The sequence below is a fragment of the Cibotium barometz genome, chromosome 5 (genome assembly GCF_041138505.1).
Source record: "Cibotium barometz isolate CiBa-2024 chromosome 5, ASM4113850v1, whole genome shotgun sequence".
NCBI classification, from domain to species: Eukaryota; Viridiplantae; Streptophyta; class Polypodiopsida; order Cyatheales; family Cibotiaceae; genus Cibotium; species Cibotium barometz.
Genome location: NC_141050.1, coordinates 9,398,596 through 9,542,774, shown reverse-complemented (window position 1 = coordinate 9,542,774; position 144,179 = coordinate 9,398,596). Strand labels below are relative to the sequence as shown.

The 144,179-nt window shown below is 41.4% G+C and overlaps 1 protein-coding gene across 1 annotated transcript; it reads right to left on the bottom strand.

Annotated features, from left to right (window-relative positions):
• Positions 1–64,816: 64,816 nt before the first annotated feature.
• LOC147638031 (putative cytosolic oligopeptidase A) lies at positions 64,817–129,057 on the bottom strand. Its single transcript, XM_086797680.1, has 17 exons — positions 128,344–129,057; positions 107,272–107,439; positions 93,778–93,901; positions 93,573–93,649; positions 91,994–92,137; positions 91,656–91,886; positions 91,447–91,537; positions 91,147–91,268; positions 86,496–86,603; positions 86,119–86,364; positions 85,894–86,039; positions 74,217–74,334; positions 66,347–66,506; positions 66,176–66,207; positions 65,998–66,063; positions 65,844–65,915; positions 64,817–65,451 (listed from the first exon to the last, which is right to left on the bottom strand). The coding sequence occupies exons 1-17, from the start codon at positions 128,785–128,787 to the stop codon at positions 65,371–65,373; spliced, it is 2,430 nt and encodes an 809-aa protein (XP_086653806.1). The 5' UTR covers positions 128,788–129,057; the 3' UTR covers positions 64,817–65,370.
• Between the last annotated feature and the right edge of the window lie 15,122 nt (positions 129,058–144,179).

The following is a 144,179-nucleotide window of genomic DNA, read 5'->3' as shown; positions in this document are numbered from 1 at the left end:
ATTATATTATGGAAAAGGGCTGTTTTAATGAACCTCGTGAAAGGGCCTTAATTAAGAAACATGTTTATTTATGTCAAACAGTGTGGTAGGATTAATAAGAAAATAAATTGAAGCGTGAGTAGGGTGGAAAGTGGGAGGATGGAATGCCCCGATAGGACCATCCTACGGATGGGTGGACCCAATTAGTCGGGTAGCTTTCCAACAGATTAAGTGAAAGCCCTACGTTAGATAAATAGGTTCTCGGGCAACTCTATTCTAGAAGACTAGGCCAACGGCTGTGCCTTGCATGGATGAGGAAAAAAGCATTGTCTCTAGGAATCAAGATTAGCAGTTGCCCAAATTATGATTAATTACCCTATGGGTAATTTGAATTTTAGAAGACCACGCTCCCCCTATGGGATAGGACTAGGTCTTACCTACAAATCGTATCCTTGAATCTTTACATGGTCAAGGTGTTAACGATCGAGTAGGAAATTTTCTCCAAGCTAAGACTTAGTAGACTATCCTAAGTTCTTCCCCCAGTTTGGAAGGGGGGAACATACAATTGGTATCAGAGCAAAGGCTAACTATCAAGGGATTAAAATAAGTGATTGTTTGTCATATGGGGATGAATCAATCATCTCTACTGGCCATAGAAGTGGTTTGAATTTTCTCACATGTTGAGACAATTATCCTATGAAATTGTGCTTGTATCTTGGGGGTGCACACACAAGAGATATTTGTACAATAAATTTGAGAAATAAGATTGGGGAGGAAACCTTTTGAGAAAAAACATAGGGTGATCAAATTAAGAAACTAGTGAGAGACTGAATGACTAGAAGGATAGATCGAAACTTTGTTTAGAGAAATTTTCAGGATATATCTCATTAATTTTCATATTATAAATTATTAAGATTATAACTCCATTAAGGTTTGAATATTTGACATGTGAATATCATCCATTGGATGCTTTACACTAGGACAATCATCCAAGATCTTGAACCCATCTCAGACAAACATGGGTCTAACTTTGGATGTGTAATTTTTAGAAAACTAATCATCTCAAATCTGTTAATCCTGATAATCTTTGGATGTGTCAATCCCAAGGCACTAGATGTGTAATTCTCAAAAAATAAAGATCTTAGATGTATTAATCCTGAGTGCCTTTAGATGTGGTGCTATGATAAGTATTTGATAGTTTTGAACTTTTCATGGATACAATGAAAGAAGCAAGTTCACCCTTGCTTGTCTAAAAATCGTAAGAAATGCCAAATTAGTTGGAAGCACTGTTGTCAATCCAACCACTATAACCAGAATCAGTTATGGGATGCCATGAAAGTACATCTTCGTGAAAGGTTTTGTCCTCTAGGATTTCAAGAGGATAAAATGAATGAATTTTTGGAGCTAACCCCAAGAAGGGTAGACCCTAAAAGAATACCACCAAAATCTTGCTAAACTCCTCTGATTAGCTCCAGAGATGGATGAGGTAACTCTTCTCCATCGATTCATTTGGAAGCTTAATCTACTTTTGAATAACCTCGTTAAGAATACAAAACCATCCTCTATTTCAGAAGCCATAATTATAGCCAGAGACTATGTGTAAGATTCCTCCCCAGCCTCTCAGGATGTCCAGTATCTTCCCCTGTAATCAAATCCCCCCTCAGAAATATAAAAGATCTTGTTTCTACCAGTTTTGGCCTAGAGAGAGAAAATTTTCTAGAGAGTGATAATTTAATTTTTAAATATTTTTGGATAGAAAAATATCTCATCTTATTAAAATAAGTTCCCCTGAAACAGAAGTTTAAAAAGGTTTCCAGAAGGTGCATTAGACCCTCATTTTGAAAGAATGTATATTTTAATATATTTAAACTTACTATTATAATAGTAAACAAATGAGCCGCATCATCTTGTGTTAATACAAGGATGCTTAGGGCATGCATGCTTGTGCTACTTAACTATGGATAGTTTCTTTAAGAGGCATTTTTCTGAGGGTCAAGATTTTTTCGACATTTTAAATTAAGGTTCCTATGGACCAATAAGATTCATCCAAATGTAGGGAGGAGATAAATGAAGAAATAAAAGGAAAATCCTCCAAAAATGAGTAAATACTCACATAAGATGAAGAGTTTACTAAGGACAAGGTTAATAGTTAAAAAAGAGAGATATTTAGAAGTAATGATGCATTTTTGACACCTCAATGGGGGAACTCCCCACATGAAGGAGGCACCTATTTCACATGCTTGAATGAGTTTTAAACTCCCAAATAATAAGATATTTTTATCTCTCCTCTCTCCTGTTTCAACTAGATCCAAAAAGTGAGCAAAACTGACCTAAAAAAATTGACCAAACTGATCCGAAAAATTCTAGAATCAGTTTGCTTGGTTATAAGCTCACTTTTTCCTATAAATAGAAGCCTTCCCCTTTGTTGAAACTCAATAGTATTTTATGCACTGTTACTCTACTCCTCCCAAGTCAAGAACTGCGAATTTATTAATAATTCACTAGTTTTTACATTTTTCTCTTCCAAAGATTGGTGTGGCCACTCTTGTTACAAACAAAAGTTGAACCCTCAAACCATCAAGCCAAAGGAAAGCTCCAAGAAATTATGTAAGTAGAGATTCTTGTAATTTTCTTTATTGATTTTATGTTTTTCTAATGTTTATGATTGTTTGAAGTGAGAAATGGATGCTATGCCTTGATCAAAAGGCTTTTCTAGAATCAACCCTTCTTTATCCTAGTTAAGTGATAATTGTTGAAATTAAACTTTTTATAATATTTTCTCTTTTATAAGTGAATTTTGATTAGTATAGATAACTTTAAATCAATTAGAGTTAATTTTTAAGACAAATTAAGTAGAAAAATTTAAAAAATGGTCAGCCATACAAAGGAGGTTATGGCGAAAAATTTTGAAAATAAGTATTGTCTTTTCTTATGCTAAAAGAGTATTCCCTATCATTTCTATACTCTAAAAGTGTCATTTTCATGCATAGAAGATGCATATTGATTATTATTATTTTTTATGCATAAAAGAATAATCTTTTTATTATGAAAGTGTTACTTTCATCAAAATAGATTTTTATGTATAAAGGAATAATTTTCTTTTTATTATGAAAGTGTTACTTTCATCAAAATAGATTTTTATGCATAAAGGAATAATTTTCTTTTTATTATGAAAGTGTTACTTTCATCAAAATAGATTTTATGCATAAAGTAATAATTTTCTTTTTATTATGAAAGTGTTACTTTCATCAAAACAGATTTTTATGCATAAAGGAATAATTTTCTTTTTATTATGAAAATGTTACTTTCATCAAAATAGATTTTATGCATAAAGGAATAGTTTTTTTATTATTATGAAAGTGTTACTTTCATCAAAATAGATTTGTATGCATAAAGGAATAATTTTCTTTTATTATGAAAGTGTTACTTTCATCAAAATGGATTTTTGTGCATAAAAGAAATTTTTTTAATTATAAAAGTGTTACTTTTATCATAATTGATTTTCATGCATAAAAGTATGCATAAAAGATATTTTTTAATTAAAAGTGTGATTTTCATCATAAATGGATTTTATGCATAAATTAGATGCATAAGAGAAATTCTTTTATTCTAAAAGTGTAATTCCTACTAAATTGGATTTATGCATGGAAAGATGCATAAAGAATTTATTTTAATCCAAAAGTGTTATTTTCATCAATTTTGATTTTATGCATAAAGAATTTTATTTTTAAATCAAAAGAGTTATTTTCATCAATTTTGATTTTTGCATAGAAAGATGCATAAAGAATTTTATTTTTAATTCAAAGAGTTGTTTTCATCAATTTTTATTTTTGCATAGAAAGATGCATAAAGAATTTTATTTTTAATTCAAAAGAGTTGTTTTCATCAATTTTGATTTTTGTATAGAAAGATGCATAAAGAATTTTATTTTTAATTCAAAAGAGTTGTTTTCATCAATTTTGATTTTTGCATAGAAAGATGCATAAAGAATTTTATTTTTAATTCAAAAGAGTTATTTCCATCAATTTTGATTTTTTTTGCATAGAAAGATGCATAAAAAATTTTATTTTTAATTCAAAAGAGTTATTCTTATCAATATTGATTTTATGCATAGAAAGATGCATAAAAGATTTATTTTTATTTTGAAAGTATTATTTGTGGATGTGGATGTGGATGTATGAATGTGGATGTGGATGTGGATGTGAATGTATGAATGTGGATGTGAAAATGGATGTATGGATGTAGATGTGAATGTGGATGTGTATATGGAATAATGAATGCGAATATGTATGTGAATGGATATAAAGCCGATATGAGCGAATGGATGAGATGAGATGTCATGTGAATCAGAATGTGAATGAATAATATAAGATGTGAACGAATGAGATGTAATGAGAAATGGATGATGATGAAGTTAGTAGAAGAAGGGGGAGTTTCAGAGAAAGAGAAGAATCTAATCAAGGGATACTCCACTCATGAAGGAAGCCTCTACTTCAATCACAAGCTATGTATCCCTAAGGATCCTGCTTTAAAGAAACTAATCCTCCATGAAGCTCATGATAGTCCTACTGCAGGACACCCAGGCTATGCAAAAATATTAAATGTCGTAAAGAAGGAGCTTTCATTGGGCAGGCTTGAAAAATGATGTCCTTCGGTACTTGAAGCAATGTCTCTCATGCCAAAGGATCAAAGCTGAAAGGGTCAAGATGCCTGGGAAACTTCAACCCTTGGTGGATATTCCCTGCAAATGAAGTGGGAGTGCATTAGTATGGATTTTGTCATAAGTCTCCCCACTGTTCAAGGAGGATATGACTCCATTCTGGTAGTAGTGGACTTACTTACCAAAGTGTCTCACCTTATACCAGCAAAGAAGACCTTCAAAGCTTCTGATGTTGCTCGAATAATCATCAAGAAAGTCCTCAAACTTCATGGTCTCCCAAAAAGGATAGTAAGTGACCGAGATTCTGACTTCACTTCAAAGTTCTGGGCAGTCCTTATTTCAAGCCCTGGGAACTCAACTCTGCTTTAGCACAGCTTATCATCCAGAGACCGATGGCCAGACTGAGAGTGTAATGAAGACATTCTCAGAGCATATTGTGGACGGGAACCAAGAAGGTGGATTCAATACCTTCCTCTGGTAGAATTTGCCTACAATGCATCTTATCATCAGAGCATAGGAATGTCACCATTCGAAGCACTCTATGGGCAAGAATGCTTGTCTCCTCTAAATTTCTTTAATCCGACCATAAGAGTTGAGGCATCCAGGAAAATGCTCGAAGAGATGGAGAAACAAACCAAAGCAATCCAAAAGGATATTAAAGCTGCCCAAGATCGACAAAAACATTATGCTGACACCAAGAGGTCTGAAAGGATCTTCAAGGAAGGAGATAAAGTTCTTCTATGAGTGCAACCCAAACAAAGTTCTCTATCACTTGGGAAATATAAGAAGCTCAGCCCGAGGTATTGTGGCCCCTACACAGTTATCAAGTGTCTAGGTAAAAGTGCCTATAAACTCCAACTCCCAACCCATATCAAAGTCCACAATGTATTTCATGTAAGTTCTTATATACCCAGTCTGGATCATATTCTTGATGATGAACAAGTTGTAATCCCTACTCAAGGAGTCCTTGAATTACAGCCCAGTAGCATCATAGATTCTAGGGAAAGGTACCTCCGAAATAGAACTCTTGTAGAATATCTAGTACAGTGGAAAGATTACCTTGAAGAGGATGCAACTTGGGAAAATGAAGCTACACTCTTAAAGGATTATCCCCAATTCATTGACGAGATGAGGACATCTTGATTTCTTTAAGGGGGGAAGGATGTAACATACGGGGGTGGTCAAAAAGCGAGCCAAGAGCAGCGAGCACAAAGCAATGAGTAGAGCTCATGTTCTTGTGAAAGTGAGCAGGTAGGGGCATGGTATGATGTTAAGCGAGCATGAAATGTTAAAGAGAAGAGTGGAACCACAGTGCAATTCTGTAGCAATTAAACAAAGAAGACATGAAATGTTCTAAAATGACCATTGCAATAATTTTTTTTTCGAACCAATGGTGCAGATACAAAAAATCACTATTAAACCCATATTGCTTGGCTCGCTAAAAAGATATTGAATCTATAGTATTCACAATGTTGGAGAGCCATTAGCAAACAAAAGACAATAGACAGGAAAATTTATAAATAACCAAAACATTTCCAAAACAAGTACTACGGTTCAGCTGGTATGACATGACCCCCATACATATTTCAACTAAAGTGGGTTGCAGGTTCCTAAAGCTATTGAGGATGACTTCTAATAGACTTAGTTAGCATGTCTTTTACAATTCTCTTAGAAATACAAACTTGATGAATATGCATATTGTTGTTCACATCCTGTCCAAGAATCATTAAGAACACAAAGTATATGTGCTTGCATGCAAGATATGGTCTTTTCTTGGCCACTCTATCTCTGAACTCCACACATGAACACATTGGATTCTTCTGAATAGTGACCTCTATCAGAGATGTGTCTTGGCTCCCATTGGTCAATGGATTAATACTAAATGTTTCCTTTACCCCTTTTATATGTATATGGCTGCCTACAACTTCTGCATGCATATCTAAGGCTGCAGTGATTTGACCAAATGCAGCCTTTGAAATTCCTCGTCGATATGGAAATTGTTTTACCTCCTTGTTTGTCTCGCTAGTGCCTTTTGCAAGCTCCTTTTCTAGAAAAAACTCAAGAGGAATACCAATGTCATATCCTGCTCTAATAAGCTTGCAGGCTTCTTTCACTTGTAACTTGGTACCTTTAGCAATGGGCCAAACACAAGGGACATCCTCTGGTGGATGTAATATTGTCTTTGTAATTTTCCAAGTGTGCCTAACATCTGTATTACAAAAATAGCAATACTTCTCCTTTTTCCAGGAGGATAGTTGACAATCACTCCAAAAACAAGGACTGACATCACCCCCTCGCAACCTTGAGCTACACTTTTTCCCTGATGCCCAGTGGTTGCACTCAACTCGATTCACTGTTGGTATCCTCCGCAAGGCCCACTTTGTATCATGCACATCACTTTCAAGGCTCTCTAAAACTTTGCATTGCTCATCGACCTCTATTGCAGGCTCTAACCTCTCTCTTGTCACATAGTTATACTCAGGCCTATGGCTAGAGTTGCCAAAGTTTTCTTCTGTTGAGTCGTGTAGTGGCCTTTTGGCTCGAATAGTTTTATTCTCACCCTTGAATTTTACCCTATTTGAAAACATAGGGGTCCCCGCCACTGCATCATCCACTGCTCGTGAGGTAGCTATTGGGGATGGACTTGCTTTCTATCGAGAAAGAGCTCTCTCAACCAAAAGCTCCAATGTAGGCCCACAACCTGTGTATTTTCCTTCCAAGAAAGCCAGTTGTCTAGCACATTGGAAGTAAGCATTGATTAGATCTGTCACACAAGCATCATAAAGACTAATCTTTTGCCTATACCCCTCCCCTGCCAACCAGCTTGCATGCTTGGTCTCTGACATATTTGTCCTTGGGACAAGAGCATTGACAATAGGCTCTCCATCCTACAAGAGAGTGGTAGAAATTGATTAAAAACAATGTAGTGCACATAAGTAGGAGGCACACAATAATACAATGAATAATCTCTTACAAACATTACCTTTAAAATGAAATGACCCCATCGACTAACCCTATAGTGCCACCAACTCAACCAGCTAAGAAGCTTAGGGATGTTTCTATCAGCTGCCTTGCCAGTTGCCCACCATGCTCGTATCCTGCGAAATTGCTGAAGGGCACTTTCTTTGTTTGGGGCAGTCCTCCACTTCTCACACATCTCCCTGTGCTTTTCTTGATGTGGGCTATAGATGTACCTCTGCGTGTGGACACGAAGGTTGTCTTCCCAATGCCATAAACATGACCTTTCCCTTTCAATCATCTCCTTTCCGTCGTTGAAGACACGTCTCACTGCATTCCAGTTAGCGCCAGCCTCATCCGCCACCCAAAAAAATTTGCTACCTTCCCTGTGTGCTCCACCATTACCAAATTCATATTTTCCCAAAACATGACTTGAGCATCCTCATCCTCTTCTCTAAATTCACAAGTTGCTATTGTCAATAGCTCACCAATCCTGCATGCCACAAATGGAAACAGAGTTATATTAAAGACACAAATTAAGCAATGCTCTCTACCGCTTGTAACTTACATGTGGTCATAAACATGTGCTCCCATTGTATGCCATCCAGTATCCACTCGATGCACATGATCAAAGCAGACCCATGCTTGATTAAGATCCCCATTACCATCCTTGTCCATTCGCCGAACAATGTCAATCCCAGAACCAGGTCCAGTAGTAGACATCTTAAAGATAAAGCAACGCTCAGTAGTAGTGGTGGCTTGCAATGGAAATCGAGAACCATGGAAGAACTCAAAATGGCATGTTCTTTTTAGATTAAGAATGGCTTCATATCCTTCACCCAGAGGCCGTGTTGTTTTTCGTGTTTGCATTACCATCTGCTTCACCCTGCATTCATAAAGCATACTTAGTGTATTAAAGATGATAATTGCATACTATTCTTTGCTAAATTGCACTTCCTACGTACTTTTTGACATTTATCAAACTTTGCAACTCTTGCGACATCTCCTGTAGCTCCCTCTCTGTCATGAATTCTCCCTGTGCCTTGTCATCATCAGTGAATGCTCTTAGAACCACCTCCCTTGCCATAATCATTTGTACCTTTCTGGGCCCAGCGTTGTGGTCGATGCCCACTGCACGTGCTACAAAGGCCTTGATATTTCGTATCGATGCTCGGCACATTCCCTTGGAAACCATGTGTGTATGTTTGCCATAATGAATAAATAGTCTGCTATGCATTGATTCTTTTGGCATAAAATAATAGACACAGGCAGGACATTCTTTAAGACACATTGGCACATGCTTGCAGAAAAAACACTCAAGGTTCCCAAAGCTCCCAATTGCTAAATTCCCATATTTTGGAGATTTTATCAGCTGCCCATTCCAATGGAGTTTGTTTGGTTGATTCATACGTGTCCTAAAGGAGCAGTGCTCATTCATGCACTGGAAGGTTCCCCCGCAGAAGCTCTTCCTAAGAACAAAAGTTTTATTGGCCCTAGTTTGCGTTTGTGGCTTTGTCCAAATGTTGCCCTCGTATTTTTGCTCCATCCCTTCCATACCTTTCCCACCTTCAAGCTCATATGTACTGAACTCTGGGTACACCTTGGGAAGCTCTTTTACCTTGCCTTTGTAATCACAATCATGGATTAAAGTGTGCAAGACATCAGTAGGAGGTAACATGCGGATTATTTGAAAGCAAGAGACCGCAGTATCAAACTGAACATCTTCCTCTTCCAAATGTTGAAAGCACTTTTCCACAGGAGAGACCTCTATCTCCTCTTGCAATGACCCATGTGCTTGGACATTGATTTCTTCTATCTCTTCAGTGTCCAAGTCACTGTAAAGCACAATGCTCTCTAATTCAATGCGCAATGCAAAACAGAAAATGTCAAAGTCAAAGTTAATGCCACTTACATTGGAGTACTCTTTCGAGAACCGGGAGGAAATATAGTTGAGGGGCCTTGTTCTGGGGTCTCAAAATAATTCTCTGATTTGGCAATATATACAGAGGACAATGAATGCTCCAAGATAAAATATGCCTCGTCTCCAATCCCTGCATACAAGTGTAAAGGACAAATGGGCTCATACTCTCCTCCAATTTCAAGTAAGGCCTCCACATTTATCCCACCAATAGTTCCAAGCTTCCCTCGGATCATGTTGATTGACACAAGACATTTGCCATTCAAGAAGGGGACTCGGATGCATGCACCCATTGTAGAATGGAGGAAAACACGAGCCTCCCTGCATAATGCAATCACAATAACAATTAAAGAATTTACATTGAATATTAGCCAAAAATATTTTAATACTAGATGTTCTTGCTCTAATCAATAGCATATACTAGCCATAATACAATTTTACCAGGCTCATTTTAAGACTATGGGTAGAAGCAAATAAAAATATTTATTGCAAAAATAGTCATAATGAAGGGTATCAAAAAGAGTACATGTATATATGTATATATGTTTGTGTGTACACGTGTGTGTATGTATACACACACACACGCACACACACACACACACATATTTGCTTTGTGTTAGTTCTTGCGCTTTTTCATAATCTCCTGTTAGATTTCAAAAACTCTACCAGTTGGATGCCATAGCATAACTGTGCTATAGATTTAAATAAATCGGAAAAATATTGACCAAACCCTTAAATTTTAGTGTTGAAATTCATTAGTGTTAGGATAAAAAAATTTGTCCAGTGCCTAACTTAGGGTTTTTAGTAGTCGGCTACTTCTTATGAAGTAATTACTTAACGCTTTTAGTCGTCCTCCACACAGAAGCATCTTCCCTCGAACACACACACAGAGAAGCGATCATGAAGCATCATACGTCTCCCCAGCAAAGAAACGCTGATCTCATGCGCAGGGCCCTCTCCCCACTCCAATCTTTCTCCCCAACAAAGAGACACAGAAAGGTATCATCATCCATGAATTTGTGCTATTTTGCCTGAATGAATTTGTGCGCTCAGCGCACAAAATAATAGGATGTTTTGCTGCCGCCACACTCCACACACAGTAGTATGAGATGTGCGTCGTTTCAAGCTTCTTGCTATTTTTCTTGAATGAATTTGTGCGCTCAGCGCACAAAATAATAGGATGTTTTGCTGCTACCACACTCCACACACAGTAAGAGATGTGCGGCGTTACCTCTTGCTATTTTTCTTGAATTAATTTGTGCGCTCAGCGCACAAAATAATAGGATGTTTTGTTGCCGAGCATTGACAAAATCATCACGATTTTGAGTTCGTTTCAAGCTTCGGGGGCGCAGAAATTTGGAGAGAGTAGTGTAAGAACATGCTATCTATATGGTGCTGTCTCAAACACATTGCATAGACTGTCTCTCTTACTACTGTCTATATTATGCAGACTGTGTATACAAGAAGCTCAAAAAACTCACATTTGATGTCTTCTTGGTTGAGAAACGGCTCACACAGTCGAGAGAGGAGACCAGCAAACATGTGCATCTAAAGAACAATAGCATAAAAAGAAAAAAGTTTGTCCTTAAAAAAGTGTTGGATTGCGAAATATCACTTCTAAAGTTTATTAGTACTCAATATTGAATGCCTTCAGATTTGGGCTACCGAATCTTTATATATTTTCCAATAAATTTGAATGCCTTGAATTGAACACCTGAAAAGGGCTCCGTAAATATTTTCCAATGGAGATTTTTTTAAAATATTCAATACGGCTTTGAATGCCTTGGAATTTGGGCCAAAGCACTCCATATGATAATCTCAAAGATATTCTGTTCGTTATAATGAGTTGGCCGTTTTGTTGGATAGTGAATGTGCCACCTTTGTTTGATGATTGTGTTGCAGTACTGAATTTAATCTCTTTAGTGAATGTGCCACCTTTTCTTTAAGTTTGTGTCGTATTACTGAATTTGCTGTTAAAATAATCAATTAATTATACAATACGAGTACAATACTATTTGAAGATTTGTTCTTGTATTTTTGCATGGCTATCTGGTTTTCAAATGAGTTCGAGTCATTTCACTAGAGCATCTTGCTTGAAAGGTTCTTGTTGTGCAAAAATGGATGAGTTACCGCTTGCTAAGCGGAAAAAGAGTGTGCAGGTTGGCCCAGGTGAGAGCTCATCGAGACACACAAGGAGGCAAGCTGATTTTTCTAGCACTTTGGAGCAAGCCGCCTCCTCATACCCTACTACTACAGAGCATGCGGTACATATCATAGATGACACTAACCTGGAGGTGGATATGGATAGGCAGCATCTACATAGTGATGAAAGAAATGAGGAGGATGGACAAAATGTAGTGGGGGCAATTGAGGAAAATAAAGGTGATCAAAATGAGGGTGAGAATACTCAAGGTGGTGATAATGAGGATGAAGGTGAGAATACTGAGGATACTGGGAGAGAGATAGAGGGGGAAGAGAACACACATCCACTAGAGGATCAAGAAGAAACAGTTGTCACAACCCAAACTGAAGGAAGCAAGCAAAAAAAAATAAGGTTGATATTTTTGGGAAGATTCTAGAGACATCTACTCCACAAGCCTTTTTAGATAGGATAGGAGTCAAATTTAGTTCTCCACCTCCACGTGTTCCTCTCTGTAGGATGATCCAGACGGAGGCAATCCGAAAGGTTTCTCCCTCAACAGATAAATCTCTTACTCGAAGCTTCAAAAAACTAGGTGGGTACATTGAGAGCATGGGAGCTTTCACAATATCAATTATGGACTTGGAAGGGGAGGAGACACCATTGACACAAGAGAGGGAGGAATCTTGGGATGAGCATTGGAGGACTGTGAATCAACAATTTGAGGAAACTCTTGCACTTGACCCCGAGTGGGGTCCGTACTTGAGCCAAAAAATGGTGCATATTCTTGATGGTAATAATCGACACAATGCTTGGATGGACTGCATTTCTACAGGTGAGTTCTCATTGGGATGTTATAGTTTCTTATGCTTCTTTGTCCTTCCTAATTTTGTGTTTTATTACAGGGTTTCAAGGGGATTTGTCCATGCATTGTTGTGTTCTCTGTAAATTTTATGTGTTCGAGCGGAGGGATGTGGGTGAGCTTTTGTTTTCATTGTCCAGGTTGAACAAGTAAGTTAATTTGTTATCAGAGTCTCCTTCTATGTCAAGTAAGTTGTTTGTACTCAAGAATATTAACATATTTCTTCTTTGTTTTGTAGGACGCATGATTATGCATTTGTGCCAACCACATTTGGTGATCGTCTATTTCAACTAAGAAGATTGGGAGAGTCCGACCTAACAACTCTCATGGCACATTTGGACAATGAGGACAAGCTATGGGTTGAGAGAGAGATGCAGAGTGCATCTGCCAGAGGAAGGCCTAGTTGGCTTCATTTGCCAATCCAGATTATGACTTGGCTCTTGTTCAAGGATGAGATGGAGCAAAAAATTGATGAGGCATCAAATGGACCACTTGCCGAGTCTGCTAGGGAGAATGTGACTCGAAAGGTAGAAGTTCTCTACAGAGGAAAAACATCAAAATATGCAAGGATTGCTGATCCCTCCAATGGTGAGGCCTTTTGGTGTGCAGTGCTCTCCCTCCCATGGCACGCGTCAAGCAATCATGTGGCCACAGAGGAAAAGCTCAATATGATAGGTTCTGCTTGCATCAGAGACACAGATAAGGCTCACATTGTCAAGCTATTGGACAACTCTCAGGCTGCAGTGCGATCACTTGAGGGTATGCCAAATGATAAGACAAAGGTTAGGGAATGGCTGCACATGTACTCCTACTGGCTTCAGATCACGGAGCTGGGTTTGAGAATCCAAAATGATATTAAAAATGCCGATCGAGTCAGGTTGCCAGGTGAGAGCCGATTCACCTCTTTTGTTGTTCTATGCAGAAGAAAGTACTTCAAAAGGGCTTTCAAAGTGCACGAAGGAGGCATAAAATTTAGCCATGATATTGACCATCAACCAGGCCTACAAAGTGCTGCACGGCGAGTCGTTTATAGGTTTTCCTCCAACATAACCCAGATATTCCTTGTTAAAAAACATGCATGCTTCTTTCTGTGTGTTGTTTTATCATTTGTGCTTTGGCTTGCAGATGGTTGCTTTCTGAAATTGAGGAGCACCAATTGGATATTTTACCCCCTCTCGCTAGTGTGTGGCTTTGTGTTGACAATCAATCTTATATGTATGCCGATTTGAAGCTTGGAAGAGTAAGTGATTGAATTTGTCATTTTGAATCCATGATTGAGAAACATGTTCATATTGAGGGTGAGTTGTGTTTACCCATGTTTGTCATTGAACAGGCCATGTCAAGCATAGAGTCTCGTTTCTGCCCGTGGTGGTTGGACCTTGAAAGAAACCATGTGCCTGAGGAGGAGCTTGATCTGTATCGCCAACATAAGTCTATATTGGAGCTTCGTAGCCAGCAAATTGATCATAATGAGGCCACATCCACATCACATGCAACATCGATTGCATCGGCTTCTTTTCGTAAGTCATTGCCAGTGAATTTAGGGAGGGAAATAGTGAATCGTGCATTGGAGGTGAATCGAGCAATGGAAGCAAATAGGGAGCAGAGTCAACAACAGACATCCAATAGTAGTGCAGGCGGGATACAACCAACTGACATCATAACCAAGACATTGCAAGCTCCAGGTATGTGAGCTTCCTACCTCATCTCTATCGTGATCCGATTGTTTTGACTTGAGACTATGTGTGTTAAATGTCAAAAACCTGTCTATAGGAACCATTTATGCCTTCAATGTCAGTATTGAGGACCTTGCAGCTACTTTTGTGAACATGGAGGATGCATCCTCATTGGGAAAGCAAGTGCTTGATGCCATGAATGTTATTTGCACAGTGGGGAATGTCAAGAGTAGAGGGTCCGATTACTGTGTGGAGTTGATATTTGCAGACTTCCCCTCAAATATCATCATTGGAGGTTGTGTTGCAAACAAGGTTCCATATTGGAATAAGATTGGGGATGGCATGTATGACGCTACTTTTAAAGTTGTTGATTCTTGTCTCTCGGATCGAGGCTTCTTTACATGCCTTTACACTATGGAAGAAGGAGTGACCATTGAGCAGGTTGCACAGAGCGTTGGGTTTGGCATTTATCATAGACAGGTTGTGAGGTGTACTCCACCTATTGGGAAGAAGATGGGGCAAATGATTACTACCCAGGTATTGGTGTTGTTCTCTTTGGGGCTGTCATTTGTGCAAATCTTCTTTGTCCCATTTAAGGTGAAAATGCATGAACAACCAATGTGTCTTTGCTTGTAGGTCACTTGTCTAATATTGGCTGTTTTTGTTCGCTCAACATCTCCTGCTACAAGCTTTGTGATGCATGGGGATCAACTAAGGGATTTGGCACTAGGTGATGATCTTGATGTAGGGCAAGATCTTATCTTTGACATGTATGTATGCATTCAAATCAAGATAGAATTTAAAATGATTTTCGGTGATCTTTATGGCATATGGTTAATGGTTTGTGTGCATTTTCAAGAGTGCCATCGGAGGATCTGGTGAAGAGAAAGGGTAGACCATGGCGGGGCGGTTGTCAGAGAGGTCAGCGGCTTAGCAAATACATCGTCTCCGTCTTCAGTCGTCCTGGGGACACGATTTTGGATTTGTTTGCTGGCACTGGAACTCTTGGGCTAGTGGCAGCATTTATGGATCGCAATGTCATAATGTTAGACAAGGATGAGCGGATCTATGATCACCTGTTAGAACCATACTCAGCAAAGGTATGCATGTTGAAAAGATAAATATGTTAGTAGAGAATAATTTTGTATTGATAAAGCTTATTTTCTTTTCTTTGTGTCTCTTGCAGTTATGAGGATCACATGTCTACATCAGAATGCCATTAGAGATAGTCTTTTTTTTAATTGAGACAATCATTTTTTTGGGACTATTGGAAGTGATGTTTTGATGGATGTTATGCTTCTGAATGTTTTTTACAATAGCATGTAGCTGATTGTTGGACAATTTTTATTTGGATTATAAAATTTTTAAATCCTATGGTTATGGTTTCTAAAGAGTATTATATTGTTGTGTCAGTGGTATGGCTATTAAAATTGGTGTGCATCTTAATGGCTTGATTTCTATGCTCTCTGGTCGCTGTGGTTTCCATGTGGTTGCAAACAATAGTTTGTTTCTATTAGTAGCTCAATGACCAATTCGTCTTTTTAGCGAGCCAAGTAGTATGAGTTTTGTAGTGATTTTTTATATCCGCACCATTCATTTGAAAATGCTTTATTTGCAATAGTCATTTTTAAACTTTTTTAGTCTTCTTTGTTCTGTTCATTATAGAGTTGCACTATGGTTTCACTCTTCTCTTTAACATTACATGCTCGCTTAACATCATACCATGCCCCTACTTGCTCACTTTCACAAGGACTTTATTTCTACTCACTGCTCTGTGCTCACTGCTCTTGGCTCGCTAAATAGACGCACCCATAACATACCCATCTTCACTAATAAAGAAATGTCCATGTAATAGATAAATTTATGAGTTTTTATGGTATAAAAATCAATGATTTTATTAAATGAGTCATTTCTACCTAGAATCTTCAAATTATGAGCCCAAATTTGGAATCTAAGTCCAATTTTACCCTAATATAGGATTTTATAGCATCCAAAACGGACACTAGATCGAGCTTATATGTAAATTTCAGTCATTTTTAGTTAAAATGTCCATGTAATAGATAAATTTATGAGTTTTTATGGTATAAAAATCAATGATTTTATTAAATGAGTCATTTCCACTTAGAATCTTCAAATTAGGAGCCCAAATTTGGAATCTACATGCGATTTTACCCTAATATAGGGTTTTACAGTATCCAAAACGGACACCGGATCAAGCTTATACGCAAATTTGAGTCATTTTTAGTTAAAAATGACGACCTTTAAACCTTAATAAATGCACGACCGGGCATCCGATTGATGAATGGTCTGCACCCCAAACGACCAAGAGAACCTCCCGAATTTTTTTAAACAAAATCACCTCCCAGGACGGTCTAGCACGCAAATCGAGGCAAGAGTCCCAAATTTTGGGACCTCGCCCCAAAATTTAGACCGTACACACTTACCACGGTGCCCGTATGATGGCCGCACAAGAACCAAAGGACAAGCGCCCACTGTGTGGTCCACACGTACCGCTACTTGGACACCCATGCTGCCCTTGGCCAGATAAGGTACATGCGTACCACTCCTTTCCCTGTTAACCGACACCGTATCTTTCCTCTAGACCCATGCAAGCCATTGATCTACAACCTTTGCTGGTACACCATCCTTTCGTCCTTGCTTTGCGCAGCACCCGTACCCGTACCCCACAGTTATATAAACCCCCGAGGTGCTCCATGGGCAACACGCATTTTTGCGTAGCTTATGCTCTGTTGTGTCGCCGTCTCTGTACCGTCGTCCCTCCCTGTGCAGTGTACTTGCTGTAGTACAGCCGCCCCTTGCTGCCACCCCTCTCACACCCTCTCATTTGCCACTTCTCAGGTAAGGCAATTTTCCTCTATCCCCCTCTTGCTATAGGAGGCAGTGACCTTAACTCTTCTTCTACCCCCTCCCTCCCCCCCCCCCCCCCCCCCCCCGGTGTGAAGAGACTTACAGCAGCCCTCAGCCCTTCTCCCCTTTAGCATAACGTTTTTGTGTTGACATCTCACAAACCCCCCCCCCATTTGCGTGGACTTTAGTAACAGGTTTTAGCCATAAGAGAGGGTTCGTGCGCTGTGGTCTTTTGCTCATACGGTGAGAAAATGATCTCAGAATTGAGATCTGCTGACTGGAGCGTTTTGACCGCGATAGCGAACCCTACAAGACGACATCCAAGATAGCCCCTTTCCAAAAACGTTAGAATATTACCTCGGGAGGAGCGCGCAACAACGAGATTAGAGAAGATGCTCCCAATGCGGCTCCGACCCTCCCTTTACAAGCTCCTCAAGGAAATGGTGGCCAGGTTAGTTTGGTTATCTTTTAAAGAAGAGTTTTTTTTATATTAGTGTTAATAAATGTGTATCTTTTCCTTTTAAAACAATGACAAAATTGTATGAAGTTACGAATTGTGTGATGCTGTATTCAATAAATTGCATTGAAATTATTATCTTTAAAGAGTGCAAGTTTTTCCTGGCTTCGACGCTAACTCCGTTCCGTACTTGTTTTGTGTAGCCGGGCGGCGTCGTTGGCAAAGCCTAGGAATGGCCCAAGGTATCCCTCATACCATTGGGAGAATAAGGTTCGCCGATTGAGGCGAGAGATTATGATGCTGCCTAGTTCAGAGGACTGAGGCTAGTACGGTGAATAAGCCCACCCTAGTGTGCAGACATCCCTCTAGGGGGCAGGAGGATCGAGCGATGGAGCCTGAGAGAGCAACAAGCCCGGCTCGAGTCTTCGCCAGCGAGGACGGCCGAGGACTCGCCAGTGGAGGTGTATGGTCCCGTAGGGTTTTGTGCCCAGCATGTAGAGGCTGGAAGGCAGAATTCTAGATCATCTCGGCAGTATAAAGGAAAAGAATAAGAGAGCCAGTTTGGCTTGTATGGAATTGATTCATGTATAAATATTTTTTTATAAATCTTGTTTTTGGCATTATTGTATTGTGGAAAAAGACTGTTTTAACAAACCTTGTGATGAAAAGGGCCTTAATTAAAGAACATGTTTATTTATGTCAAATAGTGTGGTAGGATTAATTAGAAAACAAATTGACGCGTGAGTAGGGTGGAAAGTGGGAGGATGGAATACCCCGATGACACCATCCTATGGACGGGTGGACCTGATTAGTCGGGTAGCTTTCCAACAGATTAAGTGAAAGCCCTATGCGAGATAAATAGGTTCTTGGGCAACTCTATTCCAGAAGACTAGGCCAGCGGGCTGTGCCTTGCATGGATGAGGAAAAAAGCGTTGCCTCTAGGAATCAAGTCTAGTAGTTGCCCAATTTATGATCAATTACCCTATGGGTGATTTGCTTTTTAGAAGATCACGCCCCCCTGTGGGATAGGACTAGGTCTTACCTATGAATCGTATCCTTGAATCTCTACATGGTCAAGGTGTCGATGAATAGGAAATTTTCTCCAAGTTAAGACTTAGTGGACTATCTTAAGTGTTTCCCCTATTTTAGAAGGGGGGGAACCTTACACCTTGAGATGCATATGTCTCTTCATTCTTATCTAATCTCTTGGAAAAGAAAGCTACTATGACCTTTATGAGGAAGAGACTACTACTCTTTAGCTTTTCTTTTAAAGAAAGAATAGTATGCCATAGCCTTGTAAGAAAGGGCTACTTTGCCATAGACCTTCAAAAGAGAGAAAAGTCAGAGTATGAGTAAGAGGAGATAAAGCTTTGGGATGCTCGGATGATTTCAATTGTAAGAGAAGGTACTATCCTCATATATCAAGTTTTGAAACTCTTATTAACGAGACGAGCAAAGACAATGATAAACGATAAATTTCTTTAAGGTATATATATATTTTTTATTTTTTAATTATATATCATTCTTAGGGGTTGAGGTATGGCCCCGGATTCTCTATTAATTGTTAATAGTGATCTATTTGATTGATTTACTAGTTAAAGTTTTTATTCTTTTAAACATCATATGCCTTAACAAAGAATGTCTTATCTCCCAATCTCAAGTTGAAATGCTAAAATCTTTGTGAAAGGGTTGTTTTCTTAAGAAGATAACGCGGATTCTAGTCCTATGGTTTAGTTGAGTAAATGGATTGTTATCTTGGTTAAATTCAGGTACAGGTACAACTTCTCCCTGCCTTGACGCTGCCCCGTTCTTGTGCTTATGTAGCCGAACGGTGGATACGTTAGTAAGGCTTGGAGTCAACCCATGGTATCCCTCATACCATTGAGAGAATGAGATTCACCAATTGAGGCGAGCCATTATGATGCTATCTAGTTCTGAGGGCCCAGGCTAGTGCGGTGAATAAGCCCACCCTAGTGGTAGACATCCCTCTGAGGGGCGGGAGGACCGAGCGACGAAGCGTGAGAGGGAAACAGGTCGGCTTGAGTCCTCTTCGCCAAGTACTGACAACGAGGTGTATGGTCCCATAGGGTTTTTCCTAGCATGTAGAGGCTGGAAGGCCAAATTCTAGATCATCGGTAGTATAAAGGAAAAGAATAAGAGAGCCGGTTTGGCTTGTATAGAATTGATTCTTATATAAACTTTTTTTTCTATAAATCTTATCTTTGGAATTATTATATTGTGGAAAGAGATTGTTTTAACGAACCTTGTGAAAGGGCCTTAATTAAGAAAAACATGTTTATTTATGCCAAATAGTGTGATAGGAGGTAGGATTAATTAGAAAATAAATTGACGCGTGAGTAGGGTGGAAAGTGGGAGGATGGAATGCCCCAACAACACCATCCTACGGGCAGGTGGACCCGATTTGTCAAGTAGCTTTCCAACAGATTAAGTGAAAGCGCTACGCTAGATAAAGAGGTTCTCGGGCAACTCTATTCTAGAAGACTAGGCCAGCGGCGGCTGTGCCTACATGGATGAGGAAAAATGTGTTGTCTCTAGGAATCAAGATTAGAAGTTGCTCAAATTATGATCAATTACCCTATGGGTAATTTGACTTTTAGAAGACCACGCTCCCCCTGCGGGATAGGACTAGGTCTTATACCTACAAATTGTATCCTTGAATCTTTACATGGTCAAGGTGTCGACGAGTAGGAAATTTTCTCCAAGCTAAGACTTAGTAGACTATCTTAAGTGTTTTTTCTATTTTGGAAGGGGGAACAATACAAGAGAATGGCACTAAGGAACATAATATAATCTAGCTAGCACACACAAGGAATCTAGCTTGGCCATAGGGACATGCTACGATGAACAAATCAACATCATCTTTGCTGGCAGCTTGCCTAGCCGATCTACCTGGAAAGATGGTGTTGCTCTAATGCTAGCTCAGCACTAGGACCAAGCTACCAGCAAAGAGGATGCTGATTTGTTGTTGGTAGCTTGGCCCTAGGACCAAGTTAGATTCTCTTGCAAGGATCACTCTAGATTATCTTGTGTCACCTACGGCCATTCTAAAGTATATCAAGATACAAGGGAGTAGAGACTGGCCATGGGAGCACACCATAGTCTAGCTTGGACCTAGGGCCAAGCTACCATGAGCAAATCTACATCATCTTTACTAGCAACATTGCCCTAGGACAAATCTACTAGAAAATATTGTATTGCTTTGTTGATGTGGTAGCTCTATCAGCAAAGAGGATGTAGATTTGTTCATGGAAGCTTGGACCTAGGGCCAATCTAGATTCTCTTGCAAGGGTAACTCTTGCCATGCACATGCATAGATGGGCGGGCTATTCTACCATGCAATCTTGAGAGAATGGCAGTAGGGAACACAAGAGAATCTAGCTACCACACACAAGAGAATCTAGCTTGGCCCTAGGGCCAAGCTAGATTCCCTTGCAAGGTAGCTTGGCCCTAGGGACAAGCTAGATTCCCTTGTTACAAGGGTCACTCTTGCCATGCACATGCATAGATGGACCTAAGGGCCATTCTACTCTAAAATTTTCAGAGAATGGCTCTAGAGAACATAGGAAAATCTAGCTACCACGCACAAGAGAATCTAGCTTAGCCCTAGGGCCAAGCTACCATGAACAAAGCTACATCATCTTTGCTGGCCCTAGGGCCAAGGTAGATTCTCTTGCAAGGTATCTTAGACTTAGGGCAAAGATATCAGCAGATTTATTCTTGGTAGCTTGGCCTTAGGGCCAAGCTAGATTCTCTTGTAGGAGTGCACATGCATAGATGGGACCAAGGGCCATTCTACCATGTAATCTTGAGAGAATGGCTCTAGGGAACACAAGAGAATATAGCTACCACACACAAGAGAATATAGCTACCACACACAAGAGAATCTAGCTTGGACCTAGGACCAAGCTTCCATAAACAAAGCAAACCATCTCTGCTAGTAGATTGGCCAATCTACCAGCAAAGAGGATGTAGATGTGTTCATGGTAGCTTGGCCCTAGGGCCAAGCTAGATTCTCTTACAAGGTTCACTCTTGCCATGCACATGCATAGATGGGCCCAAGGACCATTCTACCATTCAATCTTGAGAGAATGGCTCTAGGTAACATAGGAGAAGCTACCATGAGGAAATCTACATCATTTTTGTTGTGGCAACTTGGCCCGAGGGCCAAGGTACTAACAAAGAGGATGTTGATTTGTTCTTGGTAGCTTGGCCCTAGGGCCAAGCTACCATGAACAAATCTACATCATGTTTGCTCATAGCTTGGCCCTAGGGCCAATCTACCAGCAAGATGGTGTTGCTCTAGTGATGGTAGCTTGGCCCTAGGGCCAAGCTACCAGCAAAGAGGGTGTAGCTTGGACCTAGGACCAAGCTAGATTCATGGTGGAATGGCCCTATGGCCATTCTTACCATGCACACGGAGACATTGGCCATAGGACCAATCTAAAATTCACCCGTTTTGTTGACACAAGAGTTGACACAAGAGGTAGAATGGCCCTAAGGCCATTCCACCATGCATAATGTGCTTGAAAGGATAGCCCTAGGGAAATTCTAGAGAACATAATTCATGGTAGAATGGAACTAGGGCTTTCTCTCAAGAGATTGACCCAAGGACCATTCTAAAATTTACCAACAGTTGATTCAAAGGAGTGGAGAATGGCCCAAGGGCCATTCTACCATGCAAATTCTTGATATTTATGCATGTAGATGTAGAGATTGGCCCTAGGGCCACCATCCTAAAATTCCACATCATGGATTCTTGAATGGACTTAGGTCCAATATTTCAAGAAAAGTATGCATGATATAATGGCCCTAGGGCCATTCTAAAGGACATTGTGCATGTAGAATGGCCCGAGGGCCAAGCTAGATGGCCATGCGACCATAGGACCATTCTAAAATTTACCCATTGGGTTGACACAAGAGGTACAATGGCCCCATGGCCAATCTCAATCACAATGTGTAGGTGGAATGCCGCTCTAAAGCACATTGTGCCTGTGCAAGAATGGCCCAAGGGTCATTCTACCATGCACAATATTGATATTATAGGTAGGTAGAATGGAGAGATTTACCCAAGGGCCTCCCTAAAATTCACCATCATGAATGGTAGAATGTACCTAGGTCCAATCTTTCAAGAGCGATGTATTATGCATGCATGTGTAGAGATTGACCCTATGGCCATTCTTCCATGGACAATCTTGATGTATTTCTCATGCATATGTAGAGATTGGCCATAGGGAGATGATAGAAGGTGAAAGATCCCTGCCCCCTCCGCGCAATGGATTCGGGGGTGCTGGCAGCGGAAGTAGCACTTCTTGCACATGGGGTAGGATCCCTCACTCGCCCCCACGGATATCCGGACAAGAGACTAATCCCTTGGTTCTTAAAAAACCAAACCCGGAAAAACTCCCCCATACTGGAAAGCACGGGCGATTCCTCCAGGATATTTGTACTCTAGCGTAGTCAGGGTCATTACTGACCAAACTGATCCGACCGAGCCTGTGAGTCACTTGGTCAAATCAAGGAAGAAACTTGCACTTGGATCATAGAAACCAACACTTTTTTTTCCATCGAGAGGCACAGCTCTTGATTCTTTTTCCATAGAACAATTACTATGCGGGATTTACTTCATCTATCGTACAATAATAGAATTGAGTCTCATTTTACGGATCCATCACTCCAGCCTAACCCCCACTCCAGCCTAAGCCTATCCAGTCCCATGGGTTAGCCAACCACCCAACCCCTCTAGTGATGGGATCCAATTAGGAATTTTAGGTTTTGTCCCGGGTACCAGGAAAAAGAGTTCCCAAGCCCCCTAGCCGGATATTCATGTAAATTTAACGCCAGTCACACCACTTACACACCTAATATGAAATTGCCTTTTTCACAGATTCAGCTGTGAAAAATAATCATTTAATGAAACCATAGTGTCACTAATCATAATCCTCCCCAAAATATCCGGTTGAATCCTAATTTCCAATCATTCCTTCATCAGTGTATCTATGGCATCATTGGCAACCAGAACGCTCACCACCTGTCTACTCAAGGGCCTTTTTTGATAGTTCCTAGCTCATAATACCCGGCAATATATTCACTTATAAAAATCAAGATGGAATGAAATCTTTGTTGAAGATCAGCAAGATCAACAAACAGATCCATATAAAAGAGCCATGGACTCATCCGTTGAGAACCAGCAAGGTCAATCAACCAGATCCATGCCCGGTTTCAGAAAACAACTCTTACTCCCTTGTTCCAATATCTTCCACGACGCACATGTGGGTATCTTCGGCAACCCAAAGCCCGAGCACCGTATGGTCAGCACCCTCTAGGATCCTTTGCAGCGCTTCACTCATAGGCCGCTTCCTTGGTCCCTCATCCACTGTACCGGAAGCTCACCATTTTAATCGAACCAAGGCTGGTCAAGACTTCGGCTGACCTTGCTACGCGAGACGTCCTCAGTTGACTCTCCGTGAGCTGTTGCAACTTTATCAGTTAGGTCTCCACGACCTCATTCACAAGACAGTCAAAATGCTTCCCGAGCATTATTGACATAAAACAGTCATTTTAAAGCAGGTCAAAAATACAGTTTCTATAATTATGAACTCTCGTCTTTCCACATTGTTCCACATCAATCCACATTACTTAATCCATATCCAATTCATATGTATTCCTATTCTCATCCAATCACATCATTTTTCATCTCATCACATCTTTCCTCATTTATCTCATCACATCTCATCCACTCGCGTAGTCACCCATATTCACATCCCATCACACCTCATTCATTTACATCACATATCATTCATTCACATCTATCTCAATTTACATCACATTCATTTCACATCTCATCTCATTCATTCTTATCCCGATTCACATCACATCACATCTCATCCATTCACATCCCATATCATTCATTTACATCCGATTCACATGACATCACATCTCATTCATTCACATCCTGATTCACATCACATTACATCTCATCCATTCATTCACATCGACTTCACATCCTTTCACATACACATCCACATCCATTCTTTCACATACACATCCACATCCATTCTTCCACATACACATCCACATCCATTCTTTCACATACACATCCACATCCATTCTTTCTCATACACATCTACATCCATTCTTTCACATACACATCCACATCCATTCTTTCACATACACATCCACAACCATTCTTCCACATACACATCCACATCCATTTCCATTACATCACATCCATTCTTTCACATACACATCCACATCCATTATTTCACATACACATCCACATCCATTTCCATTACATCACATCTTTTTTTCATCTTATCACATCCATTCACATCTCATACACATCTTATCGCATCCCATTTACATCTTATCACATTCTATTTTCATCTTATTACATCCATTCACATCTTATCGCATCCTATTTACATCTTACCACATGCTATTCCCATTTAGTAGCTTTTTCTAGTTTGATTCCAATAATGGGACTTTTTCTAAATTTCTACCTGGCCTAATTAAAGGTTCCTTTTCTCAAACGACTATTTCTATATTCCTTCTCAAATCCTCAATTGAATTATATTCAATATTCCTCTTTTGAATAAAAGAACTCATGGGATTTATAGAAATCAATTCTATCCATATTTTCACTTTTGATAAATAATCATAAATTGAATTATACTAAAAATTCCTCTTCTTTCCATTTAATTTCTTGGATCTCAAATACCATGGGAATTTCTCTTTTTTGCATTTAATTATTTGCATTCCAATGTCATGGGAATTTCTCTTTTATCATCAAATATTTCTCATAAAATAAATTCATCTAAAATAAAATATCTATTATTTCAATATGCTAGGAATTTCTCTTTTCCCATCTAAATGATGGAATTCCAAATGTCATAGGAATTCCTCTTTTAACATTTAAATATTTTTCATAGATAAAATAAATTTATCTAAAATAAAATATCCATTATTTCAACATGCTAGGAATTTCTCTTTTCCCATCTAAATGATGGAATTCCAAATGTTATAGGAATTCCTCTTTTAACATTTAAATATTTCTCATAGATAAAATAAATTTAAATTCCAAATTTTATAAGAATTCCTCTTTTAACATTTAAATATTTCTCATAGATAAAATAAATTTATCTAAAATAAAATATCCATTATTTCAATATGCTAGGAATTTCTCTTTTCCCATCTAAATGATGGAATTCCAAATGTCATAGGAATTTGTCTTTTAATGTTTAAATATTTCTCATGGATAAAATAAATTTATCTAAAATAAAATATCCATTATTTCAATATGCTAGGAATTTCTCTTTTTCCATCTAAATGATGGAATTCCAACTGTCAGAGGAATTCCTCTTTTAACGTTTAAATATTTCTCATAGATAAAATAAATTTTTCTAAAATTTTATCTTTGAATTTAAATAAAATACTCATTAATTCCAATATGCTAGGAATTTCTCTTTTCCCATCTAAATGATGGAATTCCAAATGTCATAGGAATTTCTCTTTTAACATTAAAAATTAAATTACTAGAAATTTCTTTTTTTTCTAATTAACTATTTATGCATAAACATAAAAATTAAAATTTCCATGATTATAATGAGAATCATTCAATTAATCTAGGACGATTAATCCTAGAATATGGTAGCAAGTCCTCTTTTCATATTATGAATGAAAATGATTTATGTGTTAATTTTTTTAAAAATTTTACCATAGCTCCGCTACTATTACTGATAATTCTCAATAATTTTGAAAGCATAAAGTTTAGTAATATCATATGATAGAATAACCATTAATTAGATCACTATCCAATTATGGACTTGATTCCTAATTTTTCCATGAATTAAATAGCATAAAAGCATTAAAAAGCCACTTCTTTGGCCTCTAATTTGTCAAACATAGAAATTACTTTTAGATTAGAGAATTGCTTCATGAGAGAAGCATCATTTGAATATAGAATAGGTCATAGGAATGACCATTCTTTGGGGGGGGAGAGAGAGAGAGAGACATGCTTAAAAAAAACATTTAATTTAGCATAAATGAAAATTTATGTGTTTTATCACTACAATTCATTAAAGAACTTCAATTATATTAAAATGCCATTCAATTGAATGCTTCTCAAGCTTGAGAGGGGTTGAAAAGAGAGAAACATTTGGAGATTTTTATTAAAAAAAAGACCATAAACCACACTTTACCTCCTAGATTGCATGATTCTTTAATCAATGTAGAGGCCCCCAACCAATCAACTGGTTTGGTATGTTGATGAAGACTCCAAGGAAGATTGAAGAGAGAGAGAAGCTCCAATCTCTTCAATTTGTATAGGATTTTTAAAGGATAATAGAAAATATCATTACTTAAGTATAATACTGGTATGGTATAGTTCTCATATTTTTTTACAAAGGGCTAAGGATCTATTTATAGGTGAGGGAGGCCTCTAACCAAGTCCAACTAGTTTCTAGAATTTTCCAGGTTTAATTTGGCTAAATTTGGACAAGATTTAGACCTAGTTTGGCTCCCTTTTGATTTGGTTTGATCCAGGAGAGAGGAGAGATAAAAATATCACAATGTTTTTGAGTTTAAAACTCCACCACACATGTGAAATAGGTGCCTCCTTGAAGATCCCCCTTCTCCTTACCAAGGTGTCAAAATTGAATCATTATACTCAAAATATCTCATTTTTTTAGTAATATTCATAGTTTTTTACTAATAAACCTTGTCCTTAGTCAACTCTTCATCTTATGTGAGCATTTACTCATTTTTGGGGGTTTTTCTTTTATAAATTGGATTTATCTCCTCCACACACTTGGATTGATCCTATTGGCCCATAGGAACCTTAATTGGACCATAATCCAAAAAATTCTGAAAATCTAGATCCTTAGGCTAAGCTCCTTTATACTTATTTTCAATTAATTCCAAATGCACATTGGAAAGTTCCTTTTGAATTTCGATTTCAAGGGAAACCATTTTAGACACTAGGAGCATTTTTATATCCAAAAATATCTCAATTTTGGATTATCTCTCTCTAGATATTTTCTCTCTCTAGGTCAAAAAAAGGTAAAACAGAATCTTTCTTTTATTTCAAAGAGGGGAATAATTACAAGATTAGAAGGGGAGGCTCTTACACCTGTACACCTTAAAAGCCTAGGGCCAATCTACGAGCAAAGATGGAGTTGCTCTAGTGATGGTAGCTTGGCCCTAGGGCCAAGCTAGATTCATGGTAGAATGGCCCTATGGCCATTCTGCCATGCACATGGAGAGATTGGCCATAGGACCATTCTAAAATTTACCAATTGTTGACACAAGAGGTAGAATGGCCATTGTAAGACTCCTCCCCAGTCCCTCAAGATGTCCAATTTCTCTCCCTGTAATCAATTCCCTTTTCAGAATAATAACAGATCTTGTTTCTATCTATTTTGGCCTAGAGAGAGAATCTTGATTTTCTTATTTTATAATTGATTGAAGTAAATTCTAATGCTAAGGCCACCCCCTTCTCTTCTTTACAATTTGGCCTTTCTTTATTCTAGAATGATTAACAAAAAGATTAATTACACTTTTCTTATTGTTTACTATCTTGATTTTTGAAAATTGAGTAGATTAGAGTCCTATACATCTAGATTGGGTTAATTTAAGTTGAAATTAGAACGATAAAAATCAAAAATGGTCAGCCATACAAAGAAAATTATGGTAAAATTTTTTAGAATTTTGTGGAAAAGAAAGTTTATTTTTATGTTATTCCAAAAGAGTAATTTCTAATGTTTGTGCATTCTAAAAGAAGTATTCTAATTTACTCCATGTACATATTCACCTATGAATATGCATGGATATCACTGATATTAATTATTAAAATTAATTTCTATGCATAGAAAGATGCATGATGGAAATTATTTTATTTTAAAAGGGTTATTTTCATTGAATTTAATTTCTATGCATAGAAATATGCATAATGGAAATTTTTTTATTATAAAAGTATTATTTTCATTAAAATTAATTTCTATGCATAGAAAGACGCATAATGGATTCTTTTTAATTTCAAAAGTTTTATTCTCATTAAATTTGATTTTATGCATAGAAAGACGCATAAAGGATTTATTTTTTTTCCAAAAGTGTTATTCTCATTAAATTTGATTTTATGCATAGAAAGACGCATAAAGGATTTATTTTTTTTCAAAAGTGTTATTCTCATTAAATTTGATTTTATGCATAAAAAAATGCATAAAGGATTTATTTTTATTTCAAATGTATTATTCTTATTAAATTCAATTTTATTCATACAAAGACGCATAAAGGATTTATTTTTATTTCAAAAGTGTTATTCTCATTAAATTTGATTTTATGCATAGAAAGACGCATAAAGGATTTATTTTTATTTCAAAAGTGTTATTCTCATTAAATTTGATTTTATGCATAGAAAGACGCATAAAGGATTTGTTTTTATTTCACAAGTGTTATTCTCATTAAATTTGATTTTATGCATATAAGGTTTGATAATTCAGTTACTATTTTATTGAATTTATGTCCTTGAATATTCACTTAACTGATTTCTATATTAGTTACGAATTCCAATGAGGAATAAATTAATCATTTATCTAAATATTTTGATCTCGATAGATTTCTTGAATTTTATTTTTACAATCCGTCTGAATATAAATAGATAGATATTTCTCTCTTAGAGTATTTAATTATTCATTTATCAAATACTCATAGAATTTAAACATAGAATTTAAAAGAATTCTAATTTTGATATAAATATTCTTTATGCATTAAAATCAACTTCAATGGGAATAACACTTTTAGTTTTTAAAATCAACTTCAATGGGAATAACACTTTTAGTTTTTAAAAATCCTTTTATAATGGGAATAACACTTTTAGTTTTTAAAAATCCTTTTATGCATAAAATCAATTTTAATAAGAATACCACTTTTGAAATAAAAAGAACTTCTTTATGCATCTATTTATGCATAAAAATCAACTTCAATGGGAATAACACTTTTATAATAAAAAAATTTCCTCTATGCATAAAAATCAAATTTGATAAGAGTAACACTTTTGTATAATAAAAAAAACTCCTTTATGCATCTTACTATGCATAAAAATCAATTTTAATAAGAATAACGCTTTTGTAGTTTTAAAAAATTCCTTTATGCATCTTTCTATGCATAAAAATCAAATTTAATAAGAATAACACTTTTGCAATAAAAAAATTCCTTTGTGCATCTTTCTATGCATAAAAATCAATTTTAATAGGAATAACACTTTTGTAATAAAAAAAATCCCTTTATGCATCTTTCTATGCATAAAAATCAATTTTAATAAGAATAACACTTTTGTAATAAAACAAATTCCTTTATGCGTCTTTCTATTCATAAAAATCAATTTAAATAAGAATAACACTTTTATAATAAAAAATTTTCTTTATTCAATTATTTATGCATAAAAATCAATTTTAATAAGGATAACACTTTTGTAATTAAAAAAATTCCTTTATGCATCTTTCTATGCATAAAAATCAATTTTAATAAGAATAACACTTTTGTAATAAAAAATTTCTTTTATGCATCTTTCTATGCATAAAAATCAATTTTAATAAGAATAAAACTTTTGTAATAAAACAAATTCCTTTATGCATCTTTCTATGCATAAAAATCAAATTTAATAAGAATAACACTTTTATAATAAAAAAATTTCCATTATGCATCTTTCTATGCATAGAAATCAATTTTAATAAGATTAACACTTTTATAATAAAAAGAATTCCATTATGCATCGTTCTATGCATAGAAATCAATTTTAATAAGAATAATACTTTTATAATAAAAAAATTTCCATTATGCATCTTTCTATGCATATAAATCAAATTTAATAAATAATATCAGTGATATCCATGCATATTCATAGGTGAATATGTACATGGAGTAATTAGAATATTTCTTTAAAATGTGAAAATGTTGGCAATTACTCTTTTGGAATAACATAAAAACAAACTTTCTTTTTTCACAAAATTCTAGAAAATTTTGCCATAACCTCCTTTGTATGGCTGACCATTTCTCATTTTTTTATCTATCTACACTTAACTTAATTGACCCAATTTAGAATTATAGAACTCTAATCTACATAATTTTCTAAATTCAAGAGAGTAAACAATAAGAAGAGTTTTATTAATCCATTAGTTAATCTTTCTAGGATTAAGAAAGGCTGGAATGCAAAGAAGAGAAGGGGGTGGCCTTTTCATCAAAGGCATAACATTTAATTTTATATAAATCAATTGCAAAACATAAAAATCAAGAAAACCATAGATTTTTCATTAAAATTTATAAATAAAGTAAGAAAATTAGCTTACATGGAGCTTGTAAGCTCTCCTTTAGCTTGAGGGATTGAGGGTTCTACTCTTGTTTGAAGCAAGAGTGGCCACCAATTCACTTTGGAGAGGATTAGGCCAAAAACAGTTGAATTATTAAAAAATTCAATGTAGATGAAGTGAGCCTCTAACCAAGCAAACTGACTCTAGAATTTTTCAGATCAGTTTGGTTAATTTTTACCATTTTTGGGTCAGTTCAGCTTACTTTTTGGATCTATTTTTGAAATAGGAGAGATGAAAATATCTCATTTTATTGATTAAAAATTGGGGATAATGATGAGAAAAAGGCGCCTACTTCATGAGGGGAGATCCCCACTCTGAGGTGTCGAAATTGAGTTTTTTAATTCTTTTCTTTGGTCCTTAGTCCACTCTTCATCTTATGTGAGAATTTACTCATTTTTGGGGGGGTTTTCTTTTATTCTTCAATTTATCTCCTCCCTAAATTTGGATTAATCTTATTGGTCCATAGGAACTTAATTGGACCATAATCCAAAATTTTCAGAAAATCTTGACCCTTAGGCTAAGGTTTTTTGTGCACATTATAATTTATTTCTAATGCACCTTAGGAATTTCTTTTTAAACTTCTGTTTTGGGAGAATTTATTTTAATAAGAAGGGATATTTATTTCTAATGCACCTTAGGAATTTCTTTTTAAACTTGTGTTTTGGGAGAATTTATTTTAATAAGAAGGGATATTTTTCCATCCAAAGATATCTAAAAACTAAATTATCTCTCTCTAGAATATTTTCTCTCTCTAGGGCCAAAATAGGTAGAAACAATATGTTTTATTATTTTAAAAATGGGATTTGTTAGAGGGGAAGAAACTGGACATCTTGAGGGGCTCGGGAGGAATCTTACATTATCTCCTATTTTAAAAATGCTAGATGTCCTCATCTCGCAAACTGGGGGTAATCTCCCATCAGTTCGGCTTCTTTCTCTCAGGTGGCGTCTTCAAAAGAATAGAACTTTCATTTGACTAATAATTTTCTCAGAATTCTGCTCCTATGAGAACCATCTCTCGAACATCAAGGATTTCTTCAGGTTGGAGCTCCATCCTCCCTTGGGTTGAAGAAGTTAAGAGTTCATTATTAAGCACATGATTCGGGCTCGGTACATACTTCTTAAGTAGGCTGACATGAAATATATTATGTACTTTTAGATGAGGAGGCAGAAGAAGTTCATAAGCTAAGTCACCTACTTTCTTTGTAATCAGATATGGCCTACAATATCTGGGGGATAACTTCTTGTACTTTCCAAGAGATAGAGAACTTCTTTTGGGGCGTACTCAAATGAAGACCATATCTGCTTCTTCATATTTTCTGTCTGACCTCTTCTTATCTGTATACTACTTCTGTCTATCCTGGGTAGCTTTTATATCCTTGTGGATTGATTGCATCTGCTGCTCCATGTCGTCAAGCATCTGTTTAGACATCTCGACCCTAACAATGGGTCGGACCAAGTTAATGGTGTTAGGCAATCTTGTCCATATAGAGCTTTGAAAGGGCTTATCTCGATACTTCGGTGATAAGAAGCATTGTAGGCGAATTTGACTAGGTGCAGATAGCTTAGCCACTTCTTGGGTTCCCTGCCCCCCATACAGCATGACAAAAGTATATCTTCGATTACCTGGTTCACCCTTTGTGTTTGACCATCGGTCTCGGGGTGGTAAGCTGTGCTGAGATCTAAGAAAGTTCCTACTGCTTCAAAGAATGCAGTCCAGAATCTTGACGTGAATTTGGGATCTCGATCACTTACTATTCTTCTGGTAGGCCATGCAATCTAAAGATTTCCTTGAGAAGCACTCTGGCCACATCCACTGCAGTGTAGGTTTCTTTTACTAGAATCAGATGGGCAACTTTGGTTAGTCTTTCAACTACCACGAAGATGGAGTTGTAACCTGAAGGTAGTCCAGTAATAAAACCCATACTGATACATTCCAACTTCATATGGGGGATGTCTAAGGGATGTAACTTCTTAAGCATTTTTACTCTCTCTGCTTTGACTTTATGACATATCATGCATTGATATACATGATTAAGTACATCCTTTTTTAGTCCAGGACAAAAGAAGCTTTTCTTTACAGACATGTAGGTCTTGATGAAACCTGGATTTCCTGTTATAAGGCTATCATGGGCTTCATTCAAAATTTGACCCTTAGTTCCCTCATCATTGTGGGAATGCATAGCCTGCTATTATAATATATAATTCCTTCATCCAGGCTATACCCTTCATCTCCATTCAACTCCTGAGGAGTTTTGCTTTCTTGTATAAGTAGGGTAGTAATAGGACCAAAGAATCTATCCTGCATGATCTTCTCTCTTGCTTCATTAATCAATGGATTTGACACCATTGTGATTGCAAGCAAGGAGTCTTTTCTGTTGAGGGCATCTGCTACCACATTTTCTTTACCTGGGTGGTACTTGATTTCAGAATCAAATTCCTATAGGGTCTGCATCCACCTTCTTTGGTGCATGTTGAGATCCTTCTGAGTGAAGATCCACTTTAAGATCCATCAAAGTGAATCTTTGACCCAGTAGGTAATGTCTCCCACAACTTCAGGGCATAGACTACTGAAAATAGCTCCAAGTCGTGGTGGACAGCATAATTTCTCTCATGCGTTGTTCTGAGTTTTTGGGATTCATAGGCCACTGCATGACCTTCCTGCATGAGTGCGCCTCCCAGGGCAAAACCACTGGCATCAATTTACTACCTCAAAGTGTAGAGAGAAATTTGGCAACTTCAAAACGGGATTGGTTACCAAGGCGGTCTTCAGCATATCAAAAGCACTCTGATACCTGGCAGACCATTGAAACGGGGTATTCTTCTTGAGAATATTATAGTTAGGGGGGAAGATATGAGAGCATACTTCGGTATAAAAATTCTATACCAACCAGTTAATCCCAAGAATCCCTTGACTTCTTTCACTATCTTTGGTTCAGGCCAATCTATGACTGCTTGGACTTTTGCGGAATCTGGAGAAATTCCCTTTTTGGATACCAGAAAGCCCAAGTATTCAACATGGTCGACAAAGAAAGTGCATTTGCTCTTTTTTGCAAAGAGTTGGTGCTTCCTTAGAATCTCAAGAACTTTACGGATGTGAGCTTCATGGTCAGTTGCATTCTTTGAGTAAATCAGAATATCATCAAATAAAACAAGAACAAAATCATCCAAGTATTCTCTGAAAATGTCCCTGCATTAGGTGATTGAATGTTGCTGGGGCATTTGTCAATCCAAATGGCATGACTGTAAATTCATAGTGCCCATAGCGAGTAATGATGGTTGTCTTTGGGATATCTTGATCATTAATCCTGATCTGGTAATACCTTGATTTGAGATCTATCTTTGTGAAGATCTGGGCTCCATTTAGCCTGTCCAAAAGCTCATCAATTCTGGGGATAGGATACTTATTCTTAACTATGACTGATTGAGACTTCTGTAATCCACACATAGTCTTAACGTTCAATCCTTCTTTTTTTGAAAGAGAACTAGCATTCCCCAAGGTGAAACACTAGGTCTTACAAACCCTTGTTCTTCTAAGAGCTGCCTAAGCTGTTCCTTGAGTTCAATGGCTTGAACTTTGTTCCCGTGAAGGTCACGAAAGGAAATGGTTCCATTGTGACAGTGAATGTAAGCTTGATTTTTGTGGAGACAATCCATTCCAAGGATTCTGTCAAAAACTCCCAAAGGTAAGATTCTGAACTGGCAGTTACATTCCCATCTAGATTAAACTGAATACGATCTGTCTCATAGTGCGTGAAAAGAATCTTCCCACTCGCCAATTCAACTTGCATAGGTTTCCATGATTTCTATTCTAAGACTAGCTTACGCAAGCATCCTGGGGAAATAAATAAATGAGTACTGCCTGAATCAATCAAAAGCTTGAATAGCTTACCCTTATACTCAGTTGGAGCATGGATGACAGAGAATTGACGATTTGGCCCTTGGTTTTCAATCGTGGCATAAATCTGACCTCTTTCCTCTTCCACTACTTCTGCTTTGTAACTGCTCTGGTTACTGTAGATTGGGGCGAAACTCTTTCTCTTTGGTTAACCCAATTTTGGGAGGGAGTTCTGAGACTACTCTGAATAGAGGCAAATGGTTGAGTTGGAGTCCTCTTGGGATTGCCCTAATTTTGGCGAGACAGACCTTGATTTTATTGATACGAAGGGGCTGGTCTCTGCACTCTGGGTCCTTAACTTCCCTGTCCTCTTGACATGGCAGGAGGCGGGCAGACCCTGATTTGATTGATACGAAGGGGCTGGTCTCTGCACTCTCGATCCTTAACTTCCCTGTCCTCTTGACATGGCAGGAGGTGGGCAGTCTTTAAGCTAGTGACCAAAACCCTCACACCCAAAACACCTGTTCTCACTTCTAAGTTCATCCCTCTGAATCCTTGAAAAGGTGGGGCTTCTGAGGGAAGGGTCTTCCTTCACTTCTGAATTTCCCAGCATCTTGATTCTGATTAGGGCCTTGCTGCCTCGTTGGGGGTGAAAAGTTTGAAGCACTTCCCGAGATTTGGAACCTTTTAAAGTTTGAGGGTGCAGCTTCGGCAAGACCTTAACAACAAATGCTTGAGGGTGCAAGCTTCGGCGAGACCTTAACAACAAATGCTTTGGCAAAGTCCTTTGCCATTCCGACACATTCTGCCATTGAGACTGGTTTGGCATTTTTCACTAAAGTATCCAATGGCTCATTCACCCTCAAATGAATCTGGCCATTAGCTACTCTTCATCCAAAAGTGGAGAATATTTGAGGAGAAGGACAAATGCCTGATGGTATTCTTCAATCATCCGGCTATCCTGCTTCAGTTCGAAGAACTCGTTCATTTTGGTTTCCAGGAAGCCCGAAGGACAGAACCTCTTCCTGTGAGGTAAGCTTTAAGATCTGACCGGGTCTGGGTATTTCGGTCGAGACGGTTTGTCTTGCAATGGTTCCTCCATGCGACCCTGGCCGTTTCCACAATTTTCAATCTGGCGAGAGCCATCTTGCTCTTCTCATTATAATCGGTTACATCAAAATAGTCTTCCATTGCCTCCATCCATTATAACAGTTACATCAAAATAGTCTTCCATTGCCTCGATCCATTTTTCCACTACTTCTCCTAAATGTTCCCCTTCATCCTTGAAGGGACCAGGTTGGGATCAATGAAGGGCTTTACGAACGTCCGAATCTAACTCTTCATTGCTAAGAGGATCAGGCTACCTACCACGGCCCGCGCGCCTCGTGATTCTGACAAAACGATATTTTTGTCAACTTAATTTTATCATCAGATTTATGACTATTTAATTTTTGAGATTTATTTCTTAAACAAATAAATATTCCATCATAATTCTTGAAAACAAGTTTCACTCTGATGATTTTATTACCCAATATTCATAACCACGAAAACAATTTGGAATCTTTTGCAAAACATCATTTAGTATCAAAAGTTCTTGATATATACATAGAGCATCTTGGCTCCAGAAGTCACTGCCTCAATCGCGTACACATAATAAGGCGATACTCCGATGGAGACATGCTATGATATACACAACTCATCATCACTGATAATGGTGCTGTAATTCTTCTCCTAGGAATAAAGCGGCAAGAAATTTTACAATTCAAGGGTGAGTGATTATAGAGTTATACATAATGAACAACTCCTAGCCTTATCAAAATCATGGTTAGCGAGATATTTTGTCCGAGTCTAAGAAGTCTAAAAATATGGCAAGAAATTTTACAATTCAAGGGTGAGTGATTATAGAGTTGTACATAATGAACAACTCCTAGCCTTATCAAAATCATGGTTAGCGAGATATTTTGTCCGAGTCTGTGTCGTTGATTGGTATCGACGCGAATACTTTGCCCTCCAGAGAACCACATATGCTGATGTCGCTCTACTGGATCAAGAAGTTATAGATCCTCAAAGTGAGGAGCGAGTCTCACTCTCCTTTCTCGGGTTGTAGCAGAGTTGATGAGATTTTTGAAGGCAAAGGAGATCATATCCTAACTCTCGGAGAGTCCAGGAATGATTTCGGGTACCCATCTAAAAATCCAGTTCAATTTATGAGTTTTTAATTTATGAAGTTCATTTCAAACATAATCTTAACAAGTGAACATTTTATTTCCCAGATTTACTTTAAAATTTTAGGTAATTTCTACTGCTTTTTTTCGTAAGCTTACAATAGCGTTTTGATACCAGCTGTGAGACCCCTCTGCGTCGCCCACGTACTAGATTCTCGGTTGCTATAGCAGCAGTGGAAGTAGCTTCCTCTTATGTGCGGGGTAGGGTGTCCCACTCGGGGCCTCACCCTCAAATGTCCGAACACGAGATTAATTTGGTGGTCATTCTCCGAAACCGAAACCGAGAAAATTTTCCTTGCTCGAAAAATGGAGACGATTCCACCTTGTTGATTTTCTTAATGAATTTTCTAATAGGGTCAAGAGACTAAGCTATCCTTCACCTAATTAAACCAGATAGAAGGAAAACTATCACTGACTTAGTTTGAAGAAATCAACACTTTTTTTCCTAACCAAAATCAAGCACAACCGTTGATCTAATCATTTGAGAAAATTCTTTAGGTTTTTATTATACTACTCGAATTCTAAGCGTATTCCTATCATTTTAATTTAATTATTAAAACTCCACTAATTCCGGCCTACCCCATCCGGCCCATGGGTTAGCCACCACCCAACCACTGGAATCGATAGAACCAGACAATTACTCACCCACCCATAATTGAATGCCTTTCTTAACTTTTGCTTTCGAATACAGATACGCACACACTCCTCTTTAAAACTTTAACATATAAAATAATCCATTGACAAATAGTTATTGGTTACAGATGTCATAACTCAAAAATTCCATCCAATCCCTTGTTTCTCAAAAAACAGTATCACTCTGGACTCTCCGTTGAGACCAAAATTGGTCACCAAACCAACGAGATCCAATTACAGATTACAATAATCATTTCGTCCATCATACATATCTTCCACGACATACGCATGGGTGTCCTAGGCACTGCAAGCCTATGCATCGCCTGGTCATAACCCTCCAGGATCCTCCTTAGGTGTCCTGGCACTTCACTCAGGGAGGACCACTTCGTCAGCCCTCGTCCATCGTACCGGAAGAAGTGCACCATTTTTCAACCATACCGAGGCCGGTCAAGAGGCTTTGCTGCATGAGCTGTCCTTTGAACACTCCCTGCCATCTCTTGCAACTAAACTTCCTTAGGAAAACAAGGAGTATTTCTTGAATCAGTATCCCCCTTCTTTCCTCGAAACTGACGAAAGAGTTTGGTCTTGGTCATAGTTTGATTCAAGGTTCGAGTCAGATAAGATTTTTCCTGAACTATCTTTCTCGAAAATTTTTATAATTCCCAGAAAAAACTTCCCTCGCCCCCCCCAGAAAGCATAGGTGATTCCTCCAGGAAAATCTTCTAACGTAGTCAAGGGCCTTATCTATCCTTTGTATTCCGAGACCGAACCCATGGGTCACAGGGCCGAATCAAGGAGGAACTTGCACTTGGTTTATAGAAATCATCGCTTTTTTTCCCTTAAAGCGAGGCACAGTCATTGATTCTTTCCCATAGAACAAGAATCTTCCTCGGACTTACTTTAACTATTGTAACTATTGTAACAAGAATCTTCCTCGGACTTACTTTAACTATTGTAACTTCAACCTAACTGAATTTTGTTATAAGAATCCACCGATCGAGCCTAACCCCAACAAGCCCATGGGTTAGCCAACCGCCCAACCACTGTATTGGTGGGATCCCTTTTTATAAAAATCAAGTTGTGTTTGTCCCCGGTACCAGAGGGAAAAGAGTTCCCAGGCCCCCTAGCCAGCACTCATACAATTTTATTATACAGACACACCACTTCCGCACCCAATAAGAAATTGCCTTTTCTTCAGATTCAACTATCTTCAAGACAGAATTGCAATAAAACTATAGTGTTTCCATCATGATTCTCAAAGTTCCAGTTCCATTTTTCATCCAGACTCTCCATTGTGAAGACCAGCTAGTCAACCAACGAGATCCAATTTCATAGTTTTACAGTTCGCTTAAATAATTATCTTACCATATTCACCATGAATATCTTCCTCAACATATGCATGGTTATCCTAGCAACCCGTGCATCGCGTGGTCAGAACCCTCTAGGATCCTCCTTAGATGTCCTGGTACTTCACTCTCAGAGACCGCTTCGTCGACCCTCACCCATCGTACTGGAAACGTACCATTTCAACCATACTGAGGCTGGTTAAGACTGTGGGGCTGGCTTTGCCCACGGGAGACATCCTTCGATGGCTCCCAGCCGCTGTTCAACATAACTCTCCTTATATTAAACCATAAGCCAAATGCTTCCTCCATCATTCTAGTGTAAGATAGTCCTTTAAAAAAAACAGAGTTTCTATGCAAGTAATAATTTCCCATTGAGTTTGGTTTCACGAGACTCCCTTATTTTCAACCCAAGCTTTCTCAATGAAAATCACAAATCTCGTATCTCGATGATCCACCCATCAATTTCAATGAATTTCTAACTTATTTCTCGACGATTTCGAGTCTTAGGGAAAACTTCTTAATCCGTGGTTATCCATTCTTCATACCTGAAGAAATGGGAATGGTCACAACACTTAGTTTAATTTTTGATTCAAGAGATGGGCATGCATCTTACTGACCTACCTTTCTCATGCGTGAACAGTCTAAGTCTGAATTACTCGGATTTAATTCTAGATTTGTTTCCTAAAGATTTTTCTCCTATTTACCTGATAAAATAATAGTGATTTCCAATCGTAATGGTAGAAATCCAAAATTATGAAAATTCATTCTTTCTTAGATATAATAGAATTATAAATAATTTTATTTATAAATAATAGAATTTAACAAGAATATTTCTTTTTCCAATGATCCTTTTTGTGAATATGTATACATCATTTATTTAAAATGTTCATATAGAATTATACTAAAATTTTCTTTTCTCTATTTGAACCTCGGCATTGACATGCCCTAAATTATCTACATAAAATATGGTGAAACCTTCTCTTTTGTAACCAATTTTAATTTATGCATTTTTCTAATTAAAAGTACGATAAAAATTCCTCTTTTTGATAAATTAATAAAAATACTCATGTATATACATACCATGAATATACTTATTTTGAAATATGATAGTTATTCCTCTTTTGATATTTAAAATATTTATACATAGAATATCGTGAAAATTCCTCTTTTTGCATTTGAATTTTTATGCATGCACATACAAAAATAATTATAACAAAAAATCCTCTTTTCTCCATCTAAATATTTATGCATAAATACTATAAATGTAACAAAAATTCTTCTTTTAGCATTAAAATGCTTATACATAGAATATGATGAGAATTCCTCTTTTTGCATTATCAAATTTATGCATAGAATTAAATTCATTTTTTAAAAAATTACCATAGCTGCACTACATTTTCTACGAATTCTCAAAATTTCTACTTTTAATATTTACTCCTAATTATCTAAAATATGGTGGGATTTCCTCTTTTAATCTAAAAATTCATTATGCATACCCAAGCATAATTACATTTAAACCTCTTATTTATTTTTAAAAATATCCCATTATCATTCCCATACAAAAATAACTACAAACTGCTAGCATAAACTCTCTTTCAACTTAAAATGAATAGTTTTGAATTTTCTAATCATAAAACAAGCTTGAATGAGTTAATGCTTGTTTTAATTATAGAATAAGAATCACTAAAATTCTTAATCTCTATCTGTATCTTGTTAAGCCTAGAAATTTGATTAAGAAAAATGAGATTAATACTAAGATCCATCCCTCCAAGAAGGATTCAACCATAAAGATGAGTAATCTTTCTAAAAGAGAGATTTACTAATAAAAAATATTATATTTAAGCATAAAACATTAGAATTTAACCATTTAAACAATATGAATCACTAGAAGCTTGGTTTTAAGAATAAACCATTGATTAAAATGCTTCCCAAGCATTAGAGAGATTGGAAAGAAGATTACCATTGAAAAAGATAGAAAAACACCATTGATTTAGGCTTACCCTTGGTTTTTGGCTTGATTATTTAGAGAGAAGTGAAGCCCACAAGAGAAAGCTTGTCCACCAAGATGAAGAGGGTAATCTCCAAGAGAGGATGAAGATTAGTGAAGCTCCAACAAAGATTCCCAAGAAGAGGCAAAATAGAGGGATAATAAAATTACACTAATTTGAAGATTATAATGGTATGTAGGAACACAAAGATAAAAATACAAAGTAATGAGGGTCTAATTATAGGTGAGGGAGGCCACAAACCAAGTCCAATTGGGATCTAGAGGCTTCCAGCTTCAGTCTGATCCATTTTGGTGGACAAGTTTTGGACCAGTTTGGTTCACTTTTTGATCCAGTTTGAAAAAGGAGAGAGGAGAGATGAAATATCTCAATTTTTTTGAATTAAAAACTTAAAGTAATGATGTGAAATAGGCACCTCCTTCATGAGCCCCCTCCCTCCATATTGAGGTGTCAAATTTTCATTTTTTAACTAATAAATCTTATTTTTTAACTAATAAACCTCAGTTTTTAACTAATAAACCCAATACTTAGTCAACTCTTCATCTTATGTGAGAATTTACTCATTTTTGGGGGATTTTCTTTTACTCTTTGCAATTTTCTTATTGAAACACTTGGATTAATCCTATTGGCCCTTTAGAACACTCTGAGATACGTGATTCGTGACAAAACACAACCAAATTTTTTTAAAAAGGAATCCCACCATTATAGTGGCTAGGCGGTTGGTTAACCCATAGAAAAGAATCAACGGTTGTGCCTCGCTTAAGGGGCAAAAAGCATTGATTTCTATGAACCAAGTGCAAGTTTCTCCTTAATTCGGCCATGTGACCCACGGGTTCAATCGAAATACAAAGGATAGATAAGGCCCTTGACTACGTTAGAAGAATTTCTTGGAGGAATCGCCTATGCTTTCTGGGCGAGGAAAGTTCTTTTTCCAGGTTTGGTTTTGGAAGAATTGCCGGATTAGTCTCTTGTCCAAACATTTGTGGGCGAGGCCTAAGTGGGAAGCTCTGCCTTGCGTGCAAGGTTGCTACTTCCGCTACACTCTAGAGTTCGATGTGCAAAGGGGACAGGGGTCTCATAGCGGGTATGAGAGCTTTGTTGAAAGCTCAAGAATCAAAGATGAATTTTATCTAAATTTTATATTTAAAAAAGCTAGAAAGATGCATTCACATGCTATATTTTCATTTACATTAAGCTTTATTGATGAAGACTTTTAATTGATGAATTGGATTTTATAGATGGATGCCCCGTATTTATCTGGTATCCCCAATCTTACTCAAACTCAGGATATGACTACTTTTACTTTAACAATTTTGAAAAAAAAAATCCTTTATGCATCTCTCTATGCATAAAATCAATGTTAATGAAAATAACACTTTCAAAATAAAAATAAATCCTTTATGCATCAAAAAAAGAAAAAATCAATTTTATGAAAATAACACTTTCGAAATAAAAATAAATCCTTTATGCATCTTTTTGTGCATAAAATCAAATTTAATGAAAATAACACTTTCGAAATAAAAATAAATCCTTTATGCATCTTTCTATGCATAAAATCAAATTTAATGAAAATAACACTTTTGAAATAAAAATAAATCCTTTATGTATCTTTCTATGCATAAAATCAATTTTAATGAAAATAACACTTTTGAAACAAAAATAAATCTTTTATGCATCTTCTATGCATAGAAATAAAATTCAATGAAAACAACACTTTTATAATAAAAATTTCCATTATGCATCTTTCTATGCATAGAAATTAATTTTAATAATTAATATCAGTGATATCCATGCATATTCATAGGTGAATATGTACATGGAGTAAATTAAAATATTTCTTTTAGAATTCACAAACAATGGGAATTACTCTTTTGGAATAATATAAAAAAAACTTTCTTTTGCACAAAATTCTAGAAAATTTTGCCATAACCTCCTTTGTATGGCTGACCATTTCTCATTTTTTAACATTCTATTTTTAATTTAAATTAACCCCAATTAGATGTAAAGAATTCTAATCTACATAATTTTTAATTTTCAAGAGAGTAAACATTAAGAAAAGTTTATTTAATCTTTTGTTAAACATTTTAGGATAAAGAACGACTGAATTGTAAAGAAAAAAAGGGGGAGGCCTTTTAATCAAGGTATAGCATTAGAATTTGCTTTAATCAACTATAAAACAAGAAAATCAAGAAAACCATAGATTTGAAATTAAAAAGTAAGAAAAATTTAGCTTACATGGAGTTGTATTGGCTTGAGGGATTAACAGTTAGTTCTACTCTTGTCTGAAGTAAGAGTGGCCAATTACTTTGGAGAGGATTAAGCCAAAAACAATTGAATTATCAAGAAAATTCAATGTAATTGGCTCTGAGTAGGCGTAGAGTAACATTGCATAAATAATATTAACCTTTTACAAAGAGGGAGGCTTCTATTTATAGGAAAAAGTGAGCCTCTAACCAAGAAAATTGATTCTAGAATTTTTCAGATCAGTTTGGTCAATTTTTGACCATTTTTGGGTCAATTTAGCTTACTTTTTGAATCTAGTTGAAACAAGAGAGATGAAAATATCTCATTATTTTTTAGTTTAAAACTCTTCCACACATGTGAAATATGTTGAGATATCGAGCTCATCTAGTGAGGCGGTGAACATTGATGACCCGCCTAGGGGATAGGCCCCACACTTACACCACTAGCATGGTTGGTGAGATCATGGGTGATATGTGGCCAGTGGGATGACAAGCTATGTGATAGCTATTCTAGAGACTGGCATGGTTATAGCGCTAGCTCATTTAGTTGGGTTCACACTATAGAGAACCCTAGTATGTATTTGGTTGAGTACCTTTTCATATTGTGTGTACTCTTATCTTTGTATATGGTGTGTTGAATGTTGTGTGAAGAAGAAGAAGATTTTCAGCCTCTCACCTTGTGTGTTACAGATGTGAAAGAGTTCAAGGATTGGAACCAAGGAGCCAGAAAAGTTATGTATTGACTCTCTATCAGTATACATGACACCATGATTGGGCACATACAGGATGCCACGTCCCCCAAGGAGGCATGGGACACCTTGGTAAAACTCTATGAAACGAATACCAAGGCACGAAAGATACAATTGAAGAATGAACTTCATACTGTGGAGAAAAAGAGTATGTCTGTGAATGACTATGCATTGAAGATCAAGGGTATTGTGGAATCCCTTGCATCTATTGGTGTTTCAGTAGATGATGATGATAAGGTGGAAGTCTGTCTACGTGGTCTCGGACCACAATACAAGGCATTCAAGACGTCTATTCAAACTTGGGAAAACATTTCTAATTTCACAGATTTGGTGTCTATGTTGATTATCGAAGAGAAGAGCTTGGGTGAAGACCAACAGTCTTCACAAAACAAAAACAGTTTAGAGCAACAAGCCTTCCACACAAGTTCAGGAAGAGGACGAAGTAGAGGAGGCCGTGGACACGGCCAAGAAGGTGGCCGAACAGGTAATCAGAATTATGGCCACAGCACCAGCAGCAATAACAACAGTCCCACAATTCACAACAACAACACGCAGGTGGAAGAGGCCAATTCAGAGACAGGGGGAGTCAAAGAGGTCGTGGAAATTAGCAAAGGCAATATAATGATACACGTGGATGTTTTTATTGTGGTAAGCCTGGACATGTGCAGACAGATTGTTATAAGAAACAGGTTGACATGCAAAATGGAAAATTGCAGCAAAACAACTATGCATCCTCGAGCAGAAACAATGAGGATAATGAAAGGTTGTTTGTTATGCAGCATGTCGTTAATGCCATGTCTGAAAATGTTGAAGCAGCACATAAAGATGATGTATGGTACACTGATTCAGGTGCTTCAAACCACATGACAAGTCATGGGGAGTGGTTCAAGGAGATGAAAAACCTTGAAAGACCAGGTTTTGTGGAAACAGGGGATGACACTACTCATCCAATTGCCCATGTTGGAGATGTGCCATTGTCTATGCAGGATGGCAAAGTGAAGTGCCTTGCAGATATACTTCATGTTCCGAACATAACAAAAAGAATCTCATTTTAGTTGGCCAGATGATTGAGCAGGGTTTGCAGGTTTGGTTTAACCCTGATGGCTATGTTGAAGACTTTAAAGACAAGAGTAGGTTGGTTGAAAAAGGAAACAGAGTGGGCAAAATGTTTACATTGAATGTAAACATGCCTGAAGTGAGTGCTGCAATGTTTGCAAATGATCTAGGAATTGTTATTACAGACACAGACATTTGCCATAAAAGAACTGGACATGTGAATATGCAGAGAATGAAGTCTATGCAGACTAAAGGAATTGTGACAGGGCTGCCAAAGTTTAAAGTTGAAGGTATGCAGAAAATATATGAAGCATGCCAATTTGGAAAGCAAACAAAGCATGTATTTCCACGTGATAGAAATGTGAGCAAAAATGCACTAGATGTTGTGCATTTTAGATGTATGGGGTCCTACTACGAAGACCATGTCTATGGGAGGCTGCAGGTATTATGTGACATTTATTGATGGCCACACAAGGAAAGTGTGGGTATACTTCATGAAGGAGAAGAGTGAGATGTTCACTCATTTTCAGAATTTCAGAGTTATGGTTGAAAAGCAAACAGGGAAACATGTAAAGTGCCTAAGGTCAGATGGAGGGGGACAGTACTCCAATGAGTTCTCTGAATTTTTACAGAAGAATAGTATTTAGAGACAGTTTACATGCAAATACACTCCGCAACAAAATGGAGTTACCGAGCGAAAAAAACAGGCACATTGCTAAGATTGTGCGAGCATTGATGGAAGAGAAGAATATGCTGAATAGCTATTGGGCTGAGGCGGTTTCTACAGCAGTCTACATCATGAACAGGACTCCAACTGCAGCCATACATGATGTAACTCCAGAGGAGAGGTTTACTGGCAAAAAACTTGATGTCTCATCTAAAAGTCTTTGGATGCATTGCATATGTGCATGTGCCAGATGAGTTGAGAACTAAGCTGGATCCAAAAGCTGAAAAATGTGTGTTTATTAGGTATTCCCTTGAGCAAAAGGGATACAAGTGTTATAACCCTGCAACACGTGAGTTGAGGGTAATCAGGGATGTTTTTGATGAGATGAGCAGCTGGTATGCTACTGAGAACAAGAAGCTGTTGGGACTGATGTGAGTGGAAATGTGGTTGCACAGAATACAAGTCAGCAATCACAGTCTTTGAGTGGACTAGGAGAGTCCTCATCTAGTGGTTCAGTTGATAGACCATGGAGTGGTAGGCTGCATCATAATACCAGTCCTGCAAATGTGATTAGTACATCACATAAAGGCAAAGAGAAAGTGGTTGAGCCCCTTAGTATGCTTGACATTTTTGCAGGGCATTCTCATGTTGATGGTGGAGAGTCTAGTGGCTCAGAGATGAGCCTTGATGAGGATCTTGGGATACCAGCTACTATGAGAACACCTGGTGTAAAGAAGGCTATGGAAGCCATGAGTGCAAAGCTACAAAGATCTGGGAGAGTGAAGAATCTTGTGGAGAGGTTTGCCTATGATGGTTATGTGGCACATCACTATGCATACATGGCAAAAGTTGTGCAGGTTGTAGAGCCCACATGCATTGATGAGGCTATTGGAAATGTGTGTTGGGAGAAAGCTATGGATGAGGAGATGGATGCACTATATGGAAATGAGACTTGGGATTTAGTGCAATTGCCTGAAGGCAAGAAAGCCATTGGATGCAAGTGGGTGTACAAAGTAAAACATAACAGTGATGGAAGCATAAGCAGGTACAAGGCTAGATTGGTAGTAGCCAAAGGATATCCGCAGACATATGGCATTGATTATGAGGAAACTTTCAGCCCAGTTGCCAAGATGGCAACAATGAGAGTTGTGATAGCAATGGCTGTGTCAAAGCAATGGTCTTTACATCAGATGGATGTAAAGAATGCATTCTTGCATGGGGATTTGCAGGAAGAGGTGTATATGTTGCAGCCACCTAGTTATGAGGATGTGAGTCACCCCAAGCATGTTTGTAGGTTGAAGAAAGCCTTGTATGGCTTAAAACAAGCACCAAGAGCATGGTCTGACAAGATTTTGTGAATATCTTGTCACTATTGTCTTTCATGTCACCAATGTAGATTTCTCGTTGTATGTGAGACACAGTGATAGAGGGGTTGTGCTTGTTGTCATCTATGTGACCCGATCATTACGGGGGACCATGATGCAAAGATCTTTGATGTGAAGATCTTGCTCAGACAGAAATTTGAGATGAAGGATCTGGGGGAGCTCAGATATTTCTTGGGCATTGAGGTGATTAGGTCACCACATGGTATTGGATTACTGCAGAGACAGTATGGCTTGGACATGTTGTCCAAGTATGGTATGACAGGCTATAAGCCTATCTCAGTGCCATTAGAGCAGAATGGCAAGTTGAGTGCAGATTCAGGAGAGATTTTGGAGGATCCCACTATGTATAGGCGCATAGTAGGAAGCTTGATCTACATGACGATCACCAGGCTAGATTTGAGCTATGCTGTTGGGTTGGTGAGTCAGTTTATGCAAGTTCCTCGGAAGCCCCATTTGGATGCATTGAGACGCATACTGAGGTATGTGTGGTCTACTTTGCATATTGTGGACTATTTTATGAAACTGGGACAGAGATATGTGTACATGGGTACACAGATGCTGATTGGGCTGGTAGTATCTTAGATAGAAGATGTACTAGTGGCTTCATGTTTTCTTTGGGGAGTGCTACTGTGACTTGGAGCAGCACAAGAAGTAGCCTACGATTGCTCTATCCAGTACAGAGGTGCTGCTATGGCAGCATGTGAGGTAGCTTGGTTGAGAAAGATACCTGCAGATTTGGGTCTAGCCAAGTACAGAGCTGCTGCTATGGCATCATGTGAGGTAGCTTGGTTGAGAAAGATACCTATAGATTTGGGTCTATCAGGGGACAAGTTGTCATTTTCTGTGACAACATTAGCAGTATACAGTTTGGCCCCCAGGAACCCAGTTTTTCATGCTTGCACGAAGCATATAGAGGTCCACTACCATTTGGTCAAAGAGAAGGTTTTGGCAAGAGACATTGACCTTGTTTTTGTCAGCACATAGGATCAGGTCGCTGACTTCTTCACCAAAGCATTGGGTATAGAGAAGCTCTGCAGATTCAGGGCTTCGCTTGGTGTACATGAGATGGAGTTGAGCTCAAGGGGGAGTGTTAAGATATCGAGCTCATCTAGTGAGGTGGTGGACACTGATGACCCGCCTGGGGGATAGGCCCCACACTTACACCACTGGCATGGTTGGTGAGATCATGGGTGATATGCGGCCAGTGGGATGACAGGCTGTGTGACAGCCATTCTAGAGACTGGCATAGTTACAGCGTGAGCTCATTTAGTTGGGTTCACACTATAGAGAACCCTAGTATGTATTTGGTTGAGTACCTTTTTATATCGTGTGTACTCTTATCTTTGTATATGGTGTGTTGAATGTTGTGTGAAGAAGAAGAAGATTTTCAGCCTCTCACCTTGTGTGTTCTCTTTTAGGGTTTTGTGAGTGTATGTGTGCTTGCAAGAGCTCAAGCTCTCTTCTCCCCTGCATCTTTTCAAAATAGGCGCCTCCTTCATGAGGGAGATCCCCACACTGAAGTGTCAAAAATGCATCATTTCTTCTAAATATCCCTTCTTTTTTAACTAATAAACCTTGTCCTTAGTCAACTCTTCATCTAATGTGAGCATTTACTAATTTTTGAGGAATTTTCTTTTATTCTTTAATTTATCTCCTCCCTACATTTGGAATAATCTTATTGGTCCATAGGAACCTTAATTGGAGCATAATTCAAAAATTTGTGAAAATCTGGACCCTTAGGTCCTTTATACCTATTTTTAATTAATTCCAATTGCACATTGGAAAGTTCTTTTTGAATTTCTATTTCAGGGAAAATCAATTTAGACACTAGGAGGATTTTTATATCCAAAAATATCTCAATTTTGAATTACCTCCCTCTAGACATTTTCTCTCTGCAGAGGCCAAAATAGATAGAAACAAGATCTGTTATTATTCTGAAAATGTGAGATCCCTTTCCCCACCGCGCAACGAATTCAGGGGTGCTAGCAGCGGAAGTAGCACTTCTTGCATGGCAGGGCAAGGTCCCACACTCGGGGCCTCGCCCACCACACACAGATATCTGGACAAGAGACTAATCCATCGGTTCTTCCAAAACCGAACTCGAAAAAATTTCCCTTGCTCGGAAAGCACGGGCGATTCCTCCAGGATAATTTTCTCTAACGTAGTCAAAAGCCTTAACTAGCTGAACTGATCTGAACGATCCCGTAAGTCCCATAGTCAGATCAGGGAAAAGATTACACTTGGATCATAGAGACCAATGCTTTTTTCCTCATTGAGAGGCACAGCCGTTGATTCTTTTCCATAGAACAATTTTTGTTCGGAATTTACTTCATCTATTGTACTAGAACAGAATTGAGTCTCAATTTAGGGATCCATCACTCCAGCCTAACCCCATCCAATCCCATGGGTTAGCCAACCACTGTAGTGATGGGATCCAATTAGGAATTTGGTTAGATTTTTTCCCCGGCACGAGGGAAATGAGTTCCCAGACCCCCTAGCCAGATATTCATGCAAACTTAAACTAGTCACACCACTTACACACCCAATATGAAATTGCCTTTTTCACAGAATTAGCTATCTTTAAAAACAATGATTTATTGAAACCATGGTGTCACTGATCATAATCCTCAAAATCTCCGGTTAAATCCTTATTTCCAATCATTCCTTCATCGGTGTACTTATGGCATCATTGGCAACCAGAACGTTCACCACTTGTCCACTCAGGGGCCTTTTCGATAGTTCCTAGCTCATAGTAACCGACAATATATTCATATATCAAAATGGAATCTCCGTTGAAGGTCAACAAGATCAACCAACGGATCCATATAAAAGAGCCATGGACTCATCTATTGAAGACTAGCAAGGTCAATCAACCAGATCCATGCCCAAATTCAGAAAACAACTCTTACTCCTTATTCAATATCTTCCCCGATGTACTTGTGGGTATCTTCAGCGACGCAGAGCCTGAGCACCGTATAGTCAGCACCCTCTAGGATCCTTCGCAAGTCACCTAGTGCTTCACTCATAGGCCGCTTCCTTGGTCCCTCATCCACCATACTGGAAGCTTGCCATTTAAATCAAACCGAGGCTGGTCAAGACCTCAGCTGACCTTGCTATGCGAGACGTCCTCCATTGGCTCTCCGTCAGCTATTGCAACTTTATCAGCTCTCAGTCTCCATGACCTCATTCACAAGATGGTCAAAATGCTTCCCCAGCATTCTTGACATAAATTAGTGTAATGTCCCTCCCAAGCCATGTATGTATGTGTCTCTTTTAATATAGATTTCAATAAGGAAAGAGAGTGTAATTAGAGAAGAGTGAGACAATAAGGCTAGAAACATTAGAAAAGTGTTAGAATAAAAATATTAGCTCCAAAAATCCTAAAAGAAATAAGAACATAAGAATAGTTCTATTAAGAGATAAGTATTCCCAAAAATAGAATTTCGAGTTTAGGTACTAAGAGGTCATATTTAGAGTACTTTTACACCTTTAGAGTCCATGCATACTAAAAATGTGAAAAAATAACGCGTTTCTAAAGATGGTGCATTTGTGGCTATATACAGACGTTTTTGCCTATTCTGCCCGCGATGACTTATAGACCAAATGCCTTCCCATTCTTTTGACTGGTTATATAATTATATTCTGAGTTTTTATCAGAGAGTTATGGCCGAAACAATTTGTTGTTTCTGTCAGGGTCTTTACATAGAGAAAACTGTGAGAAGACAGTAAGTAGCCTCAAGGTAATCCTAGAGTTTGAGATGCATATATCCCTTCATTCTTATCTAATATCTCAGAAAAGAAGCTTAGATTGCTATAGTCTTTCAGAGAAAGAGACCAAAACTCCATAGCTTTTCTTTTAGAGAAAGAATAGTATCCCGTAGCCCTGTAAGAGAAGAAGGCTATTTTGCCATAGACTTTAGAAAGAGAGAAGAGTCACAGTATGAGTAAGAGGAGATAAAGCTTGGAGATTATTGGATGATTTCAATCAAAAGACAAGGTATTAGAAGACTCTATTCTCATACGTCAAGTTCTAAAGCTCTTGTTAATACGAGCAAAGACAACGATAGACGATAAATTTCTATAAGGTATATACATATTTTGTTTTTCAATTATTTATCATTCTTAGGGGTTGAGGTATGGCCCCGGCTTCTCTATTGATTGTTACAATGATCTATTTGATTGATTTACTATTTAAAGTTTGTATTCTTTTAAGCAGTAGCATATGCCTTAATAAAGAATGTCTTATCGCAATCTCAAGTTGAAATGCTAAAATCTTTGTGAAAAAGATTGTTTTCTTAAAGAAGGTGACATGGATCCTAGTCATATGGTTTAGTGAGTAAATGGATTGTTATCTTGGTTAAATTAAGGTACAGGCCCTGCCTTGACGCTGCCCCGTTCTTGTGCTTGTGTAGCTGGACGGCGGAGACGTTAGTAAGGCCCGGAGTTGACCCATGGTATCCCTCATACCATTGGAAGAATGAGGTTTGCCGATTGAGGCAAGTGATTGTGATGATGCTGCCTAGTTCTGAGGGCCCAGGCTAGTGCAGTGAATTAGCCCACCCTAGTGCGCAGACATCCCTTTGAGGGGCGGGAGGATCGAGCGATGGAGCCTGAGAGGGCGACAGGCCGGCTTGAGTCCTTGCCAGCGACCGACGATGAGGTGTATGGTCCCGTAGGGTTTTGCCCAGCATGTAGAGGCTGGAAGGCCGAATTCTAGATCATCGGCGGTATAAAGAAAAAGATTAAGAGAGCCGGTTTGGCTTGTATGGAATTGATTCATGTATGAACCTTTTTTATATATATCTTTTCTTTGGCATGATTGTATTGTGTAAAAAGGCTGTTTTAACAGACCTTGTGAAAAGGGCCTTAATTAAGGAACATGTTTGTATATGTCAAACAGTGTAGTAGGATTAATTAGAAAACAAATTGACGCGTGAGTAGGGTGGAAAGTGGGAGGATGGAATGCCCCGACGGCACCATCCTACGGACGGAATCGGGTGGACCCGATTAGTCGAGTAGCTTTCCAATAGATTAAGTGAAAGCCCTATGCTAGATAAACTGGTTCCAGGGCAACTCTATTCTAGAAGACTAGGCCAGCGGCTGTGCCTTACATAAGATGAGGAAAAAAGCGTTGCCTTTAGAAATCAAGTCTAGTAGTTGCCCAATTTATGATCAATTGTCCTATGGGTGATTTGATGTTTAGAAGATCACGCTTCCCCTGCGGGATAGAACTAGGTCTTACCTATGAATCGTATCCTTAAATCTCTGCATGGTCAAGGTGTCGATGAATAGGAAATTTTCTCCAAGATAAGACTTAGTGGACTATCTCAAGTGTTTCCCCTATTTTTGGAAAGGGGGAACCTTACAAGTGGTATCAGAGCCGATCTTAGTTCCTAGGATTTGTTTTTCAAAGGTTAACTATCAAGGGATTAAAACAAGTGATTGTTTATCATATGAGGACGAATCAATCATCTCTACTGGCCATAGAAGTGATTTGAATATCCTCACATGTTGAGACAATCATCCTATGAAATTGTGCTTGTATCTTGGGGGTGCACACGCAAGATATTTGTACAATAAATTTGAGAAATAAGATTGGGGAGAAAACCTTTTGTGAGGAAAAATATAGGGTGATCAAATTAAGAAACTAGTGAGAGACTGAATGACTAGAAGGATAGACCGAAACTTGTTTAGAGAAATTTTCAGGATATATCTCATTAACTTGCATATTATAAATTATTAAGATTATAATTCCATTAAGGTTTGAATAGTTGACGTGTGAATGCCATCCATTGGATGCTTTACACTAGGACAATCATCTAAGATTTTAAACCCATCTCAGACAAACATGGGTCTCGGATGTGTAATTCCTAGAGGATCATGCTCTTAGATGCGTTAATCCCAAGATACTAGATGTGTAATTTTCAGAAAACCAATCATCTTAGATGTGTCAATCTTGATAATCTTTGGATGTGTCAATCCCAAGGCACCAGATGTGTAATTCTCAAAAAAATGAAGAGCTCACATATATTAATCCAGAGTGCCTTTAGATGTGGTGCTATGATAAGTATTTGATAGTTTTGAACTTTTCATGGATATAATGAAAGAAGCAAGTTCACCCTTGCTCATCTAAAAATCGTAAGAAATGCCAAATTAGTTGGAAGCATTGTTGTCAATCTAACCATTGGAGCTAAAAAGTTAGAAGCATTGTTGTCAATCTAACCACTGGAGCTAGAATCAGTTATGAGATACCATGAAAGTACACCTTCGTGAAAGGTTTTGTCCTCTAGGATTTAATGAACGAATTTTTGGAGCTAACCCAAGAAGGAAAGACCCTAAAAGAATACCACCAAACTTTTGTTACACTTCTTCGATTTACTCCAGAGATGGATGAGGTAACTCTTCTCCATCGATTCATTTGGAAGCTTAATCTACCTTTGAATAACCTCATCATAAGAATGTAAAACTATCCTCTATTTTAGAAGCCATAATTATAGCCAGAGACTGTGATAAAGTTTTTTATATAGAAAGTATCGAGAAGGATATGAATCCTTCCATGTTAATCAAGAAGAGGTCTCCTAATTCAAGAGGAACGTCAAGCCCACCCCTGGCTACAAGGAATCATGAGCTAGAGCAAAAATTAGGTCAAGAAATAGGGATAGCAGGGTTAAAATAATCGAATTCAACAAGTATTTCTATGAGTAAATAGAAGAGGATTGGTGCAAGATTTATGTGAAGTAATGTGCATGATGAATAGAGGTATTCTACAAGACGATACTAAGATTATGAAGTTGCTATCATAGGTTAGATTGCGTAAAGGATTGATTCCCTTACGTTTTTCCATGATAATTTATTAAGTACCATATTACATGGGGGTATAGAATAAGGAATTCGAAGGTTCATAGCATTTGAGAGGTATATGGATGCATGAATTTAGGATAATAAGGCCAATTAACTTTAGAATAATAAAGACCTTTTGGAGACACAACAAAATGAGCCAAGCACATGAAATAAATGAATCTTTAAGAACAATGTTTAGATAAAAGAAGATTTTTACCTAGTGGTGGGGATACCAATTTAAAAGAGACAGGAAGATTTACTTAGATACTACCCCAGCTCGCGAGATGAGGACATCTCGAATCTTTTAAGTGGGGGAGATTGTAATGTCCCTCCCAAGCCATGTATATATGTGTCTCTTTTAATATAGATTTCAATAAGGAAAGAGAGTGTAATTAGAGAAGAGTGAGACAATAAGGCTAGAAACATTAGAAAAGTGTTAGAATAAAAATATTAGCTCCAAAAATCCTAAAAGAAATAAGAACATAAGAATAGTTCTATTAAGAGATAAGTATTCCCAAAAATAGAATTTTGAGTTTAGGTGATAAGAGGTCATATTTAGAGTACTTTTATACCTTTAGAGTCCATGCATACTAAAAATGTGGAAAAATAACGCGTTTCTAAAGATGGTGCATTTGTGGCTATATACAGACGTTTTTGCCTATTCTGCCCGCGTTGACTTATAGACCAAATGCCTTCCCGTTCTTTTGACTGGTTATATAATCATATTCTGAGTTTTTATCAGAGAGTTATGGCCGAAACAATTTGTTGTTTCTGTCAGGGTCTTTACATAGAGAAAATTGTGAGAAGACAGCAAGTAGCCTCAAGGTAATCCTAGAGTTTGAGATGCATATATCCCTTCATTCTTATCTAATATCTCAGAAAAGAAGCTTAGATTGCTATAGTCTTTCAGAGGAAGAGACCAAAACTCCATAGCTTTTCTTTTAGAGAAAGAATAGTATCCCGTAGCCCTGTACATGACATCACATCCATTCACATCCCATACCATTCATTCTCATATGGATTCACGTGCCATCACATTCATTCACATCCCTTATCATTCATTCACATCCTAATTCACAGGCTATCACATTCATTCACATCCTGGACTCACATGTCATCACATTCATTCACATCCCACATCATTCATTCACATCCCTTATCATTCATATTATCTATCCAATTTACATCACATCTCATCGCCTCTATTCTCTTTCATATTCATCACATTCACATCCACATATATTCTTCCACATACATCCACATCCATACTTATGACATACACATCCACATCCATACTTATGACATACACATCCACATATATTCTTCCACATACATCCACATCTATCCTTTCACCTACATCTACATCCATCCTTTCACATACATACATCCACATCCATTCTTTCACATACATCCACTTCCATCCTTTCACATACATACATCCACATCCATTCTTTCACATACATCCACTTCCATCCTTTCACATACATACACATCCATTATTTCACATACATCCACTTCCATCCTTTCACATACATACATCCTTTCACATACATACATCCACATCCATTCTTTCACATACATCCACTTCCATCCTTTCACATACATCCACATCCATCCTATATCCTTCATTTACATCCTGATTCACATGATATCTCATCACTTCTATTCACATCACATCTATCCATCCATTCATTTACATTTATCTGATTCACATCACATCCATCCATCCATTCATTCACATTTATCTAATTCACATCACATTTATCTGATTCACATCACATCTATTTTAGTAAATTAAGAATAGAAAAATTTTAAAAATGGTCAACCATACAAAGGAGGTTATGGTGAAATTTCTTAAATTTTGTGAAATAAGTATTACCTTTTATTATTCAAAAAGAGTAATCCCCATCGTTTGTGTATTCTAAAAGTGTTATTTTCATTCTATGCATAGAAAAATGCATAGTAGAAATATTTTTATTACAAAAGTGTTATTTCTATTAGATTTAAATCCATTGTCATGGGGGGATTACTCTTTTTAACATAAAAATGGATTACTAGAAATTTCTCTTCCTAGGACCAAGAGGAAAGGGGCTGCCAGCCAAAGCCTGAGAAGTAGCTTCTGAAGAATGAAAGTCCACCTGGAAGAAGCCTCGACCAAGCAAACGAGTATCCTGAAAGTGCACAATCAGCTCCGAAGAGAGAGCTGCTAGAAGCCATTCACGGGCTTGCGAACGAGAGGGGTGGGAACCATAAACTCTTGCAACAAGGGTGGTCTGGACCTCAAGGTCAATGTCATGCTGAAGAGAGGTGAGCTCGTCTTGTGAGAAATTGATGATTCTCTCGGCCAGTGGGGGTGACGCGAGGGATTGGCTGTTGTAGAAGAAGCCAAAAGACCAATCAAGAAAAGGGGAGGATGGCACAACTGCCATTCTCAAGGCCTTCCATACCATGCTTAAGACCTCCCATCACCTTGAAGAGGGGAGAATGACACCACTCCCATTCTCCCCTACATTCAAGAAAGAATGGTAGTGGTGCCTACCCACACGTACGTCGGGGAAGATATTGGAACAAGGAGTAAGGGTTGTTTTCTGAATTCGGGCATGGATCTAGTTGATTGACCTTGCTGGTCCTCAATGGATGAGTCCATGGCTCTTTTATACGGATGTGTTGGTTGATCTTGTTGATCTTCAACGTTCACTCCATTTTTTGTTAAAGTGAATACTTGCCGGTTACTATGAGCTAGGAACTATAGAAAAGGCCCCTGAGTGGACAGGGGGGTGAGCGTTCTGGTTGCCAATGATGCCATAGGTACACCGATGAAGGAATGTTTGGAAATAAGGATTCAACTGGATAATTAGAGGATTATGATCAGTGACACTATGATTTCATTAAATGATCGTTTTAAAGACTGTTGAATCTATGAAAAAGGCAATTTCATATTGGGTGTGTAAGTGGTGTGACTAGTTCTAAGTTTGTATGAATATCTGGCTAGAGGGCCTGGGAACTCTTTTCCCTGGTACCCGAGACAACCTAACCAAATTCTTAATTGGATTCCATCACTACAGTGGTTAGGCAGTTGGCTAACCCATGGGACTAGGCTGGATTGATGGATCCCTAAATTGAGACTCAATTCTAGCGGCCGGCTTGAATACAGATAAAATTGCTGCTGAATAAAGGCGAGAGCAAAGGAAGGGGGGCATAGGCTGGCGCTGAAGGGCGAGAGGAGCTGGGGAAGTAAGGGCAATGGGGCAGGCGGGGGCAGCAGAGAGGGGCAGGCGGGGACTGTAGATGGACAGGGGGCGACAGCAAAGGGGGCAGGTGGGGGCAGCAGATGGGGAGGCAGGGGCAGCAAAAGGGACTGGTGGGGGCTAAAGAGAGGCAGGCGGGGGCAGCAGAGGGGCTGGAGGGGGCAGCAGAAGGGTAGGCGGGGGCTGAAACAAATTACTTAATATATGTTGTCAGATTATAACTTAGCACGAGACCCACTCTTAGTTATAAGCCGTGACAATAATTCATGTGCCAGATCAAGGTTGACCCCCTAAAACTAGGCCATTAAGTCCAAAAATGATGTCCCCTCATTTTGCAATTGCCGTGATATGAGAGGGTCTATAACATATGTAATATTTTCTCTCTCTTCTGGTAGAAGAGAGAGACAATACTTGCAAGCAACAATGAATAGAAAATAGAATTAGGATTTGTGAGAAAATAGAAATAGGATTTGCAAAAAATAGAATTAGAAAATAGAATATAGCACAATCATTTCAACATACCATAGTGATACATGCACGAATGTGTTTGTGACTTCTAGTACTACTGTACTCTAGCCTATTTGCTCATCTCTATTATTTTGAGCAAGCCCATTTTCATTGATCATTGGGTTGCATCAAAAACACGCCTAATGTAAGCAAGGAAATAAATGTATTTAAATATAGCAACGTCTAGTCTATACATTCTTAATATGATATAGTTCAAGCATGTCAAACTGTGGGTCAAATAGAAGCTCGGAGGTGTTTTGCTCTAGGCACTTGAACTGGGTAGTTGGCACATAGTAGTGGACTTTGACATTTTAAAGACACGCCTGAAAAAAGTAGGAGTAAAACCACACTCAAATTGGGTGGTCTTCCGCATATGGATAGCCCTCTGCCATTTCTACAAGCTACTATATATAAACACATGCTAGGGTTCTGGCTTGGAATTATGGTGGGTGTGAAAACCCCGGATCAATGGTTAAAGCAATATAGGAGATAGCCAACTTATTTTGAGAAGGCTCTTGGAAATGAAAAATGGGAAGCTACCATGGATGAGAAGATGGTAGCATTAGATACAAATCGACATGGGAATTAGTGCCTTTGCCTAAGGATAAAAAGAAAATTGGATGTAAGTGGGTATACAAGGTCAAGCATAACTTAGATGGATCTATGAGGCAAGACTGGGTACCAAGGGTTATGCATAGACATATAGCATTGACTATGTGGAGACATTCAGCTTGGTTGTGAGAATAGCAACCATGATAGCTGTCATTATTATGGCTGCAGTGAAGGGTTGGTCTTTACATTAGATGGATGTAAAGAATGCATTCTTACATGGTGACTTGCAAGAAGAAGTTTATATGATGCAGCCACCAAGTTATGAGAGCGATGCACATATAGAGTGTAATTTTATTATCCCTCTATTTTGCCTCTTCTTGGGAAGCTTTGGAGCTTCACTAATCTTCATCCAAGCGCACCATTTTAACCATACCGAGGGGGCTGGTCAAGACCTCGATAGGTTTTGCCGTGAGCAATGTCCCTCAACGACTCTCGCGAGCTGTTGCAACGAGTCTCTCCTTAGTTAAACACATACCAAATGCTTCCTCCAGCATTTTGGCGTAAAACGGTCCTTCAAAGGTTCTATATGCAAGTAGAATTCCTGGTTCGAGATTGGTTCCACAAAACCCTTTTTCCTTGATCCATATTTTCTTAATGAGAATCATTGATCCCTCATCAGGGTAATCTACCCATCATTTGACTGAATTTTCAACTAGATTCTTGGTGATTTCGGCTAAGGAAAAACTATGCTAATTCAAACGGTAGTCTATTCTTTGTGTCAAGAATTGAAATTGATCACGAGATTTTTGCTTGATTCAGATTCGAGAGATGGACGAGTAGTTTACTGGCCGCCCCTCTCACAGTTATGGTCGAACCAAAATTATTCGGTTTGCTTCTAACTTTGATTCCTAAAGAATTTTCTTTAGATAAAAATCTACTGAGCTTTTAACCGTAAGGAAAATTTCAACTTTATGAATTTCATTCCTTCCTAACCATAATAGATTAAGATATGATTTTATATGAGAATATTAGATTTTTATAAAAATACTCTTCTTCTATTAATCTAATTTTGGTTAAATATCAATTTGGTGATTTATCCACATAAAATATCTAAGAATATTCTTTCTATCAATTTAATTATCAACCCTAATTTTTTAGGTAAAATTATGGTAAAAATTCCTCTTTTGTCACCAAAATTTAACTAAACCTTTCTCTACTTAAAATACCATAAAAATTCTTCTTTTAATTAAATACAAATATCTCTTTTTTTGAATATGCTTAAAATCTCTCTTTTTGCATTTAAATGATTGAATTTTAAATATCATGAAAATTTCTCTTTTATCATTTAATGCATAATAATTTTATCTAAAATCTCTTTTTTAAATTAAATAAAAATATCTATTATTTTAAATATGCCAAAATTTTCTCTTTTATTATTTAATTACTTGGATCTTAATCATTATGAGAATTTCTCTTTTCGCATAAAAATAAATTTATCAAAAATTTCTTTCTTTTAATTAAATATTTATGCATAAATACTAAAATTTATTTTATATGAATATGATGAAAATCATTCTTTTTGCATAGGATGTCCAATCCTAGAATATGGTAGGAAGTCCTCTTTTAGTATTATGCATAAAATAAGATGTTATTTTTTAAAAAAATTGCCATAGCTTCGCTACTATTACTGATAATTTTTAATTTTTTCTTAAAAGAATAAAACATTGTAATGCAAATATGATAGAAGATCTATTCTTAAGCTTAAATCTAAACTATAAATTTAAATCATAATTTTAACCATAATCATAAACTTAATTATGATTATTCTACTAGATTAAGCTATTTTTATTTTTTCTCTTTTTCCAAATTGATAAGATTATCTCTTTCTCATTTAAAATCAATTAAAGTAGTTTTTAACTACTTATAAATAATCTAAAAGAATTAACCATTATTTTGTTAACATAAAAGCATAGAAATACCATTTTCTTATTCTCTAGTTTAACGAGCAAATCCATATCACAAAACACATGATCAGAGAAGCCCTCCACTTGCCACCTCCAACCGCAACACATCTCCACCACATTGATTAAATGCCTATAGAAGATATGCTGAAGAAAATATCCTACAATTCTAATGGGGCAGAGTACACCAACATAAAGGAAGAAGTGGATGAGAGCTTGCCATGCAATGTTAATGATTATGCAAATCAGGCCGGTGGTGGATAGATAAAGCCCAATTCTCCTTCGCAAGATAGCCCGTGTGCATGAGAAGAAAGAAGGTGATTAGGCTTGGTACATACACAAAGAGATGAAGCAGTGCCTAAGATCCCACCAACCCAAGGTCTGCAACCCCTATCTCCTCTCTAAAATTCTAAGCCATGCTCATAATGTTCCGATACCAAAGGCGCCTCAAGAACCAATTGCCTCCCCACAAGCCCAGTAAGAAATAACAGAATCTATACTCCAAACCCCCCCTCCCTTCTAGCTCGACGGCCTTAGTATTCAAAAACCTCTTGCCTCTCTGCATGATACGATACTCCCAGATCTTCCCCCATCAACTACTCAAAAGGAAGAGCAACCAAAAAAGGAGGAGCCGCCAAAGCCACAGAGAGATTTCATTAAAGAAATCAAGGAAGCCACATTAGCACCTCATGAGCCTGGTCTAGAGAAACAAGCGGAGGAAGCAAAAAAGCAAAAAAGGCAAGAAGAGAGTCCTAGACCCAACAAACGAAGGTGCCTCCAGGTGATTGCATTCGGCCTCACCTTAGATGGCAAAGCCAGGAAATGGTTTAGATTACTAAAGATTGAGGATAAGGCCACCTTCAAAGCCTTGAAAGAGGCCTTCAAGGCCAAATACTCCCACCAAGGAACTCGATGGAGCCTAGTCCAGCAACTACACAATGTAAAATAGAAGGATGGGAAAACCATCCGGGACCATATCAATCAGGTGAGATACCTCCATTCCTGTTGTGCGACAAAGACAAGTTCTGACATGAGAGGTTGATCGATAGGTTCCTTGAAGGCCTTAATGACGTACCCTTGCATAATCCCTTATACACTCTAGCCCACACTTCCTTTGAGCGATGTTGCAAGAGTGCTATGGACTTTCAGGATAATTTCCAGGAAACGTGTTCTCAAGAACTGCATGAGGACACATCCGAAGCTTCATTTAGAATTACTAGCACAAGATCTAACAGGAAGGGCAAGGAGTCCTCAAGACAATAGGTTAAATAGTTGGGCGACCTTGATGTAGCAAATGACCTAGCATTGGAGAACCGACCAAGGTCGGGATCAAGTTGTCCAACCCTATCTTTACCCAAAGAGAGAGTTAGTGTGGTGCGCAATTTGTCAAGATAACCATACTAGCACAGAGTGTCCACATTGGAGACCCCGTCCCACTCTCTACTGCACTTATTGCCAAAGATGGGGTAATCACAAATTCCAAATTGCAACCAGGAAAGAGCTACTCAAGCCTGAGTCCTACCGTAAGCCCTGCCGGCAAATCCTAGGCAACTGTTGGCCTTGCCAGCACCAACATTGCATAAGGCACCTATAGGGCTATCACCAATCCAGCAATTGTGGCTCGCCTGGAGCAGACCGAGTTCGACGGCCTGCCCACCTTGGAACCTCGGACCCGGACCTCCTCAATCGCTTGTACTTCACAGAGACTTATGATGCCAATGAGGCTAGAGGGTAGGTGCTGGACAACGGTCACACCCAGACAATCCACCTGAGTCTGTACCTTGTTTGGGAGGCACTCCACCTCCCACGCATGGAGCTACCGTACGTCCGCCCAACCAACGTAATGTGCCATGTCCACATCATTACCAAGGCTCCACCACCAAGGATGGGGTCATGGCAGAATAGAGTTTGTCATGGCCGCCTGCACCCTATCCTTCCTCCTCATCACCACCCGCAAGACCAATCGTTTCAATCGATGCCATCTCTCTACCCTCACCCGTGTCCACCAAGGAGTACAGGTCAATTGGACGGAGTACTTACACAGATCTCCACACAGTCTGCACGAACCCACAGGGCAACCAACGTTTTATATCATGCTGCAGGCTGGTCCGACCTCCCCGCCCCGTCCAACTTGCGAGTGCCACCTCCATTCCCACCCATCTGCCTCCACCTTGTCCCTCTCCAACCTCTCCAACCCCCAAACACCATCACCCCAACATGCCCATCACCAAACCAATGTTGGCACCGACATGGAGGCTCACCCCCTCCTCATGTATACTCTCCGCCCCCTCCTCCCTTCTCCAAAGCAGGCACTTCCTCCCCCACCTCCTCCTAGCGGAACACTGTGGACACGTTGCGATGGACCCATACCGACAACTTTCGCACCCAAGAAGCCTATTCATAGGGTATCACCCAAGTAGCCTATTCAGAGGGTATCCGCTCCACCCACGTCGCGGTGCCCAATTTTGCCCAAGGAGTCTCCAGCCTAGCCCGAGAGCTAATGAACTAGATGACAAATTACATGCATAGGTAGCCGGAGCTGCGGAACAAAACAGATGTTGATCACGAAAGCTAACTAGCAGCAGACCCAAGAGACCCTCCACGAGGCCGCGTTGGCCAATAACCACCTCCAAGCGGCCCTGGAGGACTGCGAATGTACCCTCGCCTCCCGCCCTGAGCTCCAGCACCAACTTCAAGCTGCCCGAGAAGCGGAGCAACAGGCCCTTCATGCCCTCTCCCTCACCCAAATAGAAGCCCATCAACTCCAACCTCCACCCACCCCTTCTGGCCTAGTCCGCAACGTTGTCGAATGGAAAGTCAACGCATTGATGGACACAGCCACTGAGCTCCCCAACCTCACCACCCCTCCCCAAATCCTTGACCTCAACTACCGAGACATTCCCCTAAACCTTCTCCACTACATCTTCCTCGACGAACCCATTTCCTCCGCCACATTTTCTTACATTCTCACCAAGATTCCCTCCGCCTTCATCTCCTTTCATGCCACCCTATTCTTCTAGAGCCACATCTCTCCCAGGAGACTCTTTCCAAGTGATGTGTTCTACCCTCACAGCTGCCCTTTTGTCCAATGGTTGCTCAACCATGTTGAAGTCTCCTCCAACAATCCAATGATTAACCTGGGACAATACTTCTATGGTGGTGCCCCAAAGAGCCACCCTCTCTCCCCGTACATTAGGTACATAGATATTCAAGATATCCAACTTCTGTCCCTCCTACATAACTATAATCCAATGTACTCTAGTAGGTATGATTACACCATGGCCAATAACATGTGGCAAAAGTGATGCTGACACTGAGATGCATACCGCACCTTTGGTCCCCTATGCACAAGACTAAAAAGTGTCTAGAAAGGATCTTACCAATTTTACCACTTTTAAGCATATCTAATTCGTGCTCCTCCATAAACAACACATCCATAGGTCCACCTATAGTTGTCCCTCTTGCATAACCATAATCCACTATACTCTAGTAGGTATGATAACATCATCGCCAATAACATGAGGCAAAAGTGATGCTAACGCTGAGATGCATACCCCACCTTTGGTCCCATGTGCACAGGACCAAAAAGTGTGCCCAGAAGCCGAGGCATAGCATCGGGATGTCACTTGGGGAGCACATTTGCGCTACCTCCTATGACTCCTAGCCCTAAGGCAATCCCACGCAAAAATGGCACATATGGTGATACACCGGCTATGATCAGTCTGCCTAACATATCCATACATTGCTTCGAGGGACCATTAGGTCCCAGAAACAACACAAAATCCTCGAAGGACTCACTATCATGAGCGAACAACATAACCCTTGGAATAGCATCAACCGAGGCAATGACTGCCTAAGCAAAAGTGGGACAAGCTTGGATGCTAGGACCAACCCAAAGGTTGCCCCAATGGCCTCCAACAATGGCCAATAAGCATGAGGAAGGACTCAAAGGAAAAGGACTGCCACTTCTGAGGTTGCCTCATCTTGCATCAAAGTCTACTTACAAGAATCCTCTCCCAAGTAGCCTTACATCTATAAAATGAAGCGTAAAGTGGGAAGACCATGCCGCCAACACCCAATCACGGGCCCAGATACGTGGGGGGTGAGAGCTACAGGTTCCTACAAGTGTCGTCTTGGAGTCTCGATTTTGGCGAAGACGGCCAAAAGCTAATCTTGAAGGAAATGGATAGTTCGCTTGATCGGAGGGCATTCATTGGCCATGATGCTAATCAAGAAAAACAAAAGCCAACATGAATCCTCATTAAGAGTAATCCGTACTTGAGCAAGGCGCAAGAAAAGGGCAGGGCAGGGGAGGGGACGAGGGGAGCACTGCAGATTGGGGAGCCTGTCGTGGAAACTTATGATTGGTATACTAGGCATAAGGGATGAATTCTTGTAAACTTGGGATTCATATTGCTAGCTATGAAAACATGTAAAACTAAAACTACTCATGCGCATGCATAGTGACAATGCTATGTACGAACTCTAAAATGAGATGTTTGTTACAAAAACGCATCTCAAATCTAATTAGCAGCTGCCCATGCCACATGGTCACTATTAAGCATTCAAGATTCATAGCATCCGATCTCAATGTCATGAGGTGAAGGTATCCCATGGTTAGCACTAAACACTGATAAATGTTCAGAACTTTGGAAAAGGAAGCTCACAAAAAATATAATGGTCTGTATAAATCTGCATTTGTTTAGTCTTCTCATTCAGAAAATACATTTTCCCATTTAGTTGTTATTATCCCATAGTGTGGGATGGTAGATTGTACTTCTGTCATACTAATCATCTCTCTCATATTACAATGTGCTCTTGGGATGGCTAAACAAGATACCTGAGCTACAATTTACACCTCTAATGACTGCTGTACGAGTTTAATGCAGACCACTCAACTCAGAACAAAATTTCTCATCTTTGTGGTCTTCCTTGGCTCCAAAACCATATGCAAAATGGGTAAGGTAGCGTTTTACAGTCATTTCAATCCAATTTGACATGTTGAAAATCGCACTTTAAGGACACCATGTTGAATCAAAACCTTGAAACCGGATCGAATATGATCAATCATCTCGACAGCCATGCACCAAGGTCCCCCAGGGCTTCATGCTCAATTTGAGGCACTAACCATTACTCCCTCTAAAGTACCATTCAAGACAACAAAAGGAATGCTAATACCAGCATAAGTATCAACTTAAAAGGGGGAGCAATGTAGTATCATGCAGACACCTTCAAGAGTCCATTGTGTCTTAAAAGTGCATCCGTGGATGGTTCTCTTCCGCGGAAATCCACAAACACCTGCATTTGCAATACAAGTCACAGAAGGCTACATCAGCATAGTACTGGAGGAAAATAATGACTAAACTGTGATTATTGTAGAGAGATTAAGCAAATTTATGAGAACCATGTATCTGTGACAAAGAGAGGAATAAGCAATAATGCACAAGCTGATTCCGTTTTCCATTCCCAAGCAAGGTTTGCGAACCCCAGAAAAGAGACTTCTATTAAGTAAAATAAAATCATACAAAGGGAGATCTCAACCAATCGGGGGAGCTATGCTGCCATAAAAGCCCCGTGGGTGTGGAGGACCAAATTTTGACTCTACTGCTAATACAAGGATAGAGAGAGAGAGAGAGAGAGAGAGAGAGAGAGAGAGAGACAGAAACAGAGACAGAGACAGATGCTCAGACCTTCAGTGGTGGTCTGCCTCCACCCAAAGCAAGGACAGTCTCCCGGAACCTACTTCCAGTCTCTTTCACAGCCTGTGAAAAACCATAATCCAGTATTACATGAAAAACCATGAGAGACAGTAAGACCCAAAGCAATGCTAAGGTAGCAATTTACCTGTTCATTATCTAGACCCATTTCCTCAAAAGCTGAAAATGCATCTGCCGATAAAACCTCTGCCCACTGCAATAACTAACTAAACAAATAAATTCCAGAGATCTGCTAGTCCTCGCATATCATTTCAGATTTTGTTTTTCTATTTATTTATAGACAGAAAAGCTTACTGGAAAATTACCTTGTAGCTGTAGTAACCTGCGGAATAACCTCCTGTTTCAAAGCAGACGGTAAGTCATTGTTTTAAGTAGTAAATGATACCTGTGTATGATTTCTTTAGATCTCAAAAAATGATTTAGATTTTATGAACGTTGTGCTTTTTATTGTTGAATTTTCTTTTTTTATAAATCACCTGCAAAAATGTGTTGAAAGCTGCAAAGAAATCTGTCCTCTGGTAACGGTGGTATAACTTGAGTCTTTTGAGCAACTCTCCTGTCCACGTCAAAGATGGACTCCTCGCCACCCGGTACATACTTGGAATGTAGCTCCAGGTCAACACTTGCAAAGTGTACCTGTGAAATACAATTCATGACACACCAGCAACTTTGATAACATTATCATAGGTACCCCTCTATTTCCTCCCAAGGCTTGTGAACACATGCGTGCGCACATGAGGAAGAAAGCAAGTTATATTTAACATCTCAAAAGACCCAATGGGTCTATGAGACCAAAAGTGATATACTAGTGTCCATGTAATCTCATCATGGTACAAAAGAAAACAAAGACTAGCGCTATGACTCATTAGCTGGGAATGTCAAATCCAATCCATATGATATGAAATGGGGGAGAGAAAAATATATTAAACATCTACTAAAGACCCGATGGGCCTATGAGACCAAATTGATACAATAATATCCATGGCATATCTCATCATGGAACCGAAAACAGAACAAAACTGTCTCACTAGAGTGATACAAAACTGTCCATGAAAATCTCATTATAAAAAACCAAGAACATGAAACAGAGAGGAGCATCAGCCCCGATTAAATGGTATGCCACTCTAATATCAAGCATGGGGCTAATGAGTATGGCCGACAGGTCTCCCTCAGCTATGTCAAGGGGAAAGGTAGCTCGATGGCGATGGAGCATGTCCTAGATCTAGAGCTCATGAGGGGATCGTGGCCGAGATCCAGGGGGCGAGGGCACCGGGAACGCTGGAATGCGGAGGCCCGGTCCGAGGTAACTCCTCTCCAGCGAGGTGGGTCCACAAGATCCACTGTATGGGTATCCTCCTCATTCTGTGTCCAAAAGAAGCTGGTGATGGTTGGCTAACGAGGGAAGGGTCGAGGTGGCTTGGGCCAAAGCACTCTCAAGAAAGTGTCCCTATATGTGCGGAGCTCAAGCAGGAAGAGCCCTAGGCAAAGCTTGTCCGGGATGTCAATGATCTTGCAAAGCGGGCCAAATCAGTCATGGCACAATATAATAGTATAATGGGCTGCAACATATCTAATGCTCCTCTACCTCAACCTCTGTGTGGCATAATTAGCAGATCCTCTTCTCCCTAGGTTTCCGTATGAGCTCCCTGGCTCTAAAGACGACCACAGCTCTTCCTCTCTCCACTCCGAGGTGGTGGGATAAAACCTGTATCTGGCCAATCGCAATCCGCATGGCATGGGACATGTGAACACTCAGGTACCTCGGCTCCTGGATGAATCCATTCTCGGTGAGCGTGAAAAAGTGATCTTTGTAATTTTCACTGGGTGCTGCTCCAAAGGTGTGATCCATGTTCAGTGATGTAGAGACTAAGACGATCTAACCAGATAATTGAGTTGGTGTCCTCACGAGAGAGCCAGAGAAAGGGGAGTCCAAACTGTCCTGGAGGGATGGGAGGTGGTCCATGTGGAGCCCATATCCTGAGAACCACGTGGAAACTTTGGCATACCATATTCCTGGGTGGCCTTCGAGTGCTAGCTGTCTCAAGGACTCCAAGGCAAGCCTCGGGTACATGGGGGGATCCATGTGACTGATGCGATAAAGGTATCTAACTATCTAGAATAGTCCATCCACTACCATCGCGGTTGCAACAAACTCTACCTAGATAATCTGATGTGGAACTAACGGTTTGTGTCACCAGCCTGGACATTTCCCAGTCTGAAAGGGGTTTGGTGGACTCCAGGATGTTTAAATATTTGGAAAGTACAAGCTTTGGGAATGGGGGATTATCCTAGAATACAAAGGACCACACTCCTAAAATTTAGGAGAGTTGCTATTTTTGGCCCGACTCCGATGGAAATTCTGTTCACGTCATTACATCTGGAATTGAGGAGATACCAAGAGTTGGCAAAGTGCCTATGACAGAATGTCTACCAATTGGGATATTTTTAGAGATAAAGTTTATGGAAGGACCCATCTCTTAGATTGGGACATGTGGCAAGAAAGTGGACCAAAGTGAGACAAGTGGCCTGACACTTGTTAGAAAGTGGATCAAAGTGAGACAAGTGGCCTCACACGTGTCACTTCAGCTATTGTGTGGCTCTCCACTTGTCATTGTAGCCTTCTCTTGCCATTTTAGCTCATGGGACGCCCAAATCTATAAATTGGAGCCCTCTCTCTTCATTAATAGAGGCTCTCTTGCTGCACACTAGCCTCTACCACCGTTACAAGCTGCCCTAATGATGGCTACTCTCTTTCTCCCTCTCTTGAAGGCTGCCCATGAAGAATACTGGCTGTTGGGGACTGTTTTGGAGGCTTCCATCGCAAAGAAATACTGAAGGCAAGGGTATTTAATCATTTATTATGATTTCTAGCCATTGTACTTGTTGTACCAGCATTTGTACTCGATGTACTTGCTGTACCAGTCCTTGTGCTGTACCAACCCTTGTACTGGCTGTACCAACTTCTGTACTTGTTGTACCACCCATTGTACTTGCTATACCAGCTTCTGTACTTGTTGTACCTGCTGTACCAACCACCGTACCGACTGTATCAGCCACTGTACCTGCTGTACCTGCCCTTGTACTGGCTGTACCAACCACTGTACTTGTTGTACTAGTCATTGTACCTGCTGTACCAGCATTTGTACTTGCTGTACCTGCTGCACCAGCCACTGTACCAGCCACTGTACCTGCTGTACCAGCCATTGTACCGGCTGTACCGGCTGAATGGAGAGTTGTACTTGCTGTACCCTTTCTATTGCATGAAGACCCGTGGTTTTTGGGGAAGAATCAGTACCCACACTGAGGTATATGGATTATATTGTTGGCTCGGCATTTCTACAGCCTATGTTCCGGCTTGGTTGCCTCGTGTTGGGCTGTGTTATGGCATTTGTATATGGATAATCCAGCATCTCCCGTGGGGAGAGTAAGGCCCTCAAAGCTTGTACATGATATTATTCTCCTATACTCCAAGGGGGGGGTCGGCCCATTCCGGCCTCTATGCGGTGTCACACGTGCAAGCTCTATTTTCAGCATTTGTGGATGTTTTGTTCAGCTTTATGTTTTATGCAAAGTGATAATGGATGTGTGTTAAGACTGTGGCCATGTTTAAATGTTTTAATATGCATTGATGGTATCAACAAGTGTGTCAAAGGCCCTAGTCCCCCGGGCACCCGCCGCGAGTTTCAGTTTGCTACGTATCATATAGGAGAGCATAATGACCTCAGGTCTCTCAACTCGCGGACAATCCTCATTGAATAAATCTGGGCCCCAGAAGGCTTCTTCATACATCAAGGCTGGTGTGACGAGGGTGTCAGCAATGCCGCTCAAGTAAGCTCAAGGCTGCATATCCCCGTGTTACTCTCGCATGTGCTGCGGGAAGCATGGCGAAGCGTGGACCACTGAAAGTGACACCAAGGTCGACATAGGATGAGACAATATCCAAAGGATCCCCTCTATATGCGAAGCTAAATCTAGATGTGAAGGGGCGGGAGGTATTGAAGACCATTACCTTGGTTTTACCAAGGTTAATAGCGAGGTCCCACTAAGTGCAACAAGTCTTGTAAGGCATCCAAATGTCTCTGAAGCCCGTCAACTGAATCTGAAAGGAGGACAATCTCATCTGCATAAAGTAGTAGGGGGATCAATTTGCTTGCCAATGTGGGACCAGCCCCCCTAATCTGTCAACGAACCTAGAGATCTCATCAAAGTAGAGGCCAAAAAGAGTGAGTGATATAGGGCAGCCCTGTTTTACCCCAACAGTGCTGGAAATCTCTTGCGATGTACCACAATGTACATCCTAGGGCTCTCACTCGACCGATGACAGACTCATAGAGGATGATGATGCTCCAAACCATGGCAAATGGAACTCCTATCTCCTGTGCCGTTGTAGGATGCGGGCTCGGCGTATAGTATCAAAAGCTTTGTGGAAATCCACAAAGCAATAGTAAATCCTCTGATGTCGACCTCTACTCTCCTCAATTTTTTATTTTTCTTCCATATCCTCCTCATCACCTTCCTTCCCTCTTCTCCTCCTATCTCCCTCCTTCCCTTTTCCATCTTCTACTACTTCTTTCACCTCTACTACTCCTTAATTCTCTTCTTCTTCCTTTCTCTTCTTTTCTCCTCCTCGTCTCCTTTTTTCTTCTTCTCCTCTCTTCTTTCCCCTTTTCTTCCTTCAATGTCTTAAATCTTTCCCAAATTCTACCTTCTCTTCTTGAATTTCTTAAGAGTCCTTGATTGAACCAAGTCTGGCATCTAATCAAACAAAATTGCCATAATGCCTCACCAAAATAAGAATGGTTCCCCGAGATGTGTGAGAAGAGACCATTTTTTCATCATTACACTATGTTTTTAGATGGCTACTATAAGTATTTTTACTTTATGAAATTATTGATTTTTCTTCGAAACCTTACATTTCTTAGCCGAGGGACAAAACCTTTCGAAACAAAGCCCCAAAAACCTCGAAACGAAAAAAACCTCGAAACGTTTCTTGTGACTATGGTGAAGATGTGGTCAAGGGTATAGCAACTCCTTCAAAAGCCTACATCTCCTGAGCCTCTACATACCTGTCTCTCTACGAATGAACTGAACTCCGCCTCTGGCACCGATCCATAGAGTTCGGCCAATCATAATCATCTTGTAATCATTAGGATCAAGTGGATCTCCGGATTTGAGGATGGGGGTGTTAGTACACCAAGAGGGTGGAAATCCTTCACAAAGGGGCTCTATTGAACATGTAGGGAAGTAGGGGCACTAGGGAATCATTGGCATGTGAGATGTACTCAGTAGTGAGTCCCTCCTAATCCTGGAACTGCCCATTACGTAGTCTACGGATGGCCTCGAGAACCATGCCCTTTGTGAAGAAGGTGGAGGTGATGGGGCAGGGATCTGGTGGTGGGGGTAGAGATGGCTGATGGGAGATGGGAGATGGGAGATGGGAGATGGAGGGAGTATGCATAAGAGCGCCATATGTCTGGGCAGGTGATAGGTGTGGGGGGGCGATGTTCTCGGAGTTTCCTCCGGGCCTCTTTGCAGTTCGGCCCTAAGAAGAGTCGGTATAATTCATCCTCTTTCGGGGAGAGAGAGAGAGAGAGAGAGAGAGTAATGCCAACATCTACAAAAGACCCAAGGGTCTATGAGACCAAAAGTAATACAATGAATCCATGTGAGTCGTAAGTCATGGAAAACAACTAAATTTAAAAAAACTAGCTAACAATCCTATGGAATCCAGATGGCTGATGCAATGTGTCACCATATGGGATGCATCTCAGCTAACAATGCCATCCTCCATCAACACAGATCTGAGAGCTTTAGTGATATCTCTTGCCTGAGATGGGAGCTCTCCATGTCATCATGGGAGAATATCCCAGATCTGCAGCTGGTGCCATGTAGGGGAACTAAAGGTGTCTATAGTACATCACCATACAACCTTGTGTAAATGAAACACATGGAAAACATTCTGTATCCTAAACAGGTCTGTCCAAAGTTTGAGTACATCATACCAAACACCCCATGTAGGAGAACTGAACGTGTCTGAAACAAAAACGGATCTTTATTCTAAACAGGTCTGTCCAGAAGCAGTGCCTAAAGCCTCTAGGGCCTCTGGTGTCTTTGGAAAAGGTCAGAAATTTGCAGCTGTTGTCCGTTAGCCTACTCCATGAATAAAACTCCTGGACAGTGTTGAAAAGTCTAGTCTGGTGCTAAGTAGTCTGGCGATCGGAGGCAAGTGGTGTCATCGCAGGATCTGATGTGAGAGAGTGGAGCTGTAAGTTGAGCTCCGAGTAATCCTGGTTAGGGTCCCAACTAGCACCCTTATGCCTCCTCAGTATGACTAAATTCTGTCTGCATCTTCCTAGGCCCGGGCCTGAATGGGACGACTGCTTGCTGGCCTATTTCTGTCCTCATACTGGTCTAATGTGTATGGAAGGCCGACTCAGGATCACATAAATTGTAGGCTCTGCTTCTCTGAAAAAGTCCATGCTTACCCTCATGATCCAGTGGACCTCGTGCGTGTCAGCAGGGACAGGAAAGATGCATCCAGAGAGTACTAACTTGGAAGGAGATGATCAATGGACATACCTCGTGTCCCAACTGAGTTAGTGTAGTGGTCAAGCTTGTGACTTGTAACCTCTAGGTTATGAGTTCAAGTCCCACTAGGCTCTCTCATGTTATAAAGGGACACCTATGCTCGCTTGATGTGTTTGGTTGCTCGGGCTCTTGCCCCTTGAACACTCGAGTGACTCCTCCTCCTCGGGTGGTGGATCACCCGAGATAGGAGGATCCATACGAGACCCCTCTGTTGTTCCAGCGCTCGACTCATCGCGGTGGTCATGGGGGATGCCTAATTCGTGGCTCTTGCCCGATGGTACGTGGCCCTTGCCCGACCATGATAATTGGCTAATTGTTGGAAGGGGAAATCGGCTCCACCCACTTGAGTGGGCCCCGGGTGTGTACGGAAAAAAAATGGACATACCTCGTGTCTGAAACCATATGGTGGCACAAAACTACCAACATGTTACATTAGCACGAGGCTCGGCACTCGCAGAGAACCTTGTCCACATCTTGCTTTGTAAAAACAATGTTTGACACAGCAGCAAGCCTCCAGAGACACCTGGAAGCATTGCAGGGGTTCAGTGATCTTTGGGACATGAAGGTCAATCTTGGCAAGACCAAGATTATGATATTCAAACGTGCATCTCTGGCATCATTCACATTTGTAGTTTGTCACCTCCTGTGTGTACCTAGGATGCATTTTTACAAGACCTGGGCTCAGCATGAAACTTGCAGCTCAAGTCTGATTAGCTAAAGGGCATCATTGGCAAGAATGGGGAGGCAGTGTTTCCAGGTGCACTTTGAGCATGTGCACACGAAATCTGTCCTCTTTGATTTAGTAGTCCAACAAAGCACTGTATGTGGGAGCCTTTGAAGGATAGATTACACGAGATCCGTTCGGACTGGATTTGAGAGGTTACAGGTCATGGTGCTCTCCATACGATGTGTGAAGATCAGCACACCACATGATGTCCTCCAGGCAGTGTTCGCAGCACTCCCTTGCACATGGATATCTCATTTCAGATCATCACACACCTTGATAGGGTCAAGGAGTACACTGTATATGACTGAGGGCAAGCATACAGTGATAACCATGGAAGGCCCTCTCATCCTCCATGCAGCTTGCCCTAGGATATCCAAAAAGGATGCCATCTCATCAATGTACAGACCAAAGAGAGAGGGGGCCCTGCTTCACACAGATGCTCATACTCTTGAGAGAGAGAGAGAGAGAGAGAGAGGCCACTCTTTTAGGGTGAAAAAAAGAGTTCAATGTCAGTCATTGAAGTAAACTAGCTTTTTGAGAACTAAAAAGAATGGTGAAAAGCCTTGCACGCAAAGAAGTCACCACAATTTGCCACTCAACTATTGAAAGGGGGCATGATAGTCCCTAGGAAAAAAGATTATCAGTGTGTCTAACTTTGCAAGATTCACCACTGCCTTTAGACAGAAAAGCTTGAAGCAAGATTACAGAAGCTGCTCATAAACACAGCAGGAAAACAGTAACATGTGAAAAGAGCACCCACACCGACAGCTTGCAGAACGCACAGATGAAATATGCAAGATTGAGTGCACCTAAACTTGAAGCAAGATTACAGACGCTGCTCATAAACACAGCAGCAAAACAGTAACGTGTGAAAAGAGCACGCACATCTGACAGCTTACAGAATGCACAGATGAAATCTGCAAGATTGAGTGCACCTGGACTTTTTATTTGTCTACAGATGGTCTAAAATTTTAACTTCTTATCCACCTTGAGCATGGTTCCAGGAATCAATGCAAACACATGGCGTTTACCTGTCGCAAGGTGAGTGAGGCTGCCCTGAATGTCCGTGCGGCTAAAAGTTTTTGATATATCTCCTCGGAGAGTGTTTCACCAGTTTCAAAATGCTTGGCTATTCCCAACAAAGTTGCTCTGCCACATAGAGATGGTGGCAAAACATGAGAAACACACATCAATGAGCTTGAAAAGTCGGACCCACAATAAAGCACCAACTTCAAAGGGAAAAAATGCATAATTTCTTTTCAACATTAAAAAAAGAAAGAGTAGGGTTAATCTGTCCAGTGCAAGCCACGTAACGGAAACCTTAAACTTACTCAAAAACACTCATAGAGACCTAAACGGAAATCTGTCCAGTGCAAGCCACGTAACGGAAACCTTAAACTTACTCAAAAACACTCATAGAGACCTAAACTACTGTATGTTCTATTATTGACGTAAGCTGCTCAATATGCAAGCCTGCCAAAGTGACTGCTGAAAATAACTGACATAAATCACTGAAGAACTCATCCCAACATCCAAATCAATTCCCACACCTCCTGTCTAAAGGATGAGCATTGGCTGAACTGAAGAAATTGATCCGTGCTGGTCTTTGCTGCATTTCCAAGCTAAACAAGGAAGACAGAAACTGGAGAGGTGTAGGCTGAAGTTCTATGCAGAAAAATGAGAAGGGAGGCTGAGGATGCTTTCTATGTTGGATATCAATGCTCCACCCTCATATTGCATTGTCCAGGCACCGTTTGTACGAACCCCATTATGAGAAGTAGCCATGGTTGAGTAGCCCAAGTGCCCGGCATCCCCGTTTTCACAAAGGATGGTGGCCTAGGAGGCTAGCTAGTTTAGAAACTGACTAGATCAGATTTGGCACACATGGGGTAGGTAGACTTTACTCTTAGACACCCTGTCCTGACATTGTAGGGAGCCCAGATTGCCATGGGAGGTACGAAGGCTCCGTAGTATTTTCTAGTAGTTCTTTATGGGCTAAGTCTAGAGCATGGACAGTGGCACGGACTATGACAACACACCTACGAAATCATGTCACGGTCATCCCATGTACACAAGCCTATATAGATACATAGCCAACCGCTTCTTCACAAGTAATCGTTGTGAGTTTACTTCCTAGCTCCTATTACCATATGCCGTCTATCTGAAGAGTTATAGATCAACCATCAAAGCTCCCTTTCAACATAGCACACGGGTGTGGAGCTTTGTCATCTATTATAGCAAAACAATCATACAATATTGTTCTCTATCTTAGTTATTCTGCAATTTGAGTTTAAAGTTTTGTATTGTGAGATTCTTGTGAGTGTTATCTGTATACACCACACATTGTATCCTCTTACATAGTATCATAGCTCTCGCTCAGTACAAACCTTCATTGCTAGTTGTTGTCTAGCAATGCTTTAAGAGAAATGGCATCTTCCACAAGACCCCACCCACTGCCATTCAATGGAGATGGAAAGATCAACACTACCAATTATCCTCTCTAGCGGTTCAACCTCGAGGAGTAACACATGTTGTCGACCTTGTCCAAGCTTAGAGATGAAGGGATGCCAATGCTCTCTATGCCATCGTCACTAGCATGGAAGATAGTACTCAAGTCTCCTCCAAGGAGTTTCATCTCGGGGGGAGGAGGCAATGCTACTTCAACCCAGGCGTGCCACCCGACTGGCTCTTCTGCAGCAGCTTCTTTCAACATCAACAAAACGCAGCTTCAAATCATCATCACATACTTTTTTAATTGGAGATCAGGTAATTTATACATCATATGAAGCACATGATCCCAAAGTTGGAAATCAAAAGGCAGATAAAACATAAGAAATCAAGAAGCTTTGAAACTTCCACTTGAGCATATGTCGATGAAGTCCTTTTATGTCGTCGTTTCCAAGCCAAAGAGACTTGGGGTCCAAGCATGGTTCTCGAGGTGATGGACATTTGAGTTTGGAGCTCAAGCGTGTGGATGTAGATGAAGCCAGTGAAGCAATCATCGATGAAGCACATGATCCCAAAGCTGAAGAGATTGGTGCTGCTAAGAAAGGCACTCTAGGAAAGGGGTTGCTGAGAAGCAGCAGCTATCAAACATAAAACGCAACCAAAGCTGATGTTGAGGAAAACACAACCTCCAGAAGACTCCGAGGAAGGCCAACAGGAGGCACAGTGGGAGGGTGGCTGGCGGAAGCAATAGAAGTCGTCGTGGAGCACCATATCAATGGCCGCTACAGAGGCACTATTGAAACCGGCCTCTGGTAGAAACCAAAGTGCGGTAGACTGCCAGTCACCCTTCCACTTGTAGTCCAGATATAAAACAAATGTGATTGGAGCTAGAGTGCCCCAAATCTGAAAATAGAACGACACCTGTTGGCCCCAAAGCTTGGCGCCCCTTGCGGTATTTCTTTATTCAATTTCAAGAATATGAAAGGCTGAGTACAACAAAACCAGCCAAGAGAATACACCTGTATGGCCAATCTGGCAGCCCACAATACCTCTTAGCACAGAGGATTAACACACACAGATCTGTGTCTCAAAGCAACACTCTGTGCTTCCCTCTGATCAGCCAAGACCATTCAACAGGACAGCCTTGAGCATACATCTCGCATATCTCATGCACATGATTCCACAACTCAACACAAACATACATTCACTGTCCCAATCTCTGTTTCCACCCTTTTCAATCTGCCATACCCCTCCTCTCACAAGGGGCCAGATAGCACAAATCTGCAGCAGACATAAGCCAATGGAAAGAAAGACAGATAAACAAGTTCAGAGCTTACCAAAATCAGCTCGTGGTTTTGCACCCGTGGAGCAGTTCGTACCAGTCTGCACTTGACGACGACTGTCTGTATTGTTTCCCCTGCAACCACGTGACTATCGCACCAACCAAGCTCTGGAAAAGCTCTGCCCTCAACTAGAAGTGCTGTACCTGTCTGTACAGTCCAGAAATTCAGCACTGTACTTATCCGTACAGGTCAGTAGAGCACTACTGTACCTGTCCGTACAGTTCCCACACGTGTCTGTCAGTACCTAACAGCAGCCGCCTGCTGACTGCACCTGTCAACACAGCCTGCACTCGTACTGTCCAGCGCTGCCTGCTCCAGACCTGTCCGTACACTGTACCAACAGTCGTACAGGACTGTACTTGCAGTCGTACCAGCCTGCGCTGCCTGAAAACTGCAGCTGCAGTCGCCTGCAACAGTCGCCGCCAGTACCTCTCTGCAACAGTACGGATTCCTGTCAGCGCCACCTATACCTACAGTCGTACAGTTGTACCTGCAGTCGTACAGCTCTGTACGACCTGTTTTGCACAGAAATCAGCAGCAAAACCAGTCGACTTGTTTCCTTCTGCTCTCCACGCTTGCAACATGCACGTTTGTTACACGCCTCCCAAAAGCAAGAGAGAGAGTGAAGTGAGAGAGGCATGCAACTCCCAAAAGTGGAGTTGCCCCCTCTCCAAACTTATCCTAGGGCCCCAACTTTAATAATAATTAAAGTTCCCTACGAGCCACTAAGGCCTAGGGGCAACCTTCAATAAAACATTAATGTTTTTGTCCCCTTTCACATCTGAAGTGTCCACACATCATTCTCCCAAATGCGAATATTTTAATATTTTTGCTCAGCAACCACCATGCCCACACTTGTGCTATTCCATTTTCACAGGGCCATGACATACCCCCCTCTTGAAAAATGGCTCGATTGCATTCTGGTGATACAGCAAAATATCCAAAGTGAAATATACAATATGGCAAGATCAGCGTCCCAATCTCTCTAAGCCATGCACATGTATCAACATTCACTGCAAACCAATGGCGTAGTAGTAGTCCAAGTTGTATACCACTCTGAACCATTCATAACCACAACATCCCATGTGACTAGTACACATATATCATAGAAGTCCCATAAACAAATGTACTGTCAGCCATCAGTACCTTCGGGTGAGATAAAAACTGCACCACGCAACCTCTAGATGTCATCTGAGCCTGTCTGTATCAAGGGAGTGGAGGTGCTACCCCCCTCTTGAGCATAAGGTAATGCTCCAGACCCATGCTCTCCTGAACCTGAATGAGCCACAACAAGAGTCGGCTCTAACTCAAAGGCATCGAGATAAAGGTGCAAAACCTGAGGTGAATCTGTTAAGTCACCTTCCTCCATCCACTTCGCATCCATCGGTTAATAGTTCTTGAACTTCACAAGATAGCGACGGGAAACTTTACCTCGTACCTTTCTTTCCTTATGTGCCAGTATCTGCTCTAGAATAAGAACCTCATCAAGTTCCGCAACTTTCGGCTGAGCCTCATCTGATACATCATCAAGCACTTTCCCACGGAAAGGTCTAAGGAGACTCACGTGAAAAGCATTGTGAATCCTCCAGTGATCTAGTAGCTTCAAACGATAGGCCACCTCACCAATCTTTTCCAATACCTGAAAAGGCCCATAATAACGCATGCTCAACTTAGGGAATAAGCGCTCTTTACCCTTCATCTTCTTGAGTCTAGCCTTTTCAAAGCGCAAAAGAACCCAATCACCCAATGCAAACTCTAAAACACGTCTGTGACGGTCTGCGGCTTTCTTTTGCTTCTGCTGAGTTTCTGGAGTGCCAACTTAACTCTCCGATAAGCTTCATCCATGTTTTCCACATACTGATCAGCCTCAAAGATCTTAGACTTTGTATGCAAAATGGGTGGTACCTTCTTCCCTCCTTCCACAATCTCAAAAGGCGCCTTGCCTGTCGAGGTATGTACAGTGTTGTTATATGCAAACTCCACCAAAGGAAGATACTTTTCCCATTGTTGCTTGTGCTTTGACACATAACACTTAAGAAGATCTAACACTGTAGAGTTAGCCTCTTCTGACTGACCATCTGTTTGTGGATGAAATGACCATGAAAGCTTGAGAGTTGTACCCATGTTGTCAAACAACCCTCTCCAGAACAAACTCGTCATCCATGGATCACGGTCACTAATGATAGACGTAGGCAAGCCATGATACTTGAAGATGTTCGCCATGAACAACTTCACCATATGATCCACTTTGATCGTCTTACGCACGGGAATGAAATGGGCCTGCTTACTGAACCTGCATATGATAGTCCAAATGCCATCATTGCCCGTTTGTGTCCGTGGAAGATCAAATATAAAATCCATGGCAATGCTCTCCCAAGGTCTATCTGGAATAGATAAAGGCTGTAATAACCCTGGTGTCTTTTGACGGTCAAACTTTACCTTTTGACATACGATGCATTGCCTCACAAAGGCATCAACATCTCTTCTCAAGGTTGGCCAATAAAAGAAAGTCTCCACTGCTTTTACCGTGGCGTCAATACCTCTATGACCTGCATACGGTGGAGCATGACTTTCAATCATAACCTTGAGTCGCAATGGCCTGGTAACACACAGTCTGCCATGCATCAATAAAAACCCATCTCTGAGAGTGTAATGCTCATGCCGCTGACCCTCAGACATCTGATCATACAACCTTTCAAAGTCCTCATCATGGGCATACTGCTCTTTCATTTCATCAAGCTCATGATAATAAGCAAGTAAAACTGCGGAGACCTGTGGCTTGCACGACAAAGCATCTGCCACTACATTCTTTTTGCCTTCCACATGCACAATCTGGAAGTGAAACATAGACAAAAAGTTTGCCCAACGCATATGCTTCTCTGAAAGCTTAGTCTGCGTGAGGAAATAACGCAAGGTCTGATGATCTGTCTGCACAGTGAAATCAGCCCCAAGCAAGTAGTGTTTCCATGTAGAAAGAGCGTGAATTACAGCCAACATCTCTTTCTCATAAACCTGTAAATGCTTCTCGGCATCTTGCAATATTCTACTCTCATAGGCTATCACATGTCCCTCTTGCATGAGAACTGCACCAATGCTACTTCCGCATGCATCACACTGGACAACAAAAGCCTTTCGGAGGTACGATAACACCAATACTGGATCCGAAGTAAGCTTTTCTTTGAGCTTTTTGAATGCTGTAATTTCCCGATCAGCCCATCTAAACGGAGTTGCCTTCTTTGTCAAGGCATGAAGAGGTGAAGCAATTTCAGCAAAATACTGTATGTACCGCCTGTAATAGGAACACAATCCTAGAAAGCTGCGTACATCATGCACGGTCCTCAAATCTGGCCAATTAAGAATTGCTTCCACCTTTGCTGGATCCATACGGACTCCATGCTTAGACACAATATGCCCCAAGAAATGTATCTCTTGCAAAAAGAACTCGCTCTTCTTGCCATTAACAACCAGCCTATGGTTCCTGAGTTCTGCAAACACAATGGCCAAATACCTTCTATGCTCTTCCTCAGTTTGTGAATGCACAATCATATCATCAAAGAATGTGCCCACAAACGCTCTATGGGGCCTGAAAAATCCTGTCCATCATTCTGTTAAATGTGGCAGGTGCATTTGTCAAACCAAAGGGCATAACCAAAAACTCATACAACCCAAACGTGGTTCGGAATGCTGTCTTATGCACATCCTCGAGTCTAATACGTATCTGATGGTACCCGCTTTTCAAGTCAATACGACTAAAGACAGTGGAGCCCTGTAAGCGGTCCAAAATGGCATCGATCCTCGGAATGGGGAATCGATTCTTGATGGTATTCTTGTTCAGCACCCTGTAATCAATACACATGCGCCAAGAACCATCCTTCTTTTGCACTAAGAGTACAGGTGAGCAAAAGGGTGATGAGCTAGGTTATATCAACCCTTTATTCAAAAGCTCCTGTACCTGACTCATAATCTCTTCCTGTTGGGCTGCACTAACACGGTACGACGGTCTATTTGGTGGAGTACTACCAGGAATTAGATCAATGGCATGATCTTCTGGCCTCTCAAGAAGTAGTTCTCCTGGCAATGACTCGGAAAAACAATCTTGGAACCCACAGAAGAAATCAGTCCTGTCCTTATCTAACATAGACAAATTAGACTTAGACTCATCATCCTGTGCATCTTTTACATAAATCAAGTACGCGGAAAGATGCTTTTTCATTACTGATGAAATTGCCGAAGCGGATACAATAGGAACAGATTCCCCTTTAAGTTTTACATCCAAAACATGTTCTTTCCCTCTATGAGTCAGAGTGATTTTCCTATTGTATGTGTCCACCACCGCATGTACTCTGTGGCACCATGGCATTCCCAACAAAACATCACAGCCATCCAAAGGCATGATGAATAACTCTTCGCTGTCCACATAACCCTGCAAATGAAGCCGAAGCTTCCCAATGATAGGAGTAACGAGTTCTGCATACCCTGGACAAGCCATGTTAGCCTCATATAACGGCCCCATCTCCTCTGCACGAATCCCCAATCGGTCAGCCAAATCTGGTGAAATGAAGTTGGCTCTAGCACCTGTGTCAAAGAATATTAAGGCATTCTGATCTCTCACTTTGCCCATGCCCTGCACAACTCTGTCTCTTCACCACCTGGCTGTTCCCCCACAAGATCAGGAACTAACCCTGCAGAAGGTTTTGGTTTCTTTGACTTGGGCTCTCCTTTATTGTCAGAGTCCTTTTGGGACTTTCTCTTGGGACAATTAAATGACATATGTCCCTCTTCAGTACAGTAAAAACATTTCCGAGCATCTCTCAAAGCCTGTCTTTCCTCAGAAGTTCTCTTGGGCATTGGCAACTTCTTATACCGCGTCTCTGAAGACCCTTTAGCATCACGTGAAGCATGCCCAGATTTTTCACCTTTAAACCCAGATGATCCTCCAGTGAGTAACGCATTAGCTGTCATAGCATTCTCTATCATCTGTGACATGTTCGTTACTCGAGTCTTGATACAATAATCACGCACCTCTTTGGGCAGTCCACAACAATACTTCTCTACCTGCTCAGACAAAGGCACTGCACGGTAAGAAGTCACTGGGAGTAAAGCTTCCCAAAACTTCTTATTATAATCTTCCAAATTTTCACATTTTGAAGCATCCAACTTGTGCCATGCAGTCATAACATCCACCTCAAATGTAGATGTGAGCCATACGGAAGAGAAGACCTGTTTAAATTGTACCCAAGTAGTGGGTGCTATGCCCTGCAAAAGAAGAGTAGACCACCACTGCAAAGCATTGCCTTTGAGAAAAGTGACAGCTTTCCTCACCTTAGAGAACTCTGTGTAATTCCCACCAGAAAAAGCAGCATCAAACTGCTGTAAAAAGGTAAGTGCTTTTAATTTATCTTTGGCTCCACTGAATGTATCAAATTCCACAGCAGCTCCCCCTTTCTTATAATCCTTCGCCTTTCCCATAGGCGTTAGATTATGATATGGAAGTGGCTTCGCAAGATTGCTGCCCCCAACATTCATGCCCATCATAGGGTCAACATTGCCCATTCCCACACCTGGCATGCCATACATTCCAACCATGTTTCCAAACATACCATTATGCATACCTGGCTGCATACCACCATACATATTTGCTTGCATTCCAGGTTGCATGCCCCCAAACATATTTCCTTGCATACCGGACTGCATAACATGATTCCACAACTCAGCACAAACATACATTCACTGTCCCAATCTCTGTTTCCACCCTTTTCAATCTGCCATACCCCTCCTCTCACAAGGGGCCAGATAGCACAAATCTGCAGCAGACATAAGCCAATGGAAAGAAAGACAGATAAACAAGTTCATAGCTTACCAAAATCAGCTCGTGGTTTTGCACCCGTGGAGCAGTTCGTACCAGTCTGCACTTGACGACGACTGTCTGTATTGTTTCCCCTGCAACCACTTGACTATCGCACCAACCAAGCTCTGGAAAAGCTCTACCCGCAACTAGAAGTGTTGTACCTGTCTGTACAGTTCAGAAATTCAGCACTGTACCTGTCCGTACAGTTCCCACACGTGTCTATCAGTACCTAACAACAGCCGCCTGCTGACTGCACCTGTCAACACAGCCTGCACTCGTACTGTCCAGCGCCGCCTGCTCTAGACCTGTCCGTACACTGTACCAGCAGTCGTACAGGACTGTACTTGCAGTCGTACCAACCTGCACTGCCTGAAAACTGCAGCTGCAGCCGCCTGCAACAGTCGCCGCCAGTACCTCTCTGCAACAGTACGGATCCCTGTCAGCGCCACCTGTACCTACAGTCGTACAGTTGTACCTATAGTCGTACAGCTCTGTACGGCCTGTTTTGCACAAAAATCAGCAGCAAAACCAGTCGACTTGTTTCCTTCTGCTCTCCACGCTTGCAACATGCACGTTTGTTACACACCTCCCAAAAGCAAGAGAGAGAGTGAAGTGAGAGAGGCATGCCACTCCCAAAAGTGCAGTTGCCCCCTCTCCAAACTTATCCTAGGGCCCCAACTTTAATAATAATTAAAGTTCCCTAGGGGCCACTAAGGCCTAGGGGCAACCTTCAATAAAACATTAAAACCATTAATGTTTTTGTCCCCTTTCACATCTGAAGTGTCCACACATCATTCTCATGTGTCCGGGCACCCCAAATGCGAATATTTTAATATTTTTGCTCAGCAACCACCATGCCCATACTTGTGGTGTTCCATTTTCACAAGGCCATGACAACTATAATGCATGTATAAACTGGGGAAAAAAACGCGCCCTTGGAAACCTTGGTGTCGGACCGAGTTGGAGGACACTGGAGATTATGGAGTCGCCGTTGTGGAGGGAGACCAGCCAAGGCAGGTGCTAAAGCAAGGCAAGGGGCTGGAGCGGCGCTGTTGGGGCTGATGCTGCTATCAGGGTGATGAGTAAAATGCAGGCAGAGGAAAACACTGATGGAGGCTCTGAAGGGAATGATGTGCAGTTGATATTAAACTGTAACTTCATCCCAAACCATGAAACAAGACTCTCACAAAAAACACCACTGAACTTTGCATCCCTGTCCGAGATGATCCTCTCTATGTAAGTGAAACACCTCTTTGATGAAAAGCTTGGACACCTCTTGAGCAACCACACATTCGACTTACAAGGAATAAGGTGGGTCTCTGCTTACTCAACCAATCAACAACAGTGAGGATACAATCATTTTGGAGCCTCCGGCTCTTCGACAATCCAACCACAAAGTCGTTGGTCACAACACCATGGCCCCATTTTTGACCATCATTAGTCACCATTAACCTTAACGATTTTCGCATGACTTGACACATTTTCCCGGGACTTGTTTAAGGGCTTGACACCTGAGCTGCCTTCCCACATGCCCGAGCATGGGTCCGATAAGTGTGCAGTCACACTTGCACAACATTACATTTAGGCCACGGTTTAGCAGTCCTCGTCCCCACACACTCCTCTCTCCCCCCTTTCCCATACGCAGAGAACATGCAACAAACTTTTTGATATGAAACAAGGCGGTCTCGTACTTTAGTAAGTGTCCAAAATGAGTACAAATTCGGATTAAGTGCAATTAAGTACATTCACTTTTTTTTGTTCACTTTTTTGCTTTTTAATGATAAAATGAAGTATATAAAACATAAATTGGGAAAAGAACACAACTTTTTTTTTTGGGATGGGGGTGGAGAGCTTGGGGAAAATGGGGAAAATTGTGAGGAATTAGGGAAGGCCGGAGGGACTTGAGGATATTGGGGAAATTTGGGGGAATTTGGGACAAATTGGAAAAGTTGGGGGAAAATTAGGGGGGCTTGGGGGAAAATGGGGAATTGGGAGGAATCAGAGGAAGTTGGAGGGACATGGGGAAATTGCAGGGAGTCCGCAAGGGGTAGGTGGAATTGGGAGAAAGTTGGGGGAAATTGGGGAAAATTGAGAGATCCAGGAAAAACTTGGAGGGACTTGCAAGAAATTGGGAGATTGGGTGGACTTGGGGGAAATAAGGAGAATTTGGGGAAATGCAAATTTTATTAATTATTTGTTTTTTCCCGTTTTTTTTTGGGAAGGGGGGGTGGGGGGGTGTATGTGTGTGTGTTATGGAGCGTAAGGATCTATGGGGAACGTATTGTATGGACCGTACAATTATGTAAGGGTACAGAATGCGACCTTGATCTAGAACACCCCAATTCATCTCCCCACCAGACATCCACTTGGTTCTTACACCCACATTCCGCTCTTGATCCTTGGCCTTATAGAGGACCTCCCCCCACAGGCTTTCCAGTTCAACCAATGAAGCAGTCTATGGACCATAGAATCGTAGATAACCCTTCCAATGAGGATTGCATCTCCCCCCTCCAACAGGTCCTACGGGCAGGTGTGGCTGGTGGCCCCGTGGACACAAGTCACGCCCAGGGATTAAAGGTGGATGCTCCTCAGCAGCAGCAGCATCACAACACAGATGGCAGGTGCCCTGCAGTGAGACTACAGAGGGTATGATCACCCCCTTGGCGAAGACCATCCTTTCACTTACACAGGCATCATACAACCCTCTGGAAACGCTACGATCGCCTCCAGGGTTACTCAAAGATTATTGAGCAGTGGCCTGCAGCCTTCCCATGCATGTGGAATCTGGGTCCCTTTCTCACTCAAGGCAATGGTCATCTTCCCTGACCTTACAGCCCCCATTGTTGCTTCCCCCCCTCCCCCGTGGATGTTGTCTCCCTTCGAGAGTGCCCAGCTATAGAGGGAGTTCCTCCTGCTTTTTTTATCCAGCATATTTACCTCTTCAGAGGATTACAATCTGCTCCCCAGGAGAAGTTTCTCCTTTTACTAATTGAAGGATCTGTTGGAGAAAAGAAACACAACCTACCTTGGACATTAAATATAAAATTATGAATTATAACGATCATATACCTATGGTAGCACCAGTTTTCCATAAACTGGGAAGGAAGCTCCACTGCATCCCATTCAACACCACGAATACCCGAAACCAAGCCTTCATCTTGCCTGGTAAGCATATGTTGCAAAGCATGTCCAAACTCATGGAAGATTGTTTCGACCTGATAATATCAAAAGAAAAATCCATCAAGAAGCCCCAATACAATGCAAGTACTGTATCAATCCTTCACCACATTTTACCTCATGAAAAGTCATAAGGCTTGGTTTAGTCCCCACAGGAGGAGTTTGATTGCAGACCATGTGTGCCACAGGAAGCCTTGCATGGCTGCCTTTGGGTGCCAATAACCTGCTGCGGCCCAAAACCTCATCCATCCAAGCACCACCTCTCTTCTCAGAGGGCCTGGAATAAGGATCTAGATAGAAATAAGCAATTGTCTCCCCACTTGAGTCCTCGACCTTGAAAAATCGAACATCCGGATGCCAAACCTGCACTCATGCCCCATACAATCACCGACTGCTTCGTGGACAGAACTTACAATGGAAGTTCTCACAACTAGTAAGTATCTACAAATTACAGCATACTGTAATCATAAAAGCTGGATGATAAGCAAACTTACAGGAGCCAGACCATCAGCAGCCTCAATGTTAACACCAAATAAGGTTTTGGCAAGCCCAAACAAGCCATCAATAACCTTTGGTAATGAGAAAAATGGCCTCAATTCTTCCTGCAAGAGGCAACAACCAGAAAAAAAAACTGACTGTGAACAAATCAAGCATTTTAATATGACACTAATGTTTATTTTTTTTATTTATTTTCAGGAGGAGATGATCATCAACAACTATACACCTTTGTGTGTGCATGCAGGCATGCCATGCCAGTGTATATACGCACGTGGGTTTGCAAGTATGTGCATGCGTGCATGCCATGCCCTTGTGAATTTGCAACCATGTGAATCTCACCGGCCACGAATTTGCCAGGAATTTCCCACATTAAAATTTAGTATAGAAAGCTTTGAAAGATGGGGGATTTTCTTGATAACTTGTTTCACACAGTTCATCTCGTGCATGCCTGTTGCATAGAAAATGAGCATGTGCATGTGAAATGTTTTTGGACATGGACACTGCCTGGATTTGATGCAGTGAAATGTCCACGAACTTCAGGGACCCCTAAAAATCACAAGGACACGCATAAACTAGCATTATGGTTCAATTTGTGCGCTCATATATGTTTTATGGGTTTTAAGGTGGTGAGAATGAAACCAAGCCCTTATTTTATTATTATTGTGTGTGCTAACCTATTACCAAGGTTATTAAGGGCAAGACAAGAAAATGACCAGGGACCAAATGATGGCAAGTAGTGCCAAATGGGTGGTAAATATGGCCACATGGGGTGTTGCCATGCATGACGGTGAAGATAGACCCCAATTTACCAGGACCTAGTGGCCCATGACCTGTGCAACATATACACAGAACCCTAATTCTTTTTGTACAGTATGAACCTGAACTGCTATTGTATGGCTGCATTGCAACTATAGCCGACCTCTATTTGGCCCCATCCAACCGCTATAAACAAGGGTATCTGCTGTTGTACGGGTGTGCTGTTGCTGCACCCAATATGTATGGCTGCTGTACAACCCAAACCGACTGCTGTATCAGCTGCCCGGTGCCCTGTACTGCTGTTTGGCAACCTGTACCAGTATCCCAGAGCATTGCATCTGCTGCCAACACTCATACCAGCTACGAAGCAGTCAGTCTGGGAGGTGCTCGACTAACTATTGCTGAATCTGTAGACTCAACGGGTAGTTGACCCAGCTATAGAAAACAGATTGAAACTTCAGAGAAATAGCGGAGAAAGGTTTGGAGAACCTACCGGTTCATTTGTCTAGCGATAGCGTGACCGCTAGAGGATTTGTCAGAAGCCATTTGATATTTGTATTCCATTGTCTTGAAATTGATACAACAGGTGAAGAAGTCCTCGAGTACCCACAAAGCTTTGTAGTTATATTCTATTTTGGTGATAAAGAGACCAGACGGGGAGGGGGGGAGACAGTGACGGCCCATCTCAGCTCCTAGTGTGTTGTACTGAAAACAAATCCACAACATTCATAGAAAAGCACAAAATCTTGCATTTGTTCATTTTTGAATTGCATTGTGTTGTTGATTAAGTGAATAACTTTGGTTTTAAAGCTCCTGTTTCCCACCCTTGTGAGGATACCATCACATCGCTGAAGATCTTGATATTTGCTTGGTTGACACATCATGGCATATCGGATGCCAAGAAATGATGTGCGAAGCCATGTAAGGACCAAAACTTTGAGCTGTCTTGTGTGCATGAGTAAGATCATGCATCATCTCATGAGGCCCCCGTCTTAGGGATGGAGACTATGAAGCAACAGGTCTGATGCCTCTTTGAAGAAACTGAACAACTGAAGGCTATGCATTTCAACCCGGACATATAGAAGCTTATTGCCACAAAAAGAAGAGCTACTATGGATGAGTTTGCCTTTGCATATTTGTTGCCCTTGGGCAACCCTTTGTTGCCCAAGGGCAACCCATGCAAAAATGCAGCCGGTGAACTGGTGGTGAGGAATCTTCCACTAGTTGGCAGGCATGTGGATGCAGAGAGAGGTCAAAATCTATGGTTCATTGCAAAGAATTTTCAGCCACCTCTCGCCATGCATCTTCACATCATCGGCACAACTCTAGGGATTGATATGCAAAATCAAGAAGATTGGGATGTTATGTCCTTGAGCACGGGAAGATGACTCTTCATTAATATCCTCCTTGTAAGGATGAGAGAAGGAAGAAGAAGAAAATTCAGCATAAAAAGCATTTCAAAGAGTTCAAGACCAATGACAAGGACATCAAATTTGAGAACTTTCATGGTAAGCTTGATGTCAATAAAGCTCTTCTTTCATTCGACAGTTTGAGCTTGCCTTTTTGTGACGAAGAATTTACGATGTGTATATGCACCTCAAAGATAGCAATTGATTGGCGGATGGCCAAGAAGCCTGCCAGAACAGCATATGCCACTTGGAGTGAATTCAAGGCTATGTTCGACTGGCAGTCCGTGCTGGTAAATTTTGAGAAGGGGATGTGCAAAGAACTGGATTACCTGTTCCAGGATGAGGGTGAAAATTTTGCCTCATATATTGCTAAGTTTTTGTAAAATGCTCTAAAAGTTACACTGTTCATGAGCATCTCAAGACGCAAGTTCGAGTCGGGCCTCCAGTGACCCTTCCTTTCACATAGACATCCTGATTCTTGGCATAGAACCACTCTCTACCTTATATCACATCTACTCTATCTAGATTCATAAGGAAAAAATCTACACACTTGGAATAACCCTGTATCATAATAGGTACTGTTACAATAACCCACTCCACTCATAACCCTCACTTTAATATAGCTTTTTCCAATAAAATTTTTAATACAATAACCCACTCCACTCGTAACCCTCACTTGTATAGCTTTTCCTATAAAAGCTTTACTCATGGGATTAATCACTTAAAACTCACTTCCGAGTCATTATAAACTTTGACCATCATAATAAGCCTGCTTTCTTAATCCTCCGGCCCCCTAACAGCCAAATTAGGTCGCCTAATCATGTGGTAAGCATTAGGTCAATAGTAACTGAAAATGCTATATTCTAATTGGCCTCATGATGAATTCACCCGTATGCATAATTGTGCATGTAAGTCTTATGAATAAGGACAAGTCATTTGGCCAGACTCCCATGCAGGATTTCATACCCGAGGAGCTGGATTACAAGATTACGCAAAAACCGCATTTGCAAAAAAAAAAAACTTCCGCCCTTTTTTTTTAACCTCACTTTACATTTGGGTGAAATAACGTTTCGATGGGCAGGTTTCGTTTTGTTTTGAAACATTTCGAGCCAGAAACATTTCGTGCCGTTTCGAGAGGGCAAAACGGGTTTTTATGTTACTATGGCATGGACGCAGCCAAGATTTAATGCATGTGAATTACCATGGGACCAAGGATCCCTAGAACCCGTGGGTGCATGTGTGCATAATCATGTTTGAGGTGTATCTTATGTGCTTTATAGGTGTGAAGTATTAATTTGGTCTATTTATAAAATTCAATTGTTTTATAATTAATGTGAACAATGCAGGTTCACACTACTAAAAACCCGAGGACAAATAATAAAGCGTGCAGACAACTTATAAGTTAGGCGCCCCTTCTTAACTAAATTGTGGGCTGTTCTAACAGTGGCCATATGTGTGAGTGTGAGCAGCCCATCACATGTCAACTAGAATGACCTACACTCACCTCATTGATTCTACCTCTTGGCTCTCTACCTCATTACCTAGCTGCTGAACCTGATTTTTGGCCTCACACCGAATGCTTGCCCTACTGCTGCCCAAAGGAGCTCTACTGCTAGTTGGCCTGTTTTTTAGGGCTGATTTGAAGGTTCCATAATAGTGCTGTCCAGACTGTTTTTAAAGCTGTGAGAAGCTGCTCTACCACTACACAAGCATGGAAAAGAGGTAAATTCAGCATGTATCCATTTATGTTTCAATTTTCAAGACTTTTCACAGGATGGACAGGATTACCCGGTGAGACCCAAATTCCAATGGGGGTTAAGTCCATGATTGTGTGATCATTTGCATGGCAAAATGATCCAATACACCGACACATTACTCTTTGAATGTTTCCATCTCTCAATTGTAATCGGATAATGCAAATGAGCCGACAGAAGTAGCTCAGGTCATTTCAAGCTTGTACAAGAGACTCTTTTGGTAATAGCTTACCATAAGGGGGAGTCGACCCAACTTTGACCCCTAGTGCAATTGTTTTAGTCTTGTGATTTTGTGGTTTAATTTCACATGCTTAAGTGTGTTTAATTAACTTAATGGTTAGTGTCCCAGAGATACACACTCCCCACTACACCCGCAAAGTTTTTCCATTTTGGTGATAAAGATAGTAGGGGCCGTGCTAGGGGGTGTAAGGGGGGGCATCTTCGGCTCCTAGTGTAGTGTAATTAAGACAGATCCACAACATTCATACATGGGCACAAAATCTTGCAATTGTTCATTTTTGCATTGTTTTGCTGATTTAGTGAAAACTTGATGTCTCAAGGATACACAAGCCCACTACAGTGCGTGTGCATGGGCATGCATGTGCATGCAAGTGCATGTGCATAAATAGAGTATGAGTACTTATAAATATGTCACATTGCCTTTATACAAATCAAAGCAAGAACATGGATAGCAAACAAATAAATTGAGGGTGAAACTTTGAGGAAACCTCATTGATGTTATATTTTGCTTCTCTAAGGCGTTCACTCCAAAAACTGACATCCCAAAGGCACATATTTTCTCCCTCCGCTGCACCTTGCTCTTTTGCAAAGGCCTTCAAATCTTCTAGATCTACACACCCAAATTTGATCAAATTCAGGAATTTATCATATGAATCACCACAGTCCTAGCAATTTGATTGCACTCTATGGAACCCCTCCTACTCTACAACCCAAAAAAAAAAGCTCTTTTGAAATCAAAAAGTGTGTTTCTCAGACAGTAGTATACTATTTTCAAGTATCATAATTACCTTTTAGTGCAGGCTCCCAGCAAGTACTCCGAAGATCTTCCAATAGCTTCTCCGCCTTCTCTAAAGTTGCCATTTTCATGGCCATGCTGACCTGCAAACATAAAGCTGTTTTTAAAATATACCTAGGAGAGCCAACACAACCAACCAGCCATAAGAAACTCAGGGTAACAGAGAAAATCTGACTTCCACAATCTTGTGAAAGAAAATACCTCTGCATGATTGTTGAATCCCAAGAGTTTTCCTTTTTCCAAGCGAAGCTCCAAAATTTTGTTGATTGTGGGAGTGTTGTCCAGCTCCCCCATGGAGGCACGGGTCAAATAAGCACGATAAAGCTCTTCCCTAAGAGCACGGTTACGGACATGCTGCATAACTGGCATGTAACTGGGAATATCCAATGTGAGGAGCCATGGACCATCCTCTGCATTTGCACCTTCATGACCCTACAAGAAGATAGAGGTTTCAACATACCGTGATGCCCATGGGCCCATAGTTTTGACAAGGAACCCTCAATAAGATTGTTATGGTAAGAAAAAATAACATGCAGCACCTTTGCTGCTGCTGCTTGAGCAGCCACACCAAGGGCTGTTGCAGGTAGGCCTGCAATATCATCCTTGTTTGTTATCAGCTTTTGGAATTTTTTGGTTGAATCCAAGACCTTCTCACTGAACTTTGTTGATAGCTTTTCAAGCTCCTGTGGCACCAAGGGAAAAAGACTGTCAATCGAGTCTAATACAAGTAATGTTTTGCTTTGCTCAAGTGCTTACATTCTTCATTTCAGCTGCTTGAGTTTTTTGAATCGTATTGCAATCCTACATTACGTAGGATGCTTTCTCCTAATTTGGACATGTGATTACCTTCACCCTCCCCTGCCCCCCCTCCCCACAAAACACACCCAAAAAAAAAAAAACAAACAAACAAACAAACAAACAAGAGAACACTTCCCAACTAGCATGACTATGTGCACAGGTGCGTGCGCGCGTGCATGCACACACACACAAAAACATACCACCCATGCTTGCTTATTTCATCAACACAGAGAGTAGTATTTGGCCAAAACACTACAAATTTGGCATTGCCTCATTGACAAAAGTATATGCATCATTGTTAAGTTTATGGAGGCTACCTCACTAAAAAATCCAAAATAGCCATTTAAAGCAGCTAACTTGAACGCATAGAACAAGGTGAAGTGTCATTTAAGTCGAAACATATTAGCCACATGCCAGGGACTCAACAAGCAGCCCGATGTATGGAATGAGTGCATTCATGATACTCAGTAACTGTCACTAGGAGCTACTAGCTATATACGCAGAGGACCTTCTTGTAGCCATGTATGAGACATGAATAGCTTTTCCCTGCTGCACCTATGTGAGAAAACAAGACTTGAGACCTTTGCTGCTGCAGGATATGGGCCAAGGCATGAGAGCTTACTGCGCAGTAAGTGTGTTGTGGTGGAAGAGGCTTAGAGCCTGTGAGACAAGGAGAAGACAAGGTGCAATGGGATATATCCACACCAACGAGAAAAAGGTGAACAAAGGAGTGATATATGCTGTGCTCCTATGCATGAAGACGAAGTACTACAGATTGGCGGCTGCTAATTAAGAGAGGGGTAAATGTCACTGTGGTAAGGAGGAGAATTGAATTCCTATCATGAACACAATGGGACAGAAATATTGGGTCTTTGCAATAATATGTTTCATCTTTGTTCATCCATGGACATCTATGCATGTGTACATACGTGTGACAAAACTGAATACCATACTTATCCCCCATCAGGACTTTCAGAACTCAGATAGTTTTAGCATACTATACTTAACGTCCTTAACCACTATGCCTAATACACTAGCCATCTCTATCCCTTGAGATAATTAAGGCAATTGAGGGAATGTCTAAATAAGTCAGTCCTAACAACCCTAATTGTCTTCGCTAACCAGAGGGAGATCAGCCTTCTAAGTAATCCAAGCCTCGACCTTGAAACCAGTCAACTAAGAGTATAGATTCACGACTCCCTTGAGAAATAAATCCAAAACTTTGACACTCCCACTACACAATTAGTACTATAAGTGCAAAATATACAACATATATGTGCACCAGGACACAAAAGGATTAAAGTGAATAAAGCCAACAACCTGACGAATTTCATTGAAACGAATCTTTGCTTCCCCTTCAAGCCCAACACCATTGAGCTTTGCCTCCTTCAGTTCACCTTCCATGAAAAGAAAAAAGGTCACGCATACTTTCTTAAGTCAGAACACCACACAAAATTTCTTTTAAAAAATACATAACTTAAACCTCTACCTTGAACTCAAGATACTTATTAAGAAAATTTGATACCTTCTATTATGCGTTGTTGTGCCTCAGTTAAGGTCTCCCAAAGAGACCCTTCACGTATCGCTTTGAAAGCCTCGTAAATAGGCCTGCTCTGACCCAATTTCAACTGAAAAGCAACTTTCTCGGGCTGCACAGTTTTTAGCAAGCAAAGCATTAGAAGTAAAAATCAAACAAGCCATTACTTTATCAAGCCCTTAAACTCACATGCTGCACGCAAAGAACCTCATTTTCGGCAAAGGATAAGTTTTGCTTCAGAAAATAGGATCAATTTCTATCAGACGATGTTGTACTATTAGGGTAATAAATGTATTAAGACTCGAGATATAGATAAACAGTGGAAGACTTGCACAAACACAATTTCATAGTCACAACTTATAACTACTCTAGCCAATGGGCACGTATCCCATTATGAGGGCTTGCTACTCAGGCCCCAAGTTCAAGTCCCCGCAGGCATTCCTTGGCAGTGCGGCTACTTTGCCACCACAAGTTGTCATGCCTTCAGGTAGTATAAGTCGAAAGAATATTTACAAAGGTTTGCCTGTAAAATGATTTCCCCAAAAGGTGATCAATGTAGAAGTAACCCAAGTTGAAGAAAAAGCCTAATGCCAAGGGGGAAGGGAGGGGGGGGAGAAAGGGAATAGAAAAACTAATTGCCCCAATCACCGGCTATCTGCTGCTCAATGTTGTTTTCAATGCATGCTAGCACACAGCAGCAAAAAAGAAAGAAACGCTAACGTCTTCAAAAAACCCAAGGATCTATGAGACCACAATGTATCCATGATGAAAAGTGAACCATGAAAAAACAAAAACTCTACGAAACTAGCTACTTACGCTAAAGTATCCTTGTGATGCTGCATGATGACAATGTGTGGTCATATAATTAACTTTATAATAAAAGTTACCCTTTCATATATGTGGGTACCCATGGCTGGCTGGCCCAAATCTGTACTACCCAGCACACTCCTATCCACCCAACCTGCTTAATCTGCTTGCACCTTCTGGCCAACCTACCTCCTAGCCTATCTGCCTCCCTTCTGCCCTAACTGGCCTAGAAGTGAGTGGGCACGTGAAACTGCCCCTTAATCTCCCAAGCATCTTTCACAAGACGATCACATAGCAAAGAACACAGATGACGGTGTCAGTAGCTCACCTCCCAAGTCCCAACCATAGCTCCCTTGGAGCACCCCCGACCTATGAGGCTAGACCAAAACCATGACCTTGCCACGGTGTCCCATATCACCATAGCCCAACCCTTCGAGGTGTGTGGCTAGAGCTCAAGAACTAGGCCTTGCTTGGGTCCCGATCCCCATGCAAAGAATGTGCATTTATGAGCTAAAAATCACTTATATAGACTTGTGGCTTAATAATGAAGCAAAAAAAAAACACACACACACACACACTTACCAATAATTATAATTAAATATAGGCTTTCACATTAACCCCCCAAGCCATTAAGTAACTTATTTCATGTGCATTCCTTTTACGAGCCGCCTTAGGTATAAACCTAGCCTCAAAACGCATGCTAGCCATTACGGCCAATTAGGCCCGTAACATACTCCCTCCTTTAAACGAGACCCCCTACTCCTCCGTTGGAACAGTAAAAAGTAAAAAGACGGGAAGAGGCCTCTACGAGATTTTAAAATCTCCTAAGAGTACTTATCTTCCAATATGAAAAATCCATAAGGTATGCTATGACTTATCTTCTCACAACCTCCAATTGCATGAGAACGTCGACCACATCTATCAATCCATAGTCAAGAAAACTCGTGGGTTTAAAGACCAAACAAAGTTTTCGTAATGGGAAAATAATCTCCCAAACTAAGTATATATATATACCTAGATGAATCCAAGAACATGCCCAAATTCACCTTTTAGGAACGTGCATGTTATATACTCATGGTAGTCAACCCACAAGACTATATAACTATCAACTCCGCTTTCGAGAACGCGGCATGGTCACGTTAATCATCCTTTATGTGGATGACCTCATTCTCACCGGCGATCATATGGAGCACATTGCACTGACGAAGGCTTCCTTGTCAAAGGAGTTTGAGATGACCGACTTAGGCTTACTCCACTTCTTCTTGGGATTGGAGATCTGGCAAACCTAGAGGAGGTTCTTTGTCTCTCAGCAACGGTATGTTCATGAGTTGCTTGAGGCCTTTGCGATGGAGAACTGCAAGCCTATCACGTCGCCGATGGACCCGAACACGAAGCTGACAGTGAATGATCCTTGTGAGCCAGTTGATGCCCCTCTGTATCGGAAGCTGGTTGTTTCATTGATCTGGTTGCTGAACACCAGATTGGACTTGAGCTTTTCTATGGGACTGTTGAGCTCATTCATGCAGACGCCGTTGAAGTCTCATCGGGATGCAAGATTGCGGATATTGCCATATCTGCAGGGTACGAAGGATCTTGGACTCTTTTACACAGGAGGGGGATTGATGGATGGAGTCAAACTCCAAGGATGGAACGTCTATTGGGGAGGAGATCAAGACACGAGGAGATCCACATTAGGCTACAATTTTTCCCTCGGCTCAAGAGCGGTTTCATGGAGCAGTAAGAGGCAGCCAACTATTGCCTTGTCATCGACAGAGGTACAGGCGCACCATTTTTTGGTAGCCTTAGTGCTGCATTACGCCAACCGGCTACACTAACTCCGTCCCCAGGGGCTTCCTCCTTCACATGTGGCTCCAACGTTGAGGCGCACCTTTTGGTAGCCTTAGCACAACATCACCCCAGCCGGCTACACTAACTCCGTCCCCAGGGGCTTCCTCCTTCGCCTGTGGCTCCAACGCGGCCAGCCACCTCCACGCCTGTGGGGTGTCACCCTGGGCATCGCTAAGATTTGACGGAGTCTGTCGTGGGCGGCCACAGTCTGAGCTTTTGTTTGCAGGTGGCCTGTTGTGCATTGCTTTCTGCTTCTAGGGAGAGCAGCTTCATGGGCGTAGAGTATCGAGCTGCTTGTGGTGCTGCTTGCGAGGTTGTGTGGCTGCAGAGGTTGTTTGGCGAGATTGGGTTTCCACAGAAGGAGCCCACAGTCATCCAGTGCGATAACCAAAGCTGTATTGCTATTGCTTGGAACCCGCTCTTCCATGCCCGGACCAAGCACATAGAGATATAATATCACTTTGTTCGTGAGAAGATCTTGGCTGGTGACATCTTGCTTCTTTATTGTTCGACGGAGGACAATGCGACGGACCTCTTCACAAAGTATCTACCTTAGGCTATGCTCTGGTAGCACTCCAGCTCACTAGGGTTGGTTCCACATCCTGAGAGGGGGTGTTAGCAGTCATCTCCTGTCTGTATATTTACACCAGGGCCTTTGTTGCGGGTGTGCCCGCCCGATTTAGGTGTTTTCTCATTTTTTCCCACTTTCCATATTTTTCCCATTTCATCCCTGGTGTGTTCCCTGGTGTGGGAGGCTGTTCTCTCTCTCTCTCTCTCTCTCTCTCTCTCTCTCTCTCTCTCTCTCTCTCTCTACACGATGGAGGCACCCCCATAGTGTAGCCCCCCTGTCCCACATGATATTGTATCCCCTCACGATACTCCACTCACCTCCATAGCGTAGCCCCCCCTCACTATATTCACACCCTATAAGGGTTTCTGTTTACCTTCCAGTTCCAGTTTCATTTTCTAGGTGCCAATAGTATCATCTTTATTTTTCTTTTCCATTTTCTGGTTTTTTATCCAGACATTGTATTAGATCCACCATGATGTAACTTTTTGGTCTCATAGGTCATTATGGCCTTTTGAAGACGTTAATATCTCATCTCATCTCTCCTCATCTCATCTCTCTCTCTCTCTCTCTCTCTCTCTCTCTCTCTCTCTCTCTCTCTCTCTCTCTCTCTCTCTCTCTCAGTTCTGCGTTTTTATGCTGTGCACTTGCTCTTGGTGTTTTCAGATCTTGTCTTCATCTCCGCTACATATTCTGACAATAGACTCCTGCACGGCTTGGATGCTAGCCTTTCGACTAGGAGGATCTGCAACTGGGTTATGCTTACTAGGAATGTACTCGATCATTCCGCCAAATTGTTCGAAGAGCCGACTCCATCTGGCTTGCCGATCACTCCACTCGGAACTTGGCATGGTTTGAAGCCACTTAAGTGCTTGGTGGTCTGTTTTGACGTAAAGACCTTGTCCATAGACAAAAGGTTTCCAATGTTTGAGCACTATGATCACACCCAAAAGTTCTTTGTCATAAACCAAATGATTCTTTTCGACGACATCCAAATTTCTGCTGTAGTATGCCACGGGTCTATTGTCCTACTGCAGAACTGCACCTATGGCTACATTGCTAGCATCGGTGATGACCTCAAAAGGTTCACAAGATGCTAACTTCAAAACAGGTTCTTCTAAGGCAGCTTTCTAGAGTGCATGGAATGCATCAAACGCCTTGCCTGTGACTGAGACTTTTTGTTTACGAGTCTTCACCCCCTTGAGCAAGTCGGTGAGAGGTGCCGCAAGGTTGGAAACCTGGTGAACATGGGTGATGTAGGCTTGACAAAGACTTACGAAAGAACGGATCTCTTGGGCGGTTTGAGGGATGTCCCAAACTAAGATCTCCTGAATCTTTGAGAGGTCCAATCTAATCCCGTTGGAACCGATGATATAGCCCAAGTATTGAACCTCTTTAACGCCGAAGATAGACTTTTTGGCGTTTATGTAGAGCCCATTATCTCGCAAAAGTTGCAAGAGTTTCTCCACATCTTTCTCATGCTGCTCCGCAGTGGCTGAGAAGACAAGTATGTCATCAAGAAAGATAAAGACACACTTACCAATGAGCACTGCGAAAATCCTGGACATCATTTTATTGAAGGTTGGTGGTGCATTTGTAAGCCCAAAAGGCATGACTACGAACTCGTAGTGACCACGCTCTGTCCGGAAAGCTGTTTTTGGGATGTCAGCTTCGAAAATGCGGACCTGATGGTAACCACTCTTGAGGTCGATCTTAGTGAAAAATTTTGCACCGTCTAAACGCTCCAAAATGTACTCAATCCTTGGCATAGGAAACTTATTCTTAATGGTGAGCCAACTAAGGAGAGATGGCAACTGTCGGCCCTTGGCAGTGCCATAAGCTCGGATGAGCCTTTTCTGTGCAGCATCGCTCTCACCCTCCTGATTAGCATCAAATACCATGGATGGCATAGGATGCATAGAAGGTAAAAGCTGAACTACATTTGTGGTAGTAGACGGGGCTGGAGGAGCTAGAGATGTTGTGCCAACTGTGGCAAAAGGTGCTTTTTGGAGGCTTGCTCCGCTTGCCATTTGTAGCAATCCTTCTTACCATGCCCCATGATATGACAGAAAAAACATCTGTTTTCTGAATGGTATTTCCTTTGCTCCTCTGGAGAAGGATAGCCTCCAGTGATGCCTGCTTTAGCCTTTTCCTCAAGGGTTTTCTTAGGCTTGGATCTTATCCTTCTTACCCCTTGCACTAGAGCTATTACTGTCGTCCTTCTTAGCATCTTTAGAAGATGCATTACGTTTCCCTGACTGCACAGCAGATTGCTGCTGCTGGGGTTTGGTACTGGACTATGATGACTGCTTGGGCTTGACTCCGTTCATCTTCAGTTCTTCATTTTCAGCAAGAGTCAAAGTCTGGTCATATGTACTGGGTTCAAAGTTGCGTACTGTGAACCGGATGTTGGGATCTAATCCACGAATGAATTGATCCATCTTGGCGTGCTCAGATAACCCTAACTGTTGTGCTAAAGTGATAACCTTTCTGAAAAACTAAAGCGCTGCTGACCCGTTCTGTTCGAGTTCATAGAACTCATCTGTCAGGCCGGTCATATACTGGGGCGGGAGAAATCTGGTCTTAAGGTCATGAACAAATGTATCCCAACTAAAAGTTGTGACACTTGTGGTTTGGTCTGTATGAAGACTAGACCAATGCTAGCTAGTCATATACTAGGACGAGAGAAATCTAGTCTTAAGATCATGAATAAATGTATCCCAGCTAAAAGTTGACACATGTGGTCTGGTTTGTATGAAGACTAGACTAACGCTACCACCAAATGATTGCCTCACCTGTAAGGTGGAGAACCGCTACGTGGACTCTATCTTGAGGATCTGTGATCCTAGCTAATGAAAAATAAGCAGTAAATTAATGAATAAACTGATTAACTGTTAAATGATCACACTTACCATGACTTACTAAAATTTGGTTGACTTCGAATGACAGTAGTCGATGTCGCGGGCTGCTACCTGGTGGCACATGAGCCTAGGGAAACTGAAGAGAGGTGCTAGCATCTAAGATGCATGGCCTCCTTTTCCCTTTGGTGCTCGAGTAACATGCGTTCTCGATCGAGCTCTCGTTGGTGCTCCCGAGCGGCGAATTCAGCCTGACACCGATCTTCTTCGAACCTGCATTGGGCTTCCTCATAGTCCCATCTATCTGCTTTTTCTTGCTGCTTTCTTGCTTCACCTTTTGCTTTTTCTTGCTACTTTTTTGCTTCAGCTTCTGCTTTTTCTTTTCTCCGTCTAGCCTCGTCTTCTCTTCTTTGTTGTTCCATCTGAAAGAAGAGGGAGATGTAGTCAGGCATTGCCGGAGGCGGAGGAGGAGTTGGAGGCGCTCCATGAGAAGCCGGTTCTGAGCTCTCTAAGTAGAGCTATGGTGTCTGTTGTAGTCGGAAGAGCAAGGTCTCCTTCGGGGAAGACGTCTTCCGGCTGATGGATACTCTCCTCTGTAGACATGATACTGAAGTCGGTGGTCATGGTGGAACGCAATCTGACAATCCAAGGATGCCCTCACGCTAAGATACGGTGTGTGTGGACAAGCTGAATCCAATACCCCAATGTAACATGCAACGGAAGTATTCGTAATTTGAGGATCCTATCACACAAATGCTCACACCGTCTTCCGTATCTTAAGTTTCATGAGTTTAGCAATCCACTTTAAAACTTCAAACTTTAAGAGATTTGAGACAGAGAGAGATAGAAACTGTACACCGTATGGGGTCCCGAATTACCCACTGAAGGACCCCCTATCCCATTTTTTCCTCGACGCATATAAACCATCCACTATGTGGGTGGGAGATGTTTCCAGTTGCTTCAAGATGTTGAAAACCAACCGTCCTTCAAGGGACATGAGTCACATAGGAATGGGGAGTGCTTCCGACATCTATAAAGCAACCATGGCGAAAAAAAAATGTTTCTTTCCTTTTTGTTCTTGACTGAATTTCTTCACCAAAAGGCAAAGCTCTGATACCACTGTAACATGCGAAAGCTTACAAAAAATGATCATACTTTGATAAATTCTTTCAACCCTTTGTTCTTGGCGATGGATAGCACAATGTAGAGAAGATAAGAGTGCACAGAGAGAGAGAGAGAGAGAGAGAGAGAGAGAGAGAGAGAGAGACAAATACACACAATTGGGTCCCAAATACCCTCTGAAGGGCCCCGACCACATATGGTGTATTTCTTGAGTAGGTGAACAAACTGCAGATGTGAGCTCCTCATAAGGGGGGAGGGGGGAATCCCAACCCCCAAGCGTCAGAGCACAAGGGCCCTACCTCTAAGGATCCCAATGCAAGAGAGTGGCAAACCGTCAATCTGAGGCAGAACCACCGTCAAGCTTCCAGAGCAGAGTAGCTCTGCCAAGCGCAATGGCAGGCCACAAGAAGATGCAGTTTTGTCAAAGAACCGTCACGAGTAGTTATCTTAGCAGCCCCCCGACATAATGTGCCCCCCATCTCTTGAAGTAGAGATTTTCGACTTCTTTGGAGCATCTTCAAACTCTCCATCTCCATCTGCATTTTCAGCCACCAAGTTGGCATGATTCCTTTGCCATTCTTTTGAAGCAATGTGACCTAGCTTGTTCCTTTGCCATACTTTTGAAGCAATGGCTGTGTAACCTAGCTTCTTGCACTCGACAACTTTCCCTTTGTTCTTTCCCTTGTGTTTGGCGAAGAAATCCTTCTCGAAGTCAACGTTGGTAGCCGCTTGCTCTTGAAGTTGTCTATCCTCGTCAATGAGAATAGCCACCATGTTTTCACACAGCATCTCCCCACATACCCAAAGTGTAGATAGCACTTCTTTGAACCTCTCAAGCTCCTCTAGGCTGGAGAAGGGTACCGCCTTTTTGTCATCTTTGTCAATGTTGGCCTTTAAGGCACCCAGTTGTTGCAAGAGAGAGCCTATGGTGCTGAGGTGCTCTTAAAGAGAATGGTGCTCTTTCATTTTGAGATTGCCTAGAGCCGAATCCCCTAGTATGGCTCGACGTGTTTACCAAGCATGATATTCTTGCGGCTGTCCATGGAGCGGATGAGGACACTGGTCTGCTCACCTTTTCTATTGGATCCCATGGCAAATTAGAGAGATCCGAGCTTCCTTTAGAGGATTTCAGTGGCTGCACATTATAGAGGGTGAGGGTGATTGGGTTTCATGCATAGGAGTGGCACATAGGCCCACCATCGGCCAAGGTGGCCAAGGAGAGATTCTAGCGACTATGGATATGGGAGTGCCGACCTCTCACGTGCCTTCAGTGGGATCTATAGAGAGTGGACTTGGCATGATTTTGCGGGCTAGGCCACAAAATCCAGATGCCGCACCCCGACAACATCAGCTCATTGGCAATCACAGGACTTCTCATAGCGTTTCCTCTCAGATTTTTGGAAGAGGCTCTGGGACAGTTTTCGACCTAGAAAGATCACCCTCTTTCTTTGGCTACTGGCACACAGGAGTATGGCGGTCGGCACTTGGTTGACAGTTGGATGTTGGCTAGCTGCTTGCCCGAGGTGTGGCCACCCCCATGAGTCTCAGCAACATTGTCTTTGGGATTGCCCAAAGGCACAGCAGGTTTGGCAATGGAGTGTCCGCATCTTCACTATGGACAAGACCTCGACCTGGATTATTACATGAGGCATTGTCACTTGGGCACAGCGGCTGAGGTGGTCAAGGCTTACAAGGAGGAAGGGGGAGGGCTAGCCCTTCAAGTCTCTCACCATTGCATTTCGACTGTACCAATCCCAGCCCCACCTGTAGATCACTGACGACCAAGCTCTTGCCAGAGATGGGAGATTGCAATAGCATTGCAGCTTGGCACATCTAGCGAGCTAGATGCAGCGAAGCCATTGAGGGTACCCATACTCCGCAAGCTGAATCTATCAAGAGCACTTGGCTCAATATCATACATACCCTCCGCGGTCAGCGAGGAAAGTTGCAAGGTGGATCTTACCGCATGCAAAAGCGACGAGAAGCTTTCTTGAGGATCTTGCGGCCAGGCCCTTTTCTCACTGATAGAGGTGGTGACTCCATTTGGCATTACAAACCACCTGTGTGGTTGTTTCCCCCCCCCCCCCCCCCCCCCCCCCTATATGAGATAGTCTTCTCCTCAGAGAGTGGCGGCCAGCTGCAAGAGAAGCGTCTCTTTCCCCTCCTTTAGAGTACTTGAATCCCACCTTGTACATGAGGCAAGTTTGTATGTAGCCCTTCGTGGCTGATTTTAGCCCTTCGAGGCTGTTTTTCAGTAACTAATAGAAGGATCTTTTCCCCAAGGAAAAAAAAAAAAGAAGAGCACTCACAAGAAGTAGGATCTTTCACAGCACTAATTTTTAGAAATCAAATTGCACAATAACAGAGATAGAGAAGAACATTGTATTACTGAAGTAATTCGGTAGATGGCAAAGCACCACGCCCGTTTGCTCCTGTGAAGGGACCTTCACTAGCACATCCAGAACTCCTAAGACGAAGACTCTATGCTAGTAGAAGCTATGAACTAACTCATAGTGATGATTGATGAACTGTGTGGAGAAGGGGTTGGCCGGATATGTGTTTTGGATGTAGAAAGCGTTTCTTAAACATTTCCAAAGTTTGATTTTGGTTGAAACTATTAGTAGACTAGGGTTAGGGTTATGCAGGATTAGGTATACACCTATGGGGGTTTAAACCGAACCATGATGCTATGGTGTTTGCATAAACAAGAGAGGAGTTTGAGAGAGAAAAAAATGCTAGAGAGAGTAAGATGTGCTGATGCTCAAGATTGCACAACTCATTGATTAGATTGATATTGAAATGAAGTACAAGCCCATGTATATAAAGGCCTTTCACAATACCAAACCATTTGACCTTATTTAATCACAATACCAAACCATTTAACCTTATTTAATGCATGCTTATCCACTCTAAGAGGTGATTCACGTGTGCACACACACACACACACACATTCACTTAACTCCGAAGCTCCGAATTTCCAACAAACACCCCTCGAAGCAAAGGTGGGAGTGAAATGAAACCCTGAGGAAGATACTACTACCCTTTGACTTTGTAACTCATACAATGATAAAAGGCAAGAGAACATATGTTGTCTCCAACAAACCCCCTATAACAGATCTTCAAATGCCTAGAGACTGCTACAATGCTGGATACATAGATGTTTTAACCAGTGATACATATCTAGATACATCAGAGATCTAATATCCATAGGATTGATACAAATCCTGGATGGAGGTTGCCTTTCGAATGTTAGGCAAAGAGGTCCTTGGTAGCAAGAGTAGCCTAAAAACCATGATGGTTCTCAACACAATGCTTAGATGAAGGGATTCAAAGCACACACAAAGAAAGATTAACACACACACACACTGATTATTACATCTCATTTTCAAGGGACTATTTGGGCAGAGGACCCATGACTCAACACACATAACACAGATGATTACGGGAGATTAAATCCCCCTTTGATGCCGGTGATGTTACCCTTTTTGCGGTGTCGTTTCCATGGCACTGTGTGCTAGAGCGCGAGCACAAAAAATATTTCGAAAGTCGATGTAGAAACCCATGTCGGTGTAGACACCCGTGCCAGTGTCGCACGGACCCATGATGAAGCACATAAAAAATGAATGAAGCCTGGAAGTACTTGCCCTCTCTTCCCCATGTGAAGAGGTTTTTAGGGTTTTATTAAATTTTGATTTTTATTGATTAATCTCAAAATAGAGAAACCTTAACCTAATCCAATCTTATCTATAGATAAGACTATCGTGGCGGAGACTGATTGTGGCTGGCAGTAGGAACGTCAGTAGTCGTTGAACGGATGACAACTCGACGGTCGCAACGAAAGTATGCACATCAGCCGGAGGAGCAGCGCTAGTAGCTCATGACAGTGTGACAGCCACCAATGATGGGCTGCTGTAGATGTTTAGGACTTGACTCTGCTGGGTAGCTCTTTTACATTTGCGATGCTGGAGTTTCTGTTTTCTGATGCGCCGAGCTGGAGGCTGCCGCGCTGCTTTGTGATGATGCATTGCTGTGTTGATGCTTGCTCTTTACTGCTATGCTGGTTGCTGAGCTGCTGGTCGTCAGCAGCAAATGAAGGAGCTGTTTAGAGAGACGGGCCAGGGTGGCTAAGATGTAGCCAGTGGTGCTGGAGTACACGTGGAGCAACACTAGTCATGCAAGGGTGCTGTTGCTATTGAAGCCCTTGCTCAAGACAGGCAAGCTGTCGGCAGACAACAAAGAGCTTTATGGAGAAGCCAATTGCAGTGACTCTACTTCAGAAAGGGCCGATTGTGCCTGTGTGTAACGGGTTGGCCGGGGGTAGTAGCTAATGCTGTAATCCTGGGTTGTTGCTCGATTTGCTACTTCTCTACTTCTTTCTCCTGCTCCTATGCTGATGGAGGGCCGTGGATGCTACACTTTTAAGCTTGGAGCATGTTGCCTAATGCAAAAAGCCCTCAAATGTGAAACCCCTTAATCAAAAGTTAATGAGAGCTCTGATACCATATTAGCAGATTAGGGTTAGGGTTATGCAGGATTAGGTAAACACCTATGGGGGTTTAAACTGAAACATGATGCTATGGTGTTTGCATAAACAAGAGGAGTTAGAGAGATAAGAAAATGCTAGAGAGAGAGTAAGATGTGATAATGCTCAAGATTGCACAACTCAATGATTAGATTGATATTGAAATGAAGTACAAGCCCATGTATATAAAGGCCTTTCCCAATACCAAACCATTTGACCTTATTTAATGCATGCTTATCCACTCTAAGAGGTGATTCACACACTCATACACTTAACTCTCTATAAGAGAGCATACATACACACACATGAAGCTCCAAATTTCGAACAAGAACGTGCCTTAATGACTTCCACACGAGCTCTTAAATGTGACCCAAGCACTTAAGCCTTCTGTTATGATGCAGATCCCATTGTATATGATCTAGATCACATGCTGATGCAAAGGAGAGAAGAGATACACAAGGCTCAGACAAAGCACATCTGCGAGGATAATAAGAACCACTCCGGCAGCCACTTTAAGAAATGAGATTGGGCTTATCTAATGATTGAGAAACACAGGCTCGAGCGGTTCAAGAAAGTTACTTCCAAACTTGCTCCAAAAAGAAGGGCCTCTTCAAGATCATCAAGGAGCTCAATGATTTGTTTTAAAGCTCGAGTTATCGAGACCTAAAAGATGCGTATTTCATTTATCTTCTACAATACGAGAGAGGATCTTGTAGGAAGGAACTTCAATATCTTCTTGAGTTGAAGGGTTATCCAGTACAACACACTGTACGTATTGGTTCACAGACAAGCCTCGCCTATTATTGCAAGCTTATCAGAAGTCACTACAGTTTCAATGGAGAAGAGTGTGAAGAGTGTGACTCGCCTAATAGAAAAGCCTGCACAGACGAATCAAGATGAACAGAGCCCCAGCCATGTTTAGACAGAGGAGACCAGGCAGGGCAGGATCAGATTTGGGCCTCCAGACAGCTGTGTTTGTGCAGGTCTGGACAGGTGGCAGGCAGGTTGGGCAGCAAGTTAACCAGGTTGGGCAGCTTGCATTAACCCAATAGTCTTACATTTTATGACTAAAATATGTTCAAGAGATTGAAATATATCCAACCTTGCAAATTGTCTTATTTTATGACTAAATTTTGGTTTTATCGTTCCCATGTTCTATGCCACTGTGCATACTGAATGTATATTGACGAACTACACTGTCTCATACACCATTGTGGTCTTTTGTTAGACGTAATCTCTCTCTATCTCTCTCTCACACACACGCACACACCCATCCACCCCACACAATCATCATCATCATCAATCTCATACATGAGTAACAAGGAGGAGTACGTGATCCCCTTCTAATGGCTAACATGACCTATGGGACCCAAGCTGTGTGTGGATATTTGGTCCATTTGAACTTCTAGGTGATGCAGCTCCTTGACAAGGGCAACAATGGGATGAAAATCGAGTTCGAAAGTTGGCACCACCTCAATGTTTACCCCCATCTCTCAGAGCGTACTTGCTTGCCTCAAAGCCCACCCTTAGGCTTGGCATATATAGATGCTTCAGCTAGAACTCTTTCCACATGTAGTTTACGTGCTTGAGAAGCTAAACAGGATTGACTTTCGGCCTTAGGAATCCAAAAGAATGAAAATGATGTTGATTACAAAGGCACGAAGGAAGTCCGACATCATGGCAGAGAGGAGGAATATTCCAAAAAAACTGAAATAATACATCAATCTCCAGTTTGTTTCAAGAAAAAAACTAATCACCTGAACTGCCTCCACTGCTGCACGAAGTTCACTTGAGTCCTTCACTGATTTCAGGTGGCTTACCACACCCCATGCAACAGTCAACCGATCCACAATGCTTTCCATAGGTTCAACCAAACCTGGCCATGTCGGCTTCACATTTTCTTCTAACCGCACTAGGTCTGCTTCCTGCAGGAGACCACTGAAAATTTTAAAACACCACAGTATATAAAGAGAAGAAAAAGTAAAGACAAGCATTGAACCAACGTTTGTTAAACACTGAAAGGCAGCTTTGCCAGCCTCTACAAGAATTATAACTACGATGAGACAGGTAGTTTTGGGTGTGCTTTCACTCTTTCAATGGCCTAGCTGCAAAGGATCCTCATTGTGTGTCACGTTGTAACCTCCCCCAAGAATCTAAACAAGAGACATGGTACCATTCTGTAAAGCATAATTATGGGAATTAAACTGCTGATGCTATATATGGAGTGCCAACTCTCCTCTTGTCCCCTCCCATGCATTGGGAGCTACCTGCATGTGATAAAGCCCTGCCATGATCAACACTATTGCCACAAAACCATACCATATACTAGTGTTTTGATCCTTCCAAATAAACTTGGTGCAGGGACACCAACCAGACCAGCCCTAACCTTTTGATCAATAAGCTTATTGCAATTTGACCCCTGGTCCTCTAGGTATACCTTGACAGCTCACGTCACTTCCAGCATTGGTCCTTTGAATAGCCCTCATTGTCTTATGAACTTCCTCTTCAACTTTCATACAGACGCAAGCAGATCCAGGAGGCATGTCGATGATGACCTTCAGGATGAGGAGACACTCATCACCATTGATGTTCCATCGGATTGGTATGCTTGTTTTGCTTTTTTCATGGCTTATTTCTTGGTGGGACTCAGGGAATCCTTGACTTTGCTATTGGGAATCGAAGTATTATGCCTTGCTATGCAGACTATGGCTCTGTACATGGTGAGTGAGTGATGCCCAATATGACTTTCTGTGGAGACAGCGAATGACAAACGAGGAGCTACTTTATTGATGATGATGCGCACGAGGATTGATCATGAGATTCACTCATAGCTATGTTTTCTTTTGCATGAAGAATGGACATAGTATTATGTTTGATATTTTGGTCTTGGACATAGACATACTACTATGTTTTCTTTCCATGGACATGAACATACTACTGCTATCTTTTCTTTTTGCGTGGACATGTACATACACTACTACACCTATATTTTGCTCTTGGACTGGCCATGGTTTTCTATGAGTTAGCCACAGCAGTCATATCTTCACCTAGCTACATTGCTACTTTGCTATGCTCTATTGACATCCCTTGATGGTGGCATTATGTCACGTGCACACCCATCAGGTGTACAGGTGGCATGGCATCATTAAGTGTCCATAAACCTTAAGCAGAACATTCAAGCATTAATCCAAATATTATCCATACATTCACATCATGAGCATCAGTGTTTGGGGCTTGTATAGCACCAACAGCTGTCACCAGCCTGGACATTACCCAGTCTGAAAGGGGTCTGGTGGACTCCAGGATGTTTAAATATTTGGAAAGTACAAGCTTTGGGAATGGGGGATTATCCTAGAATACAAAGGACCACACTCCTAAAATTTAGGAGAGTTGCTATTTTTGGCCCGACTCCGATGGAAATTCTGTTCGCGTCATTACATCTGGAATTGAGCAAATACCAAGAGTTGGCAAAGTGCCTATGACAGAATGTCTACCAGTTGGGATATTTTTAGAGATAAAGTTTATGGAAGGACCCATCTCTTAGATTGGGACACGTGGCAAGGAGGTGGACCAAAGTGAGACAAGTGGCCTGACATTTGTTAGAAAGTTGATCAAAGTGAGACAAGTGGCCTCACACTTGTCACTTCAGCTATTGTGTGGCTCTCCACTTGTCATCGTAGCCTTCTCTTGCCATTTCATGCCATGGGAGGCCCAAATCTATAAATTGGAGCCCTCTCTCTTCGTTAATAGAGGCTCTCTTGCTGCACACTAGCCTCTACCACCGTTACAGGCTGCCCTAATGATAGCTACTCTCTTTCTCTCTCTCTTGAAGGCTGCCCACGAAGAATACCGGCTGTTGGGGACTGTTTTGGAGGCTTCCATCGCGAAGAAATACTGAAGACAAGGGTATTTAATCATTTATTATGATTTCTAGCATATCTTGATACAGTGTTCTATACCCCACTATTGGGCACTGATGACGTAGTGGGGATGTCGTAGTGTCTAGTCCATACCATGCATAATGGAGTCGATAGTTATATAGTCTTGTGGGTTAACTCCCATGAGTATATAACATGCACGTTCCTGAAAGGTGAATTTGGGCATGTTCCTGGATTCATCCAGGTATACATATACATATACATATACATATACATATACATATACATACATATATATATATATATATATATATATATATATATATATATATATATATATATATATATATATATGTATGTATGTATGTATGTATGTATGTAGATAATGAATGCTGAGTTTTATCTGTACCGATTAGCTGTAGCAAAACGATGAAGAGATGAATGTTGAAAACTGGTTGAATGCAGAAAACGCAAGGTTTATTGATGGTTGAATGATGTAGACTGCTGCGTTTTGCTGATGGAGGGCTGGATACACATGCGTTGATGCTCCTATGGTTGTAGGATGAAATGCTTTTCTAAAACACTGGTTGTTGAGGTGAACTATGGACTGAAGACTGAAATGTTGAAGCGCTTGATGTTGATTGTTGATATGATATGAATGAATGAGCAAAGCAAGCCTCTATTTATACTTATACTGAGGGCTGGTCGGTTGGCACTAAATGTTGGTCGACTGGATATAAAATGCTACACGATTGATAAATGGTGTTAAATGTTGGAAATTGTGGCAAAAATGCTAGATAAATCCTAATAAATATTCTAAGGCTACCAGATGCTATTTCAAGGCTTTTGCAATGATCTATATGCAATGGATGAATGATATGCAATATGCAGAGTGCTTTCTAATGCAAATCCTAAGGTTTCTACTAACTCTACATGCATGAATGCATCTCTTCAAATGGATTAAGGAACTTGGACTGACTGATTGACTCTCTAAGGCTGAGAATGAGCTACGTAGCTCGTGCCCGACTTATCTTGGGTTGAGGATTACAATGGGGTCACGGCGTACGACAAATATCATCCTAAAAGGTGCTAATATTGTATAATGTTGCACAGATGATGATGAGCTAGCTTGTCACCATGCACTACAGTGTAAAGTGCATGTGACATTCCCTCTTGGTTAGCTTGTCTGCAGGTTCATGGCTTCCAAGTAGTCCACCAACAACTGGGGGTACTCTTGAAATAACTCCTCGTCTAGCCAAATGGCTTCGTGGGTACCTCGATCTCGGAACTTCGTATAGAACTGATGTGTCCGTCGACCGGAACCATGCTTCCAACGATGAAGAAGGATCTGCTCAAGCTCGATGACTTCGGCTTCGTCTACCACGTTTGGTTGTTGTTCATTTGAATCATCAAAAATATCTGGTCCAACATATGATTTTAGCCAAGAAACATGGAAAACATCATGCATCGTCCAACTGTTAGACAACTTTAATTTCATGGAGACATCACTTATCTTTTTAACTATTGGGAAAGGTCCAAAACTACGGAATGAAAGCTTGAGACAATGTTTGCCCACTTGTTTCAATCTTTGTTTCATGATGCGCAAATAGACCCAATCACCTTCCTTGAAGTGGACATCTCGTCTAGAGACTTATTTTCCTGTCTGCTATAAGCTTTCTGTGCTTTGGTCAAGCGGTCCTTGACTGACTCAATGATTTCGGAAAATGCTTTCGTCGTTTTATTAGCCTCTAGAGATGGAGAGACCAATCTCGTCAAAAGAGGAGAGAAACGACGACCAAAGGTTGCTTCCTACGGAGTCCGTCTGACAATGGATGAATGAGTATCGGAGAACATCAAAGGCCAACTGGTTATAAATTTTTGTCTGGCCGTCTGTATGTGGAATGCACTAGAAAATTGTAACTTAGTTCCAAAGTTTTCTAATAATGCCCTCCAAAAATGCGAGGTAAACTAGAAATCTCTGTCTGATGTAATGGTGCTAGGCAAACCACAAATTGGGTACCAATGTTTGAGAAAAAGACGGGCTACGTCTTGAGCTGTGGCCGTATGCTTGCATGGGATGAGCATGCAGAATTTACTGAAGCGTTCCACAATGGTGAAACACTGCGTGTTACGGGATCGGGTGGATGCTGGTAGAGGCCCTACAAAGTCCATAGATATGTCGATGAAAGGTCCGTCGGGAATAGGCAAAGGTTGCAGTAAACCAGCCTTCTTCGTATGTGGAACCTTAACTTTTTGACAAATCTTACAGGCTTGAACATCTGAATATACATCACGCCTCATTTTTGGCCAATAAAAGGACCGTTCTAATTTCTCAAGGATACTGTTGATACCTCTCTGTCCTCCAACTAAGGAGTCATGGGCACCATGGAGAAGAGCTGATCGCTTTTCTTGAATGACACAGAGACGGTTCTTGAAGAACAACCAATCGTTCTGCACTGAATAATGGCCAGGCTCAGAAGTGAGGGCCAAATTATACTGAGTACCAAACTCAGGGGAGTCGACATACTAGTCTTTCATGCTATCTAAGTCCTTCCCCGTGATTTCAAGAATGGAGCATCTGCAACTGGGTTATGCTTACCAGGGATGTACTCAATCATTTCTCCAAACTGTTGGAAGAGTTGACTCTACCTGGCTTGTCGATCACTCCACTGGGCACTTGGCATGGTTTGAAGCCACTTAAGTGCTTGGTGGTTTGTTTTGACTCTGAAAACTTGTCTATAAAGAAAAGGCTTTCAATGTTTGAGCGCTATGATCACACCCAAAAGTTCTTTGTCATAAACTGAATGATTCTTTTCAGCGACATCCAAATTTCTACTGTAGTATGCCACGAGTCTATTGTCTTGCTGCAGAACTGCACCTATGGCTACATTGCTGGCATCGGTGATGACCTCAAAAGGTTCATCCCAAGATGCTAACTTCAAAACAGGTGCTTCTAAGGGAGCTTTCTAGAGTGCATGGAATGCATTAAGCGCCTTGCCTGTGACTGAGACTTTTTGTTTACGAGTCTTCGCCCCCTTGAGCAAGTCGGTGAGAGGTGCCGCAAGGTTGGAAAATTGGTGAACATGGGTGTTGTAGGCTTGACAAAGACCTGCGAAAGAACGGATCTCTTGGGCGGTCTAAGGGATGTCCCAATCTAAGATCTCCTGAATCTTTGAGGGGTCCAGTCTAATCCCATCGGAACCGATGATATAGCCCAAGTATTGAACCTCTTTAATGCCGAAGATAGACTTTTTGGCGTTTATGTAGAGCCCATTATCTCGCAAAAGTTGCAAGACTTTCTCCACATGTTTCTCGTGCTGCTCCGCAGTGGCTGAGAAGACAAGTATGTCATCAAGAAAGATGAAGACACACTTACCAATGAGGACTGCGAAAATCCTGAACATCATTTTATTGAAGGTTGGTGGTGCATTTGTAAGCCCAAAAGGCATGACTACGAATTTGTAGTGACCACGCTCTGTTCGGAAAGTTGTTTTTGGAATGTGAGCTTCGAAAATTCGGACCTGATGGTAACCACTCAAGGTCGATCTTACTGAAAAATTTTGCACCGTCTAAATGCTCCAAAATGTACTCAATCCTTGGCATAGGAAACTTATTCTTAATGGTGAGTTTATTCAATGCCCTGTAGTCTACACAAAGGCATGCAGACTTGTCCTTCTTTTGGACAAATAGGATGGGTGCAGCAAATGGTAAGGAAGAAGGTTGAACAAATCCGGCTCGGAGGAGCTTAGATAACTATCTTTCTAGCTCGCCCTCTAAAGTCTTGGAAAGACGATAGGGTAACGTGTGAGGAGGTTCTGATCCAGGGACCAAATCAATATGATGGTCCTCAGGACGAGATGGAGAGAGACTGGGCGAAAGATCGTCCCTAAGCATAATGTCTTGATGTTTGGATAGGAGGTCTGCTAGCTGTGGGATTGAAGATGAGATAGGGGCTACCGATGAGGTAGAGGCTGTCTGAGCCCGAACATAAAGTAGTGCGTCTACCGCTCCCTTGCGGATAGCACCTCGGGCCTGGAGGTGCGAAATCAATGGGATGCCCAGAATGCTTCTATCCCCACGAATCACGACGGGCTCAGGAAAACCTTTACAAATAGTAAAAGTGTCCTGTCCCCAATCGAGAATAGGCTCATATTGACGAAACCATTGGATAAGATCATGTCACACCCCAAAAGAGGCGAGACAATGAAATCTTGTTGGAATTAGGCCTGCTGAACTTCAAAGGCAAACTGCTGTGCCTTCTGAGATATGTGTGTACGGAGACCAGGTGTGAACCCGTCCAAATGATATGGCACTATATGTGCAGCTCATCTTGTTATCCAACCGAGGAGAGATGGCGTATTGTCCATGTCAAACAGGACTGCAAATTGCCGGCCCTTGGCAGAGCCATAAGCTCGGATGAGGCTTTTCTGTGCAGCATCAATCTCACCATTAAATACCACGGATGACATATGATGCATAGAAGGTAAAAGCTGAACCGTATTGGTGGTAGTAGGCGGGGCAGGAGGAGCTGGAGATGCTGTGGTAGAAGGTGCTTTGGTGGCTTGCTTTGCTTGCCATTTGTGGCAATCATTCTTACCATGCCCTATGATAAACATCTGTTTTCTGACTGGTATTTCTTTTGCTCCTCTAGAGGGAGATAACCTCTAGTGATGCCTTAGCCTTTTCATCAAGGGTTTTCTTAGGCTTAGATTCTTTATCCTTCTTACCCCCCGAATAGGAGCTATTACTGTCGTCCTTAGCATCTTTGGAAGATGCATTACCTTTCCCTGGCTGTGCAGCATACTGGACCGGGATGATTGCTTGGGGCTTGCCTCCGTTCATCTTCATTTCTTCATTTTGAGCGAGAGTCAAAACTCGGTCATATGTACTAGGTTCAAAGTTGCGAAAATGTGATACCAATGTAACATGCAGTGGAAGTATTCGTAATTTGAGGATCGTGTCACACAAATGCTCACATCGCCTTCTGTATCCTGAGTTTCGCGAGTTTAGCAATCCACTTTAAGACTTCAAACTTTAAGAGATTTGAGAGAGAGAGATGGAAATTGCACACCGTATGGGCTCCCGAATTACCCATTGAAGGGTCCCCCATCCGGTTACCGGAATAGTATTTGCTTTATTACTTTGAAGAGATGAACGCTGAAAACTGGTTGAATGCAAAAAACGCAAGGTTTATGGATGGCTGAATGCTGTAGACTGCTGCGTTTTGCTGATGGAGGGTTGGATGCACATGCGTTGATGCTCCTATGGATGTAGGATGAAACGCTTCTCCAAAACGCTAGTTGCTGAGGTGAACTATGGGCTGAAGACTGAAACGCTGAAGAGCTTGATGCTGATTGCTGATATGATATGAATGAATGAGCAAATCAAGCCTATTTATACTTATATTGAGGGCTGGTCGGTTGGCACTAAATGCTGGCCGATTGGATATAAAATGCTACACGACTGATAAATGGTGTTAAATGCTGTAAATTGTGGCAAAAATACCAGATAAATCCTAATAAATATTCTAAGGCTACCAGATGCCATGTAGCTCGAGCTTGACTTATCTTGGACTAAGGATTACAATGGGGTCACGGCGTACGACAAATATCATCCTAAAAGGTGCTAATACTTTATAATGTTGCATTGATGATGATGAGCTAGCTTGTCACCATGCACTACAGTGCAGAGTGCATGTGACAAAAACCACGGGCTCACATCTCTGTGAAGATCTAGAGCTTGCACATCTTTAGCATTCCATCTGAGTTTTTCTTGTGTGGAAGGAACAGGTGGAGGTGGTGCACTACCACTGGAACCAGAATCACTCGTTCCAATAGTGGATCCCCCTGAGGTGGTAGCTGTAGATGCGGGACCAGTAGGCCTTAACTTAGCACCAGATACATACACCCACAAATTCTTTTCAACTAGTACATGCTTGATCATATAGATGGCGACATGGGATAATTAGTCCCATCAAGCTTGTCCTCGGCAGAGAGCATCCCAAATACATCATTATTAGCCATGGCTCAAAGGTAACTGACAATCTGTCCCAAGCTCGTTGCACTACAAACCCTCAATGTCCACTGAAAGGCAAGCTTCTGTGATGCCCAATGATTCAAAAACCACGGGTCTTCATGCAATAGAGCTGGTACAGCATGTACAACTCTCCATTCAGCTGGTACAGTAGGTACAACAAGTACAGTAGTTGGTACAACCGTACGGTGGCTAGTACAGCAAGTACAAATGTTGGTATAGCAAGTACAATGACTAGTATAGCAAGTATAGTGGTTGGTACAATTGGTACGATGGTTGGTACAGTAGGTACAACAGCTGGTACAGTTGGTACGATGGCACACATGCCTTCCACACACACACACACACACACACACACACACACAAGAGCATATATTCACACACAGCCCTTCGTACCGAGTTTCTGTCGAACCTCCAGAGATGCAAGGTAGACTCGGCCATAATGAAGCCTAGCACTAAGGGAAGTAGCAAATAGAAAGAATTAGTACAGCAAATAAGTAGTTGTCATTGTAGCCTTCTCTTGCCGTTTTAGCTCATGGGAGACCCAAATCTATAAATTGGAGTCCTCTCTCTTCATTAAAAAAGGCTCTCTCTTGCTGCACACTAGCCCTTGCCACCGTTACAGGCTGCCCTGAGGATGGCTACTCTCTTTCTCTCTCTCTTGAAGGCTGCCCATGAAGAATACCGACTGTTGGGGACTGTTTTGGAGGCTTCCATCGCGAAGAAATACTGAAGCCACTGTACCTGCTGTACTAGTCACTGTACATGCTGTACCAACATTTGTACTTGCTATACTTGCTATACCAACCACCGTACCAGCTATACCAACCACTGTACCGACTGTACCAGCCATTGTACCTCTTGTACCGACTGAATGGAGAGTTGTACTTGCTGTACCAGCTCTATTGCATGAAGACCCATGGTTTTTGGGGAAGAATCAGTACCCACACGGAGGTATATGTATTATATTGTTGGCTCGGCATTTTTACAGCCTATGTTCCGGCTTGGTTACCTCGTGTTGGGCTGTGTTATGGCATTTGTATATGGATAATCCGACATCTCCCGTGGGGAGAGTAAGGCCCTCAAAGCTTGTACATGATATTATTTTGGCGCATGTGTGTGGATTATAGAGACAAATTCCCCATACCTAGGATTGATGATATCCTAGACAAATTGGATGAATCCAAAGTGTTTAGCAGGATAGACTTGAAGAGTGGCTATCATCAAATAAAGATTGCTCCAAAGGATGTGCACAAAACAACGTTCAGGACTAGCGTTGGGCTATACAAATTTCTTGTGTTATCCTTTGGTCTCACCAATGCCCCTGCCACATTCAATAGGATGATGGATAGAATCTTCAGAGCCCATTAAAAATTCACAAGTACTTTCTTTGATGATATCTTAGTGCATTCTCAATGGTAAGGAAGAGCATAAAAAGCATTTGAATATTGTTTTCCAAGAATTGAGAAAGCACAAGCTTTATGCGAATAGCAAGAAGAGTGAGTTCTTCCTTTCATAAATTCACCATTTGGGCCATATAGTCTCCAAAGATGGGATTCGGATGGATGGATCCAGACAAGGTCAAGGCTATTATGGAATGGCCAGAGTTGACTAGTGTGCATGAAGTTACAAGCTTTTTGGGACTATGCTCTTACTACAAAAGGTTCATCAAGTGGTTTGTAGTGGTTGCCGGACCATTGCATCATCTGACAAAGAAATCAATGGTGTTTAGGTGGGCCAAGATGGAGAAAAAAGCTTTTGAAGAAGGTTTGAAGTTTTATGCCAGCACCAGTAGACAAAAAAAAAACGCTAATCTGTACTCTTTATTGGTGGAGGTAGGGAATGTTGAGGACTACCTCAATAAGCTATGGAATCTAAAGTGGTCTGCTGGGATTAGGAATTTTATATGTAAAAACTTATGGAGCTTCTACAGCCGTGTACAGTTCAGCCCGACTCTTGATCTTTCGAGATCTTGCATTTGGCTTATCGTCAATCCACTGTCAGTCTCTTCAAAGTAATAAAGCAAATACTATTCCGGTAACGAGATAGGGGGCCCTTCAGTGGGTAATTCGGGAGCCCATACGGTGTGCAGTTTCCATCTCTCTCTCCCTCAAATCTCTTAAAGTTCGAAGTCTTAAAGTGGATTGCTAAACTCGCGAAACTCAGGATACAGAACGCGGTGTGAGCATTTGTGTGACAGGACCCTCAAATTACGAATACTTCCGTTGCATGGTACAGTTTTAGCCCAACTTTTGAGGACAAATTTGCAGCCACCTTACTTCGGGCTTGGGATCATCTCAAGCCAACCCTCAAACAAAAAGTACTAGTTGCCTCAGAGAGCGGCTCCGGCAACCTTTGGTCTAGAACCCCTTGATCCATTTACCTAGTGGCCACATGTTAGGGACCCGATCGCATATATCTTGGGGAGCCTTGTGCACGGGACTAACCAGGTCTCTTGGAGATTGGATTGCACATAGGCAGTTACCCCTAGCGGCGCAAGAGCGAGGCCTAACAGGAATCCGGGGTCAAAATAAGCTCAGCATAGACATTGACTCAGCTATCTCTCAAGAGTGGTTGATGCCTATTCCAGACCTGACCCCTCCCCCCCCCCAAGTGTGGTTAGGAGTGTTTACCAAACAGGATATCCTCCTGGCAATCCATGGAGCGGATGAGGACAGTGGTCTGCTCACTTTTTCTATTGGATCCCAAGGCAGACTAGAGAGATTAGAGCTTCCCTTCGAGGATTTCAGAGGCTGCACCTTGCATGTGTGGCTTCTCAAGCTTGACATGACAGAACATGTGTGGCTTCTCAGGCTTGACATGACAAAACATGTATGGCTTGTGAGGCTTGACATGACAGAACATGTGTGGCTTCTGACGCTTAACACGACAGAACATGTATGGCTTGTGAGGCTTACCAATTTGGTCCCCTCACCAATCTTGAACAGTGTTTCACACATGTCTGGAACCAAGGTGTGAACAGGGATTTTTCACAAAAGAAAGCTGGAGCACATACTGGCAAAGTCTGTGCCTGAAAGATGGCTAGAGAGCATAAGCAGATTTTATTCATCAAAGTGACTTATAAGGATTATAAGTCGGTGTGTTCACATATCATTTAAGTGTGGCCAGGCTTGTTATTATTTTGGGCATGTATGTGTGGACAGAAGGAGGCCCCTAAAGCACAGCAACCACTTTTGGCTAAAAAGGGAAAAAGCATGGAGGCTATTCTAGGCTAGTGAACTCTATGAAAGGGGGGGAAGGAGGGATGTGCATGCAGGACAGCAGTTGTATCTCTTTGCTGACCGTACAGTCTTCTAGCAACAGTCAGCATTTTTTCTCTTCCCAGGTCGACTTGTTCTAGTGTTCCCTCTCTCTCTCTCCTGGTGCTAAGCCGGCGAGCTCTTCCTCCCTTCTCTTGCACTGGTCGTACTATGGACAGCAGGCTGGCCGGCTCACCTCCTCTCTTGCGCTGGTACATGCTGTACAGCAGGGGCAACAGCGTTGTACAGCACGTACAGCAGCGCCATACAGCATGGACAGCCACCTTCTCCCTCTTCTGGGCGACTGGCCGGTAGCAGTTTGACATTCTCTCTCTCATCCCTTAAGTGCAGGCCGTATAGCGGGTCTTCTCTCTCTTTTGCTCAGATTGTACAGTGGTACAGCAGCTGGGCCATTTCCTCTCCTCTCTTCACTACTCCCTCCTGAGCATTGATTCAGGGGCTGTGTTTGGAGGTATCAGGGACTGTTTTTGAGAGCTTTTCTAGGACTGTTTTTGGAGAGACCTGGTACTATTTTGAGAGTGTTTTCAGGGCTGCTTTGGCACCGAGTTTGGCGTTGGATTTAACCCCACTCCAGGTTGTTGATTCGTATTGGTTCTTGAAGCAGTTTGTGCTTTGATTCCTGTGCAAGTGTTTGCTCAGGAAGCTTTGTGGAAAATTTGGTGTAGTATTGCACCCATTGGCAATGGGTGCTGCTTTGTCCTTTGCTCAGCTGGCTGCACTTATCCTCACCAAGCTTCTCCTGGACTATGATGTGATTTCTCGATCTTTGCGGTACCAGGTCACATCCACTCAGTTGGATTTTGAGCACTTTCCAACAGTTGAAAGGTCGGAGTCGCTGCTTCTCTTGTGGGAAGAGAGGACATTTGTCGAAGGATTGTTTGTCCAAGAAGGACAAGACCAAGGGCAAGTCTTCATCTCAGAGAAAGGGCAAAGACACGACACACGACAGTGATACCAATTCTTCTAGTACCACTTCTAGGGCTCCAAGGGCGCCTTCGGCTCGCTCAGGAGGACCCAGATGATACATGAAGTTCCTCCCCATGTGCTTCTAGCCAGAGGAGGCTTGTATCCTGGCCACTTCCTTGATGCTTCAAAAGGAACCGCAAACTAGATATCTCTACCTCAATAGGCATCATGGCTTCTTTCCCAAATAGAAGATGATAAGGTGAGAAATTAGTGGCTGATCTGACTGTTGTCTTGTAAGCCCACAAAGATGAAGATACATGCAGATCCCGCTGCTTGGGATGCTCCTCGAAATATTTGGTCAACATAGTGCATAGTTCTCCATTAAATCTCTCTACTAGCCCATTGCACTGAGGGTAATATGGGGTGGAATACTTGTGTGTAATTGTAATCTTTGCATCAGTTCTTGTACTACCTCTCCTCTGAATCCTGGCCCCTAATCAGCAGCTCCAAAGGCATGCTGCATATGTCCTCAAACACAAACTTGGCTACCACTTTAGCAGTGGTTTAATCATAACTGGTGATCTTGTAAGACACTCAACCATTCTAAGCATGCTCTCCTGAGCTTGCTTTTTGTGTTCCGCATATGTCATGTGATCATGATTTTCAATTTGGGGTGGTTGGGCGGGTTCTAGTTTCTTGATTGGTCTATTAAGTACACTGAGTGACGAATAAGAACTTGTTTCACCCTCACTAAGTGATGTACTAGAACTTGTTTCATCTTCTGACTTTTTTTGGATTGTCAAGTTTTTATTATGTTTGCCCAAATGACAAGATCAAATTTTCTTTTGGGCTTTTGTATTCTGTGTCGTACACATGGGTGTTGTGGTTTGTGGTGTAGCCTTTGAGTTGGATGCTTCTGCATCATGTGTAGCTTTTGGCTCTTTTGGGGTTAGGTCCTCCACAGACTTCTTTTCCTTGTCCTCTCTTTCAACCTTGGTTTCGATAGTTTGTTGTCCCTTGTTTTTCTTGGATTTAGAAGATCTGGACGGGAGAGGGGGCTGATTACAGCTCCATTTACTGGTGCATGGGAACCGTGATTCGAAGTTTCGAGCATTAGACATCTGGCAGGACATGGTTATCTTTTGTATAGCAGAGATTATGAATTGGATCTGTTCCGAGTTCATTGTTCGAGGCTTTTGGAACGTGATGTGTTTTTCATCCATTGTTGGGGATTATGGGTGTGGTGTGTCCAGCAGCTCATCATCTATTCTTGGAGTTCACCACACACTTGTGTGGGAATTTGTAGCCAAGCAAAGTTCCTTGCTGTTCGTGATGGCATTTTGTTTCGAGAAAATAGATTGGCGGGTGCTCTCTCCAAGGTGATTTTAGTATTCGCGGTGCTGGAGGATCCATGGTTGCATCTTTATCAACTTATCTTTTTCACACTCTTGCACACTATGAGCTACAGAGGGGGTGTTAGAATTTGGTGCATCTCGGTGTATTTTGGGCAAAGCCTCTTTATGGGCATTTATGTATTTTCTCCATGTTTAGTTGGTCATGGGACAGTCGGCCAGTTCTAGGGGCTGTCGACTAGTTCCCAGAGTCTCACTATATAAGGGCCTCTCCATATGATGGTCATATGTGAAGTAGGCGCAAAAGTCTCGTCATAGTCAATGCCCTCCCTTTGGGCATACCCTTTGGCGACTAAATGAGCCTTGTAGCGATCAAATGGAGCCATCGGGATTGTGTTTCGATTTATGCACCCACTTTGTGTCGATAGCACGCTTGCCTGTAGGCAAGTCACATAACTCCCATGTAGCATTCTTTTCAACGGAGGCCAACTCAGAATGCATAGCTGTAACCCAATTATTCTTCTCCAATGCATCAAAATGAGAAAGTGCCTCCTCATTACATGCAGTAGCAACAAGGGTTGTGTCAACAAAATGAGATAATGTCGAGAGGCAGCGTGTGTATGACCTGGCATAAGCGTAGGCAGCTTGCTGTCACGCAAGGTCTCAATGAGCTAGTGGGGAACTCTCTGAGTCATGAATGGCTGCATCCTCTTCAACCAATGCATCACCCATGGCATCCTAATCAAAGTGTGGCAGATTTGGAGCCATAGGGGGGAATGTTGAGCTGCTGATTTTGTTGATAGAAAAGCATTAAACATAAATACTTATCTCGATAAAAAGCCCGTCACCAATATATTTATGTACAATCAAAATTTCAGAGACAAAATCCCATAAATATTGAGGAGAAAACAAAGTCCACGACACCCAAATTAGTGTCTAAGTTTCCTCCGAAACTTCATTCTTTTCGTGGCAGGAACACTGGCTCCCAAAACAATCAAGCTTGGAACAACCCGCTGGTCCATCTTCGACTAGAGGAACTTGCATCTTCTGGTCGTTGTGCTCCTTTCGAAACATCTTTTGAGCCATTGCCTCCCTGAAAGAATGCTTGTCTCCACCTCGAACAATAGGTAGTTCTGAAACAGGAGCCAGCTTTCTCTTTTGGGAAAATTATCTGGAAGCTTCCTCTGCAACCAATGACTGATATGAGGTTCAACCAACCCCAGATCCGGCTTTACCTGATACTTGCTCCGTGCATCAACGACAATATTCCCTAAGATAGTGAAAAGCCAACTTCTTGGGATTTATTTCCAGCATTGATGCTAGGTCTAGAAAAACATCTGTAGTACTGGTCTCCATAACCTTTTTGCTTTCCATAACTATCCTCACATGAGGATCTTCCCGATACATCTTCAAATTTGCATCCTTTTCCTAAAGATCTTGACAAAGCTGCCACGTCAAACAGTTTTGATGGTCAAACTGTTCGACGATGATCTTGATGTATTGTTCCACCATGTGCTCGAGAGTTCTAATCCTGTCCTTGTGTTCCTCGTAGCTTTGGGTCTTGTCCATAGCCATAAGATCGTCTGCCTAGATAGAATAGGCAAGAACCTGTGCTCTGATACCAATGTAACTAGATGGGAACGTGGAACAATATACAAACACTTCAGATGCCAAACAAAGATATAAAAACGTAGTGGAAATAACCATAAACAAAATCAAAACACTGCACTGAGCCGGAACGGCCGGCCCGCCATAGGAAACTTCTTTATTCCAATGAGTAAAGGGTTACAACCAAACCAAGGTGCAACTGATCATGGATAACATTGACCTTCATGAGAAACCTGCATGGAACTACTTGCAGGGAATAACAAACTGTAGAGTTATCCTTACAAGGCAACTGTCCTCGTCCACGAATCTCGAGCAAAGAGATCCTCCAATTTAGACCATACTTGATGAGCACTGGTGAGAGTTTGCACAGCCGGTGAGACCTCCTCTATGATGGTCCGCACAAGCACTGAATGCACCTTCGAATCTCGATTCTCCCAGTCTTGTAATTCCGCAAGGAATTCATCCTCTTGATCCTGAGTTCACCTCCTAGAGTTCTGAGGACGCTCGGGCTTCTTCTCAGTGCCCTGAACAATATCCCACAAACCCTTGTGGATGAACCAAATCCGCATTTGCAGCTTCCAATGGACATAGTTGGGTCCTTTCACCTTGTCATCCTTGTTCATAAGGGAGGGAGCCATATCCACAGCAACAAAGAACACAAAGCTCAACTCTCCAAGACTTCTCTCAAGTGCCTTCCAACGAAGCGAGGCTCCAGAACCAATCAACCCCCTCTCAAACCTGAGAGAGACAGAGGCTGGACAGCTGGTTTACCTCTTGCTTTGAGCAAGGATGAAAGAGCTATTCTGCACTCAATTTCCCAAGAAGTTGACTCTACAAAGGACAAACAAGGATCTCCGTTCACTCTTGTATTTGGCCAATGCATGGATTATGACTATGTGGGTCTTTATGAGTTCATTATGGGAGTTGAAGGGTCACGTGCAAGCTCGTGCCATGGCTAATCCTCACCATGAATAGTCTTAATCCTTGATTAATCATCAGATAGGATAGCAAATAGATAGCGTGTAGGACATTAGTAGCATCTCAATCATCTTCATCATTGGCATCAACAGTATCAACGCATCATCGTCAGCAGCATATCAACATCATCATTAACATCATCACCCCTGTCAATTGCCACCAGAACCATATGTAGCGAGCAGCCAGGTGCTAAAACAGTGGGCAAGACAAGAAGGCAACAATGCAACATTTTTAGTATTTTATATGTTTTTTTGTCCTTACAACAGGCCGACAGCCTTAGTAGCTAGCCGACCAACACCCATACATATATATAAGCATAGTTTCAGTCAAACAAATCATTCATTCAGTTCAGTCATCATTCAGCCTTCTCATAAGTCAATAGTAGACATCATGTAAAGGCCAAGGTCACCCCTTTGGGGCTGACCTAGGGCTCAGTCATGTACATACATTCAGCCACCTTTTGTACAATATTAAATACAAGAAAACTTGACACCAATCTCTCTCTTCTTCTCTCTCCTCTATCTTAATCATGCGTAAATCAATATCTTGTTGTTCTTAATCAACCTTAGGACTGTGGATCAATACAGCAAGACTTCCGTGCATGCAACATTGGTATCAGAGCATTCAGGCTCAACCCCATAGTCCCAAGAAAGGTGCACAATTCCAACAGAAGTATGCAACAAGGTAGCATATGGAGTGGTCGGCAACACACGAAGCCAGAGGAAGCATTCCCTGAGGATATGTACGCATAACCAGTCATTAAGCTCTCAGTTCAGTTCCAAAGGCCTAGCAACAAGCATGATCAATTCCGGTAGGTGATCCACCATTGTGTTAAGGCTTAGGGAAAAGCAGGCATGGGGACAGCAATGGAACAAATGCTCAGTTCTTCAGCAAGACTTGGAAGTGGAGATCATGAGCGAAGGTCTTTGGACAAAGATATCAATTAAAGTGTAAAGTTAAAGTAGAAGGTCAAAGTCAGTAGGAGTCCAGGGAGAAAGGATGACAGAGTGTCCACCCCACCATCAAGTTTAGCAAAAGGGAATGTCTTAATCCTTGATTAATCATCAAATAGGACAGGAAATAGACACCATGCAGGACATCAAGAGCATCTCCATCATCTTTATCATTGGCATCAACCTAAGCATCAACACATCATCATCATCACCATCACCATCACCATCACCATCACCAGCATCATGGGATAGCATGGGGGCCTGTCGGCAGCCAGTAAGATCCCTGTTGACTGCCAGCAAAACCCTATGTAGCAAGCGGCCAGGTGCTCAAAACAATGGGCAGCACATATGGGCAAGATAAGAAGGCAATAATGCAGCATTTTCAATATTTTATGTGTTTTTTGTCCTTACACAACAGGCCGACAGCCTTAGTACCTGGCCAACCAGCACCCATACATATATATAACATAGTTTCAGTCAAACAAATCATTCCTTCAGTTCAGTCATCATTCAAACTTCACATAAGTCAGTAGACATCATGTAAAGGCCAAGGGTCACCCCTTTGGGGCTGATCTAGGGCTCATTCATGTACATACATTCAGCCACCCTTTTGTACAATATTAAATACAAGAAAACTTGACACCAATCTCTCTTTTTCTCTTTCCTCTGTCTTAATTGTGTATAAATCAGTATCTTGTTCTTAATCAGGCTTAGGGCTGTGGATCAATACAAATGGGCTTCCGCGCATGCAACATGAAGTGAACAAGACACTTGCTGTAATTTCTGGACAGCAAGATCGATGCAAAGTTTTGGATTTCATCTTCTGGATGACACCTATACATTGTTGGATTACTCATGTGTTGATTCCATGGGGTATGTCCTGGATTTTGATGATAGTATTGGCAATGAAAATGCATGCATTGATGTGGATGGTGGTAGTGCTTTGGATGCATATTTTGAGCACTTACATGCTATGGATCATGCCTATGTGGTTCTAGGTGATAGATACTATGCTTTGGGTGATTTGCAAGATGCCCATAATGTTGATGGTTTGGCTTTGCTTGTACCTTGGCATGATTCAGATTTGGAGGAATTCAATTTCAATGTCCATAGATGCTCTTATGAGGCCAAATATCATATCTATGGGACATTTGTGTTTGTTCACAGTGGATGTTGTCTTGACACTATAGACTCGGTCTATGAGACATTCACATCTAAATATACTAGAGATGTTATAGATGTCATGGTTATGCATACTCATGATGATGTTTACATATGTTGATCTTGTCCAGAGAGACATTGATATAGTGGACCATCCCTTGGATCATTCAAGGGATGATATATATAATGAGGGTGTCAGTTCGCTTATGCTTGTGTATGATTCTACCTATGCGACATGCTCATTTGGCCTTTGTGGATGTCATCATGATCCTATGGTCTATGGACCTGAGACATTCACTTTCGAATGCGTCACATGTCATTTACGATGCATGTTTTTTGATCATGGGACAAGCCACGTTTGCATTTACGGTTACTTGGTGACCGAGGATGGGCATATAAGATTTCCCATGGATCCTAGCACATTTGGTATGCTATTGTGATTCTCATGACTGTGAGACATCGACATTGGATGATGACTTCGATGGATTTCCCTTTGATTCAAGCGATCATTTGGATCATCATCTTGGTAGATCATTGGATGGAGCCTCCTTCAATACATGTGGTTATGCACGTGCACATAAGGATCACTGGTTCTTGGGACTTCCATTTGACTCAAGAGCTTGTGTGATGATTAAAGATGCATGGCTACGTGTGATGATTGAAGATGCATGGCTATGTCATCTTTTTGACCAAGGTGGCATCATGTTTTGCACCTTGGGAGATAGTCCATGGAATTCTAGGAGGCTATGAGAACCTTTTGCTGTTGATGTTTTGGGCATCAACATTCGTGGTTTTCCATTTGATCCTGGTGGTGACTCGGTTTATTATATGGGATCACGGATTGTTGGATATTTACTATGGTCCATGACTCCACATGTTGTGGGTCGATTTTGGTTTGTTTTGCACGACCACCCTTCGATTTCAAGCACAAAATCATTGTCAGAGGGGAGGATCGTAATGTAGGAAATTATGTGCTTGGTTGTATTGCACATCCACATGTGGGATGAGGACCTAAGCACATGATATGGGGCATAGAACTTGGGTTTATGGGCAGCATATGTGTGAAACGTCCTAGGAGTAAGTAACTATATACGTCACTTTTGGGATAGTTTGTACATCTTTTGGACATACTACCATTTTGGTCATCTTCTTGCCTAGAACAAGCTTTCATGGTGAGCTCTCCCCCTTGAGAAGCTATGTGTGTACTCCATTATAAGTGCAAACCATGTGTGTACTCCATTATGAGTGCAAACCGTGGTACTCCGGTTGAGTGTACCATTACCTTTCTTGCATTGTTTATTTTTTTGGAAAGGTTAGTGAAGCACTCTTCGAATTCTATAACATTATGCTTGTGTTGTGGTGAATGTGGATAAGACCTTTCACCTTATTGAAACATGCAACTACATTTTTTTGCAAATGTATTAGTTGTAATTCTTGAGTCCATAGGTGATACATTTATCTAGACAATGTTGGTTTTTCAAAGCGCAATTTTAAGAAATCTTGGCAGTTGAGAAACTTTTTGAAATGCATTTATTGTCCCTTTGTATGGAAATATAGATAGTGATGTGTATAAAGAGTATAGGAAACTATGCTTGTTGAAGTCTTACAAAAAGGCCACTCGAAAAACCTTGCTCAAAACTTCTTGCTCGGAAAGCGAACGCAATAATTTTTCCTACCCTTGAATTTTTTGGTGCCAAATTGGGGGCGTTTTATTGCAGAAACGATGCAATTTTAAGATCCCCTTGTGGTCCATGGAGGTGGCAAATTGTTGCATGCATCAACTCCAACACGAAGATGCATGTTTCATTTTAGGGCCACTAATTAGACGGCACATTGCTCATTCCTCCTTTTCCACTTTGTGAATGTTTATCATTTATTATTTTGTGTAAAAACCTCCCCAGGAGTCCCATGGACATTGCCCTTTTGGGGGCAACAAGTTTGCTGGTGAATCTTGCGACTATTCGCTTCTTCTTGGGGTCCATCCCATGGACCCCCAGGCTAGGTCCAGCACTCCTCTAGGAGGAGGAGGAGGACAAGGATCTCATGCTCCAACTCACTCACTTTTGAATCACCGTTGTCACTGCCCCAGTGCTAACCTGGACTCCTAAACTAACACTGACAGATGATGGGAGCTATCAACAGCATCGCATCCTGACACAAAGGGCGGTGCAGTGAAACCATCAAGGGCACAGTCACCCAACAGAGGAGACCGTCCACTCTGTCTGGAAGGACCTCATTCACATCCTCCGGATGTGCGTGAAGCACCTGACAGGTGATTCGAATCACCGTTGTCACTGCCCCAGTGCTAACCTGGACTCCTAAACTAACACTGACAGACGATGGGAGCTATCAACAGCATCGCATCCTGACACATCTAGCAAGGGCGGTGCAGTGAAACCATCAAGGGCACAGTCACCCCAACAGAGGAGACCGTCCACTCTATCTGGAGGGACCTCATTCACATCCTCCGGATGTGCGTGAAGCACCTGACAGGTGATTCGAAGAGCATGCAGCAACGTGGTACCTTCCTTATCCGAAGGGAAGCCCGCATCAATGGGCATCCCTGGCCCAGTATGACTTACCTACCAAAAGAAAGAATCCTACGCTAGAAAAAACCAATGAAAATGCGATCAATAAATACAAAAAAGTACATGCACACACAGGCGTGATTATGGTTACCAGCTGCTTGAGAAGGGCGCGGATGCCGGGGACCACGTGCTTGGCCTCCACTGCATCAAATCGAGGGAAGGTGGAGTCTTCCAGCAATGGGTTGTCGAAGGCGGAGGCCTCCTCTTCAGCAGCCCCAACAGCAGAGGCAGGAACAGCAACAGAGGCCATGGTGCAGAACCCAGAGGAAAGAGCGAATGGGCCGCAAAAAGAAGCAAATGGGCTGCGAGAGGAGGCAACTGGGTTGCAGAAAAGAAAGGGGGGCGGACAGGAGGAGGTGGGAAGCGTATGTTGGAGGCAATGGGGCTTCCGCAAGCGCAAAGAACAAATAGGGGCGGGATTGGAGAAGAGACGTTGTGGCGTTGCTGCTGTTGTTAGGGTTGAAAGGAAGGCGGTGATGGGGATGATGGCAATGATCGTAGGTGCTGAGGTTGTTGACAAATACTTCGCTGCCATGGCTACTGCCCCGGTATCACTAAATCTCTCTCTCTCTCTCACCCCTAAACACACTCTCTCTCTTCTCTCTCCCCTAAACACACTCCTCTCTCTCTCTCTCCCCTAAACAACACTCTCTCTCTTCGCGGCCATGGCTACTGCCCCGGTATCACTAAATCTCTCTCTCTCTCTCTCACCCCTAAACACACTCTCTCTCTTCTCTCTCCCCTAAACACACTCCTCTCTCTTCTCCCTCCTACAAACTCCTCTCTCTCTCTCTCTCTCTCTCTCTCTCTCTCAATCACTCATACAAGAACAAGGCACATAGTACTTTAAGAAGATACTCTTCCTAAATAATAGAACGAAGGTATTGGACATATGTCATGATCTAGGAGGTTCGAAGCATGTTAGGGTTGTCAAATACACGTTGTTGGAGGAAGTTAATTACCTTGTAGAGACACTTCTTCAACCATTGTAATTATCCAATAGGTCCGATTTTAAGGATAATTTCATCAATTTTAAGGATAGTTATCATCGGATGAACCAGGAAATGAGTCATGCTTTAGATGTCGAGAGAGGAAGTGTGGCACAAGCTTAATATATATTGAACACCACTTCCTTAGGGATAATAATTTCCATCCTAGCCCACTTAACCAAATCTCTCTCTCTCTTTCTCTCTCTCTCTCTCTCTCTCTCTCTCTCTCTCTCTCTCGTGTTGCTCGACAAAGTGAGTGGATATTGTACCTCACAATGCTATAGAAGAAGGTGAAGCTTGAGGCATAGTTCTATGAGTTTCTAAAACACCTAGTCGTGAAAGAAGGAAGACTTATAGTATGCTTTTCTTTCATTCATGCTTATGATACTCATGTGAGACTTTTCATGGTCTAGACTTATGTAGGCTTTTCTTTCATTCATGCTTATGATGCTCATGTGACGGGAAGTCGTGATGGGACCTTTGGTTGGTCTAGACTTATTCTAGTCCCATATAAGGGCCCCTCACTCTCTCTCTCGGATCATGGATTTTCCAGACCAAAGATGTATAGGGCTCTTTCTTTTAGAGCTCTGCATGCACAGGGAATCCCTATTGCGGCCCATATTAGTTGCACCTACCCAAGGACCAACACAGAGAGCTCTCACTGATTTCTTCCATACTAGATCCCTGAGAGTAGATCCACCCACTCCCCTCGACCTCTACGCTGATGTAGGAGCCCGGTCGAGAGGAGTGACATTAGATAGAGCCAATGAGCTATGCAAAGCCCGACCTCCTGATATAGTGGCCACCAGCCACGCTCACATTACCTCTGGACAATCAGAGCCATCATTTCCCACCACCGTATGACTTTCTTCCACCCTGTTAGCCTCACTACATTGGGTACCATATTATAGCACCCTATGCGAGAGATTCTTGGTTGATGCAAGAGCTTGTGGCTCTTTATTTTTTTCACGGATATTTTCTTTTAGTTTTACTTTTCAGTACCATGATGATGTAATCCATGGACATGATGTAACATTTAGGTCTCATAGGTCATTTTGGCCTTTTGATTGAAGATGTTAATACAACTCTCTCTCTCTCTCTCTCTCTCTCTCTCTCTCTCTCTGTCTCTCTCTCTCACACACACACACACACACTTTTTTTTCTAAAACCATTAGTCTATTACTTTACAACGCAGAGAGAAGCACCCGCAGTGTGAGAGTGTTTCTCATTACTTCACAAAACTATAAACATTGGGAAAAAAAATCTAGATGTACATGATCTGGCTACTGGAGCTAGTGGTAGTCATATAAGGATTAGCACAATGATTGACAAAAATAGTAATACTTGTCAATCGGGGGTGACTAGAAAACCAATCAATTTTGTGCAATCCATAATGAGCAGAGAGCCTAAAATCTTGTCCATTCAAAAAATGGAACCATTCCTACTAGCCTCCTCTTATATCTGCCCCAAAGATCCAAATGTTCCTAGAGAAATGTGTACCATGAAATTTGGCAGTCAAACACACAGATAAAGTATGCAAATAAATCATGGGTGTTAATACAACACCATAGCAATTGCCAAATGGTTAAAGCATGAATTGGGCTTTGAGTAATAGTATATTTCTTGTTGCCAAAGCTTTGCCAAAACAGGGAGTACTCCTACAATACATCTAGTGGTAGCTTGCTTTTCGATACTATTTGTTTCCACCATTTTGCCGACTTATTCATATGCCATAACATGTTTCCATGCTCTAAGAACCAAGGCCATACAATGATCAATATGTAGACTCTTGTTGGTTGTGATATGTGAGAAAGATAATTTTACTAAAACAAGTGTCTCATATCTTTACAGTATCCAATCTTCTAGTCTATTGTGTTGAGGGTCATATAACACATCCTCAAAGGTTCTAACTTGTTGCCATAATGTCTATAATGCATACCCAAACCCCATCTTCTTTGAGCCTGTGGGAAAGATAAAACACATCCCTCAGGGGATATGACATGATATGGCATCTTACACAATGAATAGTTAGGAAATAAGATGGTCAGGGTGTTATAATCACCAACAAAGTAGCAAAAGCTCTACTCCAATGTATATTTTGGTGCCTCAATGAATTCCTTATTTGTGGAAGCCTTCCAAACCAGTGCACATATTAAAGCACTTCTTTTCAGTCCAGCAATCAATCTGCTTGTGTATGGGATGAAAAGATGCAAGGTAGAAGAGAGCTTGAGCTCTTGCAAGCACACACACACTCACAAAAGCCTAAAAGAGAACACACAAGGTGAGAGGCTGAAAATCTTCTTCTTCTTCACACAACACTCAACACACCATATACAAGGATAAGAGTACACCAAATATGAAAAGGTACTCAACCAAATACATACTTGGGTTCTCTATAGTGTGAACCCAACTAAATGAGTTGGCGCTATAACTATGCCAGTCTCTAGAATGTCTGTCACCACACAGCTTGTCATCCCACTGGCTGCATATCACCCATGATCTCACCAACCATGCCAGTGGTGTAATTGTGGGGCCTATCCCCCAGGCGGGTCATCAGTGTCCACCGCCTCACTAGATGAGCTCGATATCTCAACACTCCCCCTCGAGCTCAACTCCATCTCATGTACACCAAGCGAAGCCCTAAATCTGCGGAGCTTCTCTATACCCAATGCTTTGGTGAAGATGTCAGCGACCTGATCCTATGTGTTGACATAAACAAGGTCAACATCTCCCAAAACCTTCTCTCTGACAAAATGGTAGTGGACCTCTATATGCTTCGTGCGAGCATGAAAAAACTGGATTCCTGGCTAACTATATACTGCTAATGTTGTCATAGAAAATGACAACTTGTCTATCCACTAATAGACCCAAATCTGCAAAGTAGCTTTCTCAACCAAGCTACCTCACATGCTGCCATAGCAGCACCTCTGTACTCGGCCTCTGTACATGATAGAGCAACCGTAGGCTACTTCTTGCTACTCCAAGTCACAGCAATACTTCCCAAAGAAAACATGAAGCCACTAGTAGATCTTCTATCTGAGATACTACTAGCCCAATCAGCATCTGTGTACCCATGTACACATATCTCTGTCCCAGTTTCATAAAATGGTCCACAATGCAAAGTGGACCTCACATATCTCAGTATGCGTCTCGATGCATCCAAATGCGGCTTCCGTGGAACCTGCATAAACTGACTCACCAACCCAACAGCATAGCTCAAATCTGGCCTAGTGATCGTCATGTAGATCAAGCTTCCTACTATGCGCCTATACATAGTAGGATCCTCCCCAAAATCTCTCCTGAATCTACACTCAACTTGCCATTCTGATCCAATGGCACTGAGATAGGCTTACAGCCTGTCATATCATACTTGGACAACATGTCCAAGCCATACTGTCTCTGTAGTAATCCAATACCATGTGGTGACCTAATCACCTCAATGCCTGAGAAATATCTGAGCTCCCCCAGATCCTTCATCTCAAACTTCTGTCTAAGCAAGATCTTTACATCAAAGATCTCTACATCATAGTCCCCAGTAATGATCAAGTCATCTACATAGATGACAACAAGCACAACCCCTCTATCATTGTGTCTCACATATAACGAGAAATCTGTATTGGCTACATGAAAGCCAATAGTGACAAGATATTCAAAAATCTTGTCAGACCATGCTCTTGGTGCTTGTTTTAAGTCATACAAGGCTTTCTTCAACCTGCAAACATGCTCGGGGTGACTCACATCCTCATAACCAGGTGGCTGCAACATATACACCTCTTCCTGCAAATCCCCATGCAAGAATGCATTTTTTACATCCATCTCTGATGTAAAGACCATTGCTTCGACGCAGCCACTGCTATCACAACTCTCATTGTTGCCATCTTGGCAACGGGGGTGAAAGTTTCCTCATAATCAATGCCATATGTCTGCGCATATCCTTTGGCTACCAATCTAGCCTTGTACTTGCTTATGCTTCCATCTCACTGTTATGTTTTACTTTGTACACCCACTTGCATCCAATGGCTTTCTTGCCTTCAGAAAATTGCACTAAATCCCAAGTCTCATTTCCATATAGTGCATCCATCTCCTCATCCATAGCTTTCTCCCAACACACATTTCCAACAGCCTCATCAATGCATGTGAGCTCTACAACCTGTAGAACTTTTGCCATGTATGCATAGTGATGTGCCACATAACCATCACAGGTAAACTTCTGCACAGGATTCTTCACTCTCCCAGATCTTCTCGCAGCTTTGCATTCATGGCTTCCATAGCCTTCTTTACACCAGGTGTTCTCATAGCTGGTATCCCAAGATCCTCATCAAGGCTCATCTCTGAATGTCAGGCATACTAAGGGGCTCAACCACTTTCTCTTTGCCTTTATGTGATGTACTAATCACATTTGCAGGACTGGTATTATAACGCAGCCTGCCACTCCATGGTCTATCAACTGAACCACTAGATGAGGAATCTCCTGGTCCACTCAAAGACTGTGATTGCTGACTTGCATTCTGTGCAACCACATTTCCACTCACATCAGCCCCAACAGCTACTACCGGCTGCTCATCTCATCAAAAACAACATCCCTGCTTACCCTCAACTCACGTGTAGCAGGGTTATAACACCTGTATCCTTTTGCTCAAGGGAATACCCAATACACACACATTTTTCAGCTTTTGGATCCAGCTTAGTTCTCAGCTCATCTGGCACATGCACATATGCAATGCATCCAAAGACTTTCAGATGAGACAAATCAGGTTTTCTGCCAGTAAACCTCTCCTCTGGAGTTACATCATGTATGGCTGCAATTGGAGTCTTGTTCATGATGTAAACTGCTGTAGAAACAGCCTCAGCCCAATAGCTATGCGGCATATTCTTCTCTCCCATCAATGCTCGTGCAATCTCAGCATTGTGCCTGTTTTTCTGCTTAGCAACTCTATTTTAATGTAGAGTGTATCTGCATGTAAACTGTCTCCGAATACCATTCTTCTTCAAAAATTCAGGGAACTCATTGGAGAAGTACTCTCCCCCTCCATCTGACCTTAGGCACTTTACATATTTCCCTATTTGCTTTTCAACCATAACTCTAAAATTCTGAAAATGAGTGAACACCTCACTCTTCTCCTTCATGAAGTATACCCACACTTTCCTTGTGTGGTCATCAATAAACATCACATAATACCTACAGCCTCCCATAGACATGGTCTTCGTAGGACCCCATACATATGAATGCACATCTAGTGCATTTCTGCTCACATTTCTGTTATGTGGAAATACATGCTTTGTTTGCTTTCCAAATTGGCATGCTTCACATATTTTCTGCATACCTTCAACTTTAAACTTTGGCAGCCTTGTCACAATTCCTTTAGTCTGCATAGACTTCATTCTCTGCACATTCACATGTCCAATATCTTTTATGCCAAATGTCTGTGTCTGCAACAATTCCTGAACCATTTGCAAACATTGTAGCACTCACTTCAGGCATGTTTACATTCAATGTAAACATTCTGCCAACTCTGTTGCCTGCAAACCCTGCTCAATCATCTGGCCAACTGAAACCAGATTCTTTACTATGTTTGGAATATGAAGTACATCTGCAAGGTACTTCACTTTGCCATCTTGCATAGACAATGGCACATCTCCAACATGGGAAATTGGATGAGCAGTGTCATCCCCTCTTTCCACAAAACCTGGTCTTTCAAGAGGTTTTTTATCTCCTTAAACCACTCCCCATGACTTGTCATGTGGTTTGAAGCACCTGAATCAACGTACCATACATCATCTTTATGTGCTGCTTCAACATTTTCAGAAATGGCATTAACGACATGCTACATAACAAACAACCTTTCGTTATCCTCATTGTTTTTGCTCGAGGATGCATAGTTGTTTTGCTGCAATTTCCCATTTTGCATGTCAGCCTGCTTCTTATAACAATCTGCCTGCACATGTCCAGGCTTACCACAATAAAAGCATCCATGTGTATCATTATACTCCCTTTGCCAATTTTCACGACCTCTTTGACTCCCCCTGCCTTTGAATTGGCCTCTTCTACCTGCGTGTTGTTGTTGTTGTTGTTGTTGTTAATTCTGGGACTATTGTTGCTGCTGCTGCTAGCCATAATTCGGATTACCTGTTCGGCCACCTCCTTGGCCGCGTCCATGGCCTCCTCTACCTCGTCCTCTTCCTGAACTTGTGTAGAAGGCCTGTTGCTCTGAACTATTTTTATTTTGTGAAGACTGTTGGTCTTCACCCAAGCTCTTCTCTTCTATAATCAACATAGACACCAAATCTGTGAAATTGGGAATGTTTTCCCGACTCTAAATAGACGTCTTGAACGCCTTGTATTGTGGCCTGAGACCACGTAGACAAAATTCCACCTTATCATCATCATCATCTACTGAAACGCCAATAGATGCAAGGGATTCCACAATACCCTTGATCTTCAATGCATAGTCATTCTCCACAGACATACTCTTTTTCTCCATAGTATGAAGTTCATTCTTCAACTGTATCTTTCGTGCCTTGGTATTCATTTCATAGAGTTTTACCAAGGTGTCCCATGCCTCCTTGGGGGACTTGGCATCCTGTATGTGCCTAATCATGGTGTCCTGTATAATACTGATAGAGAGCCAATACATAGCTTTTCTGGCTCCTTGGTTCCAATCCTTGAACTCTTTCACATCTGCAGCAGTTGGATTGATCTCCGGTATCTCCAGTGCCTCTTCATGCTCACCTTCTATATAGTCCTAGTAACCCTTTCCCATCAAGAAATTTGTCAGCCTGAACCTCCAAGCATGGAAGTTGTTCTTATCAAGCTTCTCAGTAACAATCTGGTTTATGCCATCATTTGACATCTTACCAGACACACAAATTTACCAGAAACAGCACTGTGGTTTGTCTTGCACAAACTGCTGTATTTTCTGCAGAGCGGTACTGTACTACACTGTCACAACCAGTGACCTCAATGTGCATACATACACCCAATGGCAACTGTTGACCTCCTTGCAGCACACACAATGTCTGCACAACCAATCTATCTTCCTGCAGTTCTTAAAACAGAGTTCTGTAGAGAATCGATGACTTACCCGCAGTGCTCAAACAAAATCACCTGCTTTTTGAAAAACAAAACAGAGTTCTGTAGAGAATCGATGACTTACCCGCAGTGCTCAAACAAAATCACCTGCTTTTTGAAAAACGAGGTCCTAACACGCCCGAAACGCGTTTTCGTCCTGAAAAAATTATGTCCAATAGGACAATATAGTTGCCCTATAGCTTTACTCCAGCGAAGAAAGCTCCTCAATTAGAGATCGTTTGTCGGTGCCTCCCGTAGAGCTCCCGACAAGGGTGTAGTCGTGCCAACACAAATAGGGAAGAGTAAAATGAAGCTCTTACCCTCGTACCGCTTCCTGTGCTTCTCTTGCTGCTTGCACCTCAGCCCTTAGCATGAACCAGGCTCTGATACCATGAAAAGATGCAGGGGAGAAGAGAGCTTGAGCTCTTGCAAGCACACACACACTCACAAAACCCTAAAAGAGAACACACAAGGTGAGAGGCTGAAAATCTTCTTCTTCTTCACACAACACTCAACACAGCATATACAAGGATAAGAGTACACCAACTATGAAAAGGTACTCAACCAAATACATACTAGGGTTCTCTATAGTGTGAACCCAACTAAATGAGCTGGCGCTATAACTATGCCAGTCTCTAAAATGGCTGTCACCACACAGCCTGTCATCCCACTGGCACCCATGATCTCACCAATTATGCCAGTGGTGTAATTGTGGGGCCTATCCCCCAGGCGGGTCATCAGTGTCCACCACCTTACTAGATGAGCTCGATATCTCAACATGGGAACCTAGGAATCCAAATAGTATATCCCAATGTTATAGCTACTGCCATTTGCCAAATGAGCATGTTTCAAACTTTGTATACATTGTTGCTATCATGAATGCCCAAGGTTGTTCCAACATTTCTTTTCTTGCCTAATACATGATAATGAATATTAAAAACATTCAGCCCACCATGCATTTTGGGTGCACAAACCCTCTCATATCTTAAAATTCTCTATGCTTTTTACAATGCTTTGTCCTTGTTGCAGGCTACACTATCCTGCTCCTAGTGCAATTGACAATGCTCACCTTAACTTGTCCTGCGGGAAACTTGCCGGTGTCTTGGCTCGTATCTCAGTAGACTCCAAGCTTTGCTAGTGGTAGCTAGCGCGACTCTCTTGCCTTCTCCTCAAGCCGTCATCACCCATTAGGTTGCTATTCTCCATACAAGGACATTCACTCCTCTCTACTCACACTCAAGAATACAAGCATAAGAGGAACATGCAGCAAGAATGTAGCTCTCTCTCCTCTCAACTCTCTCTCTCTCTCACACACACACCATAGACCCACAAAAGATCAAGGAGACAAGACTAGATTCAATTTTGGCAAAAAAGGGTATTGTGTCTTACATTATAAAAATAATGTTATTTATCCAACTGGCCCTTTTCACGCTTGGGCACCCAGAACTTAATGAAAGATAAACTAGATGCTAACAAATTACATAGTTTTGTGGCATAACCAACTATTCTCATAATTACAACGTTTAGTGTGCCGTTTTATGACACTTATTGTGCTATCTCTTGTATGTAATGGAGAGATGCCAACTTAACTCAAAATGGGGTTAACATTCCCCCCTACCTATTCCAAATTCCATTCTTTGTAGTGGGTTTTTCTTGTTTCTTTTTGCATGCCTATTTCGAGTAGCTTTCGCTTCTGCCCATCTTATGAAATAATCAATGGGCATAATTATATACTGGGCTTGCGTTTTATCATGTAGTTGGATTAATGGGTCCAACGAAGTCTATTCCCCATTTCTCAATGGGCATAATTATATATCGGGCTTGCGTTTTATCATGTAGCTGGATTAATGGGTCCAACAAACTCTATTCCCCATTTCTCAAAAGGTTTTTGCACAATGATCGAAACCCAAGGCATTCTATCTTGTCTCTGTGGGGGTGATGTTAAAGCGTTGACATTCGTCATAGTGTTTGATGAATTCCATGGCATCACTAAACATAGTTAGCCACCAACCAAACATAGTTGGCTACCACCATAATCCAACTTGCAAGATTTTCCTTGTCGTGATCTCACTTGCAAAATGTCCACTGGCAATTCCACCATGAGCATCTTCTAAAATGGTGAGGAACTCATCCTCCCTGACACCTGTCTCAACACATGATCTTTGCCTAGCTTATACAATTGACCAATTATTGACTGATTAGGTGTGGCTAACTTAATAAGGTGTCACATCCTATCCTTGTTTAATGGCTTGTCATGTGGAGATCTATAGGCAAGATACTCGGATATTTCTTCATTCCATTCTAGTACGAAATTTGATTTGAATAGGGCAGCATCTGGTAATTCATCATCTCAACACTAGTGGTAGCTTCTCCATTAGGTATTCTCGACATGTGGTCTACCAATACATGTTATGATCCTTTCCTTACTGTGATAGTAAAGTCAAACTCCATAGAAATAACTAACGAGTGATTCGCCCAGCCATGCAAGGTTTATTGACAAGGTACAACAAAGCCTGATGATCCAGAAAGAAGATGAACTTATTAGGTCTGTAATTTTTCACCGCATACACCATGGCTAGTCCTTCCCATTCGGTTATGGTATAATTCATTTCAGCTTCATTGAGCTGTCCACTCGCAAAAAGCAAATTGGGTAATCCAATTTATGCTCCCTTGGTTGTGCCAGAACACACCCAATTACGAAGTTTGATGCATTGATATGCACATGAAACATGAGATCCCAATTTGGTGGTCTTAATATGGGCGTACTAGTAGCTAATGCCTTCTTCAATTCATTGTATGCCTGCTGACACTCTTCGGTCCATTCAAATACAATCAAAAGCTTATACAATGGCATGGCAAGACGATATTCGCATAGAACATAATAAATATCTGGTAATAGCCTATGTGTCTCATAAACCATTGTCCTCCCGTGTAGATAGTGGGTGGTGGCAACTCTAGGATGAGTTTTACTTTCATTGATGAAGATCCCATTTTTGGACACTATATGCCCCAATCTCCATGATTTACCCAAAATTGGTATTTCAAAAGGTTTAAGAATATGTGATACAATAGACACCTCTCAAATACCTTTTTTAGGCAAGCTAGATGCTCCAACCATTTGTGAATGTACACAAAGATCATCAATAAACACCTCCAACCATTTCTATAGGTAATCCTAGAATGCCATGCTCATTAATCCTAGAAGGTTGTGGGAGCATTGGTGACAATCCAAATGGCATGACCTTATATATGCAAAGGTTCCCCATGTGGTGGTGAAAGCGGTTTTATGTTGGTCCTCAAGTGCAATGGATACTTGGTTGTATCTTAAGAATCTGTCTAAAAAATTGTAGGCTTCTGCGCCCTTCACCCTTTCCAAAACATGCTCTACGTATGGTAATATACGAGTAGCCGCATTCATCTTCTTTAAATTGACACACGTGTGAAGCTTCCCGTTTTTCTTGGATACAATCACATTGGGTGACACCTAATCTGTGTGCTCAATTTCATAAATGAAATCCATAGTAATGAATTTATTAATTTTCTCATTGAGTATTTCGGATTCATTTGATAGGAATGTTACTTGATTAGCCTTGGACATTCCATGATAGGGATTATGTGCTGTATCACTTGTGGTGGCACTCCCCTCGTGTCTTTATAGCTCCAAGCAAAGCAATCCTTGAACTCTTTTAAAAGAGTTATCAATGCATCTTCCTCCTACAAGGTCAGCACCATTGGCAATGAAGATTGGTTTGGGGGTCGCCAGTTTCTACAATATTTACCTCCTTCACCTCTACAGGTCCATCATATGAAGTTCCTGTTTGATCAACCTCTAAACATTGTGCCCGTAGGTGAACTACTTTTCTTTCATCAACATCAAAGGATTTGAAATGGCTTGGAACCTTCTACAAATTTGGCTTCTTGTCATTTTCCTCCTTTTCTGCCAAAGCTCTTTTTGCCTCTCATTCCGCATCAACCAAAGCTTTGTTTTTCTTCCTTCTTGCCAATCTTGTAAGCTTGGGAGGACCTTGGCTAACTTCTGGTTCTTGCAAGGTTTGTAACATTACCCATCTTAACTCATCTCCCCAATTCTTAGAAAATTCATCCTGAACTTCAATGGCTTCGATGTATCTTAGCCATTGTGCATCCATGGGTCTTCGTCTAAGAATCTCACTGTCATTAGCTAACGTTTCTTTTTCAACCATTTCTAGAATTTCAACCTTGTGGGCTAAAATCAAGGCTTCTTTCCTCATCGGAGTCAGGCTCCTGCTTGTCTGAAGACCTCTCCCTTGATTAGTTTATCACTAAGGGTCCCACCACTGGCATCTCATCTTTCTCATCATGTTCCATAAACTTCATCTCAGTCTTCCCTATGACATCTATTGTGGCTAATATATGCATCTAATTCTCACAAAAAAAATCATCATTCGGAAGATAATCATACAAGATGTTCGCTCTATGATGGTTCTAGTTGTTCATGGGTTGCACATAGCTGCACCAAGGTGGTTATGTCTGTAGTCTCCAAGTTATTTCCAAATAACCCTCGTCCATGGGATGCGTCTTCCAAGTTCACACATCTACTTTCAGGATTTGTGAATCCTTCCATAGGTAAATGTAATATGTGGCCCAATCGTGTACCGGTTTGGCACTTGTCATAAAAGGCCTTCCAAGAATCACATTGTACGAATCCGCGTGTCCCTTAAAATTGATGACCGCAAATGTATGGTAGTGGAAAGAGAAGACTTTCATCTTCAAGTTCTGCAAAAGACCCATAGGTCATGACATGGTATCATCAGCCATGTTTAAAATGTGGTTTGTCCACTCTAATGCTGGCTTTCCCTATTTTTCCCAACATTGCTTTGTGACGATACTTACTCCGGTTCGTAAGAGCTTGATAACCCTTGTACCTATTGTAAGTGTTGCATTTGTGTCATCATACTCTCGTCATACTTTCCCATTTGGTTAACCAGAATTTGGATGAGTTCGAGTAGGTTATCTCTTCCTCCCTCTATCTACATCCTTCTAGAGAGGTAAGGGTATTACTTCATCGGTTAAAGGATTGGCCTACATTCTATTCATCCAATCTTTTAGATCAGTCCTCCAAAGTCTGAGATTTTATCTTAGCCAAGTTCCAATTGGCATCTCAATCTCTATAGAGAGAAATGTAGATAGCTCGGCCACATCCCTGGGTGTTCAGTTTTGACTCACCCCATTGTATGAGTCTAGAACAGGATTTGCTAAGTCATAGAAAGGATATTTATCCCCCTTATCAAACATCCTGAAGAATAGGTCATTCCTTCCGTCTTCTTCCAAGTTAGTTTCACCCTCGTTGCATGTTGAGACAGTCTCCAAGCATGTTCAACCGTTTGGCTTCTCTTGTAATAGTTTGCCCCCAGGATAGATTGTATCAATAGCCCAACTAGCTTGTAGCCATTCTCTTCAATAGTGTTTTGACTTTCCTAAACTAAGGCTTGTCCAGCCTCTAGCTTTTCAATCTCCTTTTGAGAATTTGGGTATTTGCCCACTCCCCTCAATGTCTGGGGTACTTTAATCGATTCAGTTTCCTTCCATGTTACTTCTTATTTTTTTCTTGTCAACATCTTTTCTTGGCTTGACTCGATGGATGCAGTTTTGACTGTCCCCTCCCATCCTGAATTACCATTGCAGAGTCTCCTCATCCCATCTTCTTTGCTCTTCTTCTCTTTCTCATCGTAGAAGCTTTAGCTATCGGTTATCTCTTGACTTCCAAGGTCTCTAATGCTTATGCATGAGTTATGACATCAAGTGTCATTGTCCCCACCCTTGATCACACCCCAAACCGTTTGGAGTCCCATAGTTGGGTTGGTGGTTATTGAAGACTCTCTAGTGCATTTATAAGGACAATCCTTGATTAGATAGTTAATTTCACACTTGACACAACTCAATTTAGGGTGTGTTTTGACTTGAGTATTTTGTGGGTTTGTCGTGTTGATCGTATGAGGAAACTTAGCCCCTTGGTGAGGTCCTTTTGGTAGTGGTAGCATTGCAGTGGGGCCCTCCTTGCTATGGCATTAAATTTCCTAGCCCTTCCATTGTGTTGTAGCTTGGAATACTAGTAATGGCATATTCCCTTACATTAGAAAATACTTTGGGATTACCTCCCAATTATCATTTGACTCCTCTATGGTCGACCCTCTTATGCATATTCTCCTTCCTCTAGCACCTCTTCACTAGCATTATGTAAGGTGCTGGTGGTTGTGAATGGTTGAGCAGGCAGTGGTATAGGTACTTTGAGTACTCTATACATTCCCCTTTGTCTGGTTTTGCATGTTTGACAAATTTTCCCCTAGTGCAAGCCCTTATACCTAGACAATGCAGGTGAAACTAGTTGTTATTGCCGTGTTGAAGGTAGATGAGATACTTGAGGTACTTACAATTGTTGTGTCAGACATGGGTACCTACACATACTTGTATTATGGTTCCTAAGTTACATACAATGTGTGCAATACATCAATGGTGGGCGAGGCCTCAACTGAGGACATGAAGTGCTCGTGTGATTTTGTTAGACATATTGAGCACCATGCCAACTCTCTTTAGGGGCAAAAATGTTGATTTGTGGGTACATCCCTTACCTCTTTTTAGCTTTATCTTCTCTAGAAGTTTAGTGCCTAGCTCATCTAGAGTCATATCCTTTATTTGTCTCTCTGAGAATGTCGTGCTTTTTGGCCAACTCCCTACGGAGATCTAGGCTAGTCTTTTCTTGTTCAAGCCTTCTAAGTTGGGCTTGTGCTTCTCTTATTCTTTCCTCAATCTACAGTTCTTTGGAAGTGGGGAAGTATACTGCCACTATTATTCAGGCACTTATAGGAGACCTTTGTATTCTTGGAGTATACTGTATCGTGGGTTGAGGGTTGCTCATCCGTTGGGTGGCAATGGTTCCTCCCTTAGTTATTGTCCTATGCTTCTAGGTCTTCCACCAGTGCTCACTTCTCAGTTCAAGCTTGATGGTTGTCCTTTGGTAACCTGTAGATATCCTAGGATTCCTCAGGCTAAGCTCATGAACCCTCTAGACGATGTTAGAGAAGAAGTGCCCTTCTCCCTTGCCACTTCCTCATTAAGAGGATTCTCCATGGATTCCTCACTATTTGATGATTTCAAAAGAATTTAGTCTATGCAAGGTAAACACACTTCTTTGTGTGTTGACCATGTGAGCTGACCCTGAGCTTCTCTGGTAGGAGGATCCTAATTGGTTGGATACACTATCGTTAGGGGTGATATCGACAAGCCTTCCCGCCCTTAAGTGTATGAAATGGTTTTAATTGGCTGAAATTTTTGATTTGCACACGCTTGGAATTATCAAATCTACAAATGACAGTTCCTTTAAAATCACGGCGGCAACTGTCTAGAGAATCATGGTCATGATTAGAAATCACGGGCGTGATCACGATAAAGATCACATCAAAGTTACTATTTAATATCTGTGTTGTCTCTTGTATGTAATGGAGAGATGCTACGTTGACTCAAAATGGGGTTAACAGTCTTCCACAATGCTTCCATTTTCTATGACATAAAACTAGCAATTTGTGTATTTTACCGTAGTAAGAGCAAAAAGAAAAACTGAATGTATGCCATGAGAATAGATTGCACTATTCGAAGATGTACATGAAGAGACCAAGTAGATAATTGCCAGTAATCTAGTTTTGCTTGCACTTTTTGAATAATCCATTTAGTGCATCTTAGTGAGACACATTCCATCCTAATGGATATACCAAGTTTCAAACAATGTTAATGGATAGAAGGATTTATCCTGGCCATGAAATGATTTGCCAATCCTCTTACAAGGGCAACAATTTGGATTTCCTAAAGTCTATAAATAACCCTGCAACCTCATAA

Excerpts from the sequence above, each read along its gene's own strand:
- LOC147638031 (XM_086797680.1), bottom strand. The coding sequence starts at position 128,787 with ATGGCAGCGAAGTATTTGTCAACAACCTCAGCACCTACGATCATTGCC. Across the intron at positions 92,138-93,572 it reads GTTTCAATGAAATTCGTCAG|GAGCTTGAAAAGCTATCAAC; the intron begins GTTGTTGGCTTT and ends TTGGTGCCACAG. Across the intron at positions 91,538-91,655 it reads GATTCAACAATCATGCAGAG|GTCAGCATGGCCATGAAAAT; the intron begins GTATTTTCTTTC and ends TTATGTTTGCAG.